The 108,260-nt window shown below is 32.4% G+C and overlaps 6 protein-coding genes, 1 long non-coding RNA gene and 1 other non-coding gene across 12 annotated transcripts; 4 read left to right on the top strand and 4 right to left on the bottom strand.

Annotated features, from left to right (window-relative positions):
- Positions 1 to 1,037: 1,037 nt before the first annotated feature.
- Positions 1,038 to 5,281, bottom strand: LOC118052730 (uncharacterized). 2 transcript variants are annotated; one of them, XR_004688253.2, is made up of 4 exons: positions 4,216 to 5,281; positions 4,027 to 4,119; positions 3,661 to 3,917; positions 1,038 to 3,174 (listed from the first exon to the last, which is right to left on the bottom strand). It is a non-coding gene; the product is annotated as an uncharacterized lncRNA (long non-coding RNA). The 2 variants fall into 2 exon arrangements; XR_004688252.2 differs by having other exon boundaries at positions 1,038 to 3,917.
- Positions 5,282 to 12,838: 7,557 nt separating this feature from the next.
- On the top strand, positions 12,839 to 17,911 carry LOC118052740 (monodehydroascorbate reductase 4, peroxisomal). Its single transcript, XM_035063777.2, has 7 exons — positions 12,839 to 13,117; positions 14,175 to 14,226; positions 14,577 to 14,657; positions 15,571 to 15,689; positions 16,136 to 16,355; positions 16,632 to 16,750; positions 17,011 to 17,911. The coding sequence occupies exons 1-7, from the start codon at positions 12,998 to 13,000 to the stop codon at positions 17,734 to 17,736; spliced, it is 1,437 nt and encodes a 478-aa protein (XP_034919668.1). The 5' UTR covers positions 12,839 to 12,997; the 3' UTR covers positions 17,737 to 17,911.
- A 697-nt stretch (positions 17,912 to 18,608) lies between these two features.
- Positions 18,609 to 18,680, top strand: TRNAP-UGG (transfer RNA proline (anticodon UGG)). The gene has a single exon. It is a non-coding gene; the product is annotated as a tRNA-Pro (tRNA).
- A 222-nt stretch (positions 18,681 to 18,902) lies between these two features.
- Positions 18,903 to 19,741, top strand: LOC118052749 (large ribosomal subunit protein bL12c). Its single transcript, XM_035063790.2, has one exon. It carries the CDS (start codon positions 19,043 to 19,045, stop codon positions 19,604 to 19,606), a length of 564 nt encoding a protein of 187 aa, XP_034919681.1. The 5' UTR covers positions 18,903 to 19,042; the 3' UTR covers positions 19,607 to 19,741.
- An 11,968-nt stretch (positions 19,742 to 31,709) lies between these two features.
- On the bottom strand, positions 31,710 to 49,738 carry LOC118052759 (protein RST1). The gene is made up of 25 exons (XM_035063801.2): positions 49,285 to 49,738; positions 48,845 to 49,129; positions 48,587 to 48,670; positions 48,157 to 48,433; positions 47,393 to 47,643; positions 46,764 to 46,944; positions 46,444 to 46,631; positions 46,235 to 46,335; positions 43,821 to 43,896; positions 42,044 to 42,175; positions 41,878 to 41,959; positions 40,993 to 41,065; positions 40,330 to 40,498; positions 39,980 to 40,110; positions 39,804 to 39,895; positions 38,753 to 38,844; positions 38,462 to 38,677; positions 38,276 to 38,353; positions 37,598 to 37,780; positions 36,471 to 37,370; positions 36,083 to 36,379; positions 33,907 to 34,566; positions 33,405 to 33,555; positions 33,103 to 33,221; positions 31,710 to 32,520 (listed from the first exon to the last, which is right to left on the bottom strand). The coding sequence occupies exons 1-25, from the start codon at positions 49,675 to 49,677 to the stop codon at positions 32,158 to 32,160; spliced, it is 5,574 nt and encodes a 1,857-aa protein (XP_034919692.1). The 5' UTR covers positions 49,678 to 49,738; the 3' UTR covers positions 31,710 to 32,157.
- Positions 49,739 to 61,001: 11,263 nt separating this feature from the next.
- Positions 61,002 to 64,563, top strand: LOC118051106 (protein ANTHESIS POMOTING FACTOR 1). 2 transcript variants are annotated; one of them, XM_035061658.2, is made up of 10 exons: positions 61,002 to 61,162; positions 61,295 to 61,395; positions 61,498 to 61,607; positions 61,686 to 61,752; positions 62,204 to 62,303; positions 62,479 to 62,595; positions 62,671 to 62,808; positions 63,030 to 63,111; positions 63,464 to 63,513; positions 64,189 to 64,563. In XM_035061658.2, the coding sequence occupies exons 1-10, from the start codon at positions 61,085 to 61,087 to the stop codon at positions 64,372 to 64,374; spliced, it is 1,029 nt and encodes a 342-aa protein (XP_034917549.1). In that variant the 5' UTR covers positions 61,002 to 61,084; the 3' UTR covers positions 64,375 to 64,563. The 2 variants fall into 2 exon arrangements, with proteins under 2 accessions (XP_034917549.1, XP_073261258.1); XM_073405157.1 differs by having other exon boundaries at positions 61,498 to 61,752.
- Positions 64,564 to 64,702: 139 nt separating this feature from the next.
- LOC118051098 (oleosin Cor a 12) lies at positions 64,703 to 66,077 on the bottom strand. Its single transcript, XM_035061645.2, has one exon. It carries the CDS (start codon positions 66,051 to 66,053, stop codon positions 65,283 to 65,285), a length of 771 nt encoding a protein of 256 aa, XP_034917536.2. The 5' UTR covers positions 66,054 to 66,077; the 3' UTR covers positions 64,703 to 65,282.
- Positions 66,078 to 82,870: 16,793 nt separating this feature from the next.
- Positions 82,871 to 85,246, bottom strand: LOC118051479 (LOB domain-containing protein 25). Of its 3 annotated transcripts, none has more exons than XM_035062135.2 (3): positions 84,991 to 85,246; positions 84,387 to 84,600; positions 82,871 to 83,545 (listed from the first exon to the last, which is right to left on the bottom strand). In XM_035062135.2, exon 3 carries the CDS (start codon positions 83,535 to 83,537, stop codon positions 83,052 to 83,054), a length of 486 nt encoding a protein of 161 aa, XP_034918026.1. In that variant the 5' UTR covers positions 83,538 to 83,545; positions 84,387 to 84,600; positions 84,991 to 85,246; the 3' UTR covers positions 82,871 to 83,051. The 3 variants fall into 3 exon arrangements, with proteins under 3 accessions (XP_034918026.1, XP_034918035.1, XP_073261352.1); XM_035062144.2 differs by having other exon boundaries at positions 84,387 to 84,508; XM_073405251.1 differs by lacking the exon at positions 84,991 to 85,246 and having other exon boundaries at positions 84,387 to 84,728.
- Between the last annotated feature and the right edge of the window lie 23,014 nt (positions 85,247 to 108,260).

The raw sequence follows: 108,260 nt of genomic DNA, 5'->3' as shown, positions 1-108,260 counted from the left end.
TCCATTTGCTAAGGTCAAATCTAGGAGGAAAAGTTTCTTAGGCAATATATACAAAGAATGGAAGCATGTAATAACAACCTTGAACCAAACATTCAATAACATACACATATGGTTAAGGGTTCTATCTCCTTAATCAACGTGGAAGATTGTTGAGTTCTCTTGCTCTTCTCCTTTTCTTCAAAAACATTTGCAGATTGTTGAGGTTGCCATGCTCTTCTTTTATTCCAAGCTCTGCAACTAATTGTTGAAAAACTAAATACACAAATATTTAACCTCTCAAGATTTTATTGATAGATTCAACACTTTTAAATTTTGAATACAAGAATCCTTATAGAAAGATTACAATCTCTAACTATTATATTCTAAAGATTCTAATTTCACACAAATCCTTTTTCTCTAACAAACTTTTCCTTGTCGAAACAAAAATGAATTTAAATTGAATTTCAAAGGTTATATCCACTTGATGAAACTATACGGTTGTATTTGGATATCATTCATCGAGTGCTTATCTTTTGTCTTCTTCTTCTTTTCAACTAACCTTGAATTATACAACAAGGAGCAATGATCGTCCAAATTTCCAAACTTCACCCAAACCCAATATCATTTCTAGAGTTTCAACCTCAACTTGCTAGTAGAAAAACCAAATCTTAATCATTCAAGCATCCCCTAGAAGGCCATATGTAGTTCATCTGTGGAATTGTTATTAATTTATCATTATTGATATCGACATTGATATCGTGTTAGCATGCCGACATATACAATGACGACCACGTAATTAGAACATATGGGATAAAGAGTACAAGATGAAAGTGAAGTTTCTTGAGTCGACAGAAAGATGTGATGATTCCATCTTTACACTTGTATTGCACGTTACTTTTTCTAGTGCACGTGCAATTGTGTGCAAGCTTGCAAATGAACCCATTCCGTACTTTTAATTGGCTTATGGGTAGGTTTTAAAAAATAATTTTTCTGCTTTTTAACCTAGTGGTAAGCTTCGGGATAGTTAAAACAATGAAGAGGAGAAGAACATTATGAAATCCTCAACTTTACAGGGCCGACTACTATTGTATTTAGAGTGTAGGGTTACAATTGATACGAATAAGTGTCTGTATAGTAATACAAGCCTATATACAATGAATAAATCATTTACAATAAATCAGGAATTGTCTTCCTTGTTTGTATCCTTAACACAATCAGTTTCCTTGGCATTCCCTCACAAGTTCATGAGAATAGCAAGAACATGGAAACACGTTCTTGAGCATTAGAAACCGATAAGTAGAGAGTGCTTATGTAAACAAATCTACACCTTATCAATAGTGCTAAAACAACGAAACTCATGGTCTAGTTTAGCAATATTATAGAATGTACCTAAATGATGTTGAGAATAATTAGGAGGCTTAACTTATTGGTTAGCCAATCTTTTCTATATATGTGTGTAAAGCAATGTATATAATAGTAATGGTGGAGATTACAACATAAAAATATGTCTGTAATATTTTCTATATAGGTACATTCTATAATATGCTCCCTCAAGCTAAGGGTGGAGGATCGACCTGAAGCTTGAAACGAAAAGCAGTAAACGAGGAAGTAGGAAGTGGCTTAGTAAAGACATCTACAAGTTGATCTTGAGAGGAAATAAAATGAATTTGAATCTCCTTCTTCGCAACTCTATCTCGGATAAAATGATAATCAACATCAACATGTTTTGTGCGAACATGAAAAATAGGATTCGCAGATAAATAAGTGGCATCAAAGTTATCACATCAAATGATAGGAGCAAAAACAAACGGAATCTGAAGATCTGTTAATTAATATTGAAGCCAGATAACCCTAGCAATGCCATCGGCTAAGGTTGATCAATGCCTATAAGTGGCAAAAAATCTAAACTGAGGTAAAGCCACATCGGCTACTAATTATGACCTTGAATATTTTCAACGAGATTATGAGGTTTTATGTGTGTTGGCCTAAAACAAAGCCATATCAAAACACCACTAATTCCTCATGCCAACCTAAAACAATGTATACGCAAATGAGTTTCATGCAGTTGGTGTATGGGCATAAGTCCCTATCAAATCCTATATGCATAATAACAAAATATATAAAAATAAAATAAACAAACAAACAAGAGCACAAAAACCAATATAACAAATCACATAATATAAATAATCATATAAAAAAAAATAATATAACAAGCTTATTTTCAACCAAGCAAACAAAGTCTAGCCCTTGCTAATTTCCCAACGGAGTTGTCATTTTATCATAGGAAAAATCTCATCGATCTTGATTATTTCAAGATTGATGAAGGTAAAATTAAATACATGAATCACCATCTAGTTTTATAGTAACTCAGAATCATGAGTGGTCTTTAGAGATTTTTGGTAAGGTTCGAGATATGAAGATAATATCACAAGCATCTTTCATCTCATATGCAAACTACAAACTACAAAGACACTGGTGTAAATAAGAATGTATCATCCCAAATCAACACAACAGGTATATCTCAATCTCATAAGCTTCCCTGATGGAACCAAAATTTGTTACCTTTGAAGCCTATGCACGGGGACAGCAAGAAAAAGTATCTGATCAGTGCAGGGTTTTTGTATGGTAACTATGATGAACTACAATGGGAAGTAGTGAGACTGAATGATGCATCCACTCCCCTCACAACAGAAATCATTCATGTCCTTTCTTCAGATAATATAGACATTTGTCTTGTGATCACAGGTTTTGGGACACCTTTCATATCAATTTTGGAGCTAAGGCTTTTGGACAATAACACTACAGCAATGTACCTGAGTTGTTGGCCGCAGAGTTGGTTGTGGTGTAGCCTATTCAGATTCGATCAGATGAGCCATTTTCTTTCATGTTTTCATACATTACCTCAACTTTCCAGTATTATCCAGAAATTTCTCAGTAAACAGAAACATATCATCAAGGTTCTCTAACGATGTCTATGATTGAATTTGGTCACCTCTTCTGCCTCTTGGTTGTGAAGCTAAAATTACTAGCTATGCCATTAAATCACCAGATGATAACAAGTACACTTTCCCATATGCTATCATGCAAAGAGCAGCGGTTCCAATCAACCATAGAAATCCCCTAGTGTTCTATTTTCAACGTCACAACCGCACCAACCAGTTTTTCCTCTACATGCACTTCGCTGAAATTGGAAAGCTGCCAGCAAACCAGACCAGAGAATTCAACATCTATGTCAACAATAAGCTGTGGCATGGACCGATTGTTCCAACATAATTGCAGACAGCTACAGTAAGCAGCATATCCGTATTGGAAGGAACATAATTTACAGTTCCGAACAATAAAACCAGAATGTTGAATTTTAAGATTTGAAGCATTTTCCACCGATCAATTAGGCAAATAATAAACTTGAGAATCAATGATTTGACAATCCAATTTAGCATGTAGGTTATTGTCATGTGTAATGCAAATTGGCCCGTTGCTATCAATATTCAGCTCTGCTTTTCAAAAATAAAAATGAGTTCAATTTTTTCAAAAGAAAAATATATCAAACTTCATTGTAGCACATATCCATAACAGAACTTTCTCAAAAAAAGATACTAATATATTAATTAGTATATAAAGTCAATTGAATAAGACTTTACCTAGTCGAGATATGAAAAATATAATAAAGAGGATATTCACCTGTTCAACTGTGTCATTGTGCTGCCAATTAGGAATATTGAAGGAAATTGATCGCTGACTTCAGAAAGCAATCTTTTCAGTAGAAATAAAAAGAAGTCCTGCAACAGCACCAGTTTCAGTTGACAAAAAGAAGTGTGATGTCTTTAGCAGCTTTTCTCCAGCTCTAACGTCAAATTTCTGCTTGAAAATGTTCTTCCTCCCACCTTTTTTAGTTCTTTTGCCTCAAATTTCATTGTCTAAGAGACCAGCCGACGTAACTGCAATTATATAACATATGATTGATATTATTTTTTTTCTGAAGAAGAATCTCATCCTTGATTTATTCATTCATAATGGGGTGAGAGAGGGAGGGAGGGAGGACAATACTTCAAATAATTCAATGGAATGAGTGTTAACTACCACGGTCAACGCAATTTGCAATGGCGCTGCTTGATTCCCCATCTGCATCAACTTCTTCAGCTGCACATGCAAGTCAATGGATTAAAGTTACCCACAAATATTTATTTAGATTCAGCAATACTAACTGATAATCTTGGGGAGAACTAGAAGACGAACCAGGATGATTAGAGGAAGAGGGTGTTCCTGGTTGCTAGCAACAAAGTGGAAAAGGTCACCTCATTGTCTTTACCACCACCATCCTTTAACATCCCATGAAAAACTTCAAAAGCATCCATCGATAACCCATTTTGGGCATACACAGCAATCATAGAATTCCAACACCTTTCCAGGCAAACTCATTTCATCACACTTTATACACGCATCCAACAAAGTATTCTCAACTCCCATCACTTTATCCAACCCGACCTTCATAGCAACCCCATGAACTCCCTCACTGACTGCTTTATTAGAAATACAAGAACAAGCCGATAAAACAGAAACCATAGCAACAGAATCAACAGAAGTTCCTACCTCTTCACCATTTCCTTCACTCTTCTCAATCAAAAACTCCTTAGAAACCATTAACGCTTCATGAGCATCATCATTTTGAACATACCCGGTGATTAAAGAAGTCCAATTAACAATATTTCTTTAAGGAATTTCATCGAACAGTATTCTTGCATCACTTAACTCCCCACATTTTAAACACATACCAATCCAAGCTGATGATACAAATAGGTCCGCTTCAAACCCAAGAACAAGAGCTTGTTGGTGGGTTTGTTTTCCAGAGTCAAAATCAAACAAAGCCGAACATGATTTCCTCTAGAATGATGAGACTACGAAAGTTATATTTTATACGAAGGCAAATCATTTTATAAATAACAACTCTACAGTGAATTTCCTATTCCTTTTGATGAGATGAATATTTCTCTTTTAAAATAGCATTAGGAAAATTGATTTTTATATTGTTATATTGTGCAGCAGCATACAACTTCAAAAAAAAAAAAATCATAATATCCAATTCATCATTATCCATCAGACAAAACACTCTCTAATATCAATCCCAGCTTTGTGATCTGTGAGAAATATTATAGTGGTACGTAAAACTTTATTTTTTTCTATTGTCTTCCATGATTAGGAGTTAACTATACAAGAAAACTGAGTTGATAAATGATAGAAAATTCGGAAACTCAAATAAAAAAACTTTGTGGTTGTGTTCCAAGTTATGATAATCGTAGGTTTTCAAATTATTTTAGTTTAAAAATATTTTGAAATAATATATATTTTTTATTTTTTAAAATTTATTTTTAACATTATATATCAAAAAAATCTAAAAAATTAATTTTTTTTAAAGTACAGCTAAAAAAAACAGGACATTAGTTTGAAACCTAGGTGTTTCTAAGAACATATTATATTTATATATATAATGATATAATAAAAAATAAAATTGATATTAAAATATTAAAATTGAATTGGAAAAAAAAAAGTAATTATGAATGAATAAATTAAAACCATTCATTCAAATCTATACAATATAATGATAAGATAGATTTTGGATAAATGACATGTGGTTAATTACTTCTTCTTACGTTTTCTCTTGTATAACAAAAATGATAATTGAACTATAAACGATAATTTTAGTATCTTTAATTTGTCTATAAAAATGGATTAAAACTGAAAGAAAAAGATTTGCACTAAATTATTTACTCATCATCCTCCACGTAAAACATGAATTAAATTAAATTAAATAGAATGATGATAGACAGTCATCGGTCATTTATCTTGCAGAAACAATCATTAATACAGGGTTGTTTGGAATTGTGTTAACATCTGTAGTTTAAATAATTTTTATTTACAAATATATTAAAATAATATATTTTTTAATTTTTAAAAATTATTTTTAATATTAACATATCAAAACAATCTTAAAAAAAAAATTGAAATAATTTTTAATAAAAAAATTTAAAATTTAAATACACTACCATTCCCAAACAGGCTTTAAAGGCCGTTTGTTTGTGTGGTTGCTTCTCCGTTTGGAGCAACCACAGCAAACAGTAGGTTTGGTTACGTCAAAAACACAGTTTAATTTTAGCGGGTCCCAAGATAATTCACGTTTTGAATGTGAATTTCGCAAAACAACTCCTAGCTGCTTTTCAAAATTCAAAGTTTACTTGTGCACATTGCAATTCACTTGCACTGTTCACACGAACAGTGCAAATGAATTGTACTATTTCGCGTGAACAATTAGATTTTTTTATATATAGTGTGCTTATCTTGTGTACTTTTTGTTAAAAAAAAAAAAACTAGTTTAGAGTGAATTAAATTTACTCGTATTGTCATGTAAATAATATTTTTTTTCCCGAAAAACTAGTGTAGAGTGAATTAAATTCACTCACACTGTAATATCAAATCAATTTTATTCATGATAATATTTTATCTAATTTTATTGTACGCTCAAAAAATTATAGAAACTGTAATTTTTGTCTGATGAATTTTGTATGTAATGAAATTGTAGATGGTTTAATGGAATAATAAAAAATATTTTATATAAAGTATTATTTATTTCATGAAGTAATAGCAATAGTTAAATCTACAACATTTAAATTAAAAATCATCAATATTAATATATATATATATATATATATTAAAAAAATTATTTTATAACTTTAATTTCAAAAGCATTATTAACCAAACACATTAAACTACTTTTTGTTTAATTTCAATTTTAACCACAGTTTTAACCAAACACCTATTTTTTCAAACTAACCTCAATTAAAAGTATTTTTTATAAAATAATTTTTTTTCAAATCACAACAACAATAACTACCGTAATACCAAACACACTTTTAATTATCATTCCACAACCAAACAAATCTAACAACTTGAGCGCAAGCTAAAGTTGTTGGGACTTTCAGCCCTCTTCCCTGTAAAACATGACACTAACATGCAACACCACTTGTGTAAGTTTATATTTGTGTTTTAAAAGTACTTTAAAAAAAAATTTAAATATTTTTTTTATTTTTTATTAACTTCAAATTAATATATTTTTAGTGTTTTCAAATTATTTTAATGTGCTGATGTTAAAAATAATTTTTTTTAAAAAAAAAAATATTATTAACATGCATTTTAATATGAAAAATTATTTGAAAAATAATCACAACCACACTTGCCAAATAATCTCGCATTTTACTAGCACGAAGACACTTCCAAAAGATAGGAACAAAGATGCTGAGTAATTTGCAGCCTTGTTATTAGGATTATTTGAATCAATTCAGAGCTTTTCAATCCCTTTCGTTCATCATTTTAAGGTTCTTCCTTGGAGAGGCTACATGAAATGATTAGTTGTAGATATTACCACCCCTGAAAAACAACATTCCACCACTTCTTTTTAATTAAATGAAATATGTTTATGATTGTAAATGAAATATGTTATAGGAATGTGTACACGATGATAAATAAGTGTTTTGCATAATTGTTTATAATTATAAATGAAGAATATAATAGAAAAGCATAGGTGATGTGAAATAAATTATGCTTTTAGAATAGGAAAATAATATCATATAAATTATGCCTTCAGGTTAGAAAAATTATATCAAGTGTAGATATGCCTCTAATATTGAAAAATAATATGAGAAATAAATAAATAATTGACATGGTTAGAACATTGAGTTATGAAAATCCTAAGTTGATTGTAATGGTGAGGATCAATGTTGTCAAAAAAATAAGCTAACTCTTAAAATCTTATGATTTTATGAGTTAACATGTCCAATCAGATTAAAACTCGAAAACTAGTAAAATCGGTCAAACTCGTTTAAACTCGGTAAAATCATATCGATTTTATGAGTTTAAAAAAAATATAAAATTGTGCATTCTGGTCATCTGTACCTTAATATTTTTGTTGTTTTAAATTTATATCTTGCAAAATTTATGCAATTACATAACCAAAGGCTTGATTTTGACTATAATTATTATAATTTTTTTAATGATACAAGTTATTTGTGAATTTTATTTATGTAAAATTAAAATACCTATTCATTATTCACAATTTTTTATGTAAACTATCAATCATATTAATTGATATATTACTCTCTTTTAGCTGGCAAATATATAGAATAAAAATTGTAAATTGACATGCTTGATCTTTGAAGTAATTAATATTAAATGATCCATCCAAATTTGAAAGGACTCGTTTTATTGTAAATGAAGAAAATTAAATTGGAAAAATAGTATCGCTTTAATGTGATCAAGAAATAATCAATGATGATGTGTTTCTTCTAGTTATGAAATAAATTGGAAAGATGGTATTGCTTTAATGTGTTTGTGAGGGGAAAAAAAATGAAGTGTTTATTCTTAGAGTATAGAAATGATATTAGAAATATTGAATATGGATATGCTTATCATATATTTCATGTTTTTATGTGTTTTACATGTAATTGTCAACCAATCACTTCCATTTGATATCACGCTTCAGAATTTGCTTGGTTAATCCATTCTAAGTAACCTTTTTTTAGAAAACTAATCAATGTCTGCAGATGACAGGGTAGGGGTCACTATCCGGCCCGAATTTCTTACTGGAGAATCTTGCTGGGTTGTATCCTCCGCAGAGCCATTTCTTTCGGGTGATTCCGACTTCGAAAGCCTACGGAACAAACTTTCTAGTCGATTCATTCTAGTTTTGGTTTTATGATCTCCGACTTATGCTCAATTCTCCTCGGTCTCGATCGATTACTTTTGGTTGCGTCCACCCAAGTCTTTGACCAGGGAATGGGAAAATTCCCACCACCGCTGGCAGGCCAGCCGGGCCGTGAGCGCGGTAGCATGCTTTGAAATTTGAATAAAGAATTTCCTTCTTCTCTCACTGCGCACTTTCGAAATGGAATTATGAAATTAGTGGCTAGCTTTTTGTTCACTAGCTGTTAATTCTTCTTCAGCTCCTCCAGCGGCATCCAATCACAGGCTCAAGGCCCAATATTCTGGATCAACCGGATCAAGCCATCCATGCCAAGGTTGTCAAAAACGTTTTTTTTAACACGATACGGAACATTCAATTTAAACTCGACTCGTAAACTCGAATTGTAAAATCGGAAGTAAATTTTTTTTACTAAAAATCGTAAAATCGGAAGTAAAATATTTTAACTAAAATCGCAAGTAAAATATTTTAAACAATACAAATATCCAAACATATTAAAATACATAATTCAAATAAAATTAAAATAAACAATACAAATATCCAAACATCTTAAAATACATAATTCAAATAAAATTATAATAGTTTATACATAATCCAATGGATGCCATGTTTTGCTCACTTGCAAAGCTAAATTGTATTCCAAATAACATTACCTATACAACAATGATCGATGGATACTGCAAGTTGGGAGACATGGATGGTGCAGAATCTCTGTTGCGAGAAATGGAGAGGAAACAGGTTGTTCCAAATGTCATCACATATTCTTCTATAATAAATGGCTATACAAAGAAAGGAATGCTTGATGTAGCTGTTCGTATCATGAAAAAGATGCTGGACCAAAATATCATGCCAAATGCTTATATATATGCAACATTAATAGATGGCCATTTTAAGGCCGGTAAACAAGATGCTGCTGTTGATCTCTATTTTAAGGCATTCCAAACAGGTGCATCAATTGCCCTAAAGTTTGCAGTTTTTGGATTTACATAACACCTGCAATCTTGAAAATTGGAATGCTTCGTTGCTTCCTTGCTTTGCTGGATTGTTGTCTATGCAGATTGCAGAATTATAGAATCTGCAACACCAAAGCAAGCAAGATCAAACGGAGCATAGGTGAACATTAAAAGAAATCTGGCTTTGCTTGTAATTAAAATCGCCAGTCAAAGTGCCAAGCTCCATTTCCTTCCCTTTGAATGGGTTTTTCTTATCAAATCTTTTTTTCTTTTTAATGGATTCCAACGTCATTAGCTGCTTCATTGAAATGAAAAAATAACTAGGGGAAAAATGCAGAAATCTACCATTTACTTTAGCCCATTTGCACTTATGGTGACTGTGATTTCCTCCGTTAGCTTTTGTCCTTTTTCCATCAGTAAAGTTGCCTATACAAGTCCTCAAACTGTTTAATTTGCTGTGATTGATTACCAATCCTTTAATGTCTGAAAATTGGTCTAATTATGTTATTTTAGCCTAGAAAATAGAATTGGCTGATGGTAAATAGCTTGGCAGTGCAAGTACAAGTTAGCATAAATGCTTATCCAAAGCTCAATAAACCATTGTTAGAATACCTAGAAGCAAACCACTAATTTTTAGAATACCCAGAAGATAAAAAAGTGAATTTCACAGCATACCCATATCATTTTTTTTTTTTTATCTCTAATCACCACCATTAGACAGAAAAAAAAACAAAGTTTGGGATTGAGAATCAATTCTTACCTTCATCTCGCCAAGAACGCTCCGGATCGGGGGGGAATGATTTCTTGATTTGTTGGGGAAAAGGGGAAAGGGGAAGGGAGTCAGGGAGACTGGGAGCAGGGAGAGTGTGAGACAGAGAGGGGATGATTTCTTGAAGTCACTGGTAGGGTGAGGGTGGTCGCCTGGTCAGGTGGGAATTGGGAAAGAAAAGAGACTGTGAATTTGTGAGACAGGGACAAAGTCAAAATTTTTGCATTTCTAATTTTGCATTCAGTTCGGTGACATTTTGGTTAAGTTGTGAAAACGTAATGTTTTTAACGTTTTTGCGAGTTTTTACAGTTTTATGCGATTTTAAACCAGTTTTATGCGATTTTAATGCTTTTTAATTTTTGTCTCCGTTTTTACACGTTTTATGGGTTTTAACAACCATGATCCATGCCCTGATATTTCATCAACTTAAAGCAGACAGAGGCTACATCGAATTATTTCTTATGAGTAATTTCGAGCATGTTTGGTATTGTGATTGTTATTGTAGTTGTGGTTTGAAAAAAATTGTTTTATAAAAAGTACTTTTAGTTGAGGTTGGTTTGAAAAAATAAGTATTTGATTAAAACTGTGATTGAAATTAAAATTGAACAAAAAGTAGTTTAATGTATTTGGTTAATAATGTTTTTGAAATTGAGGTTATAAAATAATTTAAAAAAATATATATATATATATATATTAATATTGATGGTTTTTAATTTAAATATTATAGATTTAACTATTGCTATTATATTATGAAATAAATAATACTTTATATAAAATATTTTTTATTCTTCCATTAAACTATCTACAATTCCATCACGTATGAAATTGAGATTGCGATTAAATTCTGTAAATGTAGTGTCATCAAGCGATCTCTATCTAATTTATGTAGTCATTGAATAATATTTAATACTAGTTTTTTGAATAAAACACAATTAAAAATAAAAAAAAAAAATATTTTCTTGGGTCGGACCCGGTTCAATGTATTTTTAGCTTTAAATTGGACCGGTCCGGCCGGATCAATTTCACTATTCATAGAAGAATCTCACCATTAACTATGGTGCAACCACATGTTAGCTGCTTCTTGTAATGGGAAAATGGATGAACAGTCACGCATGACTGTTCATCCATTTTCCCATTACAAGAAGCAGCTAACCTGTGGTTGCACCACAGTTAATGGTGGGACCTATTATTAAAAAATTATGATGAAACGTTATCAAATGATAAAAATTATGAGTGTGTGTGAACTTTTCCCACAACTACAATATCAAACAACAACTTTCACATGTAGTTAAGCTTAATAAAACAAATGGGTTATAATAAAATATAGCCCATATGTAAGGAAGGATGACGTTCCATGTTTTTAGAAAGATTATGTATGTCCAAAGAAATGTTATAATCTTGTTATTTAATATGTAGTTTGTGTATAATTAATTATATTTTGATGGAATTGATCGATAGTGAGCTTGAGGGCATCTTTATATTATAATTTTATGACTTAAATTATTTTAGGTAGAGTCTCCATATAAGAAAAACTTTGTTGAATAATATTCAAAACAACAATAATTCACATTCCATTTTGCAATAACATAATCATTTGAAAGATCAAGTTGTCTTATAAAAATTCCATGTTGCTACAACTAGGCCGTGTCATCTTTTGTTTTTTTGATTTTGTGGTGCTTCTAACCTATCAAGTCAACAAGATCAACCCTCACACGAATGAATTTGAAACTTAGTTTAAAAAAATAATTAGGTGGTTGGGAGTACTTAAATAGAATGCCAAAATAAGCACTTATGTTATTATTAAAGAAAAATATATTCACCCAGCAGCATGGCACAAAAGAAAATTATCAAAAAAAAAGAAAAAGAAATTCACTCCATGGAAAATGGGGCAAACTAACCCCTAAAGCCACAATCCTTTTCCCGATGGTTGCTGCTTCTTAGCACAGCCAACACAAGGTGTGTAAACCATGGAAACAACCATAAGAGACAGGATAAGCTCGGAAGAGAAGACATGTCCATGCGGTCGGTATACATGATTCGAAGCCTCATCCACAATTCTTGGGTCGACAACAATTTGTCCTCGCCATAGCCATAATTTTAAATAATCAGATTTATCCACTTGTCTTCACCACAAAAAATCCTGCCATCTATAATCTCCTCTCATCTTTCCGCACGCTTCCCAATATCTACACTCGGTCCCACCGTGTCTTCTCCGTCTCACGATTGCTTCAAGCTCAAAACATTTGTTGATAAAATAAAATTAATAACTATAATTTAACTAAATTTTGTTTTTATTTATTTGTTTTTATGGAACCATATAAATAAAAACAAAATCCAACCAAAAAAAATAAAAAACATATATATATATATATATATATATAGAGCCTAAAATGGTACAAGTGATGGTGGGTTTTCCTTAGATGACAAAATGCCACCCAAAACACAAAATGGAGAATTGAAATAAATCTCCCTAGTCTTCTTGACTCTTGAGAGCGAGAGAGAGAGAGACCGGAGAGAGTTTTGGTTGGAGAAGGAGAGCCAAAGGAAATGGGAAGAGCATTTGTGTATGTTATTCTTGGAGGAGGAGTGGCAGCTGGGTATGCAGCTCTTGAATTCACCAAGAAAGGGGTTTCACCTGGAGAACTTTGCATCATCTCTGAAGAAACTGTGAGCCAAAAAAAAAAAACAAAACCCTCATCTTTTTAGCCTTTCTAGGTTTATTTTCCTTAATGGGCATCTGATTTTTTTTCGCTCTTTGTTCTATTCATGCTTTTCATTGATGGGTTCAATTTTCAGTTTGTTAGTTGCTTTGTCTCCTTAATTCTGCTTCTTCCTCTCTCTTTTCTATCATTGTTGGTTAGATTATGAAAAGTGAGTTACGTTTATGAAATCCCAAGAATGAATAGTATGCTGCTTAACTATAAGGAGGATTCTGAAATTTGAACAGTTAGCATCGCCATTGTACCATATGTATTTTGCTATGGCTCTCTCTCTCTCTCTCTTTTTCCTTGTATTGGTTGATTGATTACAAATTCTTGCCTTGCCTTGTGAGTTTAAGTAATGGTAGACTGCAATAGTTATTGTCAATTTCATATTACTTATACCATGTCTTTTCCTCGTTCTTTTAATGGAACATAAGCCATTGGGGACATTTCTGTGAATAAGTACCTTCTCTTTCTATTGGTCTTATTTTGGTATGTGGGGTTTTAAAGTTGGAAAGCAATCATGAAAATGGCTAATCCTATAGCGGATTCCGCAGCTGCTGCCATTGGAACCAATAAAGCAAATAATTGACCCATCATATCATCCAAAGAAACAGAAAAGACCAAAAAGCTCAAATTCACAGCTAATAAAAATCCCGTATAGGGGTTTTTAAAGTTTGTGCACTAGACATTTTCAGTCTGAAGTTATGCCAGCTTTATAATTTGGCATCAAAGTATTGAAGGTGCAAAATGAATTTGATTAATATTTTAGTCGTTGATATGTAATGTTGATGGTATAATTTAAGGGGTGAACACAAAAGCTTAGCTTGCGCGATTGAATAAACTTGATGTTAGCTGTGAGTTGGGAAAACCCTTGCACGGGTGATAATTATGCAATGGAACAATAATAAGACTGAAATGAAAGTTTTTCCGCTGGTCAAAGAATTGCATTCGCCTCATATTTCCTGCTTGCCATGTCTAGTCAGATAGTGATTCATGAATGTCCACTGGATTTCTTTCAGGTTCCACCTTACGAGAGACCTGCATTGAGCAAAGGTTATTTACTTCCTGAAGGTAAAAGTTCTCATCCTTCAAGTTCAGGGTCTGGTTATCTAATATAACCAACTATTTTGGTAGAATTCTTTATGTAGCGTGACATATAAATAATCTACTGAAATGTGCTGCTTGTTATTAGTCGATAGCTTTGCCCAAGTTACATAGATGTGTCAGGCTGAACTTGGGGATGGTCAACTTTGAGTCTGGATGCTGTGTGGGGGCTTTGGTTAATTTTTCCTGATATGCTGTCCTAAAATTCACAACTAAACTAGGGAGTGAAAATGCTAATCATTTGTTGTTTTATGTTCCTACCGTTCATTTATTATTCTAATATTCAGCCTTTTGTTGAAACTTTTGCTAACATGCAGCTCCAGCACGCCTTCCATCGTTTCACACTTGTGTTGGAGCTAATGAGGAAAGGTTGACTCCAAAATGGTATAAGGAACACGGTAATCTATTTTTGGCTTGTATGATTCTTTTCACTGACCAATGAGAATAATAATCTTATAGCACTGCTCTTATTCTCTGGAATACCTATTTCAAAGTTTGCTATGTTATCCATATTTTTATTTGTCTAGAATCTGGATGGTTCTTTATGCATTCTAATTGGAATTATTTAGCTTTCAGGTATAGCATCCTTCATATGTTCTTATCTAGAGTACCTGTAATTATAATTTGTTTATATCAAATGTCAAGGGAGCAGAGGTAGATGAAAAAAATGCAGAATGAATTCAAGTTATCCAATTTTGTTCCCGCTTGATATTTGTGATCTCACCTGCTCAACTATATATATGACATGAATTGTGTCGATGGCAGTTGTATTATATTTGAATGTTTGATCCAATTGGGTTGCAGACTTGTGCAATGAGGCTTTTATTACCAATTACTAAATACAGCAACTATGATCATTATGCTTCATGTGTAGATTTAAGCTGACAATTAGGTTGCCATACTATATCTGCTCGTTAATATTGTTGACATGAGAAAGTTCTTTGACTATTGAGTCTAACATCTTTAATTAGTTAACCTGTTGCTATAAAGATTTTTACATAAGTAAAAATGAGACATACTTTTCTCTTGTAGAAACATAGACTTACTAATTACACAGATAGTTTTAATCAAGCATTTTGTGATGGGTACAGCTCTTCATATTTTACCTACATCCAACGTAACCAAGATCAGAAGGAAATGTCTCTTCATTTTTGGGGAAAAACTCCTAGTAGAATTTGTTCAGACACAAATACCAGCGAAATTTTTTCTGTTACAAGTTTTTAATATCAAGTCTTCTAAATTGTTGGCAGCTGAAATTCTTCCTTCTATGTTTTATCCCTAATTGATGGGTATATGAATTATTTTTTCTAGGAATTGAATTGATTCTGGGAACTAAAGTTAAGTCTGTTGATGTGAGGCGCAAGACACTACTAACTGCAGTTGGCGAGACTATAAGCTACAAGATTCTCATTATTGCAACAGGTGCTCGGGTATTGAAACTGATCCTTCAATTTGTTGATGCTATTTTTTATTCATATGGTTAGTTGATGTTTTTAATGTTGGGTAAATGCAGTATAAAAATACCAAGTAGGGATCCGATTTCGCTTTTGGAAAATTAGAGGAATTACAATCCATGTCCTTTTGTTTGGTAGCATTTTGAATGGGACCACTTGTCATTGTTAAACATATATAATATAGGAGATACAAAATGTTCAATTAGATCTTATCATCATGTTAGTTCGCATTTTCTTCCATATTTTAACTTTGGAAATGGTTCTCAAAAGACTCTTTTTTCTTTTTTCTTTTCACTGTTGGCCTTTATAAAAATTTCATTGAAATAATAAAATGTGTAGAGAGTGAATTGCATTGTTCAAGTAATAATATGACATTAAAGTAACTCTTCTTTCTTTCTTTCTTTTTTCACTGTTCAATGTAGGCTTTGAAGCTTGAAGAATTTGGAGTAAGTGGATCAGATGCAGAAAATGTTTGTTATTTGCGAGATTTAGCTGATGCAGACAGGGTTGTTGATGTGATGCAATCTTGTGCTTCTGGGAATGCTGTTGTTATTGGTGGTGGCTATATAGGAATGGAGTGTGCTGCCTCTTTGGTGACAAATCGAATTAATGTCACTATGGTTTTCCCGGAAGTACATTGTAGTAAGTGCTCCCAATGCTGCTTTATGCTTCCTCTTTTGAGATCTTAAAACTTATTTTTGAGGAAGAAAACCTTTGAAGTTAAAGGCTGTGAAACATCTCATATCTATCAAACTTGTTTGCATTTATTCATGCAAGAACAGTTGTTTTTGAAGCTTTTCCTGCCATGTTTTCTGACCACAAAAATTTAGGACTGCCAATTCTTTCCCAAACTATTGTCTTGATTTCTTCTTGAATACAAGTTACTAGTAAATCTGTCACTGTCTTTGCCTTTTGTAGTGGCTCGCTTGTTTACACCCAAGATTGCAAGTTATTATGAGGGCTATTACAATTCAAAAGGAGTTCGATTCGTAAAAGGAACTGTCCTGTCATCTTTCGAGATTGACCCCATTGGAAAGGTAAATCTCCCGCCGCTTGACAATCTTGCTAGAACTTGTCTCAATCTGTTTTATGTTGCGGAATATTTCAGACATGGTATTGGTTACTGTTACAGTTTCTGTTATGCTGATTGGGTTCATTAGATGTTTCTTATAATTTTTCCGGTGTGAAAAATGTCAAAATGCAGGAAGCTTCATGAGTTCATAAGCATCAGGAGCTTTAGCTTCCTTAAAAATTGATCACCAATTCTGGCTTAACCAATCCAATTCATCCTTTTCAGATTACCGCTGTTAATCTTCGAGATGGAAGTCAGCTTCCTGCTGACATGGTTGTAGTGGGCATTGGGATCCGTCCAAACACGAGCCTGTTTGAAGGCCAACTGACTTTGGAGAAAGGTGGGATCAAAGTAAATGGACGAATGCAAACGAGCAACACCTCAGTCTATGCGGTAGGAGATGTTGCTGCATTTCCAGTGAAACTATTTGGTGAAACACGTAGGCTTGAGCATGTTGACTCAGCGCGGAAAACAGCAAAACATGCTGTTGCAGCGATAATGGAGCCTGAGAAAACAGACGAGTTTGATTACCTGCCCTTTTTCTATTCCAGATTCTTCACATTTTCCTGGCAGTTTTATGGGGACAATGCAGGGGAAGTGGTGCATTTTGGGGATTACTCGGGGAATACAATTGGAGCATACTGGATAAGTAAAGGTCACCTTGTTGGATCTTTCCTTGAAGGAGGAACGAAAGAAGAGTATGAAGCTCTAGCCAAGACCACAAGACTTAAGCCAGCAATAGACGACATTACTGACCTGGAAAGGCAGGGTTTGGGCTTTGCGTTGACAGTTAGTAAGAAACCACTAACATCTCCACCTACTGATGTTAGTGATTCTACCCTTGTTCTGGAGAGGCCATTGTTTGCTTGGCATGCAACAGCTGGTGTTATCATGGCGGCATCAATAGCTGCGTTCGCATATTGGTATGGAAAGAAGCGCCGGAGGTGGTGAAGTTGTGGTTTCCAAAGCAATTTAGTAGGGTTATTGGGGTTTAAAAATGAATTTTATGATACCATGTTGTAGCATTAATAGGTCAGGAGATTTGGAATACTATAATCTCGTGTGATTAACTTCAATATATTGCTGAATACTAAATCAAACCACTTCATTTTGTTGTTGTGATTGATATATGTGGTACTGTGGTGTTTGGTTTGTTCAGATTCATCTGTGATCCCAAAATGTTATCTAGAGAACGAGACATGAACTTGGTCAAGGAGTAAAAATAAATAAATAAATAAATCTAGCATTGTGTGTCTTTTATTTAGCTGCCATTGATTCCCTAATCATATCCCCTTTAAGTTTTTGTTGAATGTTAAAGATTATTTTTTAAAAAAATAAGAATAATTTTTTGATTCTTTTTCATATTTTTAAAAAAATTATTAGTGTTCTCCTCTCCAGTCTGTTAATGAACTTATAAAAATCAGTAGGTTAGAAGTCAGAGCCGAATCTAAAATGAAGGATTTTGGGCAAAATTACAACTAAACCTTTTAAAATATTTAATACCTGTTTTATTATTATTATTTATTTATATACGACAAGTGAGGCATTGATAATCTTTATTTTTTTGAAGGGTTTTTTTTATTAAGTGAATATAATTTTTATTTTATATAATACAATTGCGACAAATATATTTTATTTATTCTTGGAAATTTTTTTTTTTTTAATTAAGTACAGGCTTTAAACAATTACCAAAATGACACTCAACTTAAACCGGATTGGATAGGTGACCTTACACACTCACCATTCAACTTGCGGTCCTGAAATGGAAAGGCGAAATAATTAATTTATTAAAATATTATTTAAGTGCATATCAAACTACAAGAGGGCATTTGGTCTAGTGGTATGATTCTCGCTTTGGGTGCGAGAGGTCCCGAGTTCGATTCTCGGAATGCCCCAGCATTTCTTTTTTGTCATTTTCCAGAGTGTAGACTGGTTGACAAATATACCCCTAAAACAAAAGGCTCTCCCTCCTGAAGCAGCCGAAAATTGCAAGGACCGTTTAGTCTAGTTATTATATAAGAAAAAAAAAAAGGGACCTTTTATATAAGATTTATATTAATCTATAAGAAAGAAAAATAATATTTTAATATTAAAAAATATCAGGAAAATTTCCAAAAGAAACCATCGTTTCATAAACCTTTCATCTCCTCATCCCTCTCCCCATAACCTTATCCTCAAAACACTATCCATCTGTTACTCTCTATTTCATCTCCATAGAAGAGAAGAGAAGAAATCCTTGGATTCCCCCTCATCAGAAATGGCAACAACAAACCCCCTCTCTACAACAATCCCAACACTCTCTCTCCACTCCCCATCGTCTTCCACCACACACTCCCCCACCAAACACTTCCTCCTCTTCCCTCGCCGCCAACTCCCCCTCTCTTTCCGCTCCTCCCACGTCCGCCCCGTCGCCGCCGTCGCTGCCCCTGAAAAAATCGAGAAACTCGGTGCAGAAATCTCCTCCTTAACCCTCGAAGAAGCCCGCACCCTCGTCGACTACCTTCAGGACAAGCTCGGGGTTTCGGCTGCTGCATTTGCACCAGCAGCTGCCGTGGGTGTCGCGCCAGGGGCTGCAGCTGATGCGGGAGCAGCAGTGGTAGAGGAGAAGACGGAGTTCGATGTTGTTATTGAGGAAGTGCCCAGTAATGTTAGAATTGCGGTGATTAAATCGGTTAGGGCTTTGACCAGCTTGGCATTGAAGGAGGCCAAGGAATTGATTGAAGGATTGCCTAAGAAGTTTAAAGAAGGGGTTTCTAAAGATGAAGCTGAGGAGGCCAAGAAGCAACTTGAAGCGGCTGGGGCTAAATGTTCTGTTGTTTGACACAACAGCTTTTCCTTAATTTTCATTTGTTGGAGTAGCTTGTTTTTGTGATGAAAAACCCTTACACTTGCTGCTAGTAGTGATGGTGCTGTATGCTTTGCTTGCTTCAATTTTAATTTAATTTAATTTAGCATATGGATTGGATTACCTTCATTTCTCCTTCCTTGAATCAGAATTTGTGCGTCAACAATGTTTTAACAGCATGCTCCATTGTTGATTTTACCCTTCAATCTCATCTCCACAGGTACAGAGTGCTAAGTTGTGACCCAGAAGGCTGGATATGAAAAGAAAAGGAAGCTTTTCATAAAATAATACAAGATGGGCACTGATCCTTTTCTCTTAAGAATTGAACACTGTTATAGGGTTGCTTGTTCTACTAAATTATACCTTGCAATCTGCAATGTCCCCTGTCTATCCAAAATGAAACTGCGAGTCAGCATGCATTCACCTGTGCGAAATTCTAATTCGATCTCGTATTATTTTTCCGGTGTGAAAAATGTCAAAATGCAGGAAGCTTTATGAGTTCATAAGATTATACCTTGCAATCTGCAATGTCCCCCACATGGCCATGGCCATGGCCACATAGTCAGCCAAGGGCGCATTACTACACGATCTTATCATCTAGCCAGAGAACATTTGAGATTTCCCTTTGAAAATATTGATCATGCATGCCATTCAAGAAGAGGTTTTCTTTGACCAGTCCCATATTAGTGTTTGGTGCAAATCCAACCTTCATCATCCAATCTTGCAGCTCTGTGATCTTGGCCGCGTCACCATCTTCGCAAGCATTGCTGATGAAGTGTATTACAACTCTCACTATCAAAAACCTGGAATTCCCTGGCAAAGAATACCAAGAGTGATTCTGCTTTGCCTGGCATCCTTTTTACCACGGTACCCATGTATCATTGCTTTGCATATTTCTGGATCAGGTTGCAAACCAGAATGAAGCATTTCTTCCATCAACTATTCAGCCTTTATGCTTCTGCCCGTTCTACACCTGCAGCAGATGAGGGCTTTATAGGTTAGAAGAGTAGGGTTTAGAGGTAAAGCTTCTGCTACACAATCACTTTTGCAGAGGGACTCGATGAGTTTATTGTAGATTTCCACATGAGGTATATAACCACGCCCAGACAGTCTTTCCAGAAGAGTCTTTCTTTGCTGCAAACGGTTGATCCTCTTCGCATAACAAAACTACTAGATAATCATAAAATATCTGGAGAGATTGAGACATCAAATTTCTCAAGCTCCACAACCGAATTCAAAGCAGAAATAGCCTTCCCTCTTTACCATATCCTTGAATAAAAACCCGACAAGTAAAACTATCAGGGCATCCCGTTTCCTATCATCTCCTACAACAATGACTTAGACCCTATCATCTTTCCTTCATTGCAATAACCACAAATAAGAGTTTTATACGAAACAACGAGATTCAACCCTCTATGAACCATTCTATGGAACCCATGAACCATTCTATGGAACCCTTCCTTCTTTACAAAGGCCATTCATTAATATAGCATACAAAACCAGAAATTTTCTAGTTTGTTGTGAATTATTTCCTTAAAGAATTGAATTTTTTTAGATTGAGCGGTAAAAGGTGAAATATAAGCTTATTATCTTTACAAAGGCCATTCATTAATGCAGCATACAAAACCAGAATTTTTCTAATTTGTTGTGAATTAGTTCCTTAAAGAATTAAGATTTTTTAGATTAAGAGGAAAAAGGTAAAATGTGAGTTTATTAAAGTGAAAAGCCAAAACTTTATGTAAAATACGAGAGTGACATCTATTGAATGTAAGCATGTGAGGGAGTTTGTGAGGATATATTTCTCATACTATGAATGTGATTTTTAGATCTTGACGATGTCAACCAAAAGTGGATTATCACTGTCAAAGGATAAGAATAATCCAGAATAAGGTTATTGAGCTATGCAACAACAATTAGAGTTGATGAACATGAAGTTTGGAGAGGTTATGAATGGGATGGGTGAATTGATAATTAAAGTAGCTAGCTTATGAGATGAGTAACGCCATAGAGGTCACGAGGTTAGAAGGCTTGTAAGATGAGTTATTTCACCTCCAAAGAAGTCTACAACAAAAAACAAATATAGATGAGGAGTTTGAGGATTTTGATCACGATTATAATGCTAGGTTTCAAAACATAAAAACCAAAGGATAAGGGAGTTCAGCCACATGGACATTTCTGTCAAGGAGAGTAGACCAAGAGGGTGGTTTTTTTTTTTTTTTTTTATGATTTGGACAAATTTTAAGAGTATTAACATAAAGATCCTGACTTTTCAAGAAAAAAAAAGATCCTAGAGCATACTTGGAATGAGAGAAGAAAATGGAGTTATTTTTTTTTTTATTGTCACCTATACTCTAAGAAAAATAAGGTAAAACTTGTTATTAAGTTTACTGATTGTACTATTATTTGATGAGATCAAATTGTTTTAGATAGAACAATGAATGGAGAGAGACCTGTAAAGACTTAGGATGAGATGAAAGAAATCATGAGAAATAAGTTTGTTCATGGATTTTATTATAGGGAATTGTTTTAGAGATTGCAAAGTTTAACTCAATGGTCTAAAAGTACAGAGGATTGATGATTTTCATAATTAGAGGTAATATTGTAAAGGAAAGAAATGTTACAATGGAAAAAAAAATTAAATTATTTTAATAGAGAGATAACTAATGTGGTTAAGTTGCAGTATTATGTTGAGATAAAGAATATGATTCACATAGCTACCAAGGTATATAGGGTAATATACATTAAGGAGGTAATTCAGATTCCTTCTCCACTTAAAGGTTGATTTATAAAAGAGATATTCCCCCCATCAAAGTCGAATACTATGAGAAACAAAATTGAATCACCTAATTATCCATTAGAAGTTTCAAATTAGCTGATTGCAAGATTAAGAGGAAAAAAAAAAAGCCAAAGATGCATTCAATTGGCTTATTTAGAGTATTTGAGTCAAGGTGAATTTCAAGAAGGCTACATCTTTCACAAGTAATGATCATACTTTAGCCAATTTAGTCTATATGCAAAAGAAGCTTGATCCATCTACTTTATATGCTAATTAATTTTGATAACTTGAGACTTATTTTTTCTAATAGATGGCTTTACTTTAACAAGCATAGTTTTTTATCCAACTGTTGGATGAGATAAACATTTTATTAAAAGATTCCAAAGGTCTTGTTTTATTTTGGGTTAAAATTTAAAGTCAGCTAGACATCAAGAAGGCCTTATTATAAGATCTAAAAGCTACTATGCATGAAGTGTATTAGTTTCCTGGTTGATTTATGATTATTTATTTTATTTTATTTAGAATACCTTTATTATTTTTCTAGCATTTTTTACGACATTTTTACCTAGTATAAATAGGTTTTTTTTTTTTTTTTTTTTTTTTTTTTTTAACAGACTTTGATTTTAACAATTATTATTGTGTGTGTGAAGTTTTGCTCATACTTTTTTGTTTTTCATTGAACTACTCTAATTTATCAAATAATTTACCAGCTTCGTGGTATCTTCTATGTTTCTCATTTATGTCTCTTCATGTATGTGTGTGAAAACAAATTTGTTTAAGAAATATATGATTTTTCACTAAAGTATTTATTTTATTTTATTTTGTTATCACATACGATATTCTAGCAACCAACCCTTTTTTTCTAGAAGGGAAGGGCCTTTAGGTTTTGAGATGGAAAATGTCTAAAATTTATTTTTTAAAAAAATTGCCACCTAGTATGATAGTTACTTTGAACCTTAACTAGTCTTCACAGTTCTAAGGTAAGGAACTGGTTATGCTTGAGGGAAGACATTATCACTTTAATGCATCTTAACTGAGGTAAGTTATATTGTAACTTGTCTTTTATTCCTAATGGTCTGTTATACCTAATTTTCAATGGTTTACTTATATGGGTGATAGCAACTTTACTTCAAAGAGTTAAATCTCGAGTATATGTTTTGGCTTGAACCTATCCATTCCAAAATCCAGGTTATTTTACCATTCTTAATTGCTACCATTCATTCATTTAGTAACAATTAGTGAATTAACATATATATAATCAACTACTCTCGATCAAGACAAGTGATCAATAATGATCTATCAAGTTATGTCAATGAATAATTGGATGAGATTTTTATTGAGATCACTGAACCCAAGCAAAATCCTAAAAGGTGTTATCGTTAAACTTGTTGTTTATACAACAGTAGCCTATGGATAATGGTTGATTAATGACCATTTACATTATAGTGTTAATGTATTTTCCCTATAGTTAATTGCTTAATTACATTTGGCATTAACTTTGTTCATGCAAAACATATTTATAATTAATAAAGACTTCTTTATCTTTAATATTTATTTGTGTTTGATTAATATAATCTGAAGTAAAGATAAAGTCCTTGGAAAACAATATTTTGTAAAACAATTATAAAGTTGTTATAATTATAAGATTCCTATTGCATTAAAGCATTGTTTATAAATATTTCTAGCCAATGTTTTATTAATATTAGACATTAATTAGAGTAATTGAAACTGATGCATATTATATTCTTTTATTTATGAAAAGAAACAGTTGTTCTCATAATTTGAGGTATGAGGGATATCTAAAACAAATATATAGATGCTTTTTAGATGACATGTACTTTAAACAAACCTATATGAGAATTTCATATGGAAAAATCTCCAGTGTCTATAAAAATGCTCAGATGACAATTGTGTAAGTGATCTTTATACTTATGATCACAAAGTTATCTTATATAGGGAATGTTATGCTTTCATTCTGACTACAAGTTGTTATAGTTATTAACGAGCATATATTAGGTATAACATGAATTATATGAAGGTATTTGAGTGATCAAAAGAGGATTCATCATCCTAGATAAATTAGAAAAAATATTCTATTTGTTCTTAAATAGTTTGATTGTGAAATTTTTTAGCAATGTTAAATGAGATTTGAAAAGAGTTTCATATCTTATTTAAAGAATAAATAACTATAGCATTGAGAACAAATATGATTTCATAGAGCATGCATACTTCATGCTATAATGTCTCAATAAAAAACATTCTTGTTGAAGGATAATAATAACATTTAGAAACTGCTAATTGAAAGGTTAAGTTAAACCACATATAACTTTCCTAACATTAGAGGGATCATGAAACATTGCTAGACAATGCACTTGATCTTTATATATAAATCAATCAATTATTTTATTGATAATAAATTAAATTATTTAATTTATTTAGTCTTATTTAATCTAGAATTATAATTTATATTTGGGCCAACGTATTAAGAACCTAATGAGTCATACACATTAAGAAGTATTGATCACAAATTAAATTGGGATAATTAATCAAGTGTCTTAATTGTAAATAAGTTTTAGAAAATGAGGACTAGAATGTAATTAATATATGAAATTACAATTCTAGACATAGAAAAATCAAATAGGGAAATAATTGAATAAACTTCTATAAGTCATCCTGAAATAATATATTTGATAATATTCAATGAAACAAATTGATATTTTATCATTTATAGAGTTATTAGGTTTTTCTTTAAATAGAATGTTATGCCTCATTTTTTTTTTTTAAAAAAAGAAGAGAAATTACACAAGTTACATGACAAGGAAAGTTAACATTCATAGGCATAGTAGTCCCTCCATTCTAAAAGGAGTTTTATAAGATTTCTCATTAGTGGTTGGTGTGAATTACTATTAAAGACTAAATACTTGGATGACTTATGATTTTCGACAACATAACTATGAAAAAATTGATCAAACCTCAAAAGAAGATGTGAGTGTATGTTTTGGGAAAACCGACATATAATACTAAGGTTCACTCATAATTTTATTGAATGAGGTTTTATACCCCAACCCTATATATCCAAGCAGTGACTTATTATAGGTTTATATACTTGAAAATAAGATCTAGTGGCATGAATATCTTTTTGAACTTGGTTTAGATAATGACCTCTATGGATTCATTTTTTCCAATATGTTTTGTTAAGTTTAACAATCATATTGGTACTTCAATTCTATGATGTTGCCCTATATCAGTGTTTGTATACATTGGTCGATAAGACTAATGAATGCACTTTCCTAGTAAGTGGATAACATTATTTTATTAGAAAATTTCTATTTTTTTCTTATTATTGATGTGCATTTTGAAATGTGGTTTACTAAACATTTTAGTAATCTCAATTGACACTTGGGTGTCAGTGATAAATACTAGGCTTAAAGACTTAAAAGTTTTACAAACTCGTTTATTTGAAAACAAAACAGAATAAGTGTTACTCTACATTAATGTCAAAAGTAATAAATTGTTATAAATCCATTACCCTAAACACTATTAGTGAATAACAAAAAAGAGGACATGATCTATACAATTTCAAAGTAATTGAAAGTTTTTTAAGAAAATAAAATAGGAATGCCGCCTCATAAAAGTCTTTAATGTGGGTCGAAACCTATTAGGCCTAACAAACTTGTTTCAAGGCCCAAAAAAACATGTGTGAATGGTTTGTGTTATCTAAAAAAAAAAAAAAAAAGAGCAACACCTACTACTTTGGTAGATTCAAAATCATAGTCATAACAGGATTCCATGAAGCCATAACAATGCAAGGTATGATAAAAATAATAATAATAATAAGTCAAACACAAGGTGGAAAACTTGATATGGGTTTCAACCAAATGAAATACAAGTGAAAACTTAAAATCAAATAGAAAACACATTTGAAAAGACCAAACTAGAAAATCGATGGGTCTTTTAGAAGACCTACTTTGGTTTGGGTTTTTTTTATTGTACTGATTAAAGAAAAAAAAACTAAATTAAACCCTTAATGTATAAATCATTAATCTACACGTCATTCAAATTTACATATAGTTCAGGATAGGCATGGATAAAATAGCCATATGGAAAAGATAGAACATAGAGAAAACATTTGTAAACAAGGTAAAATTCCAGGCTATTTTTAGGCTTGAACTTTAAAGGGCAATAGATTTCAATCATTCCAGAGTTGTTCATAATGAGTGAACATAAAAATGACTATATGACCTACTCAAAGATTTCATCTTTGGTCCACCATAAAGTGAGTAAAACCATTCTTATATATATATAAACATTACAAGGTAGCTTAGAACTTAATCACACAATCCAAAATTTTAACTCATGAAGAGTGAGTCCTATTACAAATAAACATTCTCATCAAAATCGTTGTAAAAAAAAACTTATAACTTAATCACACAATCCAAAAGCTTTACTCATGAAGAGTGAATCCTATCACACTGAAAAAAATATTCTCATCTAAATAGTAACATATTACATCTCAAGATTCATGGATATAGACATTTTCACACCACAAATGGCACCATTGTAGTTATAAAAACTAAGGCATTAAAGAAAGAAAATGAGCAAGAAAAAAAAAGAAACACACAAGGGCAAATACCTATGTTGGGAGGAAGATGGGGGTTGAATCAAACCAAAATGTAAACCAAGACTCATAAGCTTTTTAAAACCTTAATTTTTCACTCTCCAACACTAAAACCTTCAAGACTTTCTTGCCTAAAATCATGAATACCCAACAAACCTATTTTTTTGTTTTTCCAATTCTCTAATCGAACTATATTTTCTCTAAGTGTTCCTCTTTCTTACTTTTTTTCTCTCCCACACACACCCTTAACCTATTTATAACGGAAGAGGACCGACCTAGCTTCCTATACCAAATCAACACAAACCACATGATTTGTAAACATGGAATCTACAACGTTGAAGGGTTAAGATAAAATAAGGATCACAGGTTTCAGTACATGAGCATGAAAAGGCTCTTTTGTAGTGCGTCAGTGAGTCAGTTTTTGAGGAAAAACAATAAAAGCAAAAAAGGATAGTGAGGTTAACATGTTTTCATGTAGAATAGAATAACCAAAGGTTGAACAACGCTAAAATCATGAAAGAATAACACTTAAAAATAAATGAAACAATGCCAAAATATCCAAAACAACAGTGGTCAGTGGCAGTTTGTCAGGAAAACGACAAGAGTGGTGGCTAGGATTCCTAATTTTGATCTCTGAAAAAGAAGACAAAGAGGCTAAAATTTTAATCCTTTTAGTTTGAAAGGAAAAAAAAAAAAACAAGGCCTTGAAATGACGATGTTTGGTATGGAAAAAGCTCAAAATAATATTTGAAAGTCAATGCCTTCTTAGTTTTAATCCTCTAGAAATTTTAATTATTCAATTAGGCACAAAATCAAAGCCAAATTAATAAAATCTATCAATTATGTCATTGACCAAAGCTAAATAAATCCTTCAACTTCTTAGTATAAAATCATAAATTTATTCAATTAAGCTCCTAATTGAATTAATAAGACTTTCTAAATTAAACCAATTTGATAAATTTGGTCCTTGATCCTTCAATACCATCAATTAAAACTATTTTTATTTAATTTAAATCCTTAAAAAAATTCTTATTTAATTAAAACCTTGAGGAATTTTGATTGGCTTATTTAAAAAAAATATTTTTTTTGGATTTTCGTTTTTTTTTGAAAATATTTTAGGGTAAAATAGGTTATAACAGTTTCCTCTTCTTTGCAATGTTTATAGTACAAAGTCTTATAGAAAAAGATTGTCAAGAAAAAATGGTATTTGTGAAAACTTTGAAAAGTTGTAAAGTCAAGAAAGGACTTTGTAGCGAAATTTTGAATGTTAGTCAAATCAAGAGGTGACCAACCTTAATTTTATAAAATGATCAAATAAAAAGGTGACCAACCTCATTTTTTTTTATCGTAAAGTTTGTTTGGCTTACCTATAGGATTTGACCGAATATATCTCAATTGTATGAGTGAATCCTTTTGATAACATAATTGGTTTCGATTGAATTCTGTCGTGAGGAAGAATATTCTAATACAACTTGAATTCTGCTGCAGGACCACTTGTCATAAAGAATCAAATTCATAGTGCTGTTTAATTGTAGGCTAAAATTTTTGGTGCCAAGTTAAGTTGGAAGAAACCTTGTCAAATCTTTGTTGACATGGATTTATTAGAGCTTTTTTATATTCCAAATAGGATTTTTACCTATAAGATTTCTACAAAACATTACACAATGCTAAACACTTTTAGGTTAGATGACAAGCATATATCATTACTTAGTTTGAAATACAACCCCTTTTTTCTTTTGTAATACATCTTCCTTATTGATAGTAGGACTAATTATTTCTAATTTTTCCTCTCTTAGACACTTAACACACCAGCCCACTCAAGTTTTACTAGTGCAAATCCTTTGTTTAGTTATTTATGAGTCATACAACCTAGGGCTTTTTGAAATAACATCACTATATATAGGGGTGCATTGATTTTATCGTCATACACCTAACATTTACGATATTTTTTTATATGTTTTACGCAGTTTCTTTCCATGGTCATCTAGAAGTAACCAAATCATTAAATTTGCTCAACCATCATGTGTCTATTTGTACAAGTGGCATAAATCCCTTTATGAACTTTTGTATAAGGTTTCTCCATCCAGGTATTATTATTTAATTGTCATCCTTCTTAAGGTTTTTTCGTCTACCTTGGATGCTTCTAATGACATTCAATGAACTGTTTGATGTCATGATACCAAGAGTTCTAATTGTTTCTCCTTCAACTATGCAACAATGAGCTGGAGAATTCTTGATCTCTATATAGATCAATCGCACTCTGATTTCGCAATCAAATTTGGTTGTGGTGTGTGAACTCTATTCCTCAAAGTCTTTTGTAAGTTTAATGAAATGTTCCTGATATGGTCTTAACTTTTCATTCATAGGTTGTCATTCACCCTTCATTTAATAGATTATCAACATTGAATCTTTGTATACATCTAGCTTTTTAACTCGAATTTCCAAACGACCTCCAACCCATGAATGCATGCCTCGTATCATTTCACATTGTTAGTACAATCAAACTAAACTTGATTGAGATGGGATACTGACATATGAAGAAGAAGAAAAAGGAATAATCTAGCATATATTTTGGCTCTAGTACTTCTATGGCTAATAGAAATGCAATTTCTTATAGGTTGGGGACCAAGCCTGTAACTGAAAAGCAAATCGGGTATCCGAACAAGGTGGGGGAGGTCTAAGTCACAAGTCCTTGGTTTTTTACTTGATTGTATTTGTGGGAAGTTACAATCTTGAAAGCAAAAATTATTATCACAAGTAAGAGGAGAGGTTTTACTTAAGGAAATGATTGATGTCACCCTAAATTATGTGATGTCCGGTTTTAAACTGCTTACAAGTTTTTGTTGTAATTGTTGTCTAATAAGGAAGTTTTAGCATTGAAATAATATCTATTGGACCTGCAGTTCTAGAGAACACCTTGATATGAGATTAAAAAAAGCTTGGAAGCCTAACTATGAAGTATGGATGCTTTGTGCAATCATCCTTGCATAACATCTCATCTCAAATAGAATCTCCTTCACGCTGTGTCTTAAGATCAAGTAAGGCTACCTAGAGCTTCTAAGAGAAATAATAGGCTCTCAAGGTACCTTAAAAAATCATAAATTTCTTGTGTAAGGCTTTACAAACTCTTTAGCCAGATAAGAGGGTTTGATTAAGAGAAATAATGACCCAAACTTTATCTTATATGTGGAGTAAAAGTGGAATCAATGGAACATACCTTTCTTTTCTGGTGATCATGGATAGTTGACATGGCTTGCTAGCCAATTAGACAATAGCACAAGCAATGTTAGTTTTATTTCAATAAAGGATTGGTGGGTGAAGCTACAATATACTTTTAGAGGATCTACAATTTGATCAAATTACATTACTCTAATGGCATATTTGGAAAGCAAGGACCAACTATTTTCAAAGGGAAAGTCCCTAATTCTAAAAATATATTTTTAGCTGCTTCAAGGGATCTTCGAATTAGCATTACTCTCTAATGTTGCCCAACCTATATGGTTTTTAAAATTATAATAACAATTATTTTTTACTTGAAAATACATCAAAATAATTTGTTATTTTTTAAAATTTATTTTTAATATCAAGACAATCTAAAATTATATAAAATTAAAATTTAAAAAAAAAATATTCAAAAATATTTTTTTAAATACAAACACACTCTTGGAATTATTAGTAGCAGTTGAACATCATGATCAACAACAGACAATTTGGACCCTTCCAAAATGGTGTAAGAAACATGTGCAATCCAGTTTGATTTTTTTATCAAATTTGTTGAACCTTAAACTTTTATTAATTAGTCAAGCATATGCTTCTCTCAACCTGATCTGTGTTAGTGAAACGCGTGAAATACATATGCTTCTCTCAGCATGGTCTGTGTTAGTGAAACGCGTGAAATACAAATGGCAAAGATTAATAGAGGTGTGTTGAAAACTAAAATTGAATATATTAAATTACAATTCTTGTATATATACTCCTTAAAATCACATTTCCTCTCATGTATCTTTCCTCATCCCGATTCAAATAACATCCCACTCTCACTCAAAAAAATACCCCTATACTTCTCATCTTCTCTATATGCTTCATAAATCACTAATTTTTGCTTCCAAACTGTAATTCATCTCACAAATCCTTCACAATGACCATCAAAGTCCAAAATATAAAGCATCCACCCAATCATGAAAACTCTTTAATCTTTAATTTAGAAGAGGAAAGTTGAAGTAGGCTAAGGGATAATTATTTATGGAATTGTGGGAAACAAATAGTTCTTTGGGTTTGAGAGAATTTCTTTTTGTTTTTAGGAGTGAATATTAATATAATAATATATATTTAAGTATTTGATATATTTAGGATTTGTAATTCAATGTATTAATCTATAGCTTTCTACTTGCTTCTATTAATTTCTACCACCCCAATGTCACGAATCTCATCATCCATATTTGCTTAATTCATAGATAAGACGGCAGGGTTATTTCTCGGGATATTAAGGGCACAATTGCTGAGGCCAGGACAAGGTGAGGAAGGACAGTGTTAGCTATATACCTAGAAGGGTGCTGATTGGGCGGTCCCTGAACGTATTTGTTGACTGGATCAACTGCCCTCCAACCGAGCTGAAATGGCTTGTGTAATCACGTTTTGATTGTTAAACCTTCCATCCAAAAACGAAGAAAACAAGAAAAAACCTCAATATAAAGACGCACCATAATCATCAATTACTCTTTACCTCCCATGTTGAAGGCAGTTTTAGAAGCAACCGTGGTTGCTGGAACAGCTTGAACACGAAGAATTTAAATCAGATTATTTAAACAGAGGACAGACATCAAGGTTACAAAAAGGTTAGAAACAACTGACCATTTAGTAAAGCTATATATTTACATATAAACTATTGGTGACTGATACCTGAAAAGGAGGAGTCCCTTGTGTCGCCATTTTGATGGAAACCCAGAAACTTGTGCATTCTAGCCCTTTAGCCTCACATAAAGGACTAGTGGAATAAGATCCAGTTAGAAAAAGAAAACCAATTAGAGATAAGCTTCACGCAGGAATAGTAATGCTTTCTAACTGAATAGTTAGAGATGCCGCAAGCAAAGATCTTATAGCCTAATTGACTGCAAGTTTGGCTATGACCCTCTCTCAAGTGACCAGCATATTCGCAAGCCTAAGCTGCTTCTCGAAAGGCAAATACTCTTTTAAACATGTACAGGTATGATACATCACACGCAATAGAAAGGAGGCAATATCCTTTTCACTTCCGTCAATAGGTTGTGTGCTATTTGTATTGTCAGAGGGTCCTTTGTCAGTAACCAAGTAGTATATGCGTTCGGTTGATGTCCAAAGGGTAGAAACAATGGATTCCGCAACAACTTCCCAACTAGGTTCAGTCACAAGGGAAGGGAGGGTAACTGGTAGATCACTCAACACGGATAACTGGTCCAAAGTCAGAAGCGACCCATATTTGCAACAGCTACCAGATAGCAGACCGAGAAACTTTAAGGCCTGCAGAAGAAATGTAAAGACCTTTCATTTAAAAGCATTATCACAGAAAAATTAAAAACAAAAGGACTATGAAGGTGAGAAATAATACAGGTTCCTTCACCCCTTATGATTCATCAGATGACACAATGGCAGAAAAAAACGCATGGGAATCACTAATCTCTACACAGAAATGTATTTTGAAAAGGTTCGAATTAAAGAGAGCTGAACTTCTTAAAAACATGTACACAAGAATGGAAGTGGAATTGGAATTAAAGAGAGCTGAACTTCTTGAAAACATGTACACAAGAATGGAAGTGGAAGTTTAAGTGGAAGTGGAAGCGTATCATATCAACTGCCAATGAGGGATGGATTTTTCAAAGCTGCATTTACATAAAAGTAACACTAGCCAGACTACTTGCACAGATCAACTATACCACCACCACCCTCCCCTGCCCTGACTGCAGGTAAACAAACTATCCTCCTAAATACATACAGGGTTACTATTCCATATTTTGCTTAGACTATAGCTACCATGCCGGTGCCTTGTGTTGGGAAATGGGAACCAGTCACCTATGCATTTTGATTGTGTAAAAAAAAGCTTACTATGGAAGGATAGCTCGAGACACAACTAATCTCCACTGCATCGACAAGCCACTGTCTTTTGACACTACCATCTGCATATTGCAAAGCTGCTACCACTTCAGCTTGCAAATTCCAAATATCTGTATTGTTGAAAAGAGGTGCATTAAACCAATTCTAAGCAAGAAATTCCAAGGCAAGAACCACCAAAACATGCAGCAAATTGAATCCAATTTGGCATCATGGAAACAACATTAGCAATATTAAGAATTAGACTGGCTCAAAGTTATTCAACTACCATGCTCTTTCCAAGTAAAGTAACTAACCCTTTGATTTAGAGTTCAGCATGTAAGCTTTTATTCTTCCAAGCTCGGTTAATGGGATGGAACCCATCCTAACTAGCTTCACTTTCGCTAGAATCTTCTTTAGGACTTCATTTGACTGGCTACCTCCTTGCACAAGATCCCCTAATGGAACCTGCAAAGCAAACATTGCAACATAATTTTCTGAGAATAGAACATGATGGCAATTCAAATGCTCCTACATAAACTCTACAAGACTAAATAATGTTTTGAACCATTTTGGGTTCAGCTCAGTAGTTACAAACCAATTAAGTTGTTGAATATAGATATACATGAAAGAGTTCCAAAGAGTACTCCCCATAGTACTAAATATGATTATCAGTAGAAACTTGATGCTCTTCAAAAAAATTATCAGTAGATATGATTCAAGTTCATAGCATATGAGCTAAATATCCACAAAGCAGAAACGAAGACAAGAATTTTCTGAAAAGAAATGCTCCAAAGAGAGATGATGGACCATGTTTACCTGCAGGAAATCCAATAACCAATCCTCTTGAGCCTTTGCCAAGCATTGAACTGCCACACGCCATTCCTCTGCAGTGTTTGGCAGATCCACTCCTGTGAAGGCAGCAGATTCTGATGCAGGCAACAAGTGAAACAGCACCTCTATGCACTTTTCAAGGTTTGATATGTACCCTACAGAGCTAAGCACAGCTTCTTCTAGACACTGATAGAGACCCACCCAGCATGAGATTCTCAATGAGCTCTTCTGATCAGGGCTATACCCTTGGTATAAAATATCTGAGCAAAAGTATTCAGCAATATCATCAAGCAGTTTCTCTAGCCTGGAACCTGAGAATACTTTTATCAGGCCTGCAAGATGAAAGAGCAGACATGACTGCAGATTCAGCTCTAGTGTCCTGAACCTAGTCAAATCAGATAGCTCGTCAAGGAAAGTCAGGAGGGGATCAAATTGATTCGCGTGAGCTATTGAGAATTGTACACATTCCTCCCGAAGGGCTCCCCTCTTAAGAGCTGAATCTGGCAACAACACCTCAGACACTTGAGCCTCATATCTCATGCAGCGTCTAATGATCAATCCCCAATCCACTGTTGGCAATCTAGGAGCTCGGGAAAGGCATCTTAAAACTGTGACAACAGTGCCCACATGTGCAATAGCCCCTGCCTGAAAATAGACAGCAAGAAATTAGAAAGAAGAATTCACAAATAGCATCTCTCATAAGAACAAAATAGCTGAAGAAAATAATATATACAAGCGATGAGATAAGACTAACAAGTAGGTAGTGGAAGAAGGCAAAAACATTAATAAGTCTGCATGTATTTGCTTATGCTGGTGTTGTAAATCTACAATGTGATAACAGAGATTTCCCAGCACCTGATGCATAAACTAGAGTAGATCATTATACGAGGCAGAACCCAAAGTTATAAGCAGACAAAATTTGATTGTTCTCTCTCCATTCCAAAGTTGAAAATGTCTCCAAACATGCACAAAGAGCTAGAGTCCATCTACTTCTTATGCCAAAACTTCAATTATTCTACAATCCTTCACCATAAACAGGCAGAAGCAGAAGCATGCGTGATAGTTCATAGTTCTTTCTGAAAATATACTAGAAAACATTCATTGCTTTCTAATGATTGCACTCTAGCCTAAAGCCAAACAAGGATAGAGAAATAGAGAGAGGAGAGATGAGGGGGGAAATCAAGAAATAGTGAGCTGGGAGGCTTTAATTTCAATAACACCCAAAGCGGTCTCCAAACATAATTTTGTATTCTTTATATAAGGACACCAACGAAATCCTAACATCCTTTTAAAATAACTATATGAAAAAAAATACCTAATATCCAACTAATATTAATGCATTTTCTTCCAAATATAAAACAACAAAAAATCCTTAGGGGATCCTCCATCATAGCTTGCACAACACACTAGTGCATCCACCAAGAAAACATGGGCCACTGTGGAAAACTTCCCTCTCCTTCATTTACCTTTATCCGTCCACATAGCAAGGTCAACTAGCTAAGTGCATTCCAATTTAATAAAATGTGAATAAGATATTTACTTACACACATACATAAATACATATGTGCACAGGAGCAAACACATAATCTAAGAATTGGTTTTAGCATTCATCACCAACAGAGAAACACTACAAGAAACATGCTTATAGACACACCTTAAGGTATAAACTATTAGAGAATTATATAAATCATATCTTGAAACCTCACTTCATAGCTTAAACTATTAGACTAAAATGGTTCTTTGACATGGTATTAGAGTCTTGCTGACTAAGTGATTAGGAGTTCAAATTTCACCACCTCATTTTATTTTATAAAAATTAACCACAAGATAGCATAGGCCTTTGCAAGTTTCAAGCCCAAAGGCTTTCACTTGAGGGGGTGTGCTAAAGAATTATATAAATCATATCTTGAAACCTTATTTAATAGCTTAAGCTATTGGATTGGGATAGTTCTTTGACATAAACATGATGTGTTCACACACATAAAGCATAAACCCCATGTTTATCACAGGCATGCATTCTCACTAAAAGAGCTATACATACATTCATGTTTAGCAAGAGAGAAGATGAAACAAATCACAGCTCATATTAGATAAAGATAGCCACAAAGGAATAAAATTACTACAATAAACATGTAAACTGGAACGTTTAGACAGAACCTACCCCGGAGTTATTTAGATGCATTAACCATATAGTCAGCTTCATAACTAAATTGTCCTCGGGAAAATTGTGAGAAATTGCTTTGCTATCAACAACATCAGTCTGATCATTGCTTTCAGCATTTAGAAGTTCCTTTGACCAAAAACCATTTCGAAGGAATGAAACTGCCCAAGCTGCATTTTGTTGCATTTTAAGATCATCAGAATTTTGCGCAATGAGAAATATCTCTTGCACCAATGTTGTCAAATGTGGCTCACAAAAAGGGCTTGAAAGTAAAGGGCCCAAAATATGAGAAGATTCCTGTTAACCAAAACAAAGAATGGTATTCAAAACATAAACCCCTATTTTTGTGAGGGTAACTCTTCCAAAAACACAGAATATACGAAAGAACCTTTTGTTCACAAGCAGTCTTGATTGAGGCTGAGAAGTGATGGGCATGAACCAAAATCCCTGCACCAGCTCCCATTGCATTAACAACTCCAAGCATCCCACCCAAATGGATGATAGGAGGGAAAGAACTACAGTAGCATTTTCTAAACATCTCCAGTAAACCTTTTACAAATTCAGCTTCAAGAGGATGCACACCTTCATTCAAAATGCAAGCGACAAGACTTCCCGCACCAATGCATGATGCCAACATCAAGCTCTGATGGAAAGTACCAGATTTTTTAACAGATAATAACTCAGATATGAGCTCATGATAGCCCTTTAATAGTTGATCCAGCTCATTATCATTGATCATTTCCACTCTCCGGCAGAATGCCACAACACTGGGAAGTGCAAGACAGGATCCTACTGATAAAGCTTTCTCCCTTCCTTCACTGGAAAAAGAAGAGTTTGTTACTAGAGAGTTTACATGTGGGATCCATGATATAATCAAGTCCTTTATCTTCAGCATAGTATCATGTGCCCCAGCTCTATATATTGCATTGAAAGAGATCCCCAAGCCAAGGACAAGACCAGCAACACCCCAAGGATCTTCCTCGAAGTCATCACACTTCTCAAGCAACAGGTCAGATGTCAAATTGATTTCCATATCATTAGCACCCATGCCGAAAAACGGAGGAAGACTTTCTAGAATATCATATGAAGCATTACTGAGCTGGCTTGTCATCAGAAGTAATGTCCTAAGAATCTTCCCTAATAGGTCAACCTCCTGTGCCTTGTACTTTTCTTTATCCAAATCAACATTATCAGCAGCTTTAAACCTGGTAAGAAGATCTTGGCATGCAAAGCCCAAGCCAAGCCCACAAGCTCCTTTGACGAGGATGCTTTTGCTGCTATGCAAAACCTGAAAGGATGCACTGTCTTATAACAAATTCCATATAACTTGTATAATCCTTTGCAAAAGAATCTAAGTTGATCCCTTTCATAATAATTTTCTGAAGTATACGTCATTAATCCCTCTGTTAGTGACATCAAAAAAAACCCTACCTGTACAAATACACTCATTTTGAAAGCTTTTTCAAGATAGACTGGAATAAAATGTTCACAGCTCCAAACCACAGATCTTCATACCTTTATAAGTCCATTGATATTCTCAAATTTCTGTTTGTGATCAGTTACATGAAGACAACTTGAAACCAATCCAAGAGATATTGCGGCTGACCATTGGCGATGATCATGCTCATTCTGGAACAACCAGTTTAGCAGAAATTTTGAAGCAGTTGATTTGACAGTATGGGTAGATGGAGCCAACACCTGAAAGTAGCCAGCAAAACCAACCATTTAACTGACAAAGCATCTGAATCAAGAAGTTTAAATGTGAATGGTAGTGCATTTCTATTTAATAAAAAACCGAACCATTACTCAAAAATCAGAATGACTGGTTAAGAGGCCTTTGATAGAATAAGATGAAATAGCAGGATTGTGCCAGGACCTGAAACCAATTAACTGACCACCAAACTTTCACCCAGCCTCATAACTTGGTTAAGGGAAATTTGCAGTTCAGATGCCCTGGATGGCATTTTCATTTTCCTTTTTTTTCAATATCACTGTCTGTTTCCCACATTAATGCCGGCCTGGGCTGAAATTTGAATCCACAGTCTCTACATTCCATCTCATAAATATCATGGATATGCATATAAAATTGATCTTATGATTGGTACAATGATCCCAAGCACCGAACAAAGTAAAGACATCATTAAGTAGTTAGATTGTGAAATCTGGAGTGAGATTTATAGAGCAATCTCTTACCACACAGAGTGCACCAATAGCCAGAGCAATATTTTCCGCAGAACTTGGGATAGACTCTTCAGCAACTCGCATCACACGCTGCAAGAAAATAATGCAGTAGAAGAGCATTACACATGGCATGAATCTGTTTAAAATTGCTGCAGATAAAATATTATGGTACAAATGCTAGAAGAGGAAAAGGTGAACCTTCAGGATATCAGTAGCAGCTTTAGAAGTTTTATCTAATGAAACAGATGGTGCTTTAGCATCAAGGGATGAAATATTTGCCCTTATCCAACGCCGCATGAAGGACTTCCAAGATTGCAACGAAAGAAGGGCAGTGAAAATATTTCTTGATAATTGAAGAGAAGCAGCTATTTCCACCAGTGCACACTCATATCCAGCATGGAAATCTACAGATACCTGGGAGAGAAAGTAACATAGATTTAAATATCATGGTAAATTCTCAAGAAAAGAACTCAACATATGATTTCTTACTCTTGACAAGCATTGGCTGTTCACATCTTTAGGAGTAAAGGAAAGGCATAACAGAGCTGCCCCAGGTAATTGCCCAGCACTACCTTTTATCCCTGCAAATTTATTGCTCATTTGATTTACTGTACAGGTCACACATAAGAAATGAACAGACTCCAAGACAACTCGACGTAAAATGAGGAGGTGGAGTAGATAACCTAGCATTCAATAGGCTAAACCATCTAAGATGGACAAGAAACTAGAGCTCTTGAAATCCAAACAAACAAACAAACACAAAAAGACTTTTCAAGGCTCCTTTTCATTCACCAAATGGCCTTCTCAAAGTTTACAACAAATGTAACACGAAGTCAGTCCTAAAGAGTCATAACCAAAGAAAAAATAAAACCTTAATGAATAAAACTACATAATAATCCAGATAATAGCAAAAAAAAAAAAGATATTTCAAACCTTATAACTAGAACCTTCTCAGATATGAAAAAATTACACCATTAGTGAAAGTTTACAGTGACTAAGAAAATGCCCTTCATATTGTACCGCATCAAGAAAGTTTGCAGTAGTCACCTTTAAGAAAGGGCAACCACCCTTGTCAGCTAGATGCCTGTAATTGTCAAACAATATTATCCATCTATGATGAATCTAATACTTCATTTTTCTATATTTTACTTTCTTTTCCTTTTCCCACCCTTGTCTGCTAGATTCCTGTATTTGTCAAACACTATTATCCATCTATGATGAATCTAATGCTTCATTTTTCTATATTTTACTGTCTTAATCACCTCATATATTGCTTCTCTACCAGAGGTTTTACATTGTATTATTCCTCTCATCTCATTTTCCTTTTCTTTTTCATTTCCAAAGTCCACTCAATATCTTTCAACTCTTTTTCCCACTTATTCTGCATCAGGACCTGTAACAAGGGCAGACAATAAACTTCTCGCAATTAATTGAGTTGTCATGATGCCATAAAATGCTTTGGACAGAGATTAGAGACAATAAACCAAAACTCACATGGAAAGCAGCATGATCTACATCAGAACCCAATTGCATATAATACCTGAGGAGACGAGAACCTGTGGAAATACATTTAGCAACTTCTCAATCTTACTTCCAGCAATTTTTTTCTCCTTCACCAACCTTCGACGATTCCTGGAGCAAATATAACCAAATTATCAAGCTTCAGTATCTTATGGTTTTCAGCAAGTGAAGGAGAAAAGTGGATGTGTTCTTTACACATGTTCATGAGTTATGATCTTGACTTGAAATCCTTCCATAGCCGTGAGCACATCAAGATTCGTCTCACATAAAAGCAAATCTGTGTTCATTCTCTTAAAATCTGGAATTCCTATTTGTATATGTGCAACCTAGTAAAGCATAAAGTCATTCAGAGAATCTGTTTTAACTGGAGCATATGATGTGAGGATGCAAGAAACCAAACTTGGTTAGCAGCAAAAAAGATGAGTACCGGAACTAACTATAGTACATTTTGTCAAAGTAAAATTATCAAGAGAAGATTTTGAAAACAATAAAATTTTCCAATGATTTTAAATAACTTTCAATAATAAGCATCTCACACAATTTACCTCATATTGGCCCAGGGCCTCAAAGGCAAAGATCCTTGCCTTTGCCCACTCAAGTGCTTGACTGACATGTACAGCAGTTCCAATACCCCATAAAATTTGCAAGACATTCCTTGAAGCTTCTGAATATGCTTCAGCATCCATTGCACCCCATCTCAGAAGGAGGCATATGCTGTCAATGGCAAGAAGTCATTTGGTATATATTAATATATCAATTGAAAGAAAGGATGAAAAAGTTACAGCTAAATGGATTAGGTACAGAGATTTGACAGAAATATCAGGCGCAACTAAGAATGTTGTCCTCAAGGTAAATCAACAAAACTGATTACTGTTGCATTAAAGTTAATGAGAAAAAAAGGAGCAATATAAATTAAAACAAGGAGAACAAATGGGGAATGTTTTAGGGTGCAATTTTCCAAACAGGAAGAAAAATGTTGAGAAAGGTTCTTATTTAACCACTGGGTAATACTGCCTCCTGACCAGGGTAAAATGTCCCCCTTTTATAAAAGGATACGACGCCTGGACAGCTAAAGGTAGGCAATCCTTTAGCAATCTAAAGTTACCTAGCCTCACCTTTCTTTTGGTATGATCTATATTGGTTATATAATCAGGATTGCCAAATGGATGCACAAATTTAAATAGCAATCAAATCCAGCACGTGCTTACCTTTGTGCAAGAGCCGGGTCTGTGGTGTAGTCTACCACATGCTTACCAATGACATCCCAGGCAGTATAAAAATCTAAAAAGAAAATTTATTCAACTGTAGTTAAGAACATAACATAATGAAAATTAGTGCAATTTTAACTTATCATGAACATAACCGCTGGAAGACATACAATTGAAATATATGGGTAAGAAAACACACATTATCCTGCTGATAATAATTGAAGTATTTGTGGTTGAACTTAGCATTCAAATTTTCAGGCCGCATACAAGCATGGATTTAGCATTTTTCAAAAAACACCATATCATTCAAACTATGACCTTATAGAAATACTCAAATATGTTCTGACATAATAGCTACCACTGCAGTCAAGGTAAGGATACTAATACAAAAATCTACAGCATTAATTTATAATCATAATAAATGAACTTGACAATATTTGTCCAGTAAAAAATAGAAGATGTGGGGAAAAAAAAGAAGGGTGGATAAAAATCCATCTTATTAAGAGTTAAGACTTGGAGATAAAGAATCTCAGGGGTCGTTCCTAAACTTTCTGCAGAGGAGCTGCAGGTTCACTAAGCAAGCATAAGGCACCTCCATTCTGGCCAAAGCTTCTAAAACCTTGACATTAAATTCTAGCAATTACATGTCATCATTTATGATGGTCTTGACCATCAGATAACTAGAAATCAAAATGAGTACGCCATTACATACTTGAACTTGCAAGACAAATTTGGATAAAAAACATACAGAATGTTCTCAAGAAATATGATGCAATTTTTCAGACATAACGGAAGAGGCAAAAGCAACATCTTCAAACCTAGAAATGTTTAAGATATAAATTGGAAAAGGAAAAGGATTGGATTTTAAAGCAGGAGGAGGATTACCAATTACATCAGCTTCACATAGATGTGCAAGGCTCTGAAATCCAAGAGCTTTAATAATATGATCTTGGCTCTCAATGCAAGCCTGTTAGTTCAGAGGAATGAGACCCTATTAAATTGTGTAAACTTGGGACATTAGAAAATAGAGCGGCTATGGCTTCACACATACCGAAACAGATAAGATAAGATCCACCCCCCTATCAGGGTTCTTTCTGCAAATGTCCCGAATGGAGGCAGCCAAACTTATTAAGATGTTTCTCTCATGCTTGAATTCAGTGAGCCCCTTTGGAAGCAATATTGCCTAAAAGTCAACTAGCATGTTAGTATCAAAGCATAGTAATATAGCAATAGAATTTGAGAATGAAACAAACTCATGGACAGGAAAATCTGTTTAGCATGGATGAATGACTTATGTTAATTTACCATAGAAAATTAGATATTTTAGTTCGTACTTGGTACTTCTTTAGGGAGTCTAGACATTTGAGGTTATCATGACATTTAGTATTAGTTATAAATTTTATTCTGTTATATTTCCTGTTTGAATTGCCTTTATTCATCTTCAGTATTGACAAAGGCTGAAGTGCCATTTCAACCAAAATCTTTTCTTTATGGCAGCAATAATCACAATAATTGTTGTACAATAGCCATTCAGTTTTAGTGCCTGTGAGTTTCATCAATCATGAACATTCTAAACAGTCATCCACCCTTCTATACCTTCAGGACAAAAGGAGCGGATAAAATCCAAGAAATTGTGAGAAGGAGCTCTATGAAGCTTTAGATCAAAAAATGTCTCTTGAAGTCTGTAACTACACTTAACAACATCCAAGAATCTTTAGACCAGGCAATCACTATACTTCAAGTTTGTGTTAACAAGCTCAAAACAAAAGTAGGAGAAGAAACACTAGTTCCATCATTCCATGATAAGAAATAGCAGCAACTAAGAAACTAAGAAATGCAGAATAATGAAAAGTTCCAGTAGTAGATTTTTTACAGGCAGAATGCGGACAACATGTTTAAAAACTTTACTTCATTATTCAAGTAGACAGGATGTTCAAAAAATTAATTCATCATTCCAAAAAAGAAAAAAAAAACCCTTGAATGGTGATGTTGAAGGCAAGTAAAAATGCATGTATCAAGGCCAGGAGTGCAACTTCAAGTTATGGAGAAAGCGTAGAAATGCAGATTCTTACTACTACAACACTTTGAAACACAAGGTTGAGTTTTTTCTAACAAAGGGAGAATGGTGTTGCAGTTTGAGTTTTTTCCCAAAATCACTAATCTTGGGAAAATTAGGGATTTTATTTTACTTCAAATGTTTCTCATTTAGTGAATCTACTTGTTTTATATTATTATAATAACTAATATTAACTATAACTTTTTTGGTTAGAAATTTTATTCCAGTTCCCGTTTTCTTTTATGGTTCCACAGTTTAATTCTTTTACAAAAAGCATATCTTTCTTGGTTTAGGGTTTCTTGTTGAATTGATAATAAAATTAGAATTGCTCTCTGCCTACTGCCATTCTTCAAAGATTCATCTCCCCCTTTTTGTTCCTCCTTCTCTCTCCTTTCTTCCCTCCCCTCCTTCCAGAATCCTTTCTCAGGTCCTACATAATGAGACCGAATGGCTATATTAATTTTGACACAAATAAATAGAAATTATCTTCTCTTTTTGAGCAACATGCTAGTCCCACTTCATCCTCACCATTCTTTGCACACAAACCCCCAAATGGAACAGAATTTGCATTTAATTGCATAACACAAACACATATTAAGCAATCTTTACTGGGATCAAAAAAGAATTTTTCAAACTTTCTATAAAACAGTTCTGCACATCTCAACTTCATTGATTATTTCAAATTTTAGTTGTATGTTTGTTTCTGCTTTCCTAAACAATTAAAATGAATGGTTATTTGCAATTCAGCAGAGTGGAAGCAGAAGAATCTTACTTGCAAACTCCCAAAGGCACGGTCATTGATTGCCCAGGTCTGACAAAGCAAACGAGCGCCGGTGGCATACAACACACTGAATATGACACATAGGTTGTAGTTAAAAAAATACAGATATGGAGAAAGGACAACTAAGATTATGTAACAAGTTAAAAAAGTTTTAGAGGTCACCAGTAAATGATAAGACTTTAAGGGTTTAATTGCATATTTCATCCATGAACTATTAGAATTGGCAGTTTCAATCTTATGCTTCATTTGCATTTATTACGTCCCTGAATTTTTCTTGGTGGATGCCATTCACCAGAGTCCAACTATAAACTAAGAAAGTTGAAGACTAACTATTGACCATAACCAACAAGTTTCAGTTAGAGTCACATACAGATGGCATCTTGACTATAATGTCTTTCATATATCTGTTCAAATTCCAACTTTCTTGGAAAATCAACAGCTTTCCCGGGAATCTACTACGCCAAAACCACCAAAGCCTAAAAAAAAACATCATCCATGCCAGCACCAATGACTACACCAATGAGTTCATCAACACTGCTTGCCTCTAACTCAGCAAACACCTCAATTTGCAGTTGTGAAGCATAAATCAAGCTCGGGCCCATTCAGTTCTTGAACTTCAAAACCCATAATACATGTTTAGGATATAGTTTTTTATTTTTGTTTTTTCCTTCTCTCTTTTGGTACAATCTTCGAATTTTGTTTCTCTTAGTCTGTTACTATATTAGATTTGATATTCTGTTTTAAAAAAAGAAGGATTTTAATTTTCCTCTGATACTTCATCTTTAGCAGCCACAATGTGGATAGCTTAAGTTCTTTGCTTGAATTGCTGATAATTTCACATACAATTCCAGTTGCTTCTTTGAGGATTTGGGTTGTTTTATTTTTGATGTTGGTCTAGGATTCTACCATGAAAGGCTTTTATTGTAAACAGGTGGGGTTGGAAATTTGAGGAAGATAGAATCAAACTATTTTCTGCTTTGCATGATTTGGATAGAGCATTCAGACGGGATTAGAGAACATTTTTGTCCATTTGTTGAGCTGGAATGCTTATCAACACTTTGTCCTTTTTCTTACTTTTAAAGAGGGATCACAAGTTTGCCATGTGGTCTCTGTCAACTTCAAGCACCTGGTAATTCAGTCAGCCAAACTGAACGGCTTATTAACTAATAATTAACGTTGACAGATCAACATTTCTAGTGACAAAGTTTTGGCTCAGTAATAAAACAAGGGGAACAAAATGAGTTTAGACACTTGCAGCCCATCATAAAAGTATAAGAATGAAATCCCCAAATGGAAAGTTGGAAGATTAAATATGTGTTTTAAGCATTCTATATGTGGTTCTCATCATATCAATGACAGCAACTTCACTATTCATACAGCCATTCATGCTGAGTGCCCATGAAATCTGTTAAGCTGTCTAGAGACATGATTACTCACTATTACCCACTGAATGAGCACAACAAATGGTGTCTAGGACAGTTAGAATTGGATGATTGAGCCAAATAAACAGTAGCAAGACAAACGATTTTCAATAGAGTCGGACATTGACTCAACTACCAGATTTAGGCATATAGCATAGGTTGGAATTTAGCATGCATCAAGTGCAATTCAGAGGAAAGTAGTTCAAGACCATTGGTATTTAAAAGTACCGAAAGAAAATTATTAGACAGACAATAAAAGAAACCACTTGCTATGCAAAGTCCCAACGTAATGGATCCTATTACGACTCTTCAAATAGCTAAAAGAGCCAACTGAGCAAAAAAATAGAACCCCACAATTGGTCAGGCAAGCCATCAGGTACCAAATGGTTAGTTATCTGGGAAAACTCATCAGGTTTTTCTCATACCCACTGCCTTGTATAGGTGTAGAAAATTTGGAGCATGCAATTATACCAAACTTATTGTATGTGTTATCCAATTTAGGCACTTGGTGAAAATTTTAATTATAAAGTCAGTTTAATTATCAGGTCATCCTATGATGGTGGGTTGCTCATCACAAGTGTCCGTGGTCACATTATTTGCAAAATCAGTCAACCATAAGAGAAGCAATACATGTTTCAGAAAGGAAAACAAGCCTATTAGAACCGTTAGAATATATTAATACCAAACCAGTGGGCTAATGTGAAGCACACTAAAATGACAATTCAAGCTGGCATGTCCTATATATCCGAGGACAACTATGGACATCGCTATTGTTTCTACCCTTTCTCACTATCCTGTTCCACCTGAGAAAAAATGTTATAATTGTCCATAGCAGATATCTCCCATCCCTTCATGGCATAGCTATGATCACCACAATACACAACATCACTAGGACAGCTCAATGAAATTCTTCAAAAACAAAAAATGCACTAAAAAGGGAAGGATAAGAGAAATGACAAATATCATGAGTTGTAGAGAACATACGGTTTTCCATCTTTCTGAAGCATCGGCAAGATTGTCTGAATTATGAGGGGAATCATCACAGAATGTGATGCGAGTGATGGAAGTAATGCCAGAAGTTTTGGCTGCAAGAATCAAAAATCTTACTGTGAAAGACATCAAAGGGAGAGCTGGATACACTCTTGTATCAACTAAAATTAGACGTGAAGCAAGGTAAGAAAAGAAAAACTCACCAACATATTCTGGTAACTAATGTCTTTACTGGTGAAGATGTTACTATAAAATAGAATTGCTAGCAGCAGTGGCACTCCCTGTTTGGGGTCCACAATGCCAATAGCACCCAGCAAATCAATTGCCGTATCTCCAAATGACCAGTGCATCACCAAAACACCAGTAATGGCAACGAGTAAAGGGGGCAGTTCTGCAAGATAATAAAGTGGGTATAAAGTGAACATGATATTAAAGCACAACAATTTTAAAGCAATTTTTCTGAAACAATAGGATACCATGAAGAATGAACCAAACATAATTCATTGGTGTTATTCTATCTTACCCCTTGTGAAACGTTCTTGAGACTGAGAAACAGATAGGGAGGATTTTCTTCTGTCTACAATCGACAAAATGTATTCGCTTAACTGAGAAGCCCAATGTCTCGGTTTCTGGTGCATTACTTTGACATCAGTTTTGCCACTGGAAGCAAAATTCAGGAAGGAAGTGGGCAGTAAAAACTGGTCCTGGAAAACAGAACAGGCAGAATCTTACAAGACCTCAATTATCATATGCTAGTCAAAATAGCACATTTCCAACAACTTGACACACTAAACCTTCATTTCAACTAAATGGACCACATGAATACTATTGCACCACTCTACTTTATCTGATGCAAAAATGGCACTTCTAGAGTCCCAACATTACTGCCTTATCCTCTTCCTCTCCTAAATAAAGCATAATGGCATCTTTAATGAGCTTGTTAATAGGACTATCATATTTCTCTCATTTCAGAACAAAAGTGTGAAATGGAACCCAGCAAAGAACAATATTGTCTTTCCTTTTCTTTTCCAGGTTACGGGTGAGAACAACAAATGAAAAACACAAACTATATCCCAATACTTACAATTGCAACAAGTATTAAACAAACAAAAAATTCCCCACTCTAACATAATAATCAGAGTAATATCGAACCTGAAACCACAAGCATCGCAAAAGCCTATAAGCAATGGATCCTAGAGAGCTGATAGGGGGGAATCCCCCTTCTGTGGCTAGTCCAGTCTTTGGTGCTTTTGACAGTTCTACTAGGACCTTTTCCAGCGTCACAAGCAATTCTGCTGCTTCTCCTTTAATAGATCTAGATGTAGATGATAATAGGTTGATGACAGGAAATGTGAACAAAAGCTCTTCACTCATAGCACATTTGACTCTATCAACCTCATATTCTGAAAAATAAATAAATAAGTTATCTTATATTGCAAGAAGGTTGACAGTGGATGAAAAAAGGCAACTATACACAATGATAAGAACATTGAAGTAGAATCAAGTGCCTGAAAAGGGCTTGGAAGAGAGATTAAGACATTGTCAAACAGTGAGTTTTCATTTTCTAACTAATAATTGCAGTGAAACCAGTCATTCTTAATGATGCAAAACACAAAATGCAAAGGAAACATTGCACAAAACAAGGCTGCAAACTAACTGAAGATGAAAGGAGAAGCTATGCCTTGCATAAAATTTTTAATAGACAGATAACGCTAAGGCAACTTAAATGATCATATGGCATCCAAAAGTATTAAGAGAATACTATATTGTGTAACGTCATAAATACAGAATTAGCATCAGAACAATTTCCAATTAACCAAGAAGCTTGCACAAGAAGATTACGATTTAACTAATGGGCTTGTAATAGGTAGCCAATCATTAATTCATGCTAGCAAAATGAGAGTTAGGAAACATACCCTTTTCACTTTTCCATTTTAAAAGGAAGTTCAGGAGTTTCAATAAAGAGAGTTGTTCGTATTCAAGATCAGATTGAATCAGGACAACAAATAAGGATAGCAGTGTTGATGATATTTCAGGCATATATTGCAAAGAAAGATTTTTCTGGGCAACAAACAGCCGCTTCACTAGATCAACAATTGGTTCACTACTACCAGCATGCCCATGATGACACGTCAATAATGAAAGAATAGCATCTGACAGTTCCACACCAAACAGTTGAGCCTCAGTAACCAGCTGTGAACGTGGAGAAGATAACAATTAACAGCAAGTTATGGCAGACAAGCTCCATGCAAAATTATAACAGTTCCATGTCCACAAAAAAACACAAACTTCCATAATGCACAAATGAGACAACAGATTGTGCTGATGCTGCATTGAGAAGCATACCAGTCCGGTTCCAACCAAGTGTCTCAAAACGACCGTATATGCATCAACTATGGATTCCAGAAAATAATATGAGTTCTTAAGCTCCTGCACATCATCAAGAAATTAGAATTAATAGCTATGAGCTCGCATTGAAGTATGAACCAGTTAAATTTATTATTTATGCTCCAGTTAAATCAATCAGTTAAGCAACGTGAGAGTATAGCTCCATCTGAATAAAAGAAAAGGTAAAAGAAAAAATTACTAAGCAAGCATACTGACATCTGAATTCTTAAGTGACGCATGCTTAAGGCAACCTATCAGTAGCTTTAAAACCGGAATCGCCTCATCAGGGAAAGAACAACAAAACGAAGCCATTGATGATATCAACTGCCTTGCAAACAAAGATGACGAAGAATTCGAAAAGGGCACGCGTAGAATCGAAAAATTCAAAAAGGGCCTCAAGAATTCACAAATTTCCACCATTCCCAATCTTCTATTCTGTCCCAAAAATAGTAAGACTTGCTGAACCAATTCAGACTGAACCTCAGTTCTTGATGACAAAATCTGCAATCCATAACTCAAAATTATTGAATTTACACTTTAAACAAACACAATAAACCTCAAATTAGCCAAAAATATTTTTTAATAATAATAATACAGTCCATTAAAATGTGATCCTCGAAATTAGGAACTTTTTAAATCCAATTAAGTTAACAAACCATAACAAAGGGGTGATTCTCAATAGAAGGAAAACGCCACGACCCATGATTCCTTTGAAACCCGACCCGAACGACAAATCCAAGAGCTTTAACAAATAAACCAACAAATTTTGGGTCGGACCCTTCGAGTGCAGACTGGAGCTCCAGCAAAGTTCGGGAGAGGTCCAATCTGGAGTCCAATAGGAGGCGACAGAGCTCGCGTACAGACTGGTCGACGACGGATGGAGAAGCGGAGCGGAGGCATTGAGAGATAGCTTCTCTGCCGGGTTCGGAATCCGGGTCGAGGTAACTCGGCGCGGATCGTAGCTTCGAGAAGATTGAAATCACCGCGAATTTTTGGAGCGAGGGTTGTGGAACCCGTGTTTTCTGGAGTAAAGGAGTGTAAGAGTCCATTTCTGCAGTGAGAGAGAGCGCGATCGAGAGAGTTAAAACGGAGGAAATGCTATGACAGAAACGACGGGGGATTCCGCGTTTCGTTCAGGGTGGTGTGTTTATATTACGTTTAAAAAACGCTTTTAAAAACATTTTTTATTTTTTAAAATTAATAATTTTTTATATTTTAAATTATTTTAATGTGTTAATATTAAAAATAATTTTTAAAAAATAAAAAATATTTAAAAAAAAAACCTGTATTTTTAAATACATTTCTAGTTACGTCGTTTTCATCTTCAACCCGGCGTTAAAAAAATTCCTTCCTTCTCTGATTCATAAACCTTAAAATTAGCCTTGCTAGAATTATTAAATTATAAGTGGAGGTTGCAGGAGGTATGTTTTTAAAATCTTCCAAAATAGAATTTAATCTTAATATACGTATCATCTAATTCAAGAATATTTTTAATATCAAATAAAAAAACTAGTTATTAATCTTCACATGACATGCGGTCATTATAATTTTACACTATGATACATTTGGTTTCAAGATTAAAAATTAGAGGTTAATTGCTAAGAGATGAAATGGTAAGAGGTTAATTGCTAATAGATTAATTGGTTTAATATTAAATATTAAGGGGTTAATTATTAATATATGAAGTATTAAGGATGTAAGAAAATACATGGCAGATAGATGAAGAAATAGTTAGTTCTTGCGATACAAAAGTGTTTTAAAATAATTTAAATTTTTTTAAAATTAATATTTTGATATTTTTAAATCGTTTTGATACGGTGATATTAAAAATAAATTTTAAAAAATAAAAAAAATATTATTTTAATATATTTTTAAGTGAAAAGCATTTTACAAAATAATTATTACCATAATATCATATGGGCACGAAGTGTTGTAAAAATTGTGTAATGATAGGATTCATTAGATTTTAAATCAAATTTAAATTTAAATATAATTTAAATAATTAATTCATGTTAGTGGGAACTAATTTTGTGTAAGAAAGAGAGAATAAACGATAGTTTAAAGGAAACAATAACTCAATTTTTAGATAGTATTTGGTTATTGTCCTTGGATAGAAAAAATGAAGATAATGAAAACAAAAATATGCCTGGTTAAAAAAACAAAGACATAAAATAAATTTGTCTTTAAGACAATTTTAGAGTGAATATATGTTGGACAAGTTTCTAAAGATAATATTTTTTATTTCTAAAATATCCTTGTAAAAAACTCTTAATTCCAAAATTATCTAACCAAGACATGTAAGGATAAAAATGGTTATTATTATAATTTTAAAATCTAACTCGAGAGTCAATTCTGGGCAAAACTCGAGTCACCAGTCGAGGCTCAGATCATGGGTCGGGTTGAACCAAGTCAGCGTAAAAATAAAAATGTTTATTATCATAATTTTAAAACCTAATTTTAGGGTCAATCCAGAATAAGGCTCGGGTCACAAGTCAAAAAGATTAAACCTTGTTGACCCGGTCAACATAAAAATAAAAATAGAAAGATTGTTGACATTTAGTGTCACGCATTCATGTGTGTGTGTGTGTGTGTGTGTATACAATAACAATAAAATGAAAAATGAATTATAGATATGTTTGGTTGAGAATAAGCTTTAAACAGGTTTTGTACGAAGAACATATCAAGAAGTATGATGAATTTCATGAAGAAATCAATCAAGAAGTCTAAGAAAAAAAAAAAGCAAAATAAAAACTTGGATTAAGCATTCATTTTAGTGCTCATGTAAATTTTTATATCATACTTGATGCACAATTAAAATGAATTCACACACTTCACTCTACACGCATTAAATGATTGAAACATAATGTGATATAATCTAAAATAGATGGTTTTAAGAATCCATCAAGGTTAATTTGTTAAAACTAAAATTATACATGGACTAATCGACCACTTATTCATCAGTAATGAACACTTGAGAATTTTGTAGGAACCAATCAATCAATTAACTTGACTAATCTTAACTGGTTGACAGTTTAAATTGTCAGTGAGAATATATAAACTATAAACAATTAGTTTTTCTTAGAAACATATGTAAAACTTGTCTATTTGCAAAATTAAAAAGGGATTCCAAACATATATGAACACAAAGCTATTTTGAGAGTAAAAACACCTCAAAATCATTAATTCTTGATTATACTCTAATTTGTGCTATTAAACATTCATAATCTAGCACAAAAGTATTCAATATCATTCTCACTACACTTGAACACCTTAAAATCTTATAAGTGATATCTTATGAGATGTTATAATTTTCAATTGTATTATTCACTCTATTAAAAGAGTTAGTTATGATAACAAAATTGCCCTTATAAATCTTTGAGAGTTAGGTAAAAAGTCTTTGTATTGGTGAGATAATTTCACCCAAAAAAAAAAATCTTGAAGAGAGAATATCTTTTAAGTGGTGTAAAAATTTTGGTGTTGATTCTTCGAGTGACTATTATACTCTTGAACTTTGAAAGTTAGGTAAAAACTGATAATGTTTAGTATTTGAGGTATAAATGTAGGCTTGTCGAACTTTGAGAGTTAGGTAAAAACTTTGAGAGTTAGGCTATTATACTCTTGAACTTGGACTAATGAAGGAATACAATACTTAGTGTGGTTTGGCACTTGAGGTGTGGATGTAGACTTGTCGAATCACGTTAAAAATGAGTTTACAAATTCTCTCATTTATCTTTTTACTTTAAATAGTTTAATTATATTGTTGGTTATTGTATTTACTTGAGGTAATTTGCATTATTTGTAGAAATTAGTGATACACCTAATTTGTTCCTCTCTTTAGATGTTAAGTTGCTTTAATTCTTGAACAATAAAGACCCGAGTCACGAATTAGGAAGGTTAATTCAAGTTGACTTGAGTCAATGTAATAATAAAAATTATTATTATTATAATTTTAAAATCTAACTTTGAGAGTTGACCTGAGGCGGGATTCAAGTCACAGTTCGAGGGGGGGTCAACCCAATTGACCAATTTTCTTAAAAAAAAATACAATCAAAGCAAGCTTGTTTCAACCAATTGCTTTTCAAAAAAGTCAACAGGTTTTTAACCTATGTTTTATCTAGGGTTGAACTAGGTTTTTTACCACGTCAAGTCGAGTCAATTCTTCCTCGATTGACTTAAACCAATCAATTTTTTCATAAACTCATACCAGCCCAGGTTCTAGGTCAACCCAGTTTTAAGTTAACTCGTTAGGTTAGTCCTAATTTTGTAATTAGGGTTATTATAATATTATTAATTTCAACATTCAATATAAAATACAAAATAAATTATTTTTTGAAATATATAAGTTTGACAACAATACATATTAAGGTAAAATAGACTTTTTATATTTTATTTTGTTTACCATAACCAAAGAGTTATATAAGCAATTATTTTGTCTTGTACATCACTACCAAATATAATTTTATGTTCATCTTCTTTTTTATCTTGTCTCCTCTATATCTAGATCTTTTGTCTCGAAATAATAATTAAATGCTACTTTAAAATCTTATACCTACTCCCTGCTAGGTTAACATTTAACCCCTACTAAATTAACACTTAAATAATTAAATTTTCTCCTTTATTGTTAAAATTTACCAAACATAGTTAAAAAAGATTCTATATTACTGAATAAACACTTAACATCCTTTAATCTAGAACCAAACTCAACTTAATGATGTGATGAAGTGGTTAAAAAGAAGTGTAAAAATTATATATATGGTGAAACCTAATAATTTTTAAATATAATTCAATAAAAATATAATAAAAAATAATAAATAAGGTATAATGATGGGACTAAGTTGTTGGATAGTTTATAAAAATAAACACTAAAGTTGAAAGTAAAAACATGGTGCACTGAAACTCAGTTTATTATTCACTATAAATAGTAAAATGATGGGTTTTTCTTAAAAAAAACCCAGTTACCTATGTTCTAAGGATATTTTTATCTTTTTACATGGTGCATTGGTTATTAAAGGATTGTAAAAGGTATGATTTTATTTTTTTAATTTTGCAACCACATTAAAATGATCTAATTACCTCCAAATTAAAAAATTTATAAAACTGATGAAGATATGCATAATTTTCCGTTTATTTATTAATGTACAGTAAATTGACAAGTATGTCTTTGGATTGAAAAAATTTAAATTGTAGGTTTAAGAGTCTTTTGGTCTTTTCCTTTAAGGTTTTTTTTTTCTATAATTACTAGGGCAATCAAGAACATTTTTGTCTTTTAACATTGATTAAAAATTATTTAATTCTAAATGGTTGCTTGTATGTGCAGTGCACACGCTAGTGCATAGGAGGTCCTTGTGCTTGCACCTTTTACGGGGTACCTCTCAATGGCATAAAATGTCCCTTTACCATATTGTTGGAAAAGATAGGTTAATCATTTTTATTGTTGATATTCCAACTTCAGTCCTTATTCTTTTTATTTTAATTTTTGTCCTTGGTATTTTTTTTAAGTTCTCAATTTAATCCTTCAATTCTAATCTGTAATGTATAAGTTTTTTCCAATTTAGTCCTTCCTATTTTGATTTTTTTTCCTTCACCATTTTGTAAAAGTTTAAATGTCTTCAATTTCATTATTTTATCCAACTTTATGGTGTATTATTTTTTCTAATTTGATCCTCTTTCTTTTGATTTTTTTGTTAGATTTATTTTTCTTTTCAATATAACTCTCCAATAAAAAACATCATTTCCCTCTAATTTATTTTTATTTTTATTTTCACCCCCATTCATTTAATTGATATTCTTTTTTTAGATTATTTTGTGTAATCATTTTTTTTTCCAATTTTATCTTTCGACATTTGATTTGCTAGGGACTGGACTTCACGCTTTCTCCATGTATGGTGCTTCCGGTCTAATGAACTAGGTCATGATCTTGAAAATTTAATACAGGTCGACATTTTTTTTTGGCTTTTTTATTATTTCATTGTTTGATATTTGTTTTTAATATTGACTACGTAGTTTTCTTCAATTTATTTTTTATCAGGTTATCTCAATCTTAAAATATAGGCCATGGTTTTTATGAGTTAACCCAAGTTAGCTCGTCCCTTATTATTCGTGTTATATGTTTATCACGCTACCTTGAATTGACTCGAGTAAGGTTTTTTGTCTATTTTTTATTCAATTATGTACTTCCAAAGGTTTTTTCTCCATGTTACCAAGGTTCTTTTTTTAAAAAAAAAATAATAATATTTGTTAACTATCATTGTTAAATTCTTTTATCGTATAATTAAAATAAAACTAACTTATTAAACCTGATCTGGGCTATAATTCAAGTTGTTTGTTTTTCTTTTTTTCTTTGAAATAGGCTCGCATCACCTAGACATAATTTCTTTATGCAAAAAAAAAAAAAAGTTGACCTATAGAGAAGCACTACTAGAAATATGAAAAACAAAAGTTGAATATGAAAAAAATCACAAACTTTAACATTTTTCCCGCTTAAATTTATGTTAGTCATAAAAAAATAGTTAAAAGAGAAAGTGATTTTCCTGTAGCCATAAACACACTTCACTATCCTCCTGTAGCCATAAACACACTTCACTGTCCATTATAATCGTGAAGTGACTTTTATGGCCTCGGCCAAAAAAATTGATTGTCTTTAAACCAAGAGTATTTTGGTATTTTCACATGACGTATTAGTCATTATTGATTTATTTTGGGTGATTATTGATTAGTCATTTTAATGAATAGAAAAATAACCAAAATACCCTTAATAATAATAAAAAGCAATAGTTTTGGGTAAAGGTATTTAAGGAGTTTGCTTTTTATAAATAGTGGAATTACGCATGTACACTTGGATCCTAGAAATTTAAATCATTGGGTTTAGGTATATTAGGGTTTTTTTGTTAATTGTTGTTTGGTTAAGGGTAGTAATGTGATTTAACATTAAAATAACATTTTTTTTAGTTTAAAAATGTTGATGGCACAAGGTGTGCACACGCTAATGCATGAGAGTCACCATGCACTTTGGGCAGCTTGTGAAATGGCTTCTAGTGGTAAAACAATATGATCCCGTCATCTCAGTTTATCCCTTATTGTATCATCTTCTATTATAAGTGGCATGTATCATCCAAATATGGTCGGTTTATTGTCGGTAGCCTTTTTTCCTCTTCATTTCTCTTTCATACCCTAATAAATACATTATGGTTCTCATTATTATTAATATTTTAGATTCAGTCCTTTTAGTTTTGATTTTTATATGTTTACTATTTTTCCTTTTGTTAAAGTTTTATTTATTTTTAATTTAACAATTGGTTTCTAATTTGTATATATAATGTTTTTCGATTTGGTCCTTCTACTTTTAAATTTTATTTTTTCTCTTTGCTATTTTATCAAAGGTTTTATAGCTTTCAATTTTATCCTTCAAATTAAGTTTATGATTTTTTTTTCAATGATAATAATAATGATTTCAATTTGATCCCTCTTCTTTTGATTTCTTATTGTTTCATTACACTTTTAAAAGTTGTGTCAAAAGTCTTTCTTGTTTAGGAATTCCTGATCTAGAGGCTTCTCTCATTGTTAAAATTGATACGTCTAATATTAGTTATGTTAGTATTCTCAAACAATAAGATCAAGGTCAAGAACAAGTAGTACAATATTATTCATGTATTTGTTGATGAGTCATCAAGAAAACTATTCAACTATCAAAAAGAAAATTTATCACTTGTCTTATGAATCTCATCTTTTCAAGATGATTTATTTCTAAAAAAGACTCCTTTTATGAATATATTGTCAATTTCCTAAATATGTCATTGAAAAAGGTGTTTCAAATATTATTTCAAAGCATATTTTTGCCAGATAGCTAGAAATATTATCAAATATTGATTTTGAAATTGAGTTCATAAAATGGCTCTTATAAACTTTCTATCTAGAGAATTTTACATGGCTCAAAATAAGCGTTCCAATCAAGAAATCAAAAGAACCATACACTCTTACATTCTCAAGACCAATTCATTTTATAACAAGTAATCAATAAACTTTAAGGTAAATCCTTATACAGTAAAGCTAGCTTTTACCTTAAAAAAACTAATTCTCTATCCTTTCAGCATCACCTAGTTAAAACACTTCACTTAAAAACTATTCTCAAGCTCCAGAACTCTTCTTCTATTCAGCCTAAAAAAACACCTTCAACAACTTTATTATTATCCTTTGAATCCTTTTACAAAAAAACTCATTAAACCTTACAAGTCAAAAAATTATGATGTTTAAATTTGTTCAATTGAAAAATAATTTTATAATGAATACCCAAACAACATAACTCCTTATATCTTTCCCCTTCAATTTCAATTCTTTCTAGAAAATTTGTAAAAAAAATAAGACAATTCTATGAAATTATCTCTTAAGAACCATTTTTTTTTTTAAAAAATAAAAATTCTAAACTAGAATCAAAGTCCTCACACCTTAAAAAGATTTTTTGAAAATTATCATCCCCATAGATTCAATTATTGATTATTAGCAAGCTTGGTTATACTCTTTTCTTAAAAAATGATGACCATTCATGGTTTATCCAGTTTGATAAAAACTATTTGAAGAATTTTTTAACTTAGTTTTCAAAATATTGGTGGTAGTATTTTATCCTATATATGAAATTCTTCCTAAGAAATAATAGAAGATTTGGAATTTTTACAGCAAAAAGACCCTTAAATTCAATTCCCACCTCTTTGCATTTTATTTTAACATTTGGTGTCCTATGCATTATATGCTATGATTCATAATAATACATGATGTAAATGAAGATATCGGTTACTCTCCAGACCTTATAAGAGACATTAAAGTCAAATGGTGATCCTAATTGAAATAATCTCAAGTCATTCATTCATGGCTATAATCTGATCAAGCTTTATAACAACAACCATCTCAATCAACTCCATTCAAAAACTTATATATATATATATATACTACATTTTATTTCCAAAACATACTATATCTTTTAAAAATGGTAGTATATAATTTCCTATAAAGAAAAAAGCTCTTAAAAAAACCAATTTTGTTGCTATTATTAATATTTTAATTTCAAATCGTGATATATCCTAAAAAATATAGAATTAAATTTTCCAAAAAGAAAAACATGATTGCAAAAAAATCTTATTTTTTGTTTCACAATTTTTATAACTTATCATATTTCTAATTTAAAATGTTTTTTTGTATGGAATGTTTTATCTTATAAACTTCACCATAATATTAAACATTTTTACTCGAGATCCAATTTATTGCTATTTATTGTGACTATATTCTTGTAGAAACTACATCAATTTATTGCAAGTTAGTTGTTGTATCTATATGAAATCTATCTAAGTATTACTTCTAAATGTTCAAAATAAAATTTTATTGGTAAAACTCATCAACCATGACATAAAAATGTAACAAAGACAAAAATCAAACATGCAAGGATGACATTATTACAAAAAAGATTTAAAGGACTTTTTAAACATAAAAATTCAAGAATTCAATGACTCTATGCAAGAATTAACCTATTATAACTTTCTCAATTTTTATTAGTGAAAAACGTGTCAACCTCTTATACATTATTTGTCACAGTAAAAATAGTATCTAAATAAAATTAAGGTGAAAATTAGGTCCTATTAAACAAGGCTAGGTTTCCATCCAATTTAGTTAAAATAAATTAATTCTTATCACGTAACACTCCTAACTACTTAATACAATAATCTAATGATATCCTAAATTTTATATAAGAAATGCTGAATAATTTGTTATAAGAGTACTTGTGACTTGACAAATATTATAGGGAGCCTAGCATATAATAAAATAAACTAAAAAGGGAAGGGTGAAAATTCATAGTGCCAATTATTGTAGCTATAGATTCAATGGTACTATATATAATAGTAGTGAAGTTATGTTTTTGCCTTTCGTGACAAAAATATTTGGTCTAGTTGATGAGAATAATATGATCTTTTTTATTATTTTATGTACAGTAAAAAAATAAGAAATTACTCTTAGAGCAAAAATAAAATAAAATTCAAAGCTAATGTACATAAGCATTTTTACCTTTTCATTTTTAAATGCAAAATGAATTTATTAAATTGCCTTTAAAGTCAATAAAAGCTTTAACTTTGGTCTAATGTTATTTTCATAATTTCAGTTTGTTTTTTTTTTTTTTGTTATTATTAAGTGGGATGAATGTTGTCCATTTGTGTTTGAGCAGTATATGCGACGTTGTCTCTGCACTTGAATGTAGTCTACCCTGTTTGAGAGGCATGTTCAATGTCGTCCGACGACCAAATAATGGCTTTTAAAGTGGTGTCTGAATTGTCTCCGTGACCCCTTCATCATTGAGCAATGTTTGTCAGGAACAAATATCTAGTTTTGTGTCAATAATATTTTTTTTTCTTATTTTTTTTTGCTCTCCTTGTCACTTTCTATGTCTAGCCCTCTAAATTTTCAACGTAGCCCCTCATTTTTTTTTTCCTTTGAATATGGTTTATGTTTTTTTGATTTCTAACTATTAGCCTTTTTGTAAAGTTTTGATTTTTTTTTTCAATTTCATCATTCAATTTCAATTGTTATGTGTTGTTTTTTCCACTTTGGTCCTTTTTTTATTTCTAATTTTTTCCTAACCTTTTTGTGCAATTTTAACTAGTTTTCAATCTTATTTCTCAATCCAAATCTATGGTATATTATTGTTTTCAATTTGATCTTTATTTTTTTGATTTTTTTTGTTATTTTATTAAAGTTATTTTTCTTTTCAATTTCACATTTCAATCGAATGTTTGTAATTGACATCTAGCTTCTTCTTCTTCTTCTTCTTCTTCTTCTTCTTCTTCTTCTTCTTCTTCTTCTTCTTCTTCTTCTTTTCTTTTAATTGCTATGTTTTTATTTATTTATTTTAGATTCTTTTGTATTGTCGGTTTTTTTCCCAATTTCAACCTTTAATATTTAATTTGTTGGGGATTAAGTTTCATGATTTTTTTATGTATGATGCTTCTGATCTAATGACTCAGGTCACAGGTTTGAAAAACACGAAATATTTTTTTTGTACTTATTTTGTTTTTCATTTTCATTGTGTAACATTATTTTTTAAAAAAACTAGTTTTCTTCAATTTATTATCTATTAAAATATCCTGATCTCATAACCTGAGTCACAAGTTTAACAGGTTAACCCGATTGACTTGCCCTTTATTACTCAGGTTACATGTCTATCATACTAACTTGGGTTGACTAGGGTTAGCCCCCCCTTTATTCCCCCTAATTTTGTCCTTTCAAAGGTTTTTCCCTAACTTATTGTGATTGATTTTTTTCTTAAAAAAGATTTTGTTATATTTACTAATTTTGTTTTTGATTTTTTGATTACTGCTGTCTATTTTTGATTATTTATTTAAAATAAAATAACTTATTAAATCCAATCGGGCTATAACTCGAGTAGTTGATTTTTCTTCTTTCTTTGAAATGAGCTCCCGACAATAAAATGCAATTTTTTATGAGAAAAAAAATATGCGGAATTACACTGAATCACATCTAGTTCTACTTTAAGAGAGTGTTGGTTTGGAGGTGGCTTTGATTTTTTTTGGTAGGTCTATATAAAAAGCATGTATTTTTAGATTTTGAAAGTGTGGTTTGTGTTTTAAAAAAGGTTATACTTTTGAAAAGAAGACACTACACCTTCACACCAAACACCCTCTAAGCATGAGAAGAAAACCTAACCTCACTTAACAAAAAATACATCGTTTTCCTTTAATATTATCCAGACCCTATTTGCGATGAAAAATAATTTGTTTTTTAACCAATAATATATTGAAACTTGCATGTGTTTACTATTTGATGATTATTCAAAATATTTTTATTCTTTAAATTGCCAACTTAGCTCACAATGAAGTCTATTTCATAATCTATATCTATACATGAAAACTTCAAATCCTTATAATTGTTTTGATAGACTATCATATCCTTTACAGAATATTAACATTATAATCTACTACATTATAAATACATAATTTTATTTCATTCAAACTAAAAACTATCATGAAAAAATTACACTATTAACTAAAAAATAGTTATATTAGATTTGCAATTAAAATTAAATTTATAATACTAACTAATATGTAAAAGAAAAAAAAATCTTTTATATTTGCTAAAAAGTATTTGTATATGAAAGAAAAAAAAATATTATTCATGTATTTTTCTCATTTAAAAAACAATAACAAACTTGTAAAGTAAAACAAGAGAATACCTCTAAAATATATTTTCCAAACTCGCACATATTATTTACAAGAAAAGAGAGTGCTTATATTATATTTTAATTTTTTACTGCAATGCAATTAAAATTTACTTTATAGGGTTAATAATTATATATACGTTTCTTAACCCTGAAGTCTAAACCCCGTTAATTGGCCTCTTTGAACTGGATAATTATTAACCCTATTTCGCCCTAAAACCCTATTCCTCCCTCTGATTCCATCAATGGCTATGACGTCGCTTACAGAACTCGATGATGATACGGTGCGCAGCATGTCTATTGGAGCTGTTTTCTCCGAATTTGTAAGCATCACGAACAGAACAAATCCTTTAGCTTAATTTTAATTACCATGCAACTCAATTAATGCAGTTCAGCTCTGTTTAAGCTCTTAGTTTGTGTATGTTTTATACTTATTTATTTGTTAATTTATTCAGGGGGGGAAGATTAATTCAATTGATTTTCATCGAAAAGACGATTTGTTAGTTACAGCTAGCGAGGATGATTCGGTTCGCCTTTACGACATTGCAAGTGCCAAGTCTGTTTCCTTTTTCCTTTTTTTCTTTAAGAAGATAAATTGCCTACTGTTTTTTATTTTTATTTTTTATATATATATACTGAGTTTTTTAGAATTGAACAGATTGCTGAAGACTACGTTTCACAAGAAACACGGTGCAGATCGAATATGTTTCACGCACCACCCTAGCTCTGTTATTTGTTCCTCAACATACAATTTAGATTCTACCGGAGGTTTTTTTTTTTTACTGTTTCTTTTGATTTTTATATATCATTGTTTCATGTATGAGCGAGTGATGGAAAATGTTGCAGAATCATTACGTTATCTATCAATGTATGATAATCGATGTCTTCGCTACTTCAAAGGGCATAAAGAGAGGTATTGGCTCTTCAGTAATGAGCACTGATTTTGGTTTTAATCGCGTTTATTTGCTTGCAAAAACTTTGTTTAGTTTTTTATTTATGTGGGAGTTATGGAAGTGAACTCAATAGCATATATCTTTTGGTAACTTGCAAGAATACTTCCAGGTTTTATTTGTTTTTTGAGGTAGCTGGAATATTTGAATATGGGCACTACAACTCATAGGTCTCATCTTAAGTCAAGCCAATTCCTTGATGGCAGAAACATTTTGTTTACACGATTCCTTCTCATAATTGGGCGCTTCAGCCTTCTCTTTACATTTCATTGTATCACATTAATGCACAGGCATGTCTTATTTAGGTTAGCTTAGATGGTTATTGCCTTTTTTATTTTTTCCAATGTCTCAAACCAATGTGGCTTCTATCTCATGATGCTGACATGAAAAATTTCACTATATATGATGTTTCAGGGTTGTTTCCCTCTGCATGTCTCCAATCAATGATAGCTTCATGTCTGGTTCTCTTGATCACAGCGTTAGAATATGGGATCTTCGTGTAAATGCCTGCCAGGTTTGCTTCTAATTTAGCATTAAATTTTGATGTGAGGCTCTTTCAATAAAATACACAAAATCAGTTTCAAATAGGGTGCATCATAACCAGCAGTCGAGATGACTAATCTAGTATCACAAACAGCTTTTATTTATTCTACATGATTGTGATTTATGCTCACTGTTATAGTTTTCAGGGAATTTTGCGTTTACGTGGTAGACCCACAGTTGCATATGACCAACAAGGTCTTGTCTTTGCTGTGGCAATGGAAGGGGGTGCTATTAAGCTGTTTGATTCACGTTCTTATGACAAGGTTCGTGCCTACAAAGCACCAACTTAAGACTTAGCATTTTTATCTGCTGAGTTTGACTTGTATCTCTATTTGCAGGGTCCCTTTGACACGTTTTTAGTTGGTGGAGATACAGCTGAGGTTTGTGATATTAAATTCAGCAACGATGGCAAATCAATGCTATTGACGACCACAAGTAACAACATCTATGTTCTCGATGCATATGGTGGAGAGAAGGTTAGCTTCCTGGGTTGGATACTTAAAGCCTGATTTGTAATCTCCTTAAAGCCTGCTCAATATCCTGCTGATTTGCTTCTGAATAAGCTTGTGTATTGTTCTGTTTATGTATAATTTGTGGAATAAGTGATTGATCTAAAGTTTCTCAAGAAGCTTGTGCATTGTTCTGTTTATGTATAATGTATGGATTGAGTGATCGATCTAAAGTTTCCCTCATGCAGCGATGTGGGTTCAGTTTGGAACCATCTCCAAATACAAAAATAGAGGCAACTTTTACCCCAGATGGCCAATATGTGGTATCAGGTATCTGATTTTGGTTCTATTTTCCTAAATAAAATGTTTTTAAATTTTATTCATTCCCATTTAATCCACAAAAAACTAATATGATATAGGATGCTGAATGCTAACGCTATCAATTTGAGTTTTGAAACTAATGTTAGCCTTTCAAAGTTAAAAGGCATCCATTAATAATCACAATATAAACATTTATGCTAATATCACCTGCTGTGGGTTTTTTTGATGAATAGCAATACAGCTCAAGATGGTTTTTTAGCTATCATCTAATGTGGCCTAATGAGATGCAAATTTCAACCTAGTCTTTTGATGTTTTCTATTTTTAGTACTAAAATGGTGCTGATGGTTTTTTCTGTTATAGGCTCAGGAGATGGAACCTTGCATGCCTGGAACATCAACATGCGAAATGAGGTATAGATTATCTCAATATTTTGTCAGATGGAGTTTCTAGATTGCACAGGATGATCATGGCAAAATAAATAAATAAATAAATAAAAGGAATTCAATGTAGCTAGGCCAGACACCCTTTGGACTCTCTTAAGAAAGAGTTCATATAGTGCAAGGATTTAAAAGACATTCGTTTTTTGGTACTTCTTTCCACACATGTAGCGAGTGAATTCTGTCTCGATTCCATTTTCTTCCTTTTGGTATGCTAGGTCCTGGGTAGTTGTAGCTACCGGAGTATATTTGCCTATTGCCTAAGTAGTGTAGATTCCCCATGCACCCAAGGGGAGTCATCCCGCTAGTTGGATTGATACGCCTGTGGCAAATTTAATATCCTCAATATCCTTTACTTGCATATATATATAAAAATAAATCAACCTGCACATTTATAAAAGCACTATGGCTGTATTGGCAATGAAAACAACCTTCTTAGATATTCAATTTTACCTTGTCTATTGTGTTACAAACTTAGGAATTTGGAATTCCATGGGAAACTTTTTCTGTATGATTAAGCTATCATCAAGTAATCGTTAGGAAAATAATAGTACTCATACTGAATCAATCTATTGGGTTAACCCACAATTTTGTACTAAAAACAGGCTTTGAAGTCAAGATAGCAATACCAATGTGGTTCTTTTGCAGGTATCATGCTGGAACAGTCACATAGGTATCTCATCATGCTTGAAATGGGCTCCTCGTCGTGCCATGTTTGCTGCTGCATCTACTGTTCTCACGTTTTGGATACCTGACAGCTCAAAATCCACTGTCGAACCTCGTCCCATGGACGTTGAAGGCGCAGCTCCATCTGAAAATGTATCTCAACAATGAATCCTGGTTTCCTCTTTTGTTTAATTTTACAAGGAATCCTAGGTGCTTAGCTTAATCATGTACATTAGGTAGCGAATCACAATAAACCTAATGTACCCTTGTTGGGCCAAAATTTTTTGGTGTTTGAAGCGGCCTCGGATTTTGTACATAACACTTTATATGTAACGAGTGGATCCTGTGATTTCAACACGTTCCCTTTCTTTTTCTATTTTTTTTTTGTTTATGAAAGAAGCTCGTTTTACGGAGGAACATGAATAATGGTAAGCATCACACAATTGCTCGCATATACTTCAAGAGTTACTGTTAGAAAATTTACCTATTCTCTATATCTTTGAAATTTAATGTTTTACCAGCACTAATTTTGCAAGAGAACCACCTTCCTGGATTCATGTTTTCTCAGACCCTGTTTTTGCCATTAAACCATGTAAAGGCAAGATGCGTTTGCTTTAATCTTTATTAAAGCAAAACATGGGTGGAAATACCATTTATCAGAAAGCATTAGAATCTATGATCGCTGGTGAAATAGTAAGAAACAGAATATATCTGCCCAGGGTTGACAAGTCCTTTCGAATGTAATTTTTGCTTTGCTGCTAGGAAAGCTAGGCAAAATATGAATTGAGATTTCCTGCCCTGTGCTCAGAAATCTGGAATTCTGGAGAGAGAGAGAGAGAGAGTACAGAAGAGAACGCAAGATAACATTGAAATTCAACGATTGAACCCAGAATACAAAACAGTACAAATGCTCACATTCTAAATTAAGGTAGAGCTCATAAACCAAACTCATTCTACCTCGCAATAGAGATTCCTTACAACTACATACAACAAAAGTAGCTCTAGAAAACCAGCCCTCGCATACATAACCCTAGAAACCAAACATTATTCTTCACTTGATTTCATGTCATTTCATTTCATTTCGCGTCATGTGCCTTCCTCTGGATTTCTTGGCCCACTTCCTTGGTCTTCTGTCCCACATAACCTGCCATGTCTTGCATGCGCCTCTTCGCCTGGTCAAGACTCTCCGGCATGGTCTGGGTAGCCTCCTGGATGTACCTACCAACCCAGGAGAGCGACCAGGACCCTGTCAGTCCGAAAGCCCCAGATGCCAAAAATGAGGTCACAGCTAACCCTATTACAAGGGCAGCTGGGACCAGAACGGGGCTGAACAGGATAAAAAGAGGGGTGGTTACAGCTAGACCGATCACGGTGCCAACTAGGGTTATTCCTGCAAGTGCAAGAAGCCCAACACCTACAGGTAGCATTGTGAGCACAGCCAGGGCTTTGGAGGCTGATGGCCCTTGCTGTTGGTGACCCTTCAAGCCATGCACTTGCACTTGGTGCGGCTGCATACGGTCAGCCATTGGTGATGATAACACAACTTCGAGGAAAATGAAGATATGGGATAACGAGACCACACAGAGAGAGAAGGACAGGAAGTAAGGAAGAGAAATGGGGTGGTGGTGTTGTTTTAAAGAGGAGACGGAAGTGCGGAATGGCGACACGTTGAAGGGTGAGATGGTGAGTAAGGGCTTTGCATGGGAAACAAGTTTCAGGGCCTGTGTTGGGAAAATAACCAAATAGGAGAACTGAAAATGTAAAATGAAAATGAGGTGGCTTATTGAGAGGGGATCTCTGTCGCCACTAAGCCGTTGCAGCTCGGTGAAATTTGTAGGGTTGTGCATTATACATGGAAACAAGTGGGTTTTTGGCCTGGAACCGAAGTTGGTTGTTACCTTCAGAACGATTCTACTCAGTTTATATAATTTGTATCAATTCAGATCAAGTCTCTCTAGCTACTCTTATGATCATGTTAAAAAATCAATTGATATGGTGGTCCTCTCAGTCAAGCAAAACTACACATGCTAAATAAATATGGTCAAGATACATTAGAATGCCTATCATATATGGTTAGAATGTTACATATATCTAGTGGTTTCCAATCTAATTAGAATTAGAACATCCAAACTCTTCTAGTAAATAGATAAAAGTTCAGAATGATAGATTTGAATATTTTTAACCTCTTGACTTAGCCTATCCTCTTGAATCCACTTTGATTTAAATCTTACAATAGACCCAAAAAAAATTCTTAATAAATTCTTTGATGTCGTAGCCATGATTACATCACATGCACACAATCTTATATGGTGTTTGAAACTATTGTAAGCGAATTCCACCTTAGCCATTGTAACATCTTATTGTTTAAGTTTGTCCCTGTAAATAATACGAATTAGATTGTCCAAAGTTCTATTTAGAGACTCTGTTTGACCATTAGTTTATGGATGGATAGCACTACTAAAATTTAATGAGGAATTAAATGTTCCACAAAGTGAGCTAAAAGTGACCAAGGAACTTGGTATTTTTATTAGATATGAGGGATTTTAAAACACTATGCAACCTCACTATCTCTTTTTGAAAAGTAGCCTAGCAACACCGATTGCATATATAGTCTTCTTGCAAGGTATAAAATATGTCATCTTTGAATATCTATCCACAACAACAAAAATATAATATATACCTCTTTGAGTTCATGGAAAACCTAACATGAAATCCATTAAAATATCTTCCCAATTATGTTCAGGTATAGATATGGGCATGTATAAACCAGTGTTTTGAGATTGGTCCTTAATTGTTTGACAAGTAAAACAATGTTGGACAAATATGTTTGTATCACATTTAAGATGAGGCCAATATTATTTATCCTCCAAAGTTGACATTGTTTTGTTACTTCCTTCATGACCCTTTAATCTACTACTATGTAAGTCTTAAATCAATTTCTTATATAGGGACGTACGAGGGATATACAATTGATTACATTTCATTAAGTAACTATATTGTATATAAAAATCTTAACTAGCTCGACCATTAAAACACTTCTCCCATATCTTTTAAAAATCAGCATATTCATCGTACAACTTCTTCAGACATTCAAAAACCAAAATCTTATTGTAGAAAATGATTAGTAGGGAAACTCGCTTACTCCATATATCAACCACTTTGTTTTGAACTTTAGCCTTGTGCTTCATACTAAAATTAAACTTTTAAAGAAATGTATTAACTATCTTTTAACTATTCAATCCACCTGGCTATCATATCCGTACTAACTTTCTTTTGATTACTTCACAAACTTTAGAGTTTTATGATTTGAATATAAGATAAAATCTAAATATGATGGTATCCACTCCTCAAGTTAATTTCTAAAATGATTGTTTCACTACATAACTTATCTAGCATGCCATTTAATCATCAAATTGAAAACCTATATCCCAAATCAATTTTGTTGATGGCACAACTTTTAACATTACTACCACGACTACTACCATGACTACTATCATTACCACTATCACCACTACCATCACCACTACCACTATTATGATTACTACCACGATTACTATGACCACTACCATCACCACCACTTCTACCATCACCACCAACACCACTACCATTGTTACACCTTGGTGGACATCACGATGGGGGCCACTACCGCAATTGCATCAAATTCGATGTCATGACGGGGGTTAAAAATAGTATCATCGTGTAAAATTAAAGTCATCACCTAATAATTAAAGAAAACTAGGGATCCTAAAATATGCATTTCTTTTAAAGATTTAGGTAAGAGATTAATTATACTTAAATGAAGAACAACTTCACCATTACGACATCCTTTCTTATGAAAGGTTACCATTACTATGTGTTTTCTCTTAATTTTTTTTTTATTGCTATTAATTATCTTATTTTTTTTTTTTTAATTTATTTCTGAAAGATTTGATGTTGGTTTTTGACATGTCGTCTTGACTATTAAAATTCCACTTCGATCATAGAAATGAAAAAAAAAATCTAATTTCCTTTTTTTTGAAAAAGATTGAATACCGATCCTAAAAGAAAAGACTTATTGGAATAACCTAAATTAAACATGCATGTATTTTTTTTTTTTTAAATTTAACGCCCAATACCTTAGAATCCTTTTTTTTTTTTTAAATAGCTTGAAATCTGTTTTTGATCGGGTGAAACTACAAGTATAAGAAAATGTTGATAAAAAAAATAACCGAAAAAAACCATGAAAAAAAAACCGATTAAAATTTTGAAAAAAACAGACCGGTTCGGTTTGGTTTTATAAGCCTACAACTGAAAAAACCGAACCGAACCGAGAAAAAAAAAAAAAAACCGAAGCCAAACCGAAAAAAAACCTAGCCAAAACCGAAAAAACCGAAAAAAAACCGAGCCAAACCGGTTTGAACAAGTTTTTTTTCTAAAAAACCAAACCGAATCGAACTGAAACTAGCCGGTTCGAACCGATTTCGGTTTTTTTTTTTTAAATTTTGGTTTGGTTAAATTTTTTTGATAAAAACCAAACCGAACCGAATTTGATCACTCCTAATGTGTATGCATGTTATTTATTTTTATTTATTTCTTATTTTTTTGTCATAACTTATTTTTTACCCCTGTTTTCTAATGTATTTTCAAAAAATCTATAAAAAAATATATTTTGATATAATTTAGTTAATTTAAAGTTATTTTATGATTTTGATGTTTTTTATTCTTTATGTAATTTCTTATACTAAAACTAAAAAAAAAAAAAAAAAAAAGAAAAAAAAAATCAAGAAGTGAAGTAATGAATAATGAAGAAAATAGGGAACAAAAATGATGAAGGATCAAATAGTAAAGGGAAAATGATGCAAATGAAAAAAAATAAAAATAAATAGAGATTCAAGTAAAATGATAAAATTATAAAAATAGATCTTCATTCAAGAAGGAAATAATATAAATCTTTCAATATCTTTTTTTTTTCTTCTAGTTTTAACAAGAAACCCAACAACACCAATTAAAACTTACATAAAAAAAAGACATGAAAAATACATTAGAAAAACCCTACCTAAAAAACATAAAAAAGCCCTATATGAGAACCTTAAACAAAATAAAACGATGAAAAAAATAAAAAGATCAGAAAAGCAAAAAATAAAGATTAAATAAAAACCAAAATAACCCACCACACATTGATCAATAACACAAAATTCAACTAGCCATGTTCATTCTCCAACTAAAGCAAGCCTTTCCTCTCTCACCCCATCTCTTTAGATACAATTCAGACTACACCCAAGGATCCATTAGAAGTACTAGTTGGGCCAAATATAAGATCAAGGGCAAAAAAGCTCAAAGATGTATTCATTGGGCTTATTCAAAATATTTGAGCCAATGTAAATTTTAAGGAGGCTACAACTTCAACAAGTGATGATCAAACCTTAATCAATTTAATCTATGTATAAGAGGGGTTTTATCCATCTACTTAATGGGCTTAATTAATTTTGGCAACCATAGGATTATTTATTTTTATGTGTTTTATGGATTTCAGGCTATGAGAGAATTCTTTATTATGTATGGAAACATAGGTGGCTAAGGAAGAATTAATTGCAATAATTTTTCTTATTTGTTTTTGGACTTTAAGGGCACAACACAACATATGGTTTGGCCACGGGTTGTTTTTAGAGAAGGATTTCATTCAACAATTATTTCTTTTACTCTATCATATACGACACATAAAATTATTTTTTAGAATTATTATTTTTATTAATTTTTCATGTTTTGAGCCTTATTTGAGATACTTTGGGCTTTATTTTAATATGAGTTGATGTTAGCAAATTAGGCCAACTAGGATGTAGTTTTTTCAAAGTATAAATACGCTTTTAAGACTTTATATTTTTTTTAAAGTTGGATAATACATTGTTGCCATATATTTTGTATGTATGGTGAGAGGATTATCTTGTTTTGGTTTTTTTTTTTTGAACTACTTTAACTATCAAATAATTAATCAAGCTTCATGGTATCTTCCAAACTATTTGTTTGTGTTTTTTTTATAGACATTGGATGAGGATTTAATTTCTATATTCTTAGTTCCTCAGTACAAGTTATCATTGTTTCAATCTCAATTACAAGCCTGAATTTAATACCTTTCATTAATTCAAAACAATGATTATACCAGATCTATAGGTTGTATTTTTTCCTTTCAGAAATTCTATTATATTATGGTGTTCCAATAAGTGTCCATTATGAGAGACTCTCATTCTTTTTTAGATAATCTTGAAAATTTTAGTTGAAATATTTACCACCTCGACGATCTAATCAAAGTATCTTAATATTCTTTTCAATTTGAATTTCAACTTCATTTCTGAATTCTTTCAACCTTTCAAATGATTCAGACCTCAATTAAATACACATGACTATCTAATATGGCCATCAATGATGAAACATGTATATCCATTTGTGACATAAATCATTATTGGTCTACACACATATGTATAAATTAAGCCTAAATATTCATTAGATATTTCAGTCTTTCAATAAAATTTGTTTTGGTTATTTTACCTAATAAGAAACACTTTTCAAGTGTCATATGATTCATAATCAAAATGATTAAATATTTTTTTTTATGTAACTTAATGATTCTTGTTTCATTAATATAACCTAGTCTACAATGCCATAAATAATATGGATATTGATTATTTAATCTATTTTTCTTGCCATTTCAAGATCAGGTATATAAAAACCATTTGTATAAACAACAAATGCATATTACATATCATTATTATATAAGGAACAATATTTTTCCTTAATAATAAATCTAAATCCATTTAGAAATGGATACGATGTTTCTATAAAATGCTAGAAAAAAATAAAAATTATTAAGTTCTAGTATCATCCTACTTGACAAAGTTAATGCAATAACTTTTGCTTTATTACCAACTCGTAGGTCCACTTTATCTTTATTCAATCATAGACACACATGAAACAGAAGCTTCAATAAATTTTTTAGCCTTCATGGTTGCAAGATAGTCTTTGCATATTCCTTCTCTAGTGTTTTTCTTTGCCATAATAATAACAAATACCCTTGTCTTTCTTGATGCCCAAAGTAAGATTCTATGTTTAGACTACAAAACCAAGTTAATGCTTAACTCATGGTTTATGACAAAGCCAATTTGTCTTATTTTTTAAATAGCCGATCATCCTTAACACATGGGTATTCATTGAGGAACCCACTGTCATCTTATAGCGAAATAATTCTTTAGAGGTCTCATACCTTTTAATTTTACTAGTCACGACAAATAACTCTTTAAGATACATAATTATTATATGAGCATCTATATTCTTATGCTATATTTGAAGTTTAAGTGACATGCTGGCTAACATTACATATGTAGCCTACTTATTATCATCAATGTGACAATGATATTCAGTCCTAGCTTCATCAGTAAGGACGTGATAAATATAATTTTTAATAATATATAACTTTCTTTTTTGTTTGAGAACAATTCTCACATTTTAGTATCAATCCAAGATGTTTAGTTCAATTAATTTATTAGCATCAAATACACTACGTATGGATAAATTTATCCTTACTCATGGTAATCTACCAACCTATTGATGTAAGGATAATAAGTATTGGTTTCATACATAAACATTTACAACTAAATTTAGATAAGGTCTTTAATCATAATTTGATCTCCCACTATTTCCTGTAAATTAATAGCCCTCACTATTAATTTAAGAAATCTCGCTTAGATCTCCTAATAAGCTAAGATTCTATTTAATTTATATGACCTTAAGTAACTTAATAAATCAGAATAAAGTAAATTAGGTAGATAATATAGCTTATCAATCATATTTTTATGTGACAGTTAGGTGATAGTTAAGTGACAATTCTTTATCTAAACATATCATACATATATGTTTCGTCTAACTACTACCTCTAATCTTATATGATTACAAATAAGTCATCCAAATCATATAAGTTGGTTAAGTAGGACTTAATTTTATATCATTAAACATATTTGAATAACGGTAATTTTGAGTAGCGTAACAAGTTATCCATGAATAGAACTCTAGTTTTATGCATATCAAATCAAAATGAAATAAATCATGTTCTCAACATGTACCTAATATATTAATTGTAACATCCCCATTTTCAAAACCAACACATCAATCATAAAAAAAAAGAAACATGGTAATTTTTTTTACTTTATTTTTTTGTTGAACTCATACAAAGTTTATTGAAATAGAAATTTCGGCAGAGTGTCCCCTATACTAGGAGGTCCCAAGTTATCGATAAATCATTTGTACACATTCTGTATTCATTGTTCATACACATTCCAATCATTCCAAGTCTCAAACTGTAACACCCTAAACTTTTAAGATAAAATTTACATAATTATCAAGTTATAAAAATGAGAAGAATCCCAAGAAGTTTATTTATTTATTTATTTATTAAGAGATAACCATTAATTAACCATCTTAATTGTATTCATATATTAGCATAATGAAAATTCTAAATTTCAAATTACTAAAAGTTTTAACAAAATAGTACTACATAACTTTATACATGCAAATTAGAAGTATCGTTAAATACAACCTAAAAGAAAATTCTTCCATTTTCCTACTAACTTAAGTGATTTACAGAGGGAACATCCATGCATCAACTAAGGGTTACACTGCTGAGATGAACCTGGATAGTAATTTATATAAATATAATTAAATTAATTAAGATGATCTAGTATATTTTTCATTACACTAACTATTTGCTTTTTAATTCATCTATCATCAATTTCTATAATTTCCCACCTATCAACACACCAATCTTGTCTAATAATAACTAATTCTATTGATCACCCATTCACGGGGCACTAGTTCCAAACCAGAACACTAATCCAACCATCAGCCCAGTTAGAAGGCATCCGTTCCAAACTACGACACTAGTCCAATTATCAGCCCATTCATAGGGTACCAGTTCTTGGTCCAACCATCATTCAAACACTACATACAAATACTAAAATTTGAACTACATCTTATTAGGGACTAAGCTAAAGAATTAAAAGAGACTTTAAATTAGAGATCTAAGTGTCACACACCTACTGGAAATCTATGCTTTGCTAATCGTTCCCTACTCTCGTCTATTTCCCACAATCTTACTTATACCAATAGTTACACTAATTTAAATTTCAAGTCTTGACCACACATATACATGTATACATACTGCCTTTATAATTTAACATTTTGTAAAAAAAAAAAAAATTCCAAATAGAAGTGACTAATTTACAAGTTTTAGGTGGCTTAATATAATGGATTCCAAATACTGTTTAGTATTTTGAGTATAACTGAAGCTATAAAACTTGGTTTTATGCATGGTTTGTTTCTTTGGAACACTAAAACATGGGTCTACAACTTTCATGAAGATGAATATACCTAGTTTTTTCATTTACATGCCTAAATTCATAAATTTCAGAAATAAAAAAAAAATGTCCTGTTGATTCTTGGTTTTGACCTATCTTCGGTTTTCTTCCATGTTTAATGTTTTATCACTCCAATTTAAGCAAGGTTAATTTCATTTGAAAGGTAAGATCTATGTCTACAACTTTTATGAGGGAAAATATCTCAAATTCTATTATCTTAGGGTTCGAATCTTAGTAGAGAAATTGAGAGACAATCAGTTTAGTTTTGATTTTTAAGTTCAACAAGTATAAATTTGTTTCCCATGCATTTTTTCATCATTTTGAGCCACTATAAACACAAAATGCCTCTACCTATCATTATTTAACAAACTTCTTAAACCTATACTAATGTATTCTAAAATCTCAATTATTTATGAAAAACACAAACAAATTCAAGTGACTTAATAAGAGAGCTTGTTACCTTCTATTACAAAAAAAAAAAAAAAAAGTCAAGAGATTGAGAACAACCCCTTTTCTTCTTCCCCTTCCTTTCCTACTAGTAAATTCTCCAAGTTTTCTTCCTAAATCTTACATGAAGCACTCTTAGTTTACTTACTCTCACTTTTCTTTGGATTCAAAAAAGGAATTTACAAGGTTTCCTCTCAATTTTTCTTTTGTCCTCTTTCTTCCTCTTCTTGGCTGGCCCATTACTCTAGGAATTTATAGAGATTTCTTGTTATTTATAATTATGTCCTTTCCTTATTTGCATCTTGCCCCCTCATATTTACTTCTATTTTCACATTGACCCCACCATTCCTTTTACTAATCCATTAACCCCACTACTTCTCTTTCTCTTTACTAACTCCCTACTCCTTTATTATTGTTTTTAATTTCCCCCTCTCATTAAATAACTTCTCTTTTAATCCAATTAATTTATTCAATTTAATCATTTCTCCACATCCTTTGTATTTTATTTTATTTTACTAAATCAATATGAGATTATTTTATCCGAGGGTTTACATTCTCTCATGCTAAAAAAAATTTCATCCTCAAAATTAAAATTTTATACCTGAGTTTAGAAAAGTCCAAGGTACTTCCTCCTCATCTTTGCCTCCTTTTCTCATGTTTCTTCCTTAATTTGAGAACTCCTCCATAACACCTTGACCAAAGGAATTTTTTTTATTTTGAAGCTCCTTTTCAATGCGATCCAAAATCTTTACAGGTTTCACTTCTAAAGTCAAATCTTCTTCAATCTCTATAGGAACTTGTGGTAGCACTCGAGCTGGGTCTATCTTTGCTTTCTATAACATAGAAACATGAAACATATCATGGATCTTGGTCAAATGCGGGGGCAACGCCAACTAACACGCCAGATGTCCAATTCTCTTTACCACTTCTTAGGGCCCGATGTATCCTAGTGCTAACTTTCCCTTCATACCAAATCTTAACATGTGCTTCAATGGAAAAATCTTGAGTTGCATTAGAGAGAAATTAGATGAAAAAAGAATTTTATAACCCTGACAGAAAAATAGAGAAACGGCAAGACATGCATGCCCTATTTAATATTGCAACCATTCAACTATAAAAAAACACAATCACATTGGTCTTTAAATGTCCATAACTATCTATCATACATAATAACATTTTAATATGCATAAAAAAATATATTACATGCTTTAATTCTAATTATTGGCTTTATATGCAATTTTAAAATAGTATTTCTAACACTTAGAAATATTAAATCTAATCTAATTTTATAATTTCTCAAACTTAATAAAATTTTTTAATTGAAAAAATATTTTTCAAAATTCAATAAGAAAATTAATCATATTAAAATTCTTATTAACATCCTAAACTCTTTTAGGATTAATTAAATGAAATTCTCTAGCTTAAAAACTCTCTTTATTTAGAGAAATTTTTTCTAAAACATTTTAGTTAATAATTTAATTAAGTCCTAATCCAATTAGGATAACATAAAATTAAGAAAATTTTGAATTAAACACTTTAATTCAATCCTAAGCTAGTTAGAAAAATTAATTCTACAATTAATTTAATTTGTGTTTTAATTTTAAATTATAAAATAAATATTTTATATTTTATATGTAGATGGAAAAAATCATAATTCTACCATTAATCTACTTATTGTATTTTGGTATAAGGGTTTGGGGCAAATATGTCATCTTGTCCTAAAACCCTAAAAGATTGCTTTATGGGAAAAATCGTATTTCTACCCCTAATCTCTTCTTCTTCATGCTACTAGTAATGGGCTAGCAACTATTATAATTACTGCTAACAATGTGGGTTGTTCATGTTGGAGATTACCTCCAGCATTGATAGCAACGTTACTATGTTTTTTAGTGGTAACACAGGGCGGCATCCCTAGTTCTGCACCACCACTTGTAGTGTCATGGCTGTGGGTTTAGCTATAGTGTTTTATTGTTTCTCATCAACAACGAGCTTGCCATGGCCAGGCACACCGACAATGCTATTATGAAAAATATTTTTTTATAAATATATTTCAAGGTGGATTCTGGCCATATTTGACCTAAATAGCAATTGAATATGAAATACCATAATTATCTAATAATGAATTTTGAGTTTTTCAAAACATATATACACAGCAGAAATGTTAAATCTAAAAATTTCTATGAGTTTCGTGAACCTCTTAAATAGATCTAGAGTTATTTTGAGTTTATAACAAGATTACCTAAAGATTACATATTCTTTTAGCTTTAAATAATTGCTTTTAGGTTGAGTTATCACAAACTATAAGTCATCCAAGTTTTCAGCCTCTTACAGTAATTCACACGAACCATCAATGAAAAATCTTGTAAACTCTTTTAGAAGAGAGGGATTGCTATTCCTCTGAGAGCAAATTATTTTCATTTGTATTTTTTAGTTGTTCTATGTACTATAGTACTATATGTAAAGAAAATAAGAGGCATAACATACTATTTATAGAAAATCCTAAAAACCCTATAAATGAAAAAAAAAATATCAATTTGCCTCCTGAATAATATCACATATATTATTTCAAAATATTTTTTGAAAATTTATTCAATCAAGTTTCTACTTTATTTTTCTAGGTCTAGAATTATAATTCCATGTATAAGTTACATTATAGTCAATTTCTAAAACTTATTTACAATCAAGTTACACTTGATTAATTATCCTATTTTAATTTCTAACCAATAGTTTTTATGTCTGTACCCTATTAGGTTCCCTAATAAGTTGGTCTAAATATAAATCATAATCCTAAATAAAATAGGATTAAATAAATTAATTTATTATCAATTCAATAATTAATGTATTTATATTTGAAGATAAGTACAATGTTTAATATTATGTTATAATCATGTTTATTGGGATGATACGATCCTGACTATATAAAAAGATCCATTAAAAGTTCTAGTTGAGTCAATTACAAGATCAATGCCAAAAAAGTTTTAAGATGTAATCATTGGACTTATTCAAAGTATTTGAACCAAGAAAAATTTCAAAGAAAATACAACTTCAACCAGCGATATTGATCAAACCTTGATCAATTTAATCTTTATATAAAAGGGGCCTTAGTCATCTACTTTATGGCTTTAATTAATTTTAGCAACCATAGGCTTTTTTATTTCCATGTGTTTTATGGATTCCATGCCATGAGAGAGCTACTTATTATGTATGGAAACATAGGTGGCTAAAGAAAAATTAATTACAATGGTTTTTATTATTATTTTTTTAGATGCTAAGGGGCAACACAACATATATTTTGGCCAAGGGTTCTTTTCAAGGAATGATTTCATTCAATAATTATTTCTTTTACTCTATCATATATGACACATTAGCATTATTTTTTAGAATTATTATTTTATTATTTTTCATGTTTTGGGTTTTATTTGAGATACTTTAGGTTTTATTTTAATATGAGTTGATGTTAGCCTAGGTCAATTAAGATGTAGTTTTTTCAAAGCATAAATACGCTTGTAAGACATTATATTTTTTTAGAAGTTGGATAATACATTATTGATGTATATTTTATGTGTATTGTGAGAGAATTCTCTTGTTTTATTTTTTCATTTAATTACTTTAACTTATCAAAGAATTAAACAACTTTATTATATTTTCTATATTACTCATTTGCATCTCTTTATAGTTATTGGATGAAGGTTCAATTTCTATATTCTTGGTGCCTCTATACAGATTATCATGGTATCAATCTCAATTACAAGCTTACATTTAATACATTTCGTTAATTCAAAACAATTATTATACATATTCATTTTAATTATTAATTCAAAACAATTATTAATTCAAAACAATTATTATACATTTGTTGGCTCATTAATTACACATATTCATTTTATCAAGCATTAGGCCAATTCTAGCTCACTAAGAACCCATATTCAATCCAAACACTCCTTTAGTCATTTAGCTTCACTAATGTTAGTCATTCAATTTAACTAATATATGGTGTGCACATTCATTCAACTTGTCCTGCATTGGATCCCATATTCTCAATCTTCCCCATACCCATTCACATTTACTTAACACTACACATAACAATTTTTAAGGATCACAATCATTCATAATACACAATTCATACAATAACACAAAATTCAACACAAAATTTATAAGGCAGCCCATTGTTATGGCCAACAAATTTAACAGAGGAAGGATGGGGTTTTTTTTTTTTTAAATACGATAATGCCACTAATTTTATACGCTATATAATATTTTCATCAAAACTCTAATTACTATTGTTTTTTTATACAAATTCTTATTTGTTTTTGCCTGGGATTTTAACTAATTTACCAGGGAATTTTATCTCTAGTCATAAAAATCTTTCCTTAATTAATTGTTTTTCAGTTGAGAATTTCCATATGGTTTACAATTCTTAAGCCCAAATTCAAAACCATTGGCTTAGACTTTCAACAAAACATGTTGTTTTCGGCAATACAAAGCACAACCAATACTTTTTCATTTTTCTAATAAACAATATTGTAATTTATCTTAGGTAATTCTTATATAAAATCTCTAAAAACTAGTTATGATTTTTAGCTTAACATAAAACTAAATTATAATTTTTTATTTATTTTTACCTTTATCATTACCGAGATTTTTCATGCAACATTTTTGGTGTTATATCTTTCTAAAATTTTATTTCAATAAATATAATGAATTAAGATCTGATAAACTAAAATGGTTAAATTCGAAATCAATGTGCTGGAGAATTAAACTTGGATCATCCCGTCACGAGGGGACATTTGAGGAGTGGGAAGATGTATAACCCACGTGGATCAAACTCACTAATTCCTACATCTACCTTAGGATCTGTTCACTAAACATGTGGTAAGGTCCACTGGGCTTGAGGCACGTCGAATCAATCAGTCAATCAATCGACATAGATTGCAACAGAAGCTGTCTTCGGTCGTGGAGTTTCTGGCTGGGTCAGTTGATATATAGTTTTGGGCGGTTGAGGGTGGTAGCCCATGAAGTCCCCAAGAGAACGATGGATGTGACCCATTCTTGATCAAAGAGAGGCGAATAAACTCAACTAGACTAGACCAGGTCCCAGATTGCAACCCTCTTTTAACTCCCACACCTTTGATTCCTCTCCCCTTTTGTCTCCTCTGCTGCTCGTGCGCGTGCCTTGTTATGTCTTCAATTTCATCAAAAGGAGGCATGCTCATACTAGGAGTCGCCCTATTCTTTTCATGTCATCGACCGACCTACCTATGCCCCCTTTTCACTCATGAAAAATGGTTGATGGTGTGACTCTTTCTCTCTCAGAAATTATATGTCTATATTTTACTCCAGATTCTACATGTTAATGCTTTTTCAGTACAAAAAAGCATTGTGATAACACCTTGAAAAGGACACGCCAACCCCCACTTAATCACAAAAATGCTTAAGGAAAAGCAATTGTAATTAGCTTTGGAAAGAAATTAAGAAGCTAATTAACACAACGCAACTCATCTCTCTGGACTTCTCTCTGAATGCATGGCACTTGACCGGTGGTGGAAACCAGGCGTTTTCGGTATCGTGTCATCGTGAAACTGTAAACTTCCTGGGGTTTAGATGAGAGGCACAAAACTACATCTACAATATGATTTTCTTCCTTTTTAGGAAAAAAAAATAAAATATATGAAGTGATCATGAATCAAAGGAAATTAAGCTTCAATTATATGGACGAAGTCCTTGCATGGTTAATCTCTCCCATTCCCAATTAGACAACAAAGATTTGGACACCTTTTAATTTCTCACCTGTCCCCTCTAATTTGATCCTCTAGCGCCTTTACTATAGGAAAGTGGACTTAATATTTCCCTTCACCTATGCCCGGCGAATTGAAGAGGTGGAGCAGTCTGGCTCATCATCACTAGCAAAAATGTAACCAGCAGACTAGATGGGGATAAAAAATCATCATGGAAATTGAAGGAGCTAAGCTATTGTACAGCATGCGTTCCTGTTCCTGCAGAGGAGTTGCCACTGCGTTTTGTGGAACGATCATGGAGGTCATTACAGGGATGATAATTAAGTAATGTGAAAGATACATTAAATGTTAAAAATCCAACCAAGATCCTCATGCAATTTTTTCTTCTGTGGATGCACGTACCCTCACATGGGAAAACAATCCTTCTTGTGCTTTCTATTAGACTAGGCACCTGTACGACACACTGTTACAGAAAATGACATTACATATTGGCTATAGTAGGAGTAAGATGACACCAAAAATCACAAGCAGAGAGAAGTCAACAAATTTACAGTGTCAACTTTTTACGATATCTGTCTCTGGCTTGGAAAGAAAAGCTGAATTTAGTCAAGTTGGTGCAAAGCTTGAAGATTGATGTCCAAAAAAGCCTTAAAAGAAGCACATGTCCATTTTCATTTTTCACTTGTTCACACTTAGGAATTAGGCCGGTTAAAGAAGGGAAACACCTCCTGGTCTTTTAATTATGGCTAATCGGTGCTGACATTATTTCACAACTTGCAATATTTCAATCACAATTCAACTCCGAACCCTTAATTTCTTCATTTCAGTACCAAAACTATTTGGACAAGTCAATGTAACCCTTCCGTGACCAGGATTCCATCTTGATTCAACTATAAAATGGGGAGGGGGAAGCCATAAAAAGACGTCAAAAAGAGCTTGTTTTCTTGGAGAGTGGTTCTTGTTTTTATTTTTTTATTATAATTCTTAAATGTGGATCTTGAAATTTAAGGCGGGGTATATTTTGTCTTCTTCTTGATTTTGGAGACGAGAAGATGATCATATATATTTGGATTTTTCTATCATGTCCTCTAAGGGCACATGCTCGTTGCTATAAAGCTATATTGAATTATGGACGAGGATACAAATAAACCTATTTAATCATACAAGGAAAACTTTCCAGTTATATCAATCAAACATGTGCCTTTAATTGTTTTACTGTGGGAAAAATATCATTTCAGTGGCTCTTGGAATCATGGACAGGCTGTTGTTATCAGCCAGGAGTTGAAGTCAAGAGTTAGCTCATGAGCCTAGCTTTGATTTTAATGTTAGCCTCGAGCATCTCCTCCTGAATTAAAGCAATATATTTCCCTTGTAAATTAAAGCTGCTCGAAACTGGAGCAAGTTTAGCAGAAGCAAAATAGAAGGCTATCGTTAATCTTCCAAGAAATTATGTTGTCTGCAAAACATGAAGATGGCGCATTAAATTAGTCAAGAGGTTCAAGAAGTGGGCACCTAGCTAATAGTTATACCGTGTGATGTCCTTCTCTCTTAAGATGCAAATGATTGCCTGTTAAAAAAAATATGGAGTATCAGAAAACTAAGAAATTTTATAAGCAGCCGGTGGTTGTGAAGGCTCAGCTAGCTTTGGTGGTCATATAAACTATACATGTGTGCTCACAAAAGTGAACTCTAATTATATGATCTTATGGAAGGAATATTATTTTATACTCCCATGAAAGAATATACGAGAAACATATACATAAGGTTGCAATAATTGGTAGACCAGAGCAAGTAAATTCTTGATATCTAGAACACAATGTTTTTATATATTTTGTATATTGGTTTTTGAGAGATTAGAAGGGTGTAGGATTAAGATTGTTAAAATTGCAAGTTGACTTACTAGTCAATATATACTTAAACATATGTTTATCGTGCAAAATCACGTAAGAATAAAAAATGATAAAATCAAACTGAAATCATGTTAAATTATGTAAAATCATGATTGTCCTACTGATTTTATGATTTTACAGTAACTTTACATTTTCAATTCTTATCTTTATCATCACATACTCTTGTGTTTACTCATTAACGCATGATTGTTTGAAGCACTTGTATCTAAATATTCTTTCTTTAATCAATAATGCAAGGATGAAAGAAACATAATATTGCTTAAATATTTTCTAACAAATAAAAAAGTATTTATTATCATATAGAACTTTGAAAATTTTTAATCTATAGGGATATTCTTACGGACAAGAGTGACATACCATATTTTAAAATCTGATTCACCATGTGTTTATGCTTAAATACCATAGTTTTTTAAATAAGCTTACAACATTATGATTTCTATACAGAAAATCCTATAACTTTTTTAAAATAAATCTAACAAGGAATCAGACTTCAAGATTATAGAAAAAAGTCTTACTTTGAATTGTTTAATTCATTCGTTTTAGTTCATATAAAGCCTACAATTCCTTATTGATCCACTTTTTGAGATTTATGGTGAGTAACAACAATATTTGAAACTTATAAAAGTATAATAATATTAAAAAAAGCGCAACAATATATAAAAATGATGTATTATTCATCAAGGCAAAAGACATTATATAAGCTAAAACACTATAAATGATCATGCATTTGGAGAGAGCATTGGAACTGGTGTTAGCCAATAAAGAAGCATAGTTATAAAAAAAGTTGTTTTCAGTGTTTTTCTTAAGACAGAGAGGTCTTACTAACTACTTTCAATCTTTTCTTTTGAATCTTACATGGTAGGTTTTTATCATACAAACACAAGTGCATTACATCTTTATTGATGAAATTACTTATTATTTGTATGAACCATGTATGGAAAAAAAACCTACCTATGATTTTACAATCTTAAATCTATTTATATTGTATTTCTCATCTTATGTTAAAAAAACATTTTGTACAACTTACATGATTGATAGCCTTCCTGTTTTAAATATCATCTCACTCCTTTAATTAGTGTTTGAACTTGAGATCTCTGTATAAAACTCTGAAAGTTTTAACCGTTGGGATGGGTTTGGTGTCTCTTTTAAAGCACAATGACCTTATTCCAGAGCTTTACTCGAGAAAATGATCCAAAAGTAAAGTACAGTCTCACATGTTATATATTTATATATAGAAAGATCTCTCTACAAGGTAACAAATCATACTTCACCATGATAATGCATGAGTCATGTGCATAAGAAACCCTAAAAAGGTATTCTCCATGCTAATAACATAGCACATATAATCCCGATTTTATACAGGCTTGGAGAGCTTAAGTGCTACCATCTCCTCTCTCACCACAAGTGTCATTATTCCATGGAGAAGGATAATATATACCAGAACTTTGATCATAAGAAACCCCTCCATGCCCCATTCTTCTTCCAAATTGGGGGTTTGCTGCTGGCATTTCATTGCAGGCATATCGGATCAAATCAGCATTTGTAGCATCCAATTCCTTTTGGAGTCTAATAACTTGCCTCTGGAGGACTGAAATAGCTCCAACACAGCCATAGACTGGATCTTTCATCCGTGCCTCAGCTTCGTAGGCAAGAGAGTTGACAGCATCTTCTCTCTGATGAGGAAGAACCTCATTGAGGAGCTTACTGACATTGCTTGCACCGAATATCTTGTGAACATTGGCAAACTTCTGAGGCTCTTCGGGTGGGAAGTATGGTGCAAAGATGCAATCTGGCATGCATTTTCTCCGTAGGAACTTGCAAGCAGCACAAGGAGAATTGGAATAGCTCGAGGAAGCCATCTATTATGCTGCAAAAAATTAATTGAACACCTTAATCCATCAGACATGTTCTTATTGATGCACAACCTCTTAAGATTTGGAATTTACAATATGAAAAACTTAAAATAGTTATTTTACATTATTTTTTTGATAATCTGAAGACCAAGGGTGATTGATGTGGGCAGAACCTTTGTTATTTATATTATACAGAGACTTGTTTGGAGCACATGCATATGCGTCTGACCAGTTTAGCAGCACAAGTGTTTTTCATGACAGCAGTTTTCCTCCCTAGTTATGCATCTCCTTTTCAAACTTTTACTTTTACGGCCTGAAAAGCAGTCTTTCTTGAATCTGATACTACTGTGTGAATATTTCATCTCCAAAATTTACTTAAAAACTCCCTATAGTAAAAAAATAAAATAAAATGAAATAAATAAAAGATAAATAAATAGTCAAAACAGAATACATCAGGGTACAGGGATAGTTTCCTGTGTGGGGATTCTTTGAACCTTTAGTCAATAGCTCCATGGCTGCAACATGACACAGCCCCCACGCCCCCTCCTCCCCATTTTCTCTCTCCAAATTTTAATTCATACACCTACTGCAATGTAGACAGATCCTTTTTTTTGAAGTTGTCATCAGTGGGATCTCTCATATGGTGCAATCTTATAGCCTTCATCATATGTATATATTCTTCCTTAAAGGTGTTGAGGCATTTGTTTACAGGTATTCTACCGATTGAATCGAATCACAAGTACATAAACCATCAATCTCTTCTTCTATAACATAACATTAATTGAGCAGAGTGCTTTAAGATGAAGAATATAAGCAAAAATGAAAAGATCTTGTAGCTGGGCTGCCTGTACTTACCTTTTTTTTACTAGGTTTCTTTTATCAGGTAAAAAGGAATACTACCTCTTTACCCCTCTCGTGTAGGCTCTTTCAAGATCCAGAGACTTTGATTTTGCAAATGAAAAAGACTATCCAGTCAGCTGTTGAAAGATGAGAAACATGGTAAGATTAATTTATTGACAGATGTGAGAGTTCAAAGGGGAAACCCTAGTTGCAGGACGGTGAGAGAAACCTGCAAATACAGTGACGAAAAGCAAGGAAGATTAAAGAAAAGGGGAGGCAAAGAGCATTTAGTGAAGAGGAACGGAAAGCAAAAGAGAAGTGCAATAAATGGGCAGCAAGAAAAAGGATGACTTTGACACTGCTCTTATAATAATATCAAACACTGTTCAAGAACTTGGCCAATCAATTATCTTAAAAAAGAAAAAAAAAACAAAAAAAAGCAAAAACCTTCAACTCCAAATCAAACTGAAAATACATAAATAACTAATGAAATAATTTTCTTGGCCAATATTTTGCATTACAAGGAGAAGATCTGACACAATCACAAGATTCAACTAACTTATGATTTAAGGGGTCAACTTTGTTCGATCCTTGATCCCAGACACCTTTGAAGGCATACCTCATAATGGGCAATCTCATTGCAGAGCTGGAGTGCTGTTTATGGCCCTATTTTGGCTTTATTCTTGTGGCTTATTCGTATATGCAGCCAATCTGGAACTGAACAGTGAGTTTCTTCATAATTGAAAAGGATAAAAAAAATATCATACTCTTTTAAAAATTAATTTCAAGAAGAAACAAAAAATAAAGTGCAATAATACAGCATCACCAAATTTCTCATTACATGTAAAGGAGATATTTAGGCAAATAAAATAAAAAGGTAAAGAAGAGATAAAGGAGTTGTCACTATTTTAAAGGCAACAATACTTCAGGTTGCTCTAGTGTGGATTATAAGATAAGTGGCCGGTTATATCAAGGAAACATAAAAATCACCCACCCTAAAAGTATCTCACATAAGATAAACTATTTCAGTTTGTTAAACCTAGATAGCGTATGGTTACCATTTTAGAAAAAAAAAAAAAAAAAAACAAACAAACAAAGACAATTGGGACATAGCTAATATTTTTATGTTTTTTTTTAAAATAAAATTTTACTTCAAAATCATTTCAGAAATAAATTTATTTTTATATCACCATCCATGTCTCTTCAACCAAACACATTTTTATTCTTTTTATCATGCAATACTAACAAAAATAAAATAAAATTAAAGAACTATTCTAAGAGTCACCTTTATGTTAAGTTATCCAACCTAGTATTTGTGCATTTTTTAAGTAAAAAACTAAACAATCTAAGAAATAAAGTGATTTTGGATTCATATCTTAATAAAATGCTCAATTCCTCACCTTTTTCTTATCAATTATGGACCTTGGACCCAAAATATTAAGAGCAATTAGATTGGATATATACACATTCTAATTTCTTAATACAAAATAAGCTCGAAGAACACTACTCACTCAATGAACCTATAAAGAATTGAATGACTACTTAAAAGAAAGAATAAGAGAGAAGGCACATTTTTCAAGGTTGATATAATCAATGTGCTTAGTAACACTTAAACACATTGAAAATCAAAAATAGAAATGAGGTGTCAAGCAACTATATAATTCTTTACGCATTGAATTAAGAATAAATAATAGAATAATATTTATAAATTTATCAAATGTTAAAATATTAATAAATAATAAAAATAAACAAATCACCTTATAAGTAACATAACTAACCAAACTATAACTAGATGGAAAACAAAGAAGCAATTCAAAAGGGTATTGTCAGTGGCATCCTTGAACATGCAAATTCAAATGCACAAATCATAAAACAAGAGTTAAAATATTAATTAGAATAAAATAAATTAATGCATTACCTATTTATATATTCATAACATAATTTTCAAGGGACATAATTACCAAAGAAGCAAATGAACAAGAGATAACATAACCGAAGGGTCATAATATTAAGGGATGTAATAGCCTAAGAACATTTTATGAATAAATAAATAAATTATATTTTTGAGAATATGATGACCTCAAGACTGGATTCAAGCAAAGTCAGTTTCAAATCACTTATTAAGTTAGGTTCACTATCAAACAAATACACATTTAACCAATTATCATTTATTAGTACTTAAAAGTGCATTTTTATCAAGGTTTTATATCATCATTTTGCACTTGAAGTATCAATAACTCCTTAACTAAAGCATGTTTTATAATAATATATCTAATAATATAAGATACCTTTAATTTATGGTAAATGTTCATCTTAAATGCATGTCTATCACATAAATGAAAGGATTGATTGATGAGTTTAAGTATTAAAATTGAAAGGACAAAGAGAGGGTCAAACTTAGAAAATAGATGCTAGTTCAGTTCAAACTGGAATACCATTCAGTTATTGGATCATAACTAGAGTTGTAGAACTTGGATTTAGATCTATTCTATAAGGATGGAAAGCTAAGATATAGGCCTAAAACTTTCATGAAGAGTCCAAGATTCAAAAAGGCTATTTTCAAGTTCAAATTGTAGCAACAACGGAAAAGTATAAATTTATCCTACAGCCCAAATATTGTTCAGTGTTCAACCTATATCTCGAGTTCTAGAAATCCAAATGCACCGATTCTTTATTTTGTTGGAAAGCTAAGATAATTTTCTAGAACTTTCATAAAGACAATATGTTCAAATTCTGATGTTAGCAATGATATTTTGTTCAGAAAAGAAGATAAAGATTGTCACCAAGTCAAGATGTGGCCACCCACTCAACAATTAATCAACAAATCAATAGTTTCAAATTTTGACATATAAAAGGAGGCATTTTCCATGCATTTAGACATCTTGGTTTTCAAATCAAGATCATGTTCTTGCTCTCTTTCTTTATATTTTTGTAATGCTTAAGTGTTAGCTTTTATTAATCTCTTGTTTATGCTTTTCATTTCATTTACTATACTTATATAATTATGTTCTTATCTTGTTTATTTATGCTTCTCTTATTCATAATGTTCAGTTGAGTTCATTATGTCAAGGTAAAAAGGTTTTACTAATGGTGTTAGAATAAGTATAATATAAACTCAATATGGACTTTAATGATTATATCCTAAATAACTTGCTATTAATATATCTTATCATTTTTATCTTATTAATTCCTTATACCTTGCTTGTTAAATGGTTAATCTAGATTTGTGTTGTATAACACTTGGTACAACAAATGCTTGGCACTTTCATAGCCAATCATATGATATAACCTACACATGTGATATGAAAGGAACTTGATTTGTTGTTAAAATAAGTTAGCATCATGAATTCCTGACAATATTTAAAAATTTGGTGTTACTTAAATAAGATAATTAATATGAACATGTTAACAATTTATAATGAGCTATTAATAACAAATCATCCGATTAGAACCTTTTTTGTGTGTGGTTTCCAGTTAAGTAATAAAAAGAATTTATATTACATTTATTTTTAATACTAATAGTGGATCCTCTAACTTGATATTTTTTTCATCATTGTTTAATCCTCACATTAATCTTATATCTCAAAGTCCTATTTAACTTATTATTATTATTATTATTATTATCATTTGTAATTTATATAGTTAACCTCCATGTGATTCGACTCAGGTCTTGTCGTGTTATTTATTACTTCGATATTCATGAACTTGGGATAAGACATCAATATTTTGGTGTGCCACTTAGGTTTTATCACATTGGGTTTTCTTTTACAAGGTTTTAATGAGGTAATTTGATTTTTTTTTTTGAATACTGAAGTATTCAAATATAAATTTTGAAGTATCTATATAAAACCTTCTATTGAATTGGATTTTGAAGTGTGTGTGTGTGTGTAAAAAAAAACCATTCTATTGAATTCTGAAGCATTAAAAAATCATATAAAAATGTTGCACCCTTTTTTCCGGCTTAGTTTTTTTCTCACTAGTTTTTTTCTTTATAATGTTTTAATGAGACATATTTTTAGTACATGGTCATTCAAGGGAAAGTATTATAAAATCTATAATATTTATATATACTGAATGCCTATTAGAACCTCTTAGATTTTATAACTCTTGAGTTTAATCTATTGATTTTTCAAGACACTTAGGGTTTGATTTTTCAAGACACTTGGGTTTTTTAGTGTCCTTTAATGTTCTCATTTTCATCTCTTATAAAGACTACTTGTCTTATAGTCTAAGTATTGAGAAAAATATATATAAAAAAGATTTTAAACAACTTCTCTTTTTAAATTTTATTTTGAATATATATGTTCTTATTTGTTTTTTTATTTTTTTTTTAATAGGAAATCCTATTTGAATATGTTTGATTTAAATGTTAGAAATAATATTAATTTAGAGTTGTGATATAGAAAAACTAGATAAAAATATGTATAAATTAGATAACAACATTGTAGCCCTTAATTTTATTTATTTTCATATAATTTTTTTACTCTTCATTTTTTTCATTTTTTTTGTTTTCAATTTTTTTTTATTTTCCACTCTCACTCATCATTTTGTCTTTTTCTATTTTCTTTTTTTGGCTAACGCTCGATTTTTTTTTTAAATGTTTCTCCTTTTTTTCCCTCACTTCAAATCAAAATAAAATAAATAAATACGATTAAACTATATTTTCTTAGGGAATGACTAAATTTTTAAGAATTGGAGAACGCATATAAAAATGCATAATTTCTTTTAGAATCACTTTTTTTTATAGAATTGTTTAAAAATCTAGACGTCGTTTTATCATGCACAACAATTACAACAATTACTGTGTAAGAATAAAATATCAAATACAAAACTAATTAAATAAAAAATTTTGTATTTACTTTGAAAAATAGCTTTTAGTTTTTATCTCTATTTTTTATTTTTTTCAAAATAGAAAATAAGTATTTTGTTTGACTTATATAAGAATTGAACAGAAAAAAATTAGGTCAACTATCAAGGCTCTTATTTTCATAGGGTATATTCAGAAATTAAAAAAAAAATTCTATTAAAATTTTCTTATCTTTTTTATTTTTCCTTTTCCTATATATATAAAAAAATATGTTCATTTGTAAAAAATATAGAAAACTTTATTACCAAAAAATAAGAAATATGTCAAAATTGTAACTATTTTACTTAAAAAATTAAAAACTTGATTTTTCAATAATCATCTTAGTATTAGTATTTGTCATAATAAAATTATAAAATGCCAATTAAAAATTATCATGAAAATGTATACTTATTAACTAAAAAAAGTAAATACTTAATATTAGATTTTTAATGAAAAACCAATTTAGGACTCTAACCAAATATAAAAATATAAAAAATTAATGTTTTGCATTAATTTCAAAAATTTCTTATATATGAAAGAATAATATTGTATTATTCACCATTTTATTTTATTATTTGGAAAACAATGAAAAACTTAAAAACATAAATCCATGACCCTAACCAAATATTAAAAAAATAATATTTTGCATTTATAAAATTTCTAATGTATGAAAGAATAATATTTTATTATTCATCATTTTATTTTTTTTCATTTGGAAAACAATAAAAAAATTACGGAAGTTAAACTCAAAAATGTGTTTTCCAACTTGGAAAAACCTTAGAAAACTGGAAAACTAGTTTTGCAGTTTTCCAGATGGAGGAATATTGTATTTTAATAAGTTTTAGTTTTTCTTTTTTCTTTTTTCTTACTATATTTTTCTAAAAGATTGAAGTATTCCTCCTTTTCTGAATATACTCTATGCATGTGTATATTCACTAACAGAAAATTATTGACCTTTTTTATTTTTAATTTTTTTCCCTATTTTTTTTCAATGAAAAATTAAGAAACATGTTCACTTGTTGAAAAAAAAGATGAATTTTTTCATCAAAAAAAGTTAAGAAGCACATCAACATTATTACTATTTAAAACAAAAATTAAATCTATAATTTATAATAAACTTGGTAATATTTTATATTTGTGATATTCTAATTAAAAAATCTTAGTTTTATTTCATTCAAATTAAAACTATTATAAAAAGACATGTTGTTAGCTCTAAAAAGAAAACTTTATATTAGATTTATAATAAAAATTAATTTTATGACACTAACTAAATATAAAAATGTAAAAAAAGTAATATTTCACATGGCTAAGAAAATGTAACAATACCTTGAGAAAACAATCATTTGTCATTCCCCTGTACATTTTACGATCATACTATGATATGGATTGTTAGACATATGTAAATCTCAATCCATATTTTTTACAAGTTTAGTTTTGTGATTGACTTTTGGAATTACGTTGTCAAAAAATAATTTTAGTTTAAAATTACGAGTGTATGATTTTGCATTCAAAAAATGCTTTTAAAATTATTTTTTAAAAGATTTTAAATTGTTTTTGCATGCTAATGTCAAAAATATTTTTTTTCTAAAAAACATTATCTTGATAAATTTTTAAATAAAAAAATTTTAAAAAACAACTATTATTACAATTTCAATCACTAAATGCCTAAATAAATGTAAACTCATATATAAAAGGACATACACACACTCTCAGTTGAGAATTTAGGACATTAAAATGGTTAAAGAAAATCTAATCCAAAGCTATAAGTTTATGTGAATCATGAAATCCCCATTTTATTAGGTTTAATGGTATTAATAAATTCTCGAAGTCAAAATCTTATTAAATTGTATTTGATGCATTAATTCATCCATAATTATTCCCCCGAGCATTAAAAAAGAGGAGGAAAAAAACCAAATTTTTATAAATAAATTATCATAAAAATGTGTTAATATTACTTTTATTAATAAAATGGTAATTGATTGAATTCTTGAGACTTATGAGACTTATGCTTGATTATTTATGAATTGATACTGTTGTATGAAAATACGATAAAGAACATAAACAAAATAAAACTTAAGGCATGAACAAACACTATCTTTAAAAATATTTCCTCAACACAAGGTTATCCATCATGATTTAACAAGTTTCTCCTTTAAAACGAGGGTCACAAAAATAGTCAGACCAAGAGCAAAAAGAAATACTAGCAAGTTTTGCAAACATAAGAAAATACAATGGTTTTTGGCAGCCTTTGATTGTAAGAGTGGATGGTATGTATACGTTGCTAGCATGTAACAGCTAGGCAGTAAATAAATTAGAGAATTAAAGAGTTGTTAGGGGATTAAAGAGTTGTAGCTGTTAAAGAAGGTTTTAAAATAAAAAAGCTGTTATGGAATTAAAGAGTTGTAGTTGTTAAAAAGATTTCAAAATAAAATAATTGTTAGGATTTTGTAACTATTAGAAAATTAATTCTAGGTGTTTAAAAATTATGGTTTCAGTTTAAGGTCCAAAAACAAATTATTGTTGGAGACAAAAGGTTTAGAAAGTACAGGCATTGTCTTACATGTAGGGGGCAATCAGATATTTTCCTCCTGCTCGGCCAATCTTATGTGCACGAGCCAACTATCCTTTTCTTATTGGCCATTATCTCATATCAAAGTTTACTATATAAACACTAGAAGAAGTTCTTATTTTTTCAATATAGGATAGAAAGCCCTGTATATACTCGATGTTCAGAAGAAGTAAGTTGTGTTTTTTTAATATGGGATAAAAACCTTTTAAAATAGTCTTCATTATTTACAACAATCCCCCACATATTTCAAAAGAATTTTGGAATAAAAGTATACTTATTGGATTTTTATCTATTAAGTGTAATGCATTTAACTTGATTTCTTTTGGACTATAAACCAAATCATGTAAAGAATGAGATTTAACTTACAAAATTATTGGTGAAATTATTAATTATTATGAACCAAAAAATCTTATTTTAAGTTAGTTATCTCGCCAATCACTTTATACCCCCATAATTTCTTGTTTTTTGACTCGGTTTTATGCTTAAGCCATGTGTGCACCTGGTTGTTCATGAGTTGTCTAAAGATTTTGCTAGTATCCCATATGAGCAGCTCCACTCCATACTCATATACATGATTCTATCAAGTGTTCACTGCAATTTGAACAATATCCACGAGGAATATGGAACTCATTAAGAACTTTGTAGTTCATCCTCTTTTTAATTGTAGTCTGGCACTATCTTAAGGGCTTCTTTTATAGTGCTACAAAATCACAAATAACTTTGTTATTACCTATATGAACCTAATTTATAGGATCTTTAATCACATAGGTTGGGTTATCATCAATTTTATTTCTCACTTAAGCATTTGTCCTATTTCTCTCGATGTTTCTAATATTATCTTTTTACTAAATGGTTTAGTTAGAGGATTGGCCAAATTTATTTCTAACTGCACATAATCAATTGAAATAATTTCATCTTGTAGAAGCTGCTTTACAACACCATGTTTTAATAAAATATGTCAATTTTTACCATTAAACTATTTATTCTTAGCAATGGTTATTGTCGCATGGCAATCACAATAGATATAGAAGGTGTTGGTTTTATTCCCAATGGAATTTTAGTTAAAAAATTCCTCAACCAAACATCTTCATTTCCTACATATTCCAAAGCTATAAATTCTAACTTCATGGTGGATCGAGCGATTAAACTTTGCTTGGATGATTTTCAAGACATTGCACCACCACCAAGAATAAAGATATAGCCACTAGTGGATTTAATCTCATTTGAATCTAAAATCCAGATAGCATTGTTGTATCCTTCTAATACAATGGGAAATCCACTATATAGAATATCATAGTTCATGGTACCTCTCAAATATTTCATTAATTGGATTATTGCTACCCAATGCTCATGATTGAGATTTTGTGTATATCTACTTAATCTACACACAATGTACAAGTCGAGTGAAGTTCATAAAATCCATCAACTCCTAATAATATGAGCATACTTAAGCTAAGTAACAACTTCATCTTTGTTTTTCGTTAATTAAGTGTTAGCATCATAAGAAGTACTCAAAGGTGTCACATTAAAATGACCAAACTTCTTGAGAAGTTTCTCTACATAATGTTTTTATGTTAACATTATACCATTGTCTCTCCTTATAATTTTAATACCAAATATTACACTAGTTTCACTCATATCTTTCATATCAAATTTAAAGGCTAAGAAACGTTTAGTGTTATACATGAAATTCATGCTAGTACTAAAAACAAACATATCATCTACATAGAAATTAATGATCACATATTCATTATCAATAGACTTAGTATACACACATTTATCCACACTAACAAAAGAAAAACCATCACTTAAAACAACTTGATCAAATTTCTCATGCCATTATTTCAGAGCTTGCTTTAAGCCATATAAAGACTTTAACAACTTACAACTTTATTCTTTTGACTAAGAACTATACAACCTTCAGGTTATAACATATATATCTCTTCTACTAGACCACCATTTAAAAAAGTAGTTTTAACATCCATTTGATATATCAAAAGGTTATACATAGAAGCTAAAGCAATTACAGGTGAGTTAAACATTAACAAATGACTAAGAAATTCTAGTTACAGGTGAAAAGGGTATCAAAATAATCCACATTTTGTTTTTTTGAGTAAAACCCTTTTGCAACTAATCTTGCTTTGTATTTATCTATAAAGCCATTAGGAAAACATTTTCTTTTAAAAATCTATTTACAACCAATAGGTTTTACACTTGGGGGCAAATCAACAACCTTTCAAATTTGATTCTGTAAAAGAGAATCAATTTCAACTTTAATTGTTTCTTTCAAAAACAAAGAATAAGAAGAAAATATAACTTTAGATTAAATCAATGGATCCTTATCTACCAAATAAGTGCAAAAATCAGTTTCAAATGAAGTTTGTTTCCTTTGTCTCTTACTCTTTCTCACTTCCTTTATTGTAACCCATTTCTGGGTCCCCACATAACAAATAATAAAATACAAAAAAAAAAAATTCAAAAAAATATATTATCAAAAAATAGAACAGTGAAAAAATGCCAGAGCGCCCTAAAAATGCTCAAAAATTGATTGAGGATGTTCAAAAATCAAAAATTAATTTTTGACAGTATATCATTTGACTGATGAGAGCCCCGATGATAAAGAAAATTCAATCTGAGGAAGAACAATGCAAAATTAGAAGTTTATAAACTCAATTTAATTTTATTGAAGGTTTGATGGCCAATTAGGGACTTAATTGAAGAAATCCGAGACCAGGGACTAAATTGAAACACGCGCACAACTTAAGGGCCTGCTTTGAATCACGCGTTTTGGCGCCTTTTCCTTTTAAATGAAACGGCGCGTTTTTGACCAAAACGGCGCCGTTTCATTCACTGTTTAAAAAAAAAAAAAAAAAAAAAAAAAAAGGAAAACCCAAAACGGTGCCGTTTTGAAACGGCACCATCATCTTCTTCCCTGCGCACGCAGAGAACAGGGGAGAAGAATTTTTTCTTCTCCACTTTTCGCCGAACTTCTTTCCCGGGTTTGGCGCAATAAGACGCCTACTATTCGACGCCCACTTTGCCTCCTTTTTATCCATTGAACGGATAGTGGAGGGGCGGCCAACAGTGGCCGCCCCACCATTCGGCCCCCCCTGTTTTTTGGCTATAAAACAGGGAGGAAGAGAAGAAAAAAAAGAGGGACAGAAGGGAGAAGACCGAGAGAAGAGAGGAAGAGAAGGAAGAGAAGAGAAAAGAAGAAGCAGAGAAGAAAACGAAAAAAAAAAACACAGAGGAGAGAGAGAGAAGGAAAACCGCCGGCCACAGTGCCTTCGCCACCATCGCCACCGTGCCTACGCCGCCAGCAGCACCGCCTCGACGCCACCGCAGGTAACCTCCCGCTGCCCCGTCTCCTTCTCCTTTTGCAGCTCCTTTCTTTTTTTTCATGCAGAACGTGAATTAATTCACGTTCTGCAGCAGTTGAAGGAGGCTGGTTACTGTGCTTAGGCACAGTAACCAGCCCATTTGGTAATGGGCCGGGTTGGCCCAGCCCACTGATATGGGCCGGGTCCGGCCCATTTCTTTTTTTTTATTATTTTTTATTTTTAGAATTTTTACATTTTTGTTTTCTGCACATGTTTTATCAATTTTGCTTAATATCGATCTGTATTTTACATCGTAAAAATATAAATCCGGTATTAAAATACCTAGTTTTCGTCCTGCGGTACTGTTCACACAACAAAAAAAATCAAAAATATTTGTTTCATAATTTTTCCGCGTCGTTTTTATGTCATTTTGATTAATATCGGCCAGTATTTTTATGTCGTAAAATACAAATCCGGTATTAAAAGACCAGGTTTTCGGCAAAAACTTCCAAAAATACAAAAAAAAATGACAATTAAAAAAAAAAATTGTTTTTGTGCATACGGCCAAGTATCTCAAATCTAAAATATCATATCGTATTTTTCATATGTCAAAAAACAATATTTTAGCATGCATTTTGGCTTTAATAACCAGTTTATTAAAGTCAAGAGAACATTGGCCAAAATTTCAAAAAACAACAAAATATTTTATTTTGTTTGATTTTAGTATCAAGGATTATGAATTTATACATAAATCGTATTCTTGATATTAAAAAGATATTTTCTTTTGACGACTTTGAATAGTTAGTTTTTTACTCGATAAAGATAAGGATCTCCTTACAGAGGAGGACTTTTCTTAAACCGTAAATGAACCAACAATTCAAAAACCACAACAAGACTTTAGATTTTATCAGACAAAACAATGCAGCTTACCTTAGGTAGGGCGTAGTTGGGGTGCTAATACCTTCCCTTTACGCAACCAGTCTCCGTACCCGATCTCTAAAGACCAGTTAAGGTTCCTAGTAACCAGAATACTAGGTGGCGACTCCCAGTCCATATTTTCACATATAGAGACAAGAATTCCTTGTCTCTCCTTATTTGCCAGGAATACATATTCCGATTATTATTCCTTGAGGGTGGACGATCGCCGCGCCGCCGCACACGTGCGACAGAATGGCGACTCCACTGGGGATCTTGTGGGCTAAGCTTTGTTTTTGTCTGATTTATTGTGTTTTTTGTTGTGGTTTGCGTGTTTATTTTTAAATATGCATTTCCTTTATTTATTTCTCACGCGCTTTAATTTTGTACATATTTGTTCATGCATTGTATAGAACTGCCTCATGTATCACATGCTTTATATTTGTCAAGCACACACAAGCTTCTAAGTTAAGTGGGGAATTAACGATCTGCCTTATGACTATTGGTCGGGTTCAGATGCGTGAAACACCCAACTCATATCTGAGTGCCTGCTTGGTAATGGTGGGCATACGTGTCTTAACTGTTCTTTGCAACGCCCCCATACTGCCTTTACGAAGGACGTCACTGGGCAGATATGAGACCCTTTTTGAGACCAGGTAGAAAACCTATGCATGAATAGACGCTGTCTTTAGTTTGTATGCGTTATCTTTCTTTACAGAATATGTCATACAAAAAAAAAAAAAAAACAAAAAAACCATGTCACCCTTGAAGGGCAAGTGCATCATATAAATTACATGTTTCATACATTTAACATGCATACATGACAGATTGAAATATAGGTCCCAAAAAGTCTACAACACCCGACTTCGAGCAAGAAACATGGAAGATGAAGAGCGTGCTCAACGTGAGGCCTATTTTGCACGAAGAGTTGGAGTCTTCTGAAAATAAGTGTGGCTCACCTCACTAGCTTACTCAAGCAAACACTAAGAAATACCTCTGATGAAGGTCCTTCTAATCGACCGATCACCTTTGATCCGGCTCCTACTACAGTTCAGCCTGAGGAAAGAATGAGTGAACATGGTCAAGAACCTCAGCAAAATCCAACATTTGTGCAGTCAACGACACCTGCACCATCCCCAACAGTCGTGAAGGCATCTGCTAATGAGTCCCACGAGGCTAAGTCATCTGATAGCATTGATCAAGCTAAGATAGAGGCGCTGGAAGCCAGACTTAAAGCCATTGAAGGGATAGACTTATATGACCCGGTCCGGGCAGCAGAGATGTGTTTGGTCCCAAATGTGGTTATCCCAAAGAAATTTCGTGTTCCTGAATTCATCAAATACAGTGGAACACAATGCCCCATGACTCATCTCAGGTCCTACTGCAATAAAATGGCTGAGGTAGTACATGATGAAAAACTACTAATGCACTTTTTCCAAGACAGTTTAAGTGGGGCAACTTTGAGTTGGTACATGAGATTGGATAACACAAAAATTCACAACTGGAAAAATCTTGTGGATGCTTTCGTCAAGCAATACAAATACAACATGGACATTGCGCCCGACAGAACCAGTTTGTCCAATATAGAGAAAAAGGATAAAGAAAGCATAAGGGAATATGCTCAAAGATGGCGAGAATTAGCTGCTCAAGTACATCCCCCACTTCTGGACAAAGAGATGGTCTCTTTATTTGCCAACACACTCAAAGCACCATATTACGAACACATGATGGGTAGTTCAGCCCAACAATTCACTGATGCTGTGATAGTGTGTGAACGCATAGAGCAAGGTGTCAAGAGTGGTAGAATTGCTGAACCAACCGAGAAAAGAGGCGTCGAAAGAAAAGAGGTTCACCATGTTGAAGATGGCTACATGGGTAAAAATAATACATCCCGAAATTACCATACTCCATCCCAAATTGCCAACATCAAAAAACCTGAACCCCAAAACTTTCAAGCCAAAAGCCAAATTGGAAATTTCCAAAGGGTTCAAGAACAACTACCTCCACTACCGTTACCCCTGAATGAGATGTATCAAAAGCTATTAAGCATCGGGCAAATAGCTCCAGAACCTCTAACACCTCTGCAACCACCTTATCCTAATTGGTACAAGCCAGAACTCAATTGTGAATACCATGCTGGTATTACTGGGCATAGCATCTATACCTGCAACGCCTTCAAGAGAAAGCTTCTGCAATTAATCAAGGCTGGGTGGATAGAATTGGAAGATGCCCCCAATGTGAATATAAACCCGCTGCCTAATCATGCTTGAAGCATATTAGGATGGAATGTTTGGGGAATTGGAAAGCATCAATGGTCCAACATGATAGCTTGAATTTTGTAGAACTCAAATTTTGACCGTGGTGTTGTTCTGCATTGTCTTTGAGTCCTCTACGCAGAGCTTTTGAGAGGAGGTTAGCCAAAATAGAGGAATGAAACCTGCCTTGTTATTGCCTTTTGTTAATAAGACTTTCTCTGTTAATGAGTTTCTTTTGTGAAATAAGATCATGTGTTTTCTTGTGTTCACATCACACTCTTCTTTGTTGTTATTACATGTAAATAACATTTTGAGCGCAACTTTGCTCACAACACTACAACATGAAGTATCCTTTGGTGTTCCTTTCTTCCAAACCCATATATTAATCTCATATGTTTTCAAGGATATTTTTTTGGGACCTCCAAAGTGAGTACAAAAACAAAAATCGTGTTGATATTTGTCCAAAACAAATGCATTTTGAAAATTCAAGTGATTCCTTAAATAGGTACACATATACCTAGAAAACTTGAAAGAAAAAAGACAACAAAGACAAACAACACTATGAGGTGACTCAAAAGCTGAGTTTTATTTGATTGAATAAATCATTTGGCATACGCGCATGAAAGCAAGACCTATCGATCCTCAATGCAGTGCATTTGAGATGAGGAAAGGCCATCTTTGATAATCCTTTCACAAGACTGAAATATATCCTTTGCAGTCCCATGTTGAGCCTAGTAGCATTTTTTGGAAATAACCTTGACTAGGATCACACCCCACACTGGGGGGCAAAATAAGAGAGTGTTGTTTTTATCATCCAGACAAAGCAGTGAAGATGGGTGCTGGAATTGATCATGTAATGTTTCATCTTTTACTGTGAAACAGTGAAGATAAATACTGTGATTGGTTAAAAGATTTGAGCTTCTCATAAAAACAACTGATATGATTGTGCTCAACGAAACAAAAACGAAGAAAACAAAGAGAAAAAGCCCAAACCCGACACTAGGGGGCAGGACAACTCAGTTTGAAAAAACAGCAAATCCAAAAGACAAAAGGTCAGGAAACAAGCACAAGTGATCCTTAGTCTTGAAATCCCTTAAACACCTTTTGAGCCTGCAACATATCCTTTTCTTCGTAACCAATAGCCAAAACCTACATTACATACCTGATAAAGCCCTTTCCGATCAAAGGCAAACAATCTGGATAGGTAGGCAGTGCTTTCTCGTGCGAGTCAAATCATTATTCATGCAAATAAAATAAATGCTTTGACTCAATTCGGTTCTCAATAACCCTCAAATTGACATTTAAACCTTTTGTGACCAACCAGATGTCACCTTTATCTTTAAACAAAAGCAAAAAGCTTTCATCACTTCAAGAAACCTGTCCATAGGAATCACTTGAATTTTTGAGAACAAGTTTATTTTGAACCAATATCAAAAAACATTTTTATGATTAGAATAACTTGGAAGTTCCAAAAATTTTGCATGAAAACATTTCATTGTACAAAAAACCCAAACTTACTTTCACATATCCTCACCCCAAACTAAACCCAAGTGAACACTTGGGGGGCATAATCAAGCTGGGGGGCAATCAAAAACACATGGTAGGGCTAACTCCATGATTCCTGTTCTAAGGAAAATGTCGGGCAAAATTGGTAACTCTTGAGATAGAGGGTGAAGGACAAAGATGTATGATGACATCAAACCCTTCCCAGAGGTCAAGATCACAATGTGTAACCCGAGTAAGCAAACGTGGAAAAGCCATCGACGTTTACTACCAACATTACAACTTTTGAGAGAAAAAAAGACACCATGAAGAAATGGGGCCTATGTTTTCTCAGGTAAGAATACATGCATATCAATCATAAATGCATTTTCTTACAACATTCACAGATCTGTGTTTCAACATCAACTTTTGGGTAGTGCGTTTTATATAACCCTACCTCCTTTTTGAGTGCGCCTTTGAGCCCTCACCTCCTTTGGAGTGCGCCTTTGAGCCCTCACTTCCATTTTGAGTGCGCCTTTAAGCCCTCATCCTTTCGGTAGTGCGTTTTCTAACCTTACCTCCCTTTGAGTGCGCCTTTGAGCCCTCACCGCCTTTTGAGTGCGCCTTTGAGCCCTCACCTCCATTTTGAGTGCGCCTTTGAGCCCTCATCCCTTTGGTAGTGCGTTTTCTAACCCTACCTCCGTTTGAGTGTGCCTTTGAGCCCTCACCTCCGTTTGAGTGAGCCTTTGAGCCCTCACCTCTATTTTGAGTGCGCCTTTGAGCCCTCATCCCTTTGGTAGTGCGTTTTCTAACCCTACCTCCGTTTGAGTGCGCCTTTGAGCCCTCGCCTTCATTTTGAGCGCGCCTTTGAGCCCTCATCCCTTTGGTAGTGCGTTTTCTAACCCTACCTCCGTTTGAGTGTGCCTTTGAGCCCTCACCTCCGTTTGAGTGCGCCTTTGAGCCCTCACCTCCATTTTGAGTGCGCCTTTGAGCCCTCATCCCTTTGGTAGTGCGTTTTCTAACCCTATCTCCGTTTGAGTGCGCCTTTGAGCCCTCGCCTTCATTTTGAGCGCGCCTTTGAGCCCTCATCCCTTTGGTAGTGCGTTTTCTAACCCTACCTCCGTTTTGAGTGCGCCATTGAGCCCTCACCTCCGTTTGAGTGTGCCTTTGAGCCCTCACCTCCATTTTGAGTGCGCCTTTGAGCCCTCATCCCTTGGGTAGTGCGTTTTCTAACCCTACCTCCATTTGAGTGCGCCTTTGAGCCCTCAACTCCTTTGGTAGTGCGTTTTTCTAACCCTACCTCTTTTCGAGTGTGCCTTTAAGCCCTCGCCATCCAATTCTTCATATTTTTTCCATCTGGGTAGGTCACCCATTACAATGAGACCACTCTTTACTTTTATGTTTGGGCAGGTCGCCCATGAAAATAGACCAATGTCAGCATAAGTGTGTGGGCTGGTCGCCCCTGAAAATAGACCACCTTAAGTATGTGTTGGGCAGCTCGCCCGTGAAAATATACCATCTTTCTTCAAAAACAAAGGGTTTGAACACACAGGTTTTTGGTTCTGGTTAGAGGGGATTGCCGAAAGGAATCTCAGTCTATCCCAACCACACACAAGATTTTGGTTCTAGTTAGAGGGGATTGCCGAAAGCAATCTCAGTCTATCCCAACCGCACAGAGGATTTTGGTTCTGGTTAGAGGGGATTGCCGAAAGGAATCTCAGTCTATCCCAACCACACACAGGATTTTGGTTCTGGTTAGAGGGGATTGCCGAAAGAAATCTCAGTCTATCCCAACCACACAGAGGATTTTGGTTCTGGTTAGAGGGGATTGCCGAAAGGAATCTCAGTCTATCCCAACCAAACAGGATTTTGGTTTTGGTTAGAGGGGATTGCCGACAGGAATCTCAGTCTATCCCAACCACACACAGGATTTTGGTTCTAGTTAGAGGGGATTGCCGAAAGGAATCTCAGTCTATCTTAACCACACACACATAATATTTAAGTTTCGGGTTAAAGAAAGGAATCTCAGTTTAGCCCAACCACACACAGGGCTTTGGGTCCGGTTGAAGTTTTAGGTCAATCATTTTTTGAGACGATCAGTTTCGGAAGACCAATTTTATTTTATCTTTACAACACTTACTATGCACAAATCTTTGCTCCGTAAGCATTGTAAAGAGGGGGGCAACTGTTGTAACCCATTTCTGGGTCCCCACATAACAAATAATAAAATACAAAAAAAAAAATTCAAAAAAATATATTATCAAAAAATAGAACAGTGAAAAAAATGCCAGAGCGCCCTAAAAATGCTCAAAAAATTGATTGAGGATGTTCAAAAATCAAAAATTTAATTTTTGACAGTATATCATTGACTGATGAGAGCCCCGATGATAAAGAAAATTCAATCTGAGGAAGAACAATGCAAAATTAGAAGTTTATAAACTCAATTTAATTTTATTGAAGGTTTAATTGAATTTATGGAGTTTTTAATTGCAAGAAAAATTGATTTTTGAGTTAATTTGGGCTTTAATTGGAAGAAATTGAAATTCTGGGGTCAAATTATAATTTTTGGAAGTTAATTTGGTCAAATCAGGGGCTTAATTGCATAAATATTGAAGTTTGATGGCCAATTAGGGACTTAATTGAAGAAATCCGAGACCAAGGACTAAATTGAAACACGCGCACAACTTAAGGGCCTGCTTTGAATCACGCGTTTTGGCGCCTTTTCCTTTTAAATGAAACGGCGCGTTTTGACCAAAACGGCGCCGTTTCATTCACTGTTTAAAAAAAAAAAAAAAAAAAAAAGGAAAACCCAAAACGGTGCCGTTTTGAAACGGCACCATCATCTTCTTCCCTGCGCACGCAGAGAACAGGGGAGAAGAATTTTTTCTTCTCCACTTTTCACCGAACTTCTTTCCCGGGTTTGGCGCAATAAGACGCCTACTATTCGACGCCCACTTGCCTCCTTTTTATCCATTGAACGGATAGTGGAGGGGCGGCCAACAGTGGCCGCCCCACCATTCGGCCCCCCCCTGTTTTTGGCTATAAAAACAGGGAGGAAGAGAAGAAAAAAAAGAGGGACAGAAGGGAGAAGACCGAGAGAAGAGAGGAGAGAAGGAAGAGAAGAGAAAAGAAGAAGCAGAGAAGAAAACGAAAAAAAAAAAACACAGAGGAGAGAGAGAGAAGGAAAACCGCCGGCCACAGTGCCTCCGCCACCATCGCCACCGTGCCTACGCCGCCAGCAGCACCGCCTCGACGCCACCGCAGGTAACCTCCCGCTGCCCCGTCTCCTTCTCCTTTTGCAGCTCCTTTCTTTTTTTTCATGCAGAACGTGAATTAATTCACGTTCTGCAGCAGTTGAAGGAGGCTGGTTACTGTGCTTAGGCACAGTAACCAGCCCATTTGGTAATGGGCCGGGTTGGCCCAGCCCACTGATATGGGCCGGGTCCGGCCCATTTCTTTTTTTTTTATTATTTTTTATTTTTAGAATTTTTACATTTTTGTTTTCTGCACATGTTTTATCAATTTTGCTTAATATCGATCTGTATTTTACATCGTAAAAATATAAATCCGGTATTAAAATACCTAGTTTTCGTCCTGCGGTACTGTTCACACAACAAAAAAAAAATCAAAAATATTTGTTTCATAATTTTTCCGCGTCGTTTTTATGTCATTTTGATTAATATCGGCCAGTATTTTTATGTCGTAAAATACAAATCCGGTATTAAAAGACCAGGTTTTTCGGCAAAAACTTCCAAAAATACAAAAAAAAAATGACAATTAAAAAAAAAAATTGTTTTTGTGCATACGGCCAAGTATCTCAAATCTAAAATATCATATCGTATTTTTCATATGTCAAAAAACAATATTTTAGCATGCATTTTGGCTTTAATAACCAGTTTATTAAAGTCAAGAGAACATTGGCCAAAATTTCAAAAAACAACAAAATATTTTATTTTGTTTGATTTTAGTATCAAGGATTATGAATTTATACATAAATCGTATTCTTGATATTAAAAAGATATTTTCTTTTGACGACTTTGAATAGTTAGTTTTTTACTCGATAAAGATAAGGATCTCCTTACAGAGGAGGACTTTTCTTAAACCGTAAATGAACCAACAATTCAAAAACCACAACAAGACTTTAGATTTTATCAGACAAAACAATGCAGCTTACCTTAGGTAGGGCGTAGTTGGGGTGCTAATACCTTCCCTTTACGCAACCAGTCTCCGTACCCGATCTCTAAAGACCAGTTAAGGTTCCTAGTAACCAGAATACTAGGTGGCGACTCCCAGTCCATATTTTCACATATAGAGACAAGAATTCCTTGTCTCTCCTTATTTGCCAGGAATACATATTCCGATTATTATTCCTTGAGGGTGGACGATCGCCGCGCCGCCGCACACGTGCGACATCCTTAATGTGAGTTTCATTATCATTAACAGGTACATGAGAAATCTTTTCATTTAATGGATAAATGTGTTCAAAGAATTCTGTATTTTTTTTTTGTTTCAATAATAGTTTTGTGATTTAGCACATCACTCTTTAAAACTAGAAATATATATGCAACACTATTTTCAATATAACCAATAAACATCAGAAGTTTTTTAACTTATCTTTTTTTTTTTTTAGTTCATATAACATAACTTTTAGATATTGTAAATTAAAAGAATAATATTTCCATGATTATAAGGTGTTAAACCAATTTTCTTATAAGAAATTTTATTATGTAAATGACATGTAGATAAAATAGTTTCAGCCCATAAATTATCGGGTGTTGAAGAACTAACTAACATAACACTCATCATTTCTTTTAAAGTTCTATTTTTCCTTTCAGTTATCCCATTAGACTCGGGTGAATAAGGTGAGGTAACTTCATGTATTATACCTTCCTTTTCATAATAATTATTCATTAGAACATACTCACCTCTTCTATCAGATCTAACTCATTTGATTTGTTTTATTTAGTTGATTTTCTACTTCTACTTTATATAACAAGAACATGTTATAAGCTTTATCTTTACATCTAAGCAGTTAAAGTTTTGTATATCTTGAAAAATCATCTAAGAAGGTCACATAATATTTTTTACCTCCTTCAATCATAGTTTGCTTTAAATATCCTAAGTTAGTGTGTATTAAGTTAAGTAATTCAGTTTTTTTTTTAACAGATACATATGTTTTCTTAGTAATTTTAGTTTCAACACATATTTTATGTTTATTCATAAATAAAGAATTTAAGCTAGAAATGAAACCAAGAGAATTCATTTTCTTAAGATAAGATAAACTAACATGTCCTAATCTAGCATGTCATAGATCAATATAGTCAGGCAAGTAAGCAGAAGAAAATGTATTTTCATTCATTTCATTAGCAATATTGAGTAAAAAAAGTCCATGGTTACAATTTCATTTTCCCCACAAAACATTGTTCTTAGTCATTACAATCTTGTCAGATTCAATTAACACGTTGATCTTAAATTTTCCCAATAAAAATATAGAGACCAAATTTGCTCTTATATTAGGGACATGCAGCACCTCATTCAAAGCCAACGTCTTACTTGAAATCAATTTTAGAAGGACTTTGTATTTTTCAAAAACATTTCCAGTTCTTGAGTCTCCAAGGTTGACCACTTCTTCTCCATCCTTAAAAGGTTTATAAGTGGAGAAGAGTTTCATTATTTGCACATATATTGCTAGTAGCTCTAAATTTTACCAACCCAATTTTTCTCATTGGTCACCATATTGACTTGAGAAACAATCACAGCAATGATATCTTCTCCTTCAACCATGATGACCATGGTTTTAAGAGGATTATTGTTTCTCTTTCTATTTCGGCATTAAGATGCATGGTGTTCAGGTTTGCCACACACATAACAATTTTCCTTTTTATTAAAAATATTGGGTTTGAGTTTGAACATATTAGTATTGTTAACATTAGGCTTTATTGTTGTTGTTGTTCTTATTATTATTATTATTATTATTATTATATCATCATCATTCCTTTTTTTATGTGAACTCCCTTATACTAAGTTTGCTTTGGTGATCATTTCCTTCTTCCTAGTAGTTTGCAACTCCTTTCTATTTATGTCTTTAATGTTGATGTGGGTGATAAGATCAATCAAAGATAAATATCTATGCTTATGCTTAAGTTGTTGCTTGTAGTCACTTCATGAGTTGGTTAGTTTTTTTTATCAATATTTCAGCAACTAATCATTTAGGAAGGCTCATATTTTAGGCTTCCATGTCCTCTAGTAGTCTATAGTATTTGTTAATTTGAATTTTGATATCTTTATTATCCACCATTTTCCATTGATAAAATTTTCCAATGACAATTTTTTATTTTCCCACATCTTCGGCAATAGACTTTATCATCATATTGCTCCATATCTTCTTCTGTTCCTTGTAGCTGCAATAAACATCAAATAACTCATCGAAGAGAGTGCTTAAAATAAAGTGTCTAACAAATATTGTTCTCATATGTCTATGCTTCAACATTGTCACCGGTGTTAAGATTGATAAAAACCCAAGCAACTCCATGCATGTCAAGGACACCAAAGATCCTTTATTGCCACCTTTTAAAGTTTTCTACAACAAAAAACTCAATTCTTAAAATATTAAGGAATGACTTAGCCAAAATAGTGGCAACAACAGTAGAGTTCTCAACACAACATCAATGTTGAGGGGTTAGCAGCGTTGTTGGCATCAGTGTTTTTTGTCTTATGTTACTAAAATATTCTTAAGATTGTTTGTAAGAAAATATGATGAAGAACATAAACAAAATAAAATTTGAGGTGTGTACTAACACTGTTTTTAAGGATATGTTTTCAACATAAAGCTATCCTCATATTGCTCCATATCTTCTTTTGTTCCTTGTAGCTGCAATATACATCAAATAACTCATCGGAGAGAGTGCTTAAAATAAAGTGTCTAACAAATATTGTTCCCATATATCTATGCTTCAACATTGTCACCGGTGTTAAGATTGATAAAAACCCAAGCAACTCCATGCATGTCAAGGACACCAAAGATCCTTTATTGCCACCTTTTAAAGTTTTCTACAACAAAAAACTCAATCTTTAAAATATTAAGGAATGACTTAGCGACATAGTGGCAACAACAGTAGAGTTCTCAACAACATCAATGTTGAGGGTAGCAGCGTTGTTGGCATCAATGTTTCTGTCTATGTTACTAAAATATTCTTAAGATTGTTGTAAGAAAATATGATGAAGAACATAAACAAAATAAAACTTGAGGTGTGTACTAACACTGTTTTTAAGGATATTTTTTCAACATAAAGCTATCCTCTAGAATCCAACAAGTTCCTCCTCTAAAATGAGGGTCACAAAAACATCTAGACCAAGAGCGAAAGGAAATACCAGCAAGTTTTGCAAACACAAAAAATACAATGGTTTTTTACAGCCTTTGATTATAAGAGTGCATGGTATATATAGATTGCTAGCATATAATAGTTAGACAAAAAATAAATTAAAGAATTAAAAAGTTGTTACAATAGTTTCAAAAATAAAAAGAACTGCTAGGAATTAAAGAGTTGTAGCTATTAAAAAAAGGTTTTTAAAATAAAGGAGTTTTAGGATTTGTAACTATTTAGAAAATTAATTCTAATTGTTTAAAAATTATGGTTTTAGTTTAAGGGCCAAAAACAATTATTGTTGGAGACAAAAGGTTCAAAAAGTATTGGCGTTGCCTCGCGCGCAGAGGAACAATCAAAGGTTTCCATTATGCATGCAAGCGTACTATCCTTTTCTTATTGGTTATTATCTCTCACTGTATAAATATTAGATGAAAATCGTATTTTTCCAATGTGGAATAGAAAGCTCTACATATTCTCTATGTTCACAAAATGCAAGTTGTGTTTTTTCAATTTACAATAAAAATCTTTTGAAATAGTTTTGATAGCAGATACATCAAGAAACTTAGTATAATTTTTGTTTATATATCATTTTCCAGGACAAAAAATGGTATGAGACTATTAGCCCACATACAATCACTAATCAATTTTTTTTCAACAAAATTTATAGATATATACATCCTGAATTCGAACTCTGTTATATAGGTTCTATTATTGAGTTCAACTATATGAAGATGATGAAGGTATGAGATATATACTGTTGGACTCTCTATTATTGGATCCAGTTTATCAGCTTGTAGACAGAAGCTAGCTAGGCTCCATCTTTGTGGTCCTAGCAAAATTTAGCAGAAATATAAGGACATTCATCAAAATAAATGTGGCTGGGTCTCTCTCTTATTTTCTCTTCGCAGCTAGCTCTTTACCTTATCTTTTGCCTTTATTTGCTGACAATCTGACAACTTGCATGCACTCAATTATTGCCGGACACAAGTCTAAGATGCGATTTGGAGACAAATGCTGACGAGATACAATCTTGATTGCAGAACTTTGAGAAATTTTAACAACGAGAGCCCACCAAGTTTCAAATTTGTATGTACGGTCATTTTTAATTAGTTTGAAGGAATTATTTGTTACAACT

This window comes from Populus alba, chromosome 16 (assembly GCF_005239225.2).
Source record: "Populus alba chromosome 16, ASM523922v2, whole genome shotgun sequence".
In the NCBI taxonomy this organism is placed as follows: domain Eukaryota; kingdom Viridiplantae; phylum Streptophyta; class Magnoliopsida; order Malpighiales; family Salicaceae; genus Populus; species Populus alba.
The sequence above is the reverse complement of the archived record's forward strand: the minus strand, read 5'-3'. Positions and strand labels throughout refer to the sequence as shown.

Coding starts and splice junctions, on each gene's coding strand:
- LOC118051098 (XM_035061645.2), bottom strand. CDS start 66,053: ATGCACAACCCTACAAATTTCACCGAGCTGCAACGGCTTAGTGGCGAC.
- LOC118052749 (XM_035063790.2), top strand. CDS start 19,043: ATGGCAACAACAAACCCCCTCTCTACAACAATCCCAACACTCTCTCTC.
- LOC118052759 (XM_035063801.2), bottom strand. CDS start 49,677: ATGGACTCTTACACTCCTTTACTCCAGAAAACACGGGTTCCACAACCC. Junction 37,781..38,275: donor CTATTGGTGCACTCTGTGTG/GTAAGAGATTGC, acceptor GGCTACTTTCAG/GTGTTGGCTCCATCTACCCA. Junction 33,556..33,906: donor GGTTATTGGATTTCCTGCAG/GTAAACATGGTC, acceptor TTTGCTTTGCAG/GTTCCATTAGGGGATCTTGT.
- LOC118052740 (XM_035063777.2), top strand. CDS start 12,998: ATGGGAAGAGCATTTGTGTATGTTATTCTTGGAGGAGGAGTGGCAGCT. Junction 14,227..14,576: donor AGGTTATTTACTTCCTGAAG/GTAAAAGTTCTC, acceptor GCTAACATGCAG/CTCCAGCACGCCTTCCATCG. Junction 16,751..17,010: donor AGATTGACCCCATTGGAAAG/GTAAATCTCCCG, acceptor CATCCTTTTCAG/ATTACCGCTGTTAATCTTCG.
- LOC118051106 (XM_073405157.1), top strand. CDS start 61,085: ATGGCTATGACGTCGCTTACAGAACTCGATGATGATACGGTGCGCAGC. Junction 62,596..62,670: donor ATTCACGTTCTTATGACAAG/GTTCGTGCCTAC, acceptor CTCTATTTGCAG/GGTCCCTTTGACACGTTTTT. Junction 63,514..64,188: donor ACATCAACATGCGAAATGAG/GTATAGATTATC, acceptor GTTCTTTTGCAG/GTATCATGCTGGAACAGTCA.
- LOC118051479 (XM_035062135.2), bottom strand. CDS start 83,537: ATGGCTTCCTCGAGCTATTCCAATTCTCCTTGTGCTGCTTGCAAGTTC.